Raw genomic sequence first — 142,246 nt, 5'->3', positions numbered from 1 at the left:
AACTTAAACATAAAAAAAAAAATCAATCTGTGCTAGCAAATTTCTCCCCCTTTGTGACAAAATTGATGTCAAATTCTTCACTGGTTGTTACAAGTCTTGTTACAATTGTTTCTGCAACTCCCCTATCTTCAGGACTTGTGGTCATCAGCTCCCCTTGTCCTCGTCTTAAGAGCTTCAAGACGAGATAGAATCTTCTGCTTCTATTGGGCAATGATGAATAATTATGCAGAAAGTGATCGTTGCCTTTTCTCCAAGTCTTCTAGTTGCTCCTTCTTCGAATTCTTCTTCAACCAACAAACTTACTTCTTCAACATCTTCAACTATTGGTGGTGGTGGTGACATTTTTCCTACAGGTAAATCAATTTTCTTACCTGGGCTAAACAATTTCTGAGAGATCTTCAGCTCCTTTACTGTTGTGATTGATCATCCCTTTATAAGTTGTACCCCATGTTGAAACAGATACTACGATAGCAAAGCAGGATACCCAAGCGATGTTGAGGAGCTTGTACAATAAGCTTCTTTCACAATATTCTGAAATATGATACATCCAAGTTGAACTTCTTTCCATCAGGTGCTTCAGAATCTTTTCTAGTTTTCTTCTTCTTGCCCTTGCTTGGGGTAGACCTTTTTCTCCCCTTTCTTCATGGACTTCTTTCTCTTTTTTTACTGGCTTTAGGCTAGGTGATTATTCTTCTAGGCTTTTTCATAGCCTTTTTTTTTCTTGATTTGTTTGGTGTCAGCTCTTTCCTCATCATGTGTTGCAACATCTTTTGCATCACCCTTTCTACTGGCTTTAGGTTTGATCTTGAAGGCTCCATCTTCAGATTCAGTCTTTTCTTCTTTGCTCCCTTTTGAAAAACTTCAGCAAAAACAACTTTATGTATCCAAAAACTACTTTTGTTTTCCCTCCAAAGATTTAGATCCCTTCTTTTTATATACTCCTTTTTTTTATACTCTTTTCTTTTCTTTCTTTCTCTTGTTTTTTACTCTCCTTTTTTTTTTCTTTTTTTTTTTACACTCATCACATCGATAATGATTTTTTCACCCATAAGGGTGTCTTACCTGTTGACCATTAGGGTCCCTGGTCAATGAGCCTTTGGTTGTAACATGCTGTTGCAACATCCTGGTTCTTCACTACTTTTGACTTCTTCTTATATTCAACAATTGATAGTTCTGAGTTTTCTCTTATCATGTCTTCTTTTTTAATCCACATATTCTTTATTACAATCAGCTTTCCTCTGATTCTTCTTCTAATAGTTTGTTGCTCATATCTAATGATTTTCCCATTCTTCAAATTATCTTTCAACTTGTAGCATTTGGGTCGGATATGGCCGCTTTTCTCCACAATGAAAGCAAGTAAGAACTTCTCTTCTGGACTTTGTCTTGGACTTGTCTTGCTTCTTTAATTGATGATTAGGCTTGACAAAGGCATCTTCTCTTTGGCTTCTTTCAATCTTGTTTTGCTTTACTTCTTTATTTTGTTGAGAATTTGATTTGACAAAGACTACTTATGAATCATTTTTCTTGACACATGATGTTTCTCCAGCATACCCAATACCTTGTCGGACTTTACTTGGTCTTCTAAATGATAGTATCTCATCGAGCTTAGCTTTACCTTTGTTCATAGAGTCTATGGTCTTTTTGACATGGCTCAACTTTCTTTTACATTCACCTAACTCTTCCTCTAAGCGTTTGTTTTGTAAGATTATCTCATTAAATTTGGTCAGCATAAGTTTATAACCCATAAGAAGATCCTTTTCAATTACCTCGTTATACTTATTGTTAGTTTCATCAAATATTGTAACTTATGTTGTAAAATATTCTGTAACAGGCTTGGATCTATTGAAGTCTGCTACTCCATTCATCACAACTGGGAAAGCGGTATGATGGTTGCTTAGATTTTCTTCATCATCTTCCTCCGTGCTACCATCTGAATCATCACTCCATCTAGCATTGAGTGATTTTTCTTTCTTCTTATGAGTGTTAGCACACTCAGCTTGATAATATCCAAAGCCACCACATTCTCTACACTTGATCTTCTTTTGATAATCTTTGGCTTCTTCCTTTTCTTCACTAAGGGCATCTTTTCTTTAGATTTTCTTGCCTTCTGTCTTGTATTTTCTAATCATGTTGTGCAGCTTCCTTAACAAAGAAAAAATCTCATTATCTCCTTCGTCTTCATTTTCTGTTACAACAGCTAGTTGTAACTCCTTTTGCCTTATGGCTTCTACCTTTAGAGCCAAATCTTCTATTTTTCTTTCAGGATTGAGATTCATCTCATATGCTTGTAGAGACCCCATCAACTCGTCCAGTCTCATGGTTGTGATATCTCTTGCCTCTTCTATTACATGAAGTTTTCCATCAAACCTTCTTGGAAGAAATCTAAGAGTTTTCCGAACTAGCTTTTTATTTGAGTACTAGCCGAGTTAGAAAGCTTGATTTGTAATGTCCATCAACTTTGCATTAAATATGGCTATCGTCTCATCTTCTCCCATCTTGAGATTCTCGAATATAGTGGTCACCATTTGAAGTTTAGAATTCTTACCAAGTTTGTGCCTTCATGGATAGTTTGAAAAATCTCCCAAGCTACTTTGGCACACTCGCAAGTTGCAACATATTTGAACTGGTTCTCATCAACTCCTCCAAAGATTGCATTGAGAGCCTTCCCATTGGCATTATCTTTACGCATATCTTCGACACTACAGCTACTTCTTTTCTTCATAGTCTCGTTCTTATCTTTATCAACTTGAATTGGAGGAGACCAACCTTCTTCTACAGTTATCCATGCACTGTCATCAATGGATTTGATAAAAGCTTTCATGCGTGCCTTCCAATATGGATAATTGGATTCATTGAGCAATGGTAGTCGTGTGACTGAAGCTCTTTTCCTTCCGGCCATCAATGGAACTTGCTAGGATCTCGCCGACTTTGAAACCAAAACGAACACGGCGACCTTGCTCTGATACCACTTGTTAGTTCCGCCTGTGTGGTTTGTGGTTTAGAAAATACTTAAACACTCATAGAAAACTCACACAAATTAAATAAAAAGAAGACACACGAAATTGGTAACCCAGTTCGGCATTCACTGACCTACGTCTGGGGGGCCAAGCCGGAGATAAATAATCTACTAAAAGAAGTGAAAATACATGAGTACAAACACTTTTTCACTCACACTCACAAAAATAAAGATCATTACCCTCTCTAGATTGTCTGGTGCCCACACTTTCTCACACTCTGATATCACACCCAATCTCATAGCTAGCTAGCTTATATAGACGCCTCAACATTCCAAATATAGTCTATACCTCTTTTATAATCTTCGCGGTTACTAACTTTCGAACCTTCCAAAATTAGATACTATAACTCCTGGTGTAACACAACTTGCAATATGACCCTGACTACTGACTTAACCGAGTTCTGGTTACATTGCGAACGACCTCAAGACCCATCAACATCTCGTTCATACTTAGTCTGAGTCGGTGCGTCTCGATCTTCCGATTTTGACTACCAGCAACTAGCCTACCTCCTCAGTTCCTCACCACGCAGTCCCCTCGCAAGGGGCACATGTCTTTATGCTTCTTCACGAAACATACCAAATTTGATCTTCAATTCATCCAAGTTTGGCGTTCGAATCTTCCAAAAAAAGATCTTCAATCAATCATGCCAATCATACTAATAATAAGCTTGTCTTCAATCATACCCTTAATATTATTCAATCATACTTATTATGGTTATTCAAATCATACCTTCAATAAACTTCAATTATACCATTAATAGGTATTTCTTAAATTAAGCTCCATCCATATTTAGTCTAGTTTTTATTTTTATTATATTATTTTTTTATATTCATCGGTTCATTGACACTATATCATTTGTTTTCAATCCCTTTCTTCATATTTTATATAACTTTCTTTTCTCTGTAATATGTATGATTTATCTATTTTTAAAAAATAATAAAATAATAAAAAAAAACTGATTTTTTTGGGAAAATTACTGTTTACCTCTCAAGAATTTCAAAACTTCCCAAACAGCCCTTGTGAGTTTTGAATACTTCAGATAACCCTTCTTTTATTGTTTCACTTCCTTTTTGCCCCATGTATTATGAAATTCCATCATTGCCCTTAAACCTTTTTGCATACATTTTTTTCATTCTTTTTGCATTCCTTTTTGCATGTACTCATTTCTTAAACAGATAACTCATTTCTTTAAACCGAAACCTTATTTCTTAAACAGAAAACTCATTTCTTAAACAGAAACCTAACAAAAACCTCATTTCTTAAACAGAAAGCTCATTTTCTTAAACAGAAAACTCATTTTTTAAACAGAAAAATTGATATTTAAACAGAAAAACCAATATTTACGTGACAAATTAATCTTGGGTATAAAAACCAATTAATCTTGGCCACTTTTACATATTTAAATAGAAACAATGATATTTAAGCACTTTTTTAAACGTAAACGCAATATATTAAACAAAAACATCGATAGTTAAACAAAGACAACCAAGCGTAAAGACGGTCGTTCTTTATTATATGGAGATAACGATATTTACATTAAAAATTTAATAAGTTTGTGGAAAAGAATTTAGGTTAGCATGATTACATTATAACTACAAACAAACTTATAACTACAAACAAAAGAATTTAGGTTAGCATGAAGAGTAATACATGTACTCATTTCTTAAACAGAGAGTTATTTCTTAAACAGTGAGCTCATTTTTTTTAAACAGAAAACTCATTTTTTAAATAGAAACTTAACAGAAATCTCATTTCTTAAACAGAAAACTCATTTTTTAAACAGAAACCTCATTTTTTAAACAGAAACCTCATTTTTTTTAAACAACAAACTTATTTTTTTAAATAGAAACATTGATATTTAAACAGAAAAACCAATATTTACGTGACAAATTAATCCTGGGTATAAAAACCAATTAATCTTGGCCACTGGTACATATTTAAATAGAAACAATGATATTTAAGCATTTTTTAAACATAAACGCAATATATTAAAAAGAAAAATCGATAGTTAAACAAAGACAAACAAACATAGAGATGATCATTCTTTATTATATGGAGATAACGACATTTACATGCATTAAAAATTTAATAAGTTTGTGGGAAAAAATTTAGGTTAGCATGATTACATTAAAACTACAAACAAAAAAAATTAGGTTAGCATGAAGAGTAATGCATGTACTCATTTCTTAAACAGAAAACTTATTTTTTAAACAGAACCTCATGTTTTAAATAAAAACATTATATTTTAAACAGAAGCCTCATGTTTTAAATAGAAACTCATTGCGCCCAAGGGCATTATAGTCAAATCCTGTCATACTTGCCACAACTTCCCACGCAAGGGACAATTTCGTCCAAAAAATCCAAATTAACTCTATCAATCACTATTAGATGCTTGGGGGGAGGGGGGGGTTAAAAAACCATTGTATTCAAAAGGAAGGGGTTTTTATGGATATTCAAATTTAGAAGGAGAATATGTGCATATTGCAAACTTTAGGGGTGTTTTTAACAATTTTCATTTTTTTTTATACCCAAATGATTTACACAATGAGTAAGTTGGAATTAAAAGAGCAACCGCAACTCCCTCCAACTCCTTCAAATTCATAAAAAATCCCTCAAATTAATCATATTCCTACATAATTCAAACCATATTATTTAAAATTCTTATATTTAAATTCACACAATGCTGAAATGACATTAGTGCCTTTAACCATACTGATTGGCCAATAGCTCCGTGAACATAAAGATATTTTTAGTATTTAAAATGTTTTTTTGACATTCCTAATGAATTGCATGTTGTTCGTGGGTTGTTTTTTTTTGTTATTTTATTTATTTGTACTTTTTTTATTTGAGCTTTTTTGTTGTTATTTTATCTATCTGTACTTTTTTTTATTGGTGAGAGTCGTCTCTATTATATGTCTTTTTAATTGACTTTAGTTTTTTAATTTTTATTTTTATGAAAGATGAATCATTGCATTCAAATAATTATCTAAATAATTCAGAGAGTTGACTATTTCCACTTGTGGAAAGGTGCAGCTGTTGCTCAACTTTTATCAAGTAAGAGTCTAAGAATTATTATTGGCCTCTACTATATATTATATATATTGACTTTCACATGGAAAATGATATGAGGTAAGATAATATTATTTATTATGATATAAACGGTATTTATGAGAACCATGGACGGTGGAAAAGTATACATCGGAAAAATAAAAATAAATCAGAAAAAGGTAGTTTTTTTTTTTTTAATTATATGATCTGTTTTTCCATGGCATTAGAGAACAAAAAAGAATTAAATAAAATCATTTTTATATTTGGAAATACATGAGAACACTAGAAGGACTGGAGACGTACTAAATCATGATATCAAGTGAGATCCATAGATTAGCTACCGCAACAAAAAGCAGTCACGAAGAATGGGGAAAAAAGTGATGATTCAAATACTACAAAAATAATGTGATGATTTCAGTGGGTTAGTGTGTTAAGATAAGTCACTCAAAAACTCACTTGAAGTTAGGACACACACAAACATGCAAGAGAAAAAATACAAGCAAATTGATAATCCAGTTTGGCATAACTTTGTCTATATCTGGGGGCTAGGCCTGGAGAAACAATCTACTAAAAACGGTATAAGAACAAGGAGAATAACACTCTCTCACTCTCTCAACACAAAAAATATCCTCTTTAGATTGCCCGATGACCACTCACTCAACTCTCACCAAAGTTTCTCACTTGTTGGCTCATCCTAAATCTTCAAGCAGACGCACTGACGTCTAATAAAGTTTTCTCTTTTAGAATTCTCTGCGACTTCTTAACTTAGACACTTTCCAGAGTTAGATGTTGCAACACCCAGTTGCAACATGACCCACCTTACTGAACATGACTGAGTTCTAGTCAGTTACACCCGAATCTGCGATCTTCAACCTCTTGTTTCTTTCAGTCCGCCTCGTAGCAGTTGACTCGACCCGAGCTCCTCTTGCCTACAGCTGCTTCCTTCTTCTCGTCACTTTAATAGGTCTCCCTCTCCCGAGGGACGTGCCCACCAAGGCACACGCAACAATCTCCCCAAAGATGGTCACCGAAGATCTCTCGATCTTCTTTCCAAACTTGACCCGAGTTTGTTCTTCCCAAATGATCTTCGTTTGACTTATGGAAATATTGTTACCAAACTTGATCTCGTCTTCATCCAAGTTTAACCTTCAATATCTTCAAGCATGATCTCCAACCATCCATGCTTGGATCTTCAAATCTCTAATCATATCTCATGTAATCTTTAATCAATCTTCACATATGATTAGTCTCCTTGAATAACTCCGCCCAAAATTAGCTCTTGGATCTTTCTTCAAACTGTGTTGCTAAATATGGTCTTGATAATCTCATTGGCTTGTCCTTGCTTAACTTAGTTTGTATCTTCAAATAGCTTCACACCAAACTGAGCTTGTCCTATCTTAGTTTGTGTTTTCAAATAGCTTCACACCAAATTAAGTTCAATACAATCTTCATGATCTTGAATTCGTGCCAATGATAGAATATTCTTCTCTCTCTATCTTTAAAATAGATCTTTCCAAGAAAAGAGTTCTATTAAAGATATGATTTATCATCCGGATGTTAATAAGGATAGATAAAACCATACTTTAAATAAAACTTACCCTTCTTGAGAAGATCCTTTAGACTTGATCATCACATGACTCCATTGAGAGACATATCTTCTAAATATGATCTTCGTCTTGATCTTCTAACCCTTTTAGTTTCTCACCAACATTTTGACACATTATCATCCTAGTCATTACTTCCTTTGCTGAGTCATCACAACCACGTCACATTTCTCTTGCCATGTTATTACTTGGCTTGTCATATAATGTCATTCTACATCATCAGACTTAACATAATAAAACAATAACAAAATTTCCATCTAAATTTCAAATGAATTTGATAAATTTGAATAAAAACACAGTGAATTACAATGAATATCCGGGACTAGAAGAAAATAATGTGAACTTTATCTTATATTAAAACCATCATCCTAATTAAAATTTAAATTAATCAATAGATTTTAAAATAAAATGGATGAATAACCAAAATATGTTAGAAAATTTTAAAACTCCATAGATATAAGTCAGGACATTAAAAAAAAACTCACTAGAAGATGTTTGTGAAATGGTTTAGGAGCTAGAGTGAAAAAAGAAAAAATGAGAAGGCATGTTTGAAAACGAAGAAAAATAAAGTGGAGATATACGAAAAAAAAAAAAAAATGTATCATGGATAGAAAATTAAGTGAAAAAGTAAGAAAATTAGGAGAATAAATGGAAGGAAGGAAGTAATTAAAAAAATCTATTAATAATGTTTTAATAAAGACATTCTTTATTTATTGTTTGGATTTTTTTTTTAAAATTTAATATATAACACCTGCATCAATTCTATCAAGTTGCCCGGAAGCTGCTGGTTTTCTTGACATGATCTGTTGAGCCTTCTGGTATTTGTTCAAGTGTTATCTTCTTTTCTTTTGTTTCCTAAGATGTTCATATTCACCATCATGTACATTATTTCGTTGTTTTTTTTTTTTTTTGACAAAGTGGATAAACCACATTTATTAAAAAGTTTAAACAGTTACATGCCAAGGTGACAACAAACAGCGCCTGAAACGATCACATAACCAAAACAGAAACAAGCAAACAACAAAGTCCACTAATAGTGGAGCAGCCAGATCCAAAAGAAAACATTATTGTGGCTCTAAATTTTAAGTACTCTATTTGTTTTATCTTTTATGATTTATTAACTTTATAAATAAAAAAATTTCACAAATATAAAATTAACAACTGATAAATGGGCATGATATGGTATTTAACCAGATTAAATATTAAAAAAAATCCCAATAGAATGGTTTTTAGGGTAGTTATGAATATATGTGCATATCAAAATGTTGGGTTGTTAAGATACATTATACTCAAAAGATAAGTATGACTATGTTATTAGAAAAAAAACTGATTGAAGAATAAATTTATCTAAAAAATTAGAATACCTAAAATAAAGTGGCACCTATTAGTGACAAGTTGAGAGAGAATAGTTTGAAATGGTATGGACATATCCTAAGAAACCCCGTAAATAAATTCATAAAGACGGTAGAAGTGTTTCAAATGAAGAGTTATAAAAAAAAGGTAAGGATAACTTTAAAAATGTTTGATAGGAATTTTATATATTGATATTTTTATTTCTGATTTACTTAGTTCTTTAAATTTTAATATAATAACATAAAAGAAAAAAAAAATCATATAATACATGTCTTTATTTTTTAATAGAATAACATAAATGAGAAAAATTCATATAACCAGTGTGAAATAAATAGGACTATCAGCTTTTATTCTGGTGTTCTTATAATTGAACTACTTGCACTTGAATTCTATCAAGTTGCCCGGACGGCACTGATAACCATGCGCAAGATATGGATGGTATATAACTAAACGAAATACATTTAATTAAAGAAATCCCAGTTCATTTGTATTGGAGCAAGGTAGCCCCATAATTAATTTGGTTTTAGACTTTGACTGATCAGTCAGTAGATAAGTCATCCATCTAAATCTAGTGTAACTTTTGCAAACAAATTAATAATCCACCTATATTATAAAAACCTTCAAATTAAACAACACAACACAATGGCATATATATATATATATATATAAGCCATATCTGGCAAATTTACATAACAAATCAAACTAATACCCTTGACGTTTACTATTCATTTTTCTCTTTTCTTTATGCATGCACGTACCCAAGATAGAAACACAAAACACAAAACACAACACGATTCAGAACTTTCACATGTGAAAGCAAAAAGAAAAGAAAATAATAATAATAAAAAAAAAACCTACAAAACATTAGCAACGCCATGCTGAAGCAGCGATGATAGCTCTATCCTGCCACCCTAGAAGCAAGCAACCCTTATCCTCTGTAAGTCTATAACCATCACAAGAGTACAATCCCAGGAGTATCTTAGATTGAGTCACTGCATTTGCACTTAAGGGCACTCCTTTGAATCCTTTCCCTTCCATCACCTTCCTCCATTTCTCCAGTCTCTCATGCCTTTCCAAACGTTCAGCCCCCTCGCATGCCACAATGTTCCTAATCTCCGGCGCAAACACGTACTGCTCGACCTTGGCACGCGCCACGGAGTCACTAGGGAACGTGGCGTCCAAAGAATCAAAGATGGCCGAGTAGTAATGCAGTGCTTCAAGAAACCTGCCCAAGAAGTGTGGGCCATTGTGGCTTGCTTCTTTTTCTACTAACGTGACAATACTTGGTGCCTGGTCACGAAGCATGCCGACTAAACCGCCGATGCTGGAGCCGGCCACACTGTGAAGCCGGCACACGGAGTTCACGGCCAGCGCCTCGCCAACTCGGCGGTGTAGCATGTGGGGTTGCAAGTCCTCGAGACGTTCACCAACTGCGTGGAACTCGAAGGGGACGCGGAGAGAGTGGGCGAGTTCGGCAAGATGGCGGCCGGTTTCACGTACACGGTCGAGTGAAGGGCCGACACCGGTGATGCGGAGGAATGGGGCGCCGCCAGGCCGTGCAGCTAGGGCTTGCAGGAAGGCAGGCCATTGGTAGCCTTGGTGTATGTCAAGGTCGATGACGTGCACTCGTTCTTCAGCTTCGAAGGCTTCGAAGATGGCTTGGTTGGCGGTGAAGTGGGCGAACTTGATGTAGGGACAGGCTTGGTAGAGTATTTGGTAGATCTTGAGAACGTCAAGGGAGTGTGAAGGGAAGGGTGGTGTTTTAGGTGAGGTGGAAGGGGAGCGAGTGGAGGAGGCTGAGGCGGCGGTGAGCGTGGCTGCGAGCCTCGCTGCTAGTGCGTCAGTAAAGCACGAAGCCACGCGCTGCATGGAGTCGCCGATGGGCGAGACAATGCGGTTGAGGTGGTGAAGATACCTTCTGGCTGACATGTAGTCATCTTTGGCTACTGCATCGGCGCAGGCCAAGAGTAGGTTTACCAGGTGAAGTCCACTGTCTTGTTCCTGCAATACAAATCGTATAATTATTAGTCATGTTTTGTCTTTATTTTAATCTGAATTCACGTTATTATGATATTAAAGCAGTCTCATGCACGTCCAACGCTCGAGTTACTCAACTTCAGGCCTTGTCTTTTGTGACTCATTTTTCTAGCTAGCCCTCACTACTCAGGAATCGGAATGAATAGTAATATTCTTACCTGTTCATGGTCGGAGAATATGGGGCCTAGCAAGCCATGATATGTAGGCTCCAGCTGCTCAGACTTGGCTGCGGCCACTTGCACCAGCAAGCTACTATGGTCAAGAAGATCCCTCTGTTGTTGTTGTTGTTGTTGGTGGTGGTGGTGGTGGTGGTGGTGGTGGTTCTGGTTCTGATCCTGAGTTTGTAACTGAGTTCCAAAGTGGTTCAAGTGAAAAAAATCCCCTTCAGGAGTCATCTGAAGGCCAACTGGACTTGCCTCAGATGTTGAGGTAGAGAATCTTGAGCTTGGGATTGATAAACATTCAAGCAATGACATGTCAAGAGACTCCGGCGAGCACGAGATACCGGACGACCTGTACTCGGTGTAACTATCTCTGTTAAAATCATCCAATAACACATCCATGGCTGGCAGTGCTAGGCTTTCTCCATGAACATACTGAGGAGATGAGCCACTAAAGACCCTGTGGAGAGGACTCTGTGACTTCCCTTTACTGTTTCCTGCCACATGAGATAAAGGTGTGCCTGAAGGTTGAGTGGAGTAACCTAGTGAAGTTTGTGCTTGCAGTCCATGGACGTAACCATAGTTAGTATTAACATAGTTAGAGCTCAAACCCATCCTCTTTGGCGAAGAAATCATGTAGTCTCTCTTTGGCGAGCACACCATGAGGTCCCTCCTCGGAGATGAAATCATAAAGTCTGCACCGGCATCAATCTGGTCGGCAAAGAGAGATTCCCATATGGAGTTGTCTGGAGACTGAACCTCAACATCGATGTCTAAGTCGAACTTAAGGCCTTGCAGGGCTGAGACTGGTGCATTTTGGTTGACCTGATCGTGATCAGTGATGATGACATTGGACTCAGACACTGATGCAGTTGGTGACACAACTTGCTCCTGTTTTGAGCTTCCAGTCTCACAGTTCCTCAAGTTCCCCACGATGCTTCCACGCAGTGGATTTAACATTTTCCCCGATAATGAAATTAAAAAACTAGCTTAATAACTTAAATCAAAAGAATGAGCTCTGATTTTCTCAGAGAAAAGCTTTTCTACTTCTCACGGTTCTGATTATAAGCTTAAACAGGGTTTTCTATACAATCAACAGGGCATTTCTGTCTTATTACTAATCAACTTTGTTTATGTAGAAAATATATGCATGTATATCATATTAAATAATAAATCAAAGTATATGACTTGATTCTTTTGGATCTATATACATCACCCAAGCCTCCTAAGAACTTTTCCTCAGGTTAAGAGTCTTTCTTTGTCATTTTAGTGGTTTGTTTTTGTTCTAAGATATCCAAAAACAAGTATGGAAATGGACAAACCATATAATGTTAGATTCACAAGCCTACCAAAAAGGAGAAAACAAAAGTTAAGTATATAAATATAAGAGATTTATCAAATGAGGCAAGGGGGAGAGTAGCAAGAGCTTTGGCGATGTCGTCGGTTGTGGCGTCGGTGGCGCCGACTAGGCCTTGGATTTGCCATCGGAGTGGAGTCCTTGGAGTGAACTCCTTTTTGAATTCTTCTAGGCGGCATCTCCTAAATTTCTTGTTCACTTATTTTACTTGGAAAATTATCATGAGACAAATAATTAACGTGCATACATAAACAGTTGTGGTCTGCATGGTGGTGAGTTATCAGGCGGTTAGAATAAATATTGAAATTAAAATATTAGGTGAAGAATATTGATAGTGAAGTGATGGTGATCATATATATATTATATTAAGGTGTGTTTAATTTAGGAAAAAGCAAGGAGTGTTTCGGTGAAAACAAGCTTATTCCAGGCTGTACGAAATCCATGCATGCATGCCTTTGGTGCTACGGTGCAAATCAAGTACAGACGATGTGGAATGGACTGATGTTTATTTTATTCCATTATTGTCTGGTATAGCTCACTAGTCTACGTTGGATCATTTGAAAAATATAAGTTGCATGTATTAATGGTCTCTGAATCATGCATTTTTATTATTCTATGTTTTTATCAATATATAGGCTATTAATGAATTTGTCCCTATCTTGAATGTATATGATCTGGCTCAACTTAAACGATGACTCTTTCATTTGGCCTTTGGCAATGCACACAAACTCGTTTAGTATTATTTGAATAAATTATTAGATAAATTAATATTAAACATTAATAACAGAAATCTTTTATGCAATATAGGCATTGAACCATGGTTAAAGATAAATAAATAAATAAATAAATAAAACAGAATCCCAAAGATTTGTTTTTAATTTTAATTTGTGAAAATTCAGACATGAGCAGTCTACCTAGGGATACATGAAGAAAGTGATCATGAACAAAAGGTTAATTCATATATTGGCATCACATTAATTAATTTAATCACAAGTATTTCTTTTGGTTTGTGGTTATAAGAATTGTCTCATTTCATTGCTGATTCATTTAAGTCTTTGGTGGACCAAGTCCTACGCATGAAGAATGCTTCAGCCTTCAAGGTGGGGTTGAGACTGCATGACTACTTAATTCCTGACCAATTAATCAAAATTATAATTCTCTTGGAAGAGTTTAGCCTAAGCTATTCCAGATTTCCAGTACCATGCACCTAGATGTCAGTTTTCCGACGGCATTGGATACACGCAAAACCAATAAATAAAATAAAAATAATAATAATAAAAAGCTATGTTATAACACTGATATTGTTTATTGACAAATTACTAACGCGTGGAATGCACAAGAAACTTATTTTGTTTTATGTTTTAGTTAGTCAAGTTAGCTTTCCCATCATTTTTGTATCTTTAAGGATCGTAACGGGAAGGGTTCCTCTCCGCAGTGATCATGATCGGCCATGAGCAGTGAGATAGAGAATTCTCAATTTTCTCTTTGTAGGGATTGTAGAAAATAATCTCTAGAGCTAATCAAGGGGCTGAGTCGAGCTATTATACCACATCTAGTGTTATGATACTCTTTTCTGTATTTTCCTCTACTGTTTGTGTGGAGGCTTGTCTATCGGTTCATTTTTATTTTAATGGTAGTGGTTTATTCATTTTTTTATCAAACGTCTGAATAGAGAGAGTACTCATCGCCTCTTCAATTCTTCGATCTCAATGGAATATTTTTTCTCTTTCGTTTTTTCTCTTCTTAAGGTTATGTTGTTTGGCATACGATTATTTGATTTAAAAATTAATATATTTTATATTTTATTGCTTTTAATTGCTCAATATTCAATTACTTTTTAAATATTTTATAATCAGTGAAATTTAATTTTTTTCTTATTATTACTAGTGTTATGCCCATGCATAGAGATAAATATATGCTAAACTATTAAAAATAATATTCTCACTTGGCATATTTGTCATGATTTTGATAATAATGCTTGAAACTTAATGAAGTTTATTTATTTATTTTTTTGAGAAACTTAATGAAGTTTATTGTTATTCAAATTTTAAAAGCAATACATTTAATTAAATTTAAAAGATTATTTATAGATTCTCCCATTATTACGAACAATTTTCTAACTAGTTTTTAGGCAAATGGAGTTAAAGTGATAAAAAATTACTCTTTGTAAATTAATAAAAAAATACCATAATAAAATTATATATATAAGATGAATTCATGCTACATATTATTTATAATTTGCTTTCTTCGATAAATTATAATTATTTTACTGCTAAATTACTAATACCTTTGTGGATTAGCAAGACAATCCCTCTAATATTTTGTAACTAATTTAGAATTAAATTACAAATATTTTCATGTTGTTGCAATACTACTCCTCTAATAATCTACAATTAATTAATTGAAGTTCATATTTTAACAATATTTTTATATCAAAGTTTCATTAAATTTTAGAATTATTAATATTTTCTTAATTATAAATATTTTGGAAATTATAATTTGCTTTTAAATTTTTTATACAAAATTAAAGAAAATTAGTTAATTGTTGGGATGTTTTTTTAGTTAATTATTGTAATTTTTAGATTTGAAGTGGGGCAAAACTGACTTTTGTTGTGCTATCCCATAACTTAAAATTAAACTTGTACTGTGATTCTGGAGCGATATTTTTTTTTCTGCTATACTCGAACACGTTGTACTGTACCCTAGACATATTTGAAAATCAAACAAAAAACATGAGGTTTGTGCTGTCCTGTCCCTTATTTTATTTATTTTTTTTTCATATGATACGAACTTAATTTTGATGGAACACTTTTTAATGAGAGTTTGACACGTGGCATGAAGCTTTACTACTTTAATATATATATATATATATATAGATATTGATAGATAGATATAGATTATTGTTGTTGTTGTTTTGTGTTAATGGCCTCATTTTTAATTAACTCAAAGTTGATTGGATTTTAAAATAATAAATGGTAATTATTTAAAATTTAAAATTTAAAATTTTGAGTATTTACGAATGCAAAACTTCTTTTTATTTAATTATACGTACTCTTGCACAAATATTATCCTGGAAGAGAAACCCAAAGTGACAAAAGTGGATTTTTATGATTTTTTCTTGGAAAATTTCAGCATAGTTTAACTTAAAAAAGCATTAAATAATAGTTGGCTTGTTGAGATTTTTTTTTAAAAAAAATTTGTGTTTTGAAAAAAGGAATTTTTTTTTAATGCTTAACTATCATTTATTAAATATTTTAAAAGAAGAATACATAGTCAAGGAAACATATATATATCTACATATCTAAAAGAGGGGCTGATTTTAATTTTGTTAGATATTTATTTTTATTTTTTTGCGAAAAAATAAAAATAACGTAAGAAAAATAGATTATCATATCTTCATCATGATATCATAATATCCTCAATTAAATTTCCAACAATCTTTACTAATTAGCTACCTTTCAAATCTTCTTCCCTGCTAAACCAGCCTCATCAAAGGAGATAACTTGGGCTCCAAGTGAGCCCATAAGAGCCTCGCTAGAACTCAAAGTCATCCGGGCTCGTTCAATCTCGGCCCGCTTAAAAGGGCCCGTTTATTAGCGAATGCCCTAATTCCTTCGATTTCCCCTCCAATGGCGCGACGCTCGGCTATGCATCACTGTTTGCTGTCCTTCTGAAGAAGAGCTCGGCACGCACTCTTTGTCTGGTTTGATTCTCATCTCTTGCTTCTCCTCCGCCCGTATTCGTAGTTGTTCAATACCTAATTGTTGCTGCATTCACGAAGCCCCTCTTGATTTTATATTTTTGATATTTTTTTTGGCCTTTTATGCAATTTTGGTGTTGATTTCATGTCTAAATGGAGATGGGATCTGAGGATTAGGTTTTTGAGGTTGGGAATCTTGGTATTTTGGAATCAGAGTGTTGTTTGATTGCTTCTCTGGTGTTTTCTTAGCTGCTTAGATTTGTGAAAGTGATGATTTTGACAACTCTTTTAATGTATTTCTCGTTTTTTTTTAGTGCGAATTGATTTAGGATTTCATGATATTTCTTTTAATCTTGCCTGTTCTGTTTCGGATTTGTATGATGATTTACTTTAAGAAAAAAAAAAATTAATGATTTGTGCATATCAGTGTATCTAATATCTTTTGAAATCTTGCTATCTCAGATATATCCTCATGGGGATTAGCAAAAATGAAGTAAATTTGAGGAGGTTGCTTGCATCCGCTCCTCAGCAGCAGAATCAAGCAAAACTTGTACATGTGAGTGGAACTATATACAATTACATAGCAAATAATGATGTCTCTATGCCCCTTGTATGTATTTATTTATTTTTTCACTTTCTAAATTATCATCCTTTTGGTTTTGACCCTCCGGGATACTTCCATGACATGGAATGGTATTTTGCAATAGGAAAGAGTGGACATGGATTTAGCACTTTTTGTTTAATTCCTTCATGGTGTGATGAAAAGTGTAGGCCACATTACGAAGGAAAATATATCTCTATTTAATTTAAATGAAGATTACCTTAAGTTTTATCAACCCATGGTACGAGAAGTGAAACGTGCATCATGAGAATTGCTACATTGGTTAATGACACATTAGTAACCTGATTGTTTTCTGTTTTTATGATTTTCGGCTGTTATCTAATTCTCTCAAAGATTATGATTCCACTTGCAAAGTAATAAGACAAAGGAAAGGGTGTTGTTTGATGAGCCATAAATTATTTTGAAGCAATATGAAGTAATTACTGCATTAAATGATGTGCCTTCTTCTATTTGGAGCAAAGTAATGTGTCATGGAAAAGTTGATTTTTCTTATTTGTTATATGTTTTGCAAACTACAATTACTTGGGTGCCTTGCTCATTCATTTTCTAAAGTGACTTTTAGACTTTTACAGTATATCACCACATTGCGGGAACAATTAGAGCAACTTGGTCTAGAGGTTACGCCAGAGGGACTACCTAGGTCTGTCATACAAAATTTTGTTTTGATATTATTATATCCGTTTCTTTTTTAACTAAATTACAATTTACTTGATCTCTTATGGTTGTTGAGATACCAATACTTCCTTTGGCTTACATGTGTTTGGGCTGGATAGGCAATATTTTTGTGTATTGTGAAGCTGACACTCGTCCACAGAGCATCCTCTTTTTTTTTGTTAAAGGATCTTGGAATAAAGTATGTTTAAGCATGAATTTGTTTTTATCTATGCGTAGTTGCTAATTTTGATTTAACTCCTTTGCACATTGGATAACACCCACCGAACATGTATTAGAATTTGTCCTTTTCTTTTCATCTTAAAAGTGCGCTTCATTTTCACCTATTTTCAGCATTTCAAAGGCAAAGTTGAATGAATACTCTGAGAAGATAGAGGCGCTTGCTGCCAGATTGGCAGCTCCATTGGTATGCTACTTTTCCCTTTCTGCCATCTCAGTTGTGGTTGTGGTTTTCATGGTGATACTTGACATGAATTACCTAGAATCTAAGACTAACTGAAATCTATTATTTATTGTTATTTATCATTAAAAGAAGTTTTTGGCATAATTTGTAATGCCATGCCTTATGCAAGTGCAGTTTATTAAATCTGATGCAAGTTAGTGTGTCACTAAAATTCTGAGGTAATGGAACTAATTATTGACAATGTAGGTTTAATTTATAAACTCTGATTTGAGGCAAATAAGTCTTCTAGCGCTAATGTTCAATTTAAATTTATTTATTATGATGGCTTCCATTATTTTGACTACTTCTAAGGTCTTTGGCTTTTGTAAGGCATTCAATGATGTCCCAACCAAGTGTGTAGTTATTTATTCTGCAAGGTTTACAAGGCTATACAAGTTTTATGTCTAATATGGTTGGTGGGATGCAACTGCTACTTCTTTTCTGTTAGAAATAATTCTGACTTTTGCAGTGTGTTAGTTCGTTATTTTGTTTAGGTTATTAATGAATAATGGAAATCTAATCAGGTAGAGCATACAGATGCTGTTGATGAGATCAAAGTTGAGGAAACATCTTCTAAGACAGAGGAAGTTGGCTATGGAAGCCCTCCTGGATTACGGAGGAGGTTTACGTAAGTGAATTTGTGATTATTACTACATACTATGCCATTGATCTAACTTATTATTGTCTTTGTTCTATGATATAAATTGCTTGGTGTATATGAGCTTTTAGGGCTCATGTGGAGTTGGAAGAAAATACTCGTGAGGCTACTGATAAGGATTCTTCAAACCAAGTTAAGCTGGATGCTGCAGCACAGGCGCATATTGAGAAACATCGGTAGGCATGAACCTTTAAAGAATGTTTATACTTGGTTTACGGTTTCCATGTACATCATGCTTGATTACACTATTTCTAACTATGCTTATGAGCTTAACAATTCATCTCCATCATGGTTTTTTTTCCTCCTAGTTCTTGCTTGTTATTTTTCGAAATTCAACTTTCTTTCCTCCCAATGAGGTTCGGGATTTAACTCTTGCCAGGTTTATTATGTTATCCATGTGATGCTTTAACTTACTACAGAAAGTATGATATCAATTTTCTTTTGTTCTCCTGAGATGACATTAGAATCTATGGGCATTTTGGCATAGTCATGCAAAACCACAGGGCTAAGCAGGATTATGTTTTTGAGTTTGGGATTTTTTATTAACTTCAGTTCCTGATTTTTGAGCTGCATACTGATTACCATTTTTATTGTTCCCTTGGGCTCCAGAGGAAAAGTTAAGCTGTAATGATCTGTGTAATTGATGTTCCTTTCTGAGACAGCAATTTAATTCTGAAACTTCTGACCTGTTTCAGCTGTGTATAACCTTATGAAAGATATTGTCAACAATTTAATTCTCTTCATTATGAAATTGCAAGTTGCATCAAATTCTTAACTTGTTTGCCTTCGATAGTGACTATTTCCATAGTAGAGTCCATTTTTCTTTATTAGATACCAGGAAAGAGACACATTTCATGTTGATTTTCCAATAGGCTCTCTGGTTTTTTTGGTGTTTTTATTTTCTACAGTTATTTCAGATTTTAGATTCTTTAGTGTTTGATTCAACTTCCTGTTCTAGGAATGATCTATAGTATGCATTGATATCCATTGTTTTTCTCCTTGTGACAGGAAGCTTCAAGAAGATTTAACAGATGAGATGGTTGTGCTAGCACGGCAACTAAAGGAAAGCAGTCATATGATGAACAAGTCCTTGCAAGACACTGAGAAGGTCAGTATTTTTTTTCAAATTTTTATAAGTGATAAGTGGAGTCATGAATATAATAATAAAAGACAAAGTTATCAAAAAAATTTTCTGGGTTTTAATCATAAAAAACTTTGTTGTTTTGTACTATTCTGTATTTCATCATATCTCATGAGATGAATACTTTGTGGCATGGGCAGATACTTGACTCCACCGAGAGAGCCGTCGAACATAGCTTAGCAAGCACTGGACGTGTCAATGTGCGCGCCATGGAGGTTTATTCAGAGAGTTTCAAGACGACGTGCTTTACATGGCTCGTGATCTTTGCTATGATTTGTATATTCGTCATGGTTGTTCTACTCATTCGTGTCACTTGACACTGCAACAGCCCCCTCGTCATCAGTAAAGCTTCTTTTTTAATGTTGTGGTTAGGGATGGCAATGGGTAGGGTATGGGTAGGGTATGCCAAAACCCTTACCCGTACCCGTAACCCCTACCCCATACCCGCACTCTCTGCGAGTAAAAAAATCATACTCCTTACCCTTACCCGCAGTAGACTGGGAGATACTCAGCAGTGTCATTTGCTACCCGTTATACCCATTGTTCAAATTATCGAATTAAATTTAAATAATAATAAAAAAATAAATTAATTATACATTATATTACAATCTTTAAACATACGTCCATAAATTCAAAAATTACTGAGTTGATATATATTTGTTTTATCTTAAATTATATAATCACATAAAAACGACATTTATTTAGAACTCAATAGTAACTCTACCTTTTTGTTTTGTTCATGTTTAACTATCTTGGTTTTTGTTTTTAAATTTTTTTCATATATCTACTTATTTATATTTTATATAAACTTTCAAATTTTTATAAATATCTAGTAAGATTTTTGAATATAAAAAAATATTATAAGTAATTCTCATAAGTTTATATCCAATTGATTTTTTTATTAAGTATCTTATTTTTTTCGGGATGTTTTTTTATAATTTATTGAATAAATTATTATAACATTATTTTTTTATATTTGTTTATTTTTTTAAATTTAATTATGATTTTTTTAATATATATCTAAAAATTCAATTTTGATAATATTATCAAATATAAATATAGAAATTAAATAAAAATTTAAAAATAATATATTAAGAGAAAAATTTGAAGTATTATTTTTCAAATTAATCACCATGAAAAATAGATATTGAGTAAATGTTTAGTTTAATAAAAAAATTATATATATATATATATATATATATGAAAGGGTAAGAGTACGAGTATGGGTTTTACCCGCACTCTTCAACGGGTAAGGGTAAGGGTAAGGGTGCACGGGTAGGGGTAGGGGCATACCCTTACCCGACCCTGCACCGCTCAAAAACTAACGGGATATCTACTTCGCGTTTGCAGTACCCGGTCAAAGAGGGTAATACCCTCTTTGACCGGGTACGGGCTATGTGATACCCGTCAGGGTAGGTGACAAATTGCCATCTCTAGTTGTGGTATAGACTGTATAGTGTTTTTACAAGGGTTTCACTTTTCTTTGTAGGTTTTTAACATTACATTGTTAAGGTTATGGCACGGACAATATTACAGCAGAATAGCAGGGCATGGGTATATCTCCAGCTGGATCAACCGGTGGAGCTGTACCATTTTGTTTGAGATTTTATCTTATATATTTTTTCTAAATTTAGTCTAGATTTACATCATGTGTAGTATTGCATATTAAGATTACAGTAAAATAGGAAATGAATTTCATTTGAATAAAAATAATATTTTATGCAGTACATAAAGATCAAATTGTTTTAATAGTTCATTAAAGCTCAGATTATTAATATAAAAATCATTATTTATAAATATATATATATATATATTTTTTTTTTTTTTCATTATATCTTATTTTATAAATCAAGGTGAAATACATTGCTTCCTAATGTTTTTGATTTTTGATACACGTAACTATATGCCTGTCTTGTAGAATAACTACTTACAGTTTAAGAAAAAAAGGGTGTGACCGGTAACCACTTAGTGACTAAAAAGGCAACTGAAACAGATTTATTTTATAAAGGCACAACAATAAATAATAAATTTTTAGAGATCGGATACATGATCATGTTTAATTTTAAAAATGTACAGGAAAAATCACAAATTTATAAAATTTGAGGCACATAAAAATGTAAAGTCATCACCCGTGCATCAATCTGCCAAGGTTGTCAGGTCTTGTAACACAGAGTTTGTTTAAAGTTAAACAAGATTTAATTGGATTAGTTGGGCAAGTGACATGTTGATTTGGACTATCAAAAATTCCAAACAAATAGTTCCTAAAATGAAGAGACAAACAACAGCAACAACAGAAGAGTTTAAATACTAAAGTTTGTGCAATCTGGGCCTCTTTAATCAATGCCTTGTCCTTCATAATTCTCAGCCAAAGGGGTGCAAAAAATGGTTGTCAACAACTAAGATTGAGACTTTTTCAGTTTGTTGTCCCTTGATGCATGTGGAACTGATCAGAATGATTTAACATTTGCTTTATTGATGATTTCAAAGCTAATCAATTGGCAGCCATAAACCAGTTCTTGACTTTATTTTTCATTCTAATGGTCTGAGATGTTTACTGTAGAAAAAACTGGTTTTTCTCTTTAAGATCTATCTCTCTTTCTTTGTTTCTTGAATGGCTGTAAATGATTGATGGGGATGTCAATGGAGAACATGCTTTTGCAGTTGTTGCTGTTGCAATTGCCTACAATTTGCAGCCTTTTTTAACTTGTTTGTCTTGGCTCATTCACATCCATCACTGCATTATGTGTTTCTTTTATTGTCTTCATGGAGCCTTTGGCTGGTATAATTATTTGTCCTTTTGTTTTTTTTTTTTTAGCTTGGCATAGTTTTGTGTGGAATATATAAGGACTTTAAAGTTTAGGTTTTTATTACTTTTAGTTTGTATAATTTAAAAACGATTTATACATACTGAAAAACAAATATTGTACATTTGTGTCCATAAAATTAAACTAAGAAAATCAAAATAAATAAATTCATGTAGTTATATATATATAATAAACAACAACTTTTTTTTTTTTTGGACAAAGTCGACAAGCTACAAAGTAAAGGACAAACAAATAGAGAGGAGAAAGAGAGGTATTTCACACACATAACTCTCACATTGGACCCAAAAAATGAATTGTGATATGAGAGGTTTGAACTTGAGAAATCTAATCATAAGCATGGATAGTTACGAGTGCTATAAAAAATTACATTACATGTATTATAAATAAAATCCCAAATTTTAAACATTATTATTGTAATTCAATATATTACTTTCAAATAAAATTACATATTACATGTACTATAAATAAAAACTAAAATATCTTGATATTGTAAAACAAAAGGAATATATTGAATGTATAAAGAGTTATATAAAAATTGTTGCTTACTATATGTTAAAATATAACCATGTAAAGTGAGATCTTTTATAAAAGTTTAGTCTACTATAATATAATAACTCAAGACAATCTTTTAATATACTTAATAAGATGTACAATAATAAAGGAAAGAAAAGATATATATATATATATATATATTGAGAATATTTGACTGAGTTATATGGTATATGTATATATTTCAAAAGCATATTATTTGGTGGATGAGATTGGTCTTATGAATAATGATTGAATGCAATGGTTAATGTCTTTGGTCCTCCTTGAGATGCTTTGTTTCCTAATTTTCTAGAGAGATTCTTCTTCACTACTGTCACAGCACTAACTTTCACTATTTTTTTTAAATAATTAAAAACAAATTGAACTGCCTTTCAAGCCTCTCAATTTTGATGATGGGGAACTCTTTTTGATAGAACTATAGAAGAATATTCAAAAAAAAAAATTATTCACTGGCTGAGTACAAATTTCTAATTTGAAACTATTAAAAAATTTTCCTGTTGTGATATGTTTGTTCCAATGGAATATCTTATATTGTATATATTTAAATATTAATTTGTATTTCTTATATAAGTTATGTTAATTTTTTCATTGACTCGTCTAGCGGTATGTGGCATTAATTAAGAGTCTTAAAACTTGTATGTTTTTTTAACTGATATTTTTATTATATATACATGAAGATTTTAATTTAAAATCACTTTTTTAAGCCATCCAAACTCTGATCATTCTTATCAACTTTGAGTAATTCTATGTTATTTTTAATTATTGATTTAATAATTTATTTTTAAAGATATAAATATGTCCCATTTTACATAGACAAAAGCTTCAAAAATTAAATACCAATAAATTAACTCATCTTGGTAAAAAATATATACCAAATATCAATGAGTCAAGTCTAAAAAAAATATATTCCTAGGACAAGTGTAAAGCCAATATTTGCTATCACTTTCTTGAAAAAACAATAGCTCCAAACCTGGAAAGTGAAACCCCAACAAATTCTTGTCAGATTTTGTCATTGTCTAGAAGGAGCCTTGCCCTTATTCCTAATTCTAATTTTGAGACCAAAATGCATTACTTGTATAACTTAAATTAAATTTCTTCTTTCTCTTTTTGCACTACTATACTTCTCCCACTAAATTATCCAAAGCCAAAATTCCCAACCACTCCAAACCAACTTGATTGTTTGTTTCTTGTGCCATTATGGGCTTTTTTTCCAACCCACCTCTGGAAAATAATGAAATTGTTTACCATGTTTTTAGTCAAAAATTTACATTTTTCATTAAAACATATTATATATCTCTTCCTTTTATTTTTAATAGAAAATTCATATTTTTTTATTTAAATTAGTGATTTTTTTTAGTCTTCCACTTATTTATTTCCACGAGTGAGATACCAGAAGCCTTATAATGAAACAAAGTATTTTTACAAAATAAATTTAAAACCACTTATTTAGGCTAATGAAACAATAAAAGTTTTTATAACTCAGATTAAAAGCTTTTATTAGTAATTAGTGATATATTGAACATCTAATAATATATATAAAATAAATATTATACAAATAAATAAATAATTTCTTGAATTATACAAAAAATCCAAGTATTTTTGAAATTCTAAATGATATATATACACAGATAAATATTTGATACAAGTATTTGCATGTAAATAATTTTTTAACCAGCTCAACATGGAATTATTTTATGAGTGATATTTATTAAATTTATTAGTGTATAAATAAAGTTACAAGAAGGCGAAGGCAGTGGCCAGCTCGTTGTGTCTCACTGCCAACATCCTCAGATCCAATCAAAGATCTCTCTTTTCAATCGTGTTCCACCACCATCCATCATCCATCCTTGGTTTTATACGCTCTGCAGCGATTCAAACCGAATTGAGAAGAGATTTATGAGCTAAAGGACGGAATTTGATGCAGAAAAATCTCTTTTTTTAGGTAATTTTCTTTGATTTTGGTGTTTGATTCAAAGAATGGGGTGTTTTCCATGCTTGGAATCGAAAGAAGGGGAGGTGTTGAATGGTAGGACGGTGAGAGATGAGAAGAGATCAGAGCGGCCCATGGTTCCTCCCAAGATTGACAGACTACCAGCCACTGGTCAGTTAAAAATTTTTTGGAGAAATTTTATCTTGTTCTTGAGAACTTATATGACATTTTGTTTGTTAGTTTTGATTTTGAAGAGTTCAAAATTGAGAACTGGTAGAAAAATGCTTGTTTTATGGTTTGTTATGTGCCATCTTGATTATCTGGCTGCTATTCTACTGATAGTGAGTGAGTAAATTTATATCATACTGGGTTATTGCTGTTGGCTTGCATTGTGTTTAAATTGAATATTTCTTTTTCACTCTAATTTCTAGTTTTTGTGTATTTGTTATGATATATTTATAGCTAGTATTTAATGGAAGATTGGTGTTGTGCATGTGTTTCTTTGTGGCATTGATACAAGTGGTTGTTCCTTTCATGATCAATGAATCTATGATGTGTTTAGGTCCCTGATATTTGAGTACTTTATGATGTGGAAATCTTCCCTTGAGTGATCTAGTTTCTGAACATCTTTCATGTTTGCGAGACAGCCAATAGGGCCAAGTCTAGAACAAATTCGGTTGGATCGAAGACAGAATTATTGGTTCAGAAGGATGGAGCTGGTGTTAATATATCTTCTCAGACATTCACTTTTCGGGAACTTGCTGCTGCTACTAGGAACTTTAGACCAGACTGCCTTCTAGGAGAAGGCGGATTTGGACGAGTCTATAAAGGCCGCCTAGAGAGCACTGGCAAGGTAAATTTTCCATAATTATATTGTTTGGTTTTCGTTACATTGTGAATGCTGCATAAGAGAATTCCGTTGATTTTCTTGTGTCACCTCATTTCATATGTTTCAAAACAGATAGCTTGTTTCTGAAGAAGATGCTAGCATGTGTTTAATCATGAAAAATTAGTTTTTTTTTTCTTCTAAGTGTGTAGGGACAGTTTCAAATGGATCTTTCCTGTGCATATTTGTAATGAATTTTCTTCTTAATCTTGTAGGTTGTGGCTGTAAAACAGCTCGATAGAAATGGTCTCCAGGGCAATAGAGAATTTTTGGTGGAGGTCCTCATGCTCAGCTTATTGCATCACCCCAACCTTGTTAATTTGATTGGCTATTGTGCAGATGGAGATCAACGCCTTCTGGTATATGAATTTATACCCCTCGGATCATTGGAAGATCATTTACATGGTATGACTGACATGCTCACATAGTTTATCTTGTTGCTTATTCATTTGTGAAGTTGGTGTTTTCTTAGTATTTCTTTGGTTGATTAGATGTGTACTGTCAGACAAATAAAAGCACATATATTTGGACAAATGGCATCATATCTTCACATTCTATTCCCTCTGCTTTTCTCAAGAAGTTTTTTTTCCTTCTTTCACTTTTCTTTTGCAAAAGAAGGATGTAAACAGCACACTACCAGCTCCCATCCTTTCATAATTTCAACCTTTCTACATCTCATGAGTTCAATATCAGCTTCTAAATCAAGTGATTATTTATCAGTAACAATTTGTCAATATCTTCTCAGGCGATGTTATGTTTACTTCGTGGTCACTGTGATCATAAGGATTATGTTAGCAATACCTAATTAGACACTCATAGTAGGAGCCATTATGTTGGTGGACACTTGGGAAGGTGTATCATGTCTAGAAGAACAGAGTTCCTGCCTGGTAGTTAGCATTCACCTCTTGATTTCACTATGCTTATGCCTGCACACAAATGGCCATTTTGTAATTGCAAAAGACATGCTGGTATTGTATGAACTTTACTGTTATAATTGCTGTTTGTCAGGGTTAGTATGTAATAAATATATCCGTCTTTTCTAAACTTAGGCCTCCTTGTTTTAGAAAGTCAGTTCAGATCCCTCACCAGTGCAATTAAGGGTTCAAAATTATATGATATGTATATCTCTGCAGATCTCCCACCCGACAAGGAATCACTGGATTGGAACACAAGGATGAAGATTGCAGCTGGAGCTGCTAGAGGGTTGGAATATCTCCATGACAAAGCTAATCCTCCAGTCATTTACAGGGACTTCAAGTCATCCAATATATTACTGGATGAGGGATTTCACCCTAAACTCTCTGATTTTGGTCTTGCAAAACTAGGCCCTGTTGGTGATAAGTCTCATGTCTCAACAAGAGTGATGGGAACCTATGGTTATTGTGCACCAGAGTATGCTATGACTGGTCAGCTGACTGTGAAGTCCGATGTATATAGTTTTGGAGTTGTATTCTTGGAGCTCATCACTGGGCGAAAGGCCATTGATAGTACCAAAGAACATGGCGAGCAGAATCTTGTATCTTGGGTAAGCATCTTCATCAACCTCAAATTAAATTTGCTAAATTCATTTGCTTGTTTTATTCAAAGTCTACAGTTTTGAACTGAACAGAACCATGCATTTAGTAGTGTATGCATATCTTCTTATCAGGTCAGTGTAATTGCAGTGGATGAAGTGATTATGCAATCTTCCCTTTAGGGCAATTAAATAATTATTTAACCAATAAAATGAGACCATAAATTACCTTAGTTGGGGAAAAGCTTAATTCTCTTGTATCTCTCAGCTTCTATTCTGCATGCATTCATTCTATGAATTCACAAATTGAAGATCTTAGAAGAAATCCTATAAACCTGCTGAATCTCAAAATTAGTGACATGCATGTAATTCCGACTGAGGAAATCCAAAGAAAATTTCTGCATTGTAGTAATATGTTTGCAACAAATAAAAATTTATATATGTGATGTAATTACGAGTTGATTGAGTTTAAAATCAGAAACTAAAAAAATAATTAAAAAATTTAAAAAATAGACGACTGAAGGAAGAAATTGAAAACAATTTCAACAAAAGTTTGGTAGAGCTGTGTAGATTTCATTTATGATGAATAGAAGGTTTAAATATTAAAGAGTTTAGAAGGGGAGATTAAGAGTTTGAGAGGATTCGGCAGATGCCAATGACAATTTCAAGGGTAATTTGTTTGTAAATGGTAATTTCATTATTGGGTTGAATAAATAGAAGGTGAAGTATATTCTCAAAGCTGAACTCTAGCAATTCTTACTGTGAGTTTCGGACAACATTTTTACCTGCTTGCTCTATTGTGTGTTTCACTCTGAAAATTACAGAACCCATTGACTTGACTTTCTAGTTATTTCATGTGCTAGACAAATTATTCTACTTTTGCTTGAGAAATACTGCATCTATCCATCAAAGTAATATGATTTTATTCTGTTACTATCTAGGCAAGGCCGATGTTCAATGACCGTAGAAAACTTCCTAAGTTGGCTGATCCAAAGCTACGAGGGCGATATCCAATGCGCGGTCTCTACCAAGCTCTAGCCATTGCTTCCATGTGCATTCAAGAACAAGCTGCCTCTCGTCCTCTCATTGCCGATGTTGTGACTGCTCTGTCCTACTTGGCATCCCAAAATTATGATGCTACTGAGAAAGGCAGAAGCCGGAGTAGACAGGACGAGAAGGGTGCTAGAATGTTGGCAAATACAGATGGTGCTGGTGGTTCGGGACGGAGATTAGAGTTAGGTTCAGAGAAAGAGGATTCTCCGAGGGAGATCATCGGCATTATGAACAAGGATTTCAATAGGGAGCGTGCTATTGCTGAGGCAAAGCTATGGGGTGAGAATTGGCGGGAAAAAAGACGGCAAAACAATTCGAACTTCCCCAATGTAGATGGATAGTGTACCTGTTCAGTGATCAACTTTTTTTTTTTTTTAATAAATTTGTATTAAAAATGAAGCTTTACAGAGAGGGAGATCTTTAAAATGGTAGTTGTTCTAAGTGTTTTCCCTTGACATTGAGTAGGGGTGGACATGGGCCGGGTGACCCATGGGCTGGCCCGAACCCAGCCCAAAAAATATAGGGCCTGGGTTTAGAAAGTTAGCCTGGCAGGGTTGAGCTCAAATGTTTTACTGATTGAATTTCAGTGGGTTTGGGTCGGATGATTTTGACCCTGACCCGACCCGGCCCGACCGAATAAATAAATAATATATATATCATATATTATTTATAATATATATAATTATATATATATATATATAATAGTAATAGAACTGAAAAAGAGTAAAGCATTTATAATACTTGTATTGTATTTTTTTTAAAAAAATTTTTTTAAAAAATTTTTAGGGGTTAGTAATAGTAGTTTTATTTAGTTATTTCGATTATTTCATAAAAAAATTATTTATTTTTTTAGGGTCGGGTTGAGATGCGGGGCGCAGGCCTAATGATAATCAAATGGGTCGGGGTTTGGATCAAAACACTTTTAGTGACATACGTGCCCGACATCGAATATATGGGTTGTATATTTGAGTCTAGCCCAGCCCAGACCCGACCCAGCCCGGCCCATGTCCACCCCTAACATTGAGGAGGAGAAGGGAAACAGTTGAGTGTATATGCTTAGAATAAGATGATGAAATATAATGGTGATGGTTGTTGACAACATATGTTTAATTTTTTTGTTTTATGGGTTTGAAATATTAAAATATTTAAGTGTCCTCCATGAATTAGCATGCAGTATCTCCTTCGAGAAAAGAAAAATTAATGAGGTACAATTAGAATATGTTACGACATCTAAAATAATGTATTAGAGATTATAGCACTAAAATAAAAAATAAAAATGTAAAAATTAATGTAAAGGATAAAGTTTAATTGGTACTCTGGCTCATTTATTGCACTAGTGCTCATATATAAAATTTAAAATTAAAAAACAAATTGAGTGTACTTAGAATAATGATTGTCTAAACACTTTCAGAATAGATGGAAAAGAACACAAAGATAAAATTAAATTTAATATACTGTAATATCAAGTCATTGTAAAAATAAATTTATTTTCATCATGTTGGCATTTCTTTCACTTCTCATGTGAATCTAAATAAGAAGGCAAAAATTTTATTATACCTTTTTTTTTGGAAATAATTTTAATAAACGAAAAGTAATAAAGTTAAATAACTAAACTCGAACTTGCTAAGAGACCATGGTCTAATTTTTATATATTCATATATATATTAATATATATATATATGTATATATATAAGGACATGGCATGAAGTGCCGGCCTTGTTAATGGTATTGCATGCGTGCATTTGAAATTTCAACTAACCCAAAGAGTTGACTTTTAAAATGCCAGTTTTATAAAGTGTCAACTTGACTAGGATTTGAGGTCACTTTTGTTTATTTTGTCTGGGTGCTTTTTTGATCTCACTCAATGCACGATTTGTGTAATGTCACCCACAACCAGGACGGATTTTAGTAAAAATGAGCCCAGACAAAATTGTAATAATTTTTTTAATTATTCTTATTAAATAATAAATTACATAAAAAAGCAATAAAATATAAACTATATATATATAGTGGTCCAATGGCGCGTAGGCACAAGCTTAGTGGCTTTTGTCTAGGGCCGGCCAGCACTTTACTGGTTGATGAGTCACTGTTGATTTCGTTGGAACTTCACTAAGGTTTTTTTTTTAAATATACATTAGAATCTATAATTAAAACTTCGTAGAGATATTTTGATAATAAATTAATATATTTGTCTGTTTCTTGACATCTTTTTATAGGATGGAAAAAAAAAAAAAATCTTTGACATAAATTTCGTCATCTTGTCATCTTATAATAATCTTGTTCGATGTATACAACTTAAGATATTTTAAGTGCTCAAATTACGTTACTAGAAGAAACTGAATCCCTTAGTCAAGCAGATGCTTGCCTTCATCATATTAAGAGGGACCACCGCATCCATTGTGGAAAGAATCTTGAGAACAACTTCTCCTGCTAGTGCTTCCCATTGTTTTGCCTTTGTGTTTGGGACCATATGGTTTATTTTGGCAGGCTGGTTTATGAGCTCCTGGTTTTCTTCATCCTTTTGCTAGTCCTCATGATTAATTTGTTCAACAAATGTGGATTATCTACGTACTTTTATCATATACATATACATATATATATAAATGATCCATATATAAAACTATCAAGTAATTAATTGAAGCTGGATGCCACACAATGCTGCTTAATTTTAAACATGTGCAAAGAATCCTTCTCTTGGTCATGAATGACTCAACGCCCACTTTCAGTGATTCAAAGGCATAATAAGCTCTGTAGATTCAAACATTTTATCTCAAAGTATAATGGAGTACATATAGAAGAAACTTCACGCATTCATTCCATTTAAGTTTTTATCCAATGATGTCAATAGAGAGTAATTCAAATGGACATAATTGATTTATTTAAGCACTTCCAGAAGGTGGGTAGGTGAGTGAATCTTAATGCATTAAAATATAAGCTCAGCGAACCTTCCAACTTCCCAAGTTGCCTGGCGAGCGTAATAATAACTCTCTGAAAAACAGCATAGAGTTATTGCATTGTCAATAAGGAGAAGCATTCACAAGTCAACCTCAGAAAAAGAAAATACATATATACTAACGATTAAAGATCACACAAGATATCACCGCATAAGACACATGACTAAGCAAGTCTCAAATATCTTGAGTGGATAATTAAAATAAATAAATAAATAAATAAATAAAAACAAAAGTTAAACAAAAGTCTCTTAGCTTTGAAACACTACTTCATCCTACTAGGGAAGGTTCTTAAGTGACACTTTAGTGCATCTTTTGGTCACTTCCCTTATATGTGATGATACACTTAGACTTGCCATCATGTATATATGACAGCTCCTTGTTCAATAGAATATTCTTGTGGACACTTGCTAAGTATTTCGTCCTCATCCAACTGATACTCAGACAAGTTGTTTCAAACTAAAGGAAAAAAGAACCTCCAACTGATCCAACTTGGTTGGGTTGAAAGACTGTAGATTGGACTTACCAACAGATATCTGTCTTTAGCGTTGCCCCTCCAAAATGCAAGTATGAGCTGGTTTGGTTAGTGGGACAAGGTTGGCAAGTAGTACCAGCAAAGCATCCCTTGGATCAAGAAGCCAAGATGATCACTTGCTGACATGGCTGGGTTGGGTGAATTTATAGAAATGAAAGCCAAAGTTGTTTCAGTAATTTAACAGTACTGAGAGTATGGTACAAAGTTGTTGCACCACCTGCTAAATTATACCCTTTTTTTTTTTTCTGAAGCTAGTGGAAGAACAACAAGGATCCACATCATCCGATATAAATCGGTCTCCGCATTATTGGACAACTTCATCCATATGCTTTCAGTGTGCACTGTATCTGTTAAGTTCTAGTTGTCATCAACCATCCCTGTTCCATAACCAGACTTATTCTGTGAGTTCAATAATGCTTGAATTAATGAGTACTGCTGCAATGCATGCATGTGTGCAAACACACTACACTGCATTAATTAGCAGTTCATTTACATTGAGGAATTAATTTAACCATGGATAAAAATGGATTTTAAACGTTGACAGTAAGATAATACATGCAAAAGCAAGCTTGTTGTTTTGAAATTTTGCAAGGAAAAAGACCGAAAGTTTTTATGCATGACTGCTGTAAGGCTGATCACCCATTTTGAGGTCAAACTTGATGTGACAACTGACCAAACATAGTGCGCTTTGGGGTCTAGTTTTAGTACATGTTATACTTGTGAGAGTTTTGAAAATTAAATTAAAAAAATATAAATTAAGAGAAGATAGAATGATGATAAGTCAAGCAATTTGACAATTCTTGTAAGTAGATATCTATATGAAATTTTCATTATCAAGATACAATATTGCTCAACTTGTAATATATGTAGGTGGACTTAAATTAATCCACTTGTGTTTTTCAACTTATATTCATAAAAAAGTTTCGTAAAATGAAATTATGTTTAATTAAAGGATGCTTTGCAATTCCTAAACTCTGCATTGAAATTTATCTATATATATAATTAGCTTGTTCCTGAATTAGTTGATGTAGATGAGTATTCCAAATATGAGATGGTTGGAGAGGAGACCATTTTTAAGGCAATGTATGCCACAAGAGAAGAATACATAATTAATTTAATAATATTTAGAATGATGTCTCCCTTGGTTGGAACCTTAAGGTTGTTGAGTTTTATTTATTTATATAATTTTCTTCCCTGCACTTGAGCACTTGATTTATCTCCCTTTTTTCAGTAGGGGATTTTTGTTTTATTATCCTTGCAAGAAGAATAAAGAAGTCAATAATTCAAAAGAGTTACACTTTTTTGTCCTGTATTTTATTCTATTTTTTATTTTCATTAATATATTTTAGAAATTATTTAATATTGACTTTGTATTTTTTGTTTGTTTCCTTATTAAATATCGATTTTTTTTTTCTAACTTGGAATATATGATGGAATGTTTGATTTTTTTTTTTTTCAAACACCACCGACAATTTTGATGTTACTTTATAATGACATGGCCATAGATGCTGATGTAGCATAAATCATTAGCGTGACAAAATTTTATTTTCATCTCATATTTTTAATTTATTATTAATTATTGTTGCTAATGCGCTAATCATTGGTGATGTGGCAATTTTTATTTTTATTTTTATTTTTAAAGCTTTTGTGTTGTATTATTGACTTTGATTTTAATTGTGATATATTTTTTTTATTATATTGCTGGTACGGAAAAGAAAAAGCCAACGGCAGCAATTGAACACATCATGTGAACAAGCCTAGCGCGCACACACACACACACACAAGTATTTGCTACGTCAGCAATTAAATTTGAAATTTTAAAAATTATTTAAAAAATTTATAATAATTAAGTATTAATAATATAATAAAAATAATTTATTTTTATATTTAAATAAAATAATTATTTTAAAAGATTATTTTAAATTGCCATGTCGGCATTCTTATCCAAGCCAGCAAAAATAATTAATAATCTATCTAATATATATATATTAAAGTAGAAGAGATTTTTCTCTAGAAATTATGTTTAAGTATGGGGTTGTTAGACTTTGGGTGATTCTATGCTTCCAAAATAAATCAGAAATATACAATGATTCTTATCGATGAACAGGTTTTGTTTTTCTTGATATAAAACTATTACCTATAGTATATAAGTTTTGATGTGTATTTTTTTTTTCTTCGTTTGTACGGAAAAAAAATCTTGGATAACTTTGTAGATGAGATTAATGGTTATTTAGAAGCTGAAAAATAAAGTTTGTGTAAAGCAAATTAGTTTTGGTTATTAAATAATAATTTTTCAAATTTAACATTTTTATAATTGGTTTTATTCCAACAAATAATATTTCAGACTATGTTGATGTTGTTGAGCTGAAGGTAATTTTTATGATATCACCTGTTTTTTTTATGATAATTTTGTATTAAATTTATGACTTAATAAACTTTGACTGATGTGCATAATTTATCTGACAATGAGGCAAAATTGTTATAAAGCAATCAACAAGATGAAAAAAAAGTTGAATCAAGAAAAAACTAATTTGTAATAAATGATTTTAGCAATGGAGTCCTTATAGAATGACTTTATTTATATTTTATGATATTTTAACTCTGTTAAACTTATTATTATCATTTAATTTTAATGAAGGTAATATAATTTATCTATATCATTTGTTATGAATATTAATATTACTATGTACCATTGATATGCATATCACTGATTTCATTAAGGATAAAATGTGTAAATAGATTATAAATTTATTATACTAATAATTTACTTTTCTTATTTAGTGGGGTAATTAAAGTTTGTTTATATTTAATTTTTTATTGGAAAACATAAATCAACTCTCAATAGTTCTATAAAAAAATTTAATTATAAATAAAAATATATATTGGACTTGGAATCCATAGGGAATAAAATTAAGTTAATTCATTTTGAGAAATAAAATAAAATATTAAAGTTTGAAAATATATATAATAGGGAAAATCTTAGTAAGCATATATGATAGCTGGAAAAATGTTTATTTTTTTTAAATATTTTATTATATTATTTTAAAATAAATGTAATAATTACATGTAATAAATTAATTGAAATATGATTAATTAATTATATACTATTAGAGGGGTTGTGCCGCATATGCATATATATATATATATAGATGGGTTTAAAATATCATATATTTATCTATATATATATATATTTATTTTTTTTTTTGACAAATTGGCGACAAGCACCTTTTTATTTTTTTTGCATTATGTCTGAGAGGTTTCGAACTCGAGACCTCCTAAACACAAGCAAGGTAGGAAACCACTAGGCTATGCTTTGGTTCCTTATCTATATATATATACATTTTGAGATTAGAAGGGTTTATTATTTGACCAAGGGAAAAAAAAATCTTATCTTATCATTATTATATTATTATATTAGTTAATTGGCTTTTAAAAGAATAAGTTATGTTAAGAATTATCAATATATATATCAATAAATATAAATATATAAATTTATGGATGAATGACTAAATTTCTTTTTAATATGAAAATTTCATATAATCCTTTGAAAATCTCTGAAATCATACTAAAACTTTAAAACCAAATTTATAATTTTAAAAATATTTATAATGGAAACTAATTATAGATAATTTCAGAAATTGACAAAATTTTGATTTACTTAAAATAAAGAATAATTTATTCAAAGAACTATCAATATATATAAATATGTAAATTTATGGATGAATAGTAAAAGTATAATCAATATATGAAAAATTGATATGATATTTTCATAATTTTTAAATCAAACTAAACTTTGAAACCAAATTTATAATTTCAGAAATATTTGTAATTGAAAAAATTATTGATAGTTTAAAGTAATTGATAAAAGTTTGAATTACTTAATACTAATCAAACACAAGCTATCTTTTATATTGTACCAAAACTTTAAAAGCAAATTGTAATTTCAAAAATATTTGTAATTCAAAAACATTATTGATATTTTCATATATTGACAAAACTTGATTAATGTAATACTAATTAAACACAAACAAGAACTTTGATAATAAATAAAACCAAATCAGGATAAAAAATTGGAACTCTGTGGAGTAGGTAATTGAATTATCATAATTCATTACTAATAGCAATTGCATCAGCTATTTGTAGACATTCTCCAAAAATATTAATAAGGTAATATAATCTAATTGTTTGTCTTATTTGATTCAGATATTCTATAATAATATATTAGTATATATACACTCACATATATATAACATATTTATTATTCATTACTCACTCTACTATATAAACAATAATTTCAGTCCATATTTGAACTTTGTTAATAAATTGGGAGAATTTCTTTTATTTTTAAACTCCTAATTTTAAAAGGAATTGAAGAATCATTCAATGGTCAATAATGGAAAAACCAATAAACAAATTTTTAAAATTTTGATTAAGTTTATTGTTTTCAAAAGCTTGAATAAATTAAGTTTCAAGGATAATTATGTCTTTGGTGCAAACACTGTTATTAACATCATCTATTGCATTCATTCCTCCCGTGCATAGCACGGGCAAAACACTAATGATTAAAAATCATAAACAAAATTACATTTTTTTTTCCTCTACATAACATCAACAACTATTATTTACTATGTTCTTTGAGCCTCATAACAAATATATGGCATATTAAAATATATATATATATATATATATATATAAATCATGAATTATGTTATATATCCCACATCAATATAGTAATTTTTAAATAAAATAAATAAATCATGAATATTTAAAAAAACTAGAACGAATAAATAAGAAAAAAAAAAACTAAGGCTAGCAAGTCAAATAAGGAAAATAACAACGGAAAATAACAACAATGATAGCCAAAAACATATCCAAAGGGCATGAATAGCATTGAAAATTTTCAAAATATACAAATAAAAACAAAAAATCTTAAAATATAAGATAACAAATTCGTAGTTTATCCACTTTTTTAATATATATATATATATATATATAATATGGTAAAAATGGTTTTAATTCTATGTGAAATAATGTCTTAGTTTCATTGAGCATCTTGTTTTTGTTATTTCTGTATTTTTCTCGCACCTCATTGAGCACTTGCTCGGTTCATCTTCTCTACAGAGTAGGTTGTACATGTCATTATTATTTTATATATTCTTTTGCCTTTACATGTGCTTTTTCTATTTATAAAGTGTCTTTATATATTGTCCGTATATTTTTTTAATAAAATGAAAAAACCACATTATATTAATAGAAAATAAAGATAATTACATCCGTGTACGTACATTAGAGGTGCATCACCTTAATGAAAAAAAATGAATAACACACGGTCATTAATGTGCTATTCAGTGGTTATATTATTGGTGCATCAACTTTATAAATAAATATATAAATAAAATACACCATGTTAATCTTGATATTTGCATGCAAAATAAATACAAGATCATTTTCAGAATTAAAAGCTTTATTTCATATCAAAACTTTCAATTCATGTGATTAATGACGTTGGACTGATCTAAAGCATCAAAAGATAAAATAAAAATGATAAAAAAAGTAATTGTTAAGTGCTTAACAGAGATTCCAATGGACCCAATAATGTATATAATTACTTTTACAAATTCATCGACATCTAAAACTTTAGATATATGCTTGCTTTAATTAAAAACAAAGCATTTTAAACCATTTACAAAGTTCCAATTAACTTACTTGGCATGCATGATCCAACAGTGGGAAGATAGAAGAAGATTTGTAGGGTCCTAGAGTGATTCAGGTTGGCACTGATGAATGGATGAGCCTTTTTGACTTTGTTGAATGTCCTCACTATATCACAATATATTTACCATGTTGTAAGGTGTATATATGTAGTAGTACTTCAACAGTGCTGGAGGGTTGGAACCTCACTGGCCTACCCCAGAGTGGGACTTTTATCTTCTTCAAGGAAAAGTTAAAAATAATGTAAAAAGATGGAGGAGCCAAATTGCTGACCTTTGCTCATTTTAGCAAAAGTTAGAGCCATCCAGAAGATGGCTCAATTGCATCACCTTTGTCTTTTGATGCTGATTTATCAACTTATAATTATATATATATATATATTATAACTGTTATATATAAGGTATTAATTCAAAATCAAGGGATTAAAGATTTGGAAGATGGTCATGCACTTTGTTTGGCAAATGTTAGTGGTTAATGTTATAATCATGCTATATTTGATTGGGTATTGATAGGTTAATGAAAGTGATCTAAAGCATGCCATTAATCATTGAATTTAGTGTGAATTCATTTCAATAATCATTAACTTCCGTATTTCATACAAAACTGAGTTGTTTTACAGAAAACAAAAGATTAGACAGCCATTAAAATGACTTTAAAAATATATATATTATTAATCATGCAAAAGGTAGGAAACAAGAGACATTTATTAACTATGAAGGTGGCTTAATTTATTTAAGGGAATTAATCTCTATAATTTGAGACATTTAATAAATTCATAAACTGTACATATTACACCAAGACATTAAAGAAAATTGATATTAAAGAATTAATTTGGAATGAATATTATAATATTTATTCAATAAATTATGATTTATCTACTTTCTATATATATATATATATATATATATTACAACATTTATTATCAAAAGGTCTTGTATAAGCAATAGATTCCATAAAACATGAAAAAAAAAACTCAAGGTCCCTCCAATGCTAGAATGGACTTCTAATTGTGAAACTATCACACATGAAAAAAAGTGTGAGCCGGCCACAATCAAAATTTCTTACGTAAAAAACTGCTTTAATTATTTGAGAAAGTAAAGATGATGATTTATGCATAATTTAGTTTTTCTGCACACAATCAAGGGGAAGAAAGCCGGCATGAATTAATCCCAAAAAAGTGATGCTTTAATGCTTGCATCACATGAATGTTATCTAATTACCAACCAATAATGAGTGCTGATTTTAGAATGACATGAAAACCTTGCCAATCAAACTTTGCAACCATGTCTCCAAATCAATTTCCTAGAGGTTGGTATAGAATGCATGGTGTGAAGATTGAATCAAACCCCCTAATAGAAGTGATATATATATATATATATATATATAAAGATATTTAGAAGAGATAAAATTGTGATGACCAATTAACCTTTTTAATGTTGATGATAATGAAGATCATCAAGCACTAAGAGCACTTTGTTTAGCAAAATTAATTGAGAAACGCACCATCCTTGGAAATGGCCACATTCAATTAAGGTGGTAGGGATCATCCTGATCCCTTAAAACACTCTGAAAGAACACCTCTAGCTTATCCTGTTTATCACTTTTCTTATCCTTGTACGCTTCTTATCCTACTAACATACTTTAATGACCTTCTCATATCATCATCCACTTCAAACTAAGGGTATTAGAAATGAGAATATGTTTCCTTGGAATTAGAATGGTTTTGTAGCCTTTAATTAATTAATTTTCCCTTATATATGTTGAGTCGTAAGCGTAGGACCATCAACTCGGATATGTGGCAGACATGGATTAAACATAGCCGTTAACTCTTTCTTAAAGTCCTTCCAATTATTGCCACCACAAACTCCTCTCTCTTTCTCTCTTATCACCAAAACTTAGCTATTTATCACTATGTATACATACTATACGTAATGCATGTATTCCATGTACATGTATACCATGAATACCATGGGCTTACATATACTATATTATATTATTTTGATATATATAAATATAAACAGAATGAATGAATTAGATTGTTGATAAAGGATGTGAGAGAATTAATTTTTGGAGGAGAAATGGTGGAAAGTTTAATTAGTTTAGGACAAGGGTGGTAGAGGGTGAGAGAGCTTACGTGGAATAGTAACGGTAGAAGGGATTTCCACGTGATCTAAGCATACAGCATTTGAGCAAAAGAGAGCCACAAAAAAATAAACAAATAAATAAATAAATAAATAAAAGAGTAACGTAAAGTTCTATTTGAACAGTGTGGCCGTGTATCCATTTCTCTTGTGATCGAAATCGGAAATTCAATAACACCACTCTAGCTAGATATATGAATTTATTATTATTTTATCCTTTTTGCTATGTCTAGGTGGCGCTTTGTTAATGCATCTTGCTCCACCTTGGCAAAAAAGAATGATTTCTCCTACCCCTTGGCTCTCCTATATAAATGGTTCATCACCCAAGGCCAAGAAGTGTAAGGGAAGAAGAGAGCTAGCTAGCTAGTGTTTCCTTCTAATTAGTCTTCTCTGAGTATAGGAGAGGAAAGCTGAGAGCTCCTAGCTAACTCTTCTTGTTCTTCCTTTGATTGAGCTAGTGTTTGAGTTTTTTTAATAGTTAAGAGGGAAGACATGGCTGGCCTTTCTTTCGACCACCCTTGGGCTTTTGCTTTCGGCATCCTAGGTAGCCACTTTTGAGTTATCTTTCTCTCCATTGTCATCACCCTCTCTCCACTCAATATTTTATACAAGAAAGAGTACATCTTAGTTTATTTGATTCCTCTCTCTGAATACTGGTGTTAAATTTTATATTGAGAGTTAATGATTGATGAATAATTAATGGAGTGCTCCTTGACTTCTCTTTGTCCTATGATTATCTTAGGAATGTTTTTTTTTTCTTCTTTTTTTCATCCACTTTTCTTATCAAATTTTTTTTTTTTTAAATTTCTTATGCATGAACTGAATTTTTTTACTACATCTTTTAAGGATGTGTTTTATTTTTTATTTTTTTATCTGCAAAGTAGACGACCACAACAAGATTGCTTGCTAAAATAGAGTATACTCTTGTTTATGGGAGATGGAGATAGTGCACTCTCCTTTAGATATATTCACTGGAAGAAGATGAGGAAAGAAGAGCTAGCTAGCTTTTTGTTTTTACTGCTTTGAGGAAACTGCACCATGCCTAAGCCCACCAGCCCTATTCTGCATATTCTTCTTTTGTGTTCTCCTTTCAAAGTTTCTAAGTTCTTATTTTAGTTCAGTGACAAACCAAGCATTCTTTAAATTAATGCTTAAATATACCAATATAGATTTTTTTTTTAATAACAAAAAAGATAAATCATGGCAACTTGTTTCTTCAAGTTGTTCTCTAAACATCATACCAATAATGAGCCAATGTGAACTTCATCCTCAAGGAACATCACACAATGAGTTCTATGGATAGTTTTTTATTTACAACATAAATGCTTCTTATTACTGACTTATTTTTCTCTACTGTTTATTCAGGAAATATCATCTCATTCATGGTGTATCTTGCTCCACTGTAAGAACACTTGCCAAAAGTTCTAGCTTGTTTTCTATATATATATATATATAAGTTCTATATATGTTACCAAAATTAAGTTTCTTTAGCTAGTAACTAAACTTAATTTTTGCCATAAATTGTGCAGGCCGACATTTTACCGTGTTTACAAGAAAAAATCAACAGAAGGGTTCCAATGTGTGCCTTATGTTGTTGCATTGTTCAGTGCCATGTTATGGATCTACTATGCCTTTGTCAAGACCGGTGAATACCTTCTTATCACCATAAACTCAGTAGGATGCGTCATCGAGACCATTTACATCGTCATGTTCTTTGTTTATGCGCCAAGGAATGCAAGAGTATGTTCTTTTCAAGTTCATGCTAAATACTTTCTTCAGATTAATTAATAATAATATCTAATTAAAACAAGTTTCAAAAATTTTCTTGTAGATCTACACGGCCAAAATTTTCTTTCTCTTGAACGTGGGATTGTTTGGTTTGATCCTCCTCACCACTCTCCTTCTATCCGAAGGTGAAAACCGCGTCAAGATTCTTGGATGGATTTGTGTTGCCTTCTCCGTCAGCGTCTTTGTAGCTCCACTGAGCATCATTGTGAGGATTAATTAATTATATATATATATTCACTAATTAATATCTTTACTTGGGTGAATAAATTAAACTGTTTTACTGATTACTATTTACCAAATTTACAGAGACTTGTGATAAGAACCAAGAGTGTGGAGTTCATGCCCTTCTTTCTCTCCTTCTTCCTCACATTGAGCGCTATTGCATGGTTCTCATATGGCCTCTTCACCAGGGACAAATACGTTGCGGTAATTAATGATAATTTTCTTATAAGCTAGCATATATGTAAAAACATAAATATATGATATATATATAGATGCTTTAATTAACATTTTACTCTGCTTAATTTTTTGGCATGTGTATATAGCTTCCAAATGTATTGGGATTCACCTTTGGTGTCATCCAAATGGTGATCTACGTGGTCTACAAGGATGCTAAGAAGGTGGTACAAGAGCCCCAACTACCAGAGCATGTGATTGAAATCACTAAGCCAAGTCCAGCAGTGAACCCAGAGATAGTCCAAGCAAAGGTGATGACTGAAGAGGAGATGAAAGCCAATGAGATAATGAACAACACTGTGTGACTAGCTAGTGCATGTCTTCATTGCCACGTTGAAGAAAAGGCTCTCTCTCTCTCTCTTTCTCTCTAGCTCTATCTAGCTACAACCAAAATTAAGCACTGAAATATGAAGTGCTTTTCTCCGTTTCCATTAATTTGTCTTTGCTCTTCTCTCTAGTCATGAGCTTTAATTGCTCTATGTCCTTGTATGTCTACTTGCATTCTGTTGTACTCCCTGTGATAATCATGCATGTCCTTAACTAAGTTTCTTTTTTATGTCTTGATGTTGCCATTAATGAACTCTCTTTTCTAGCTCTACAAATTATTTTGTGCTCCATTCAATAGTACTTCAGTTTATGAAGACTTTCAGGTTATAAAAATAACAAATTAACTAAATAAATAAATGATGGAAGTGTGATGGTGCACGTGTGGCCCAAAGTTCGGTGAGCGTTGCAGCGTGGCGGCCCCTGCCACGTTGCAGTGTGGCACATAACATGGTGTGGTTGAGATTGATCCAAGTATATAGATTGATAGAACCCGTGTGGTGTGATGGAGTTTTGTCTTTATATTATTAGCTTTTGGGCATGCACTAGCTAACAAAGCTTGGAATCTCGTGTTCATGTTCATGTTCATGTTCATGAGTTTTTTTTATTGGCCGTTTAGTTATAACTGAAATGCTTGGAACATTTCGCCCTCCGACATAAGTTTAACTATTTTTGGAACTACGCCCTTGATTTATTTTCCTTTTTGAAAAGTAGATACCTTCACCTGTTTTGGCACTTGGCAACTAGCTAGGTCAAAATATTACAGTAGAGTTGTATATTATTATTATTATTAAAAATAGCTCATTTTTAATTATGTAATTATCCAAAATTGCATAATTTATTTCAAGGTTTGAAACTTTGGGTAGGTTGGTTTTTTGCATCCCAAAGCAGATCTATTTTGGAAATAAAATTAAGTTCTTTTTGTAAGATTAAACAACATTCTACTAGATTATGGCACTTTCCGTAAAATTTTCTATTATTAATTTCTTATATGTTTTTTTATTTTCTAATTTTTCGAATTCATAAAAATCTTGAGAAAAAAATCCTTGTTTTTTTGTTTAAATCAAATATATTAAAAATTAAATAAAATAAGGAAATTTTAAAACAATCCATTTATAGATGTGTATACATCATGTATTAATATAAGTATCATCGTATTAACGTTGTTTTCATTTTTTTATAAAAATAAATATTTGTCGTTATTCAGATTGTTTTAAAACTATTTAGATTGTAGATGAATATATTTGCATATCTTATTATTTTTGTATAGTCTTATCATAACATAAATTCAATAACCTCTCTTTCAATCTATCTCTGGAGTGGAATATGAGAGAGAAAAAAAAGTGTATATGAACTAAAGCACTTTCACAAAGAATCGCTTTATTTAATTGTCATCATTTATGAGAGAAAGATGTGCATGAATATTAATTCATCATTATCATGACACCAACCTTTGTATGATCCTAAAAGAATGATGTATACCAATCAATGTATATTTACAAAGAGTGATTTCATCTGATTGTGACTTTAGAGAATAATTGCAACGAATGAAAGGCATGAGGTTGAAAGTGAGTTATAAAAATAAAATAAAAAAACATTTTGCTTTCACTTATTTGTTTCATCAACCATCTAAAGCTTAAAAAAAAAACTCTTTGAATTTGTTGGCTATAAATGTACTGGTTTCAATTTTAAATTATGCATGATTTGCTAGAAATCATTTGGCAAACTACTCTTTCTATTCTAAAATATAAGCCATTCAAAGATCTTGTGCAAAAATTAAAAATAACATTAAATATATTAAAATTTAAAATAAAAAAATTAAATAACTAAATTACCTCTTTCATAGAACCATATTTATTTTTGTGCCGATGAATATGACTCTTCATTCATATAACTTAGAATATCGAAGAAGGGTAAAATTAAAAAAAAAAAATCCTAAATAAATATTAATTGCTTTGGTATTATAAAACGGTAACCATTTGAAAACAACTTATATTTATGAATGGAGGGAGTATCAATAGTGAAGAGCAATTTAAATAATACAATAACTTGTCTATTAATTAGAGCCATACATCCTATTCATGATTAATAATCCATGCTACTATATATTTCCACAACCTATTTATAACCTTAAACTTGTAGATATTCTCCATCCTTCACAGAAAACAAACACAATACAAAATTGTTCAGATTTTGGCCACAAAGATAATAATAATTGGTATGCATTGATAAGTTACTTAACTAGTAATCATAACAAAACTACAATGTTTCATTCCCAAAGTCTCTTTCAAACCATGCATTGTTAATATTACATTAACTTTAAAATTAAGAACGCTTATAGCATCCACCATCTTTTTGTTTATATCGTATTGTTAGATATTGTCTCGGATAATATAATAATTATCTCAGCTTGAATTGTTAATAACAGTGTTTTTTTTATTATTTTTTATTTTTTATTTTGGAAGAAGATATGATGCTTAAAGTTGAAATAAAGGTGAAGATATATATAAAAAGTTGCCTGGTTGTTTTTGTTAAAATATTCTTGATCAGTATGCATCAGAAGAGTCTTTAGTTATTTGTCTTCAATTATGCATTGCATCTCAAGTATACATTCTGAAGACTACTCACTAATTATTTTCTTTATGATTAAAATTTTGAAGCAATTGAAAAAAGATGATAATTCTAGTTCAACTTGAGGGTTAAAATTACTAAGAGTATGTCACTATATATTCTTTACAGAAGGAACGCCCTATTTAATACCCAAATGACTTAAAAATAAATTTAACATCTATTAATTAATATGAGGATGCATCCTCTGTCAACGTTCACAGATACGTAATCTGTGAACGTTGATATGGGCCGTTGGATTTCAATCCAACAGCTGCACACTGTTCTGTGAACAGTAACACTGCACACTATTTATAAGCACAGTAAAAAGTGTGATGCACAATGTTTTAATCTGAACCATCCAATCAATCTCAGCACAATAACTGAATCAATCACAGTCATTCAACCCTATAAAAAATACTGTACATCATCTGCGGATGACTCTATGAACGTCCGCAGATGATGTTTAGCCAATTAATATTTATATTCACTATAATTACTTGTATTGACTTTCCTAGTGAGCTTTATTCCCATTAAAAATATAAAGTAGTTTACAATAAAAAAAAACAAAAGAAAAATTGTTAAGTATCTTTTGGCTCGTGTGTTAGAGATATATACCAAACCTTGTCATTAGCAATCACCATCCTCCGGACAAGTCACACGATCGAACCCTAAACTTTTAAGTTGGGAGAAAAATAGACTACTAACTCTCTTATTGTCCGGATGATTCTGATTTGAATATTTAGTAGAAGTCTTCTTATATTGTGTTATATATTGTTGTTGTTATTAGTGTTTAGGAAATAAACAATTTATTTAACTATGGAGCCTTATCTGCCAAACTGATCCTCGCTATGTTGCAAGGGGATGATCAAGATCCCCAATAAGATAATATCTGGAAAATAAAAAAGGTTTTGGATTGTCATGAAGTCCTTTCCTTGTCATATTGTTTGCACTAGCTAGTAGTAGTCTAGTAGATGAAATTATTATTATATATAATAAAGATGGTGGATGACAAGCATGTGGACGTCTTTAAAACTTTACTTGACAAATCAAAGCAGTGCAGTACAACCATTGGCATTAATTCATTATGATGATATATACACAACCTCTTACTCTTACTGCCCAAGCCAAGTAAGTAGTCCTTGTCCTACAAATGAATTAGAAGAGTTTCAATGCTCTCAAATTAATAATCACATATGCATGATGGCATAAGGTCCTTTCACACATTTAACAATTAATCAAAACCAAGCTCATTTATAAAACATATATATTCATATGCATATATAATGAAAGGCCCAATGGCTCTTGGCCCATAAATGGATGATAATGGCAACGCACGCCCAATAATGGCTCTTGGCCCATCTCCAATGAAAAATGGCTTCGGCCTTTTGGCCTTAGGTTCCATCAGCTCTTCATATATATATTTATATATATTATTTAAAATAATAATAATGAAACCCAGTTACTAAGGGATGAATAGATAACGTCGTTTAAATAATAGTAAAGCATACCAGAAAAATCAGAAGGGCGAAAATGGATCTAACGGTGGAGGAAGCGGCGGCGGAGCTAAACAAGGGTTTCCAGACGCTGGAGATCCTTCAAAAAGACCCGGCCGTACCGGTCTGGTTCATCTACTTGAACCGCCCGGCTCAGCGCAACGCCCTTTCTCTTCCCTTCTTCTCCGAGCTCCCACGCGCCCTCGCACTTCTCGATCGCATCCCCTCCGCGCGTGCCCTCGTTCTCTCCGCCCGTGGCCCCCACTTCTGCTCCGGGATCGACCTCTCCTCCCTCAAATCCATCTCCTCCTCATCCGACGACGATCGCGCTGCGGCTGCTGAGGAACTTCGCCGCCGGATCCTTGACCTTCAATCGGCTATCACGGCTCTGGAGCGGTGTCGGAAGCCGGTGGTGGCGGCTATCCAGGGAGCTTGCATAGGCGGCGGGGTGGACCTCGTGGCGGCGTGCGATATCCGGTGCTGTGAGGATAAGGCCTACTTTGCGGTCAAAGAGGTGGATGTGGGACTGGTCGCGGATCTCGGGACACTACAGCGGCTTCCCAAGATCGTCGGCTTCGGCAACGCCATGGACCTCGCGCTCACGGGACGAAAGGTGTCCGCCGGCGAGGCAAAGGCGATGGGGCTCGTTTCCAGAGTTTTCGCCGACCCGGCAAAGATGGACGAGGGGATCTTCGCTCTGGCCAAGGGTAATCTTGTCATTTACGTGCATCGTGATTTGAATTCTTAAATTTTCGATTTTTAATAGAAAAAAAAATAGAGAAAATGAAAGAGATTTGTGGGTGGTGGTGTTCACTGTTCAGAGCTAGCTGCGAAGCCGGCCCTGGCGTTGATGGGGACGAAGGCGGTGATGATGAAGAGCAGAGACATGGCGGTTGAGAAGGGGTTGGACTACGTGGCCACGTGGAATGCCGGGATGTTGAGGTCGCGGGAACTGGAGGAAGCTGTGCTCGCCAAGCTCCAAAAACGCAAACCCAACTTCTCCAAGATGTGATGTTGCTGCTACTGCTTCTTTGCGTGGGGGGCTTGTTCAACATCTATATATTTATATATATTTAAAAAAATAAATAAATAAATAAAGGGGATGGTCTTTGTATTGATATTATTACAAGAAAATACAAGATAGGTTGTACAACGAGAAATTTCAGATGATTTTATGGTATTCAGACTAATGATATTTGTTGTTCTGAGGTTCTGTATCTTTTGTCTGCCTGTGAACTTTGAGCGTTAAGACAGTGTCACAGTTTCAGATAAGCAATAGAATCAAACAAAATACCAAGTTATAAGCCTTACCATCAATCAATAGATTCAGTCAACACCTTAGCTTAAAACCATCAGTCAGTCGTTATGTACAATCTTAGTGACCAGATAATCAAAGTAAACTCTTGTTCATCTTACCATCAAACCAACATACCACTGCTTGAGAAACTTAAGGATTGAAAAGCAGAGGCAATAGAACACAGTAAGAAAACAAAGGGGGGAAACGGGTGAGTGTAAAACCATCAATGCACACTTTTACAGAAATGAAATGACTGGATCAGAATGAAAAAGGATGGTAAACAACTTAAAGCCACACTATTACAGAATTACAATTTCTGAATCTGTCCCAAGTTGCACGAGGGAAGGAGCATAAGAACTGAACTCCTTCAGCTTTCCTGCTTTCCTGCCGCTGCGCATCTCCCTAAATGAAAACACTATCTGTTCCCAGCTTCTGTGCCACTACCACTAGCCCCTGTACGATTTGATTCTGCAACACCAGCCGCCAATGCGAGAACTTCAGGGGACATCTCCCAATTCCCACTCCTTCGCCCCCAGCTAGATCGTCTTGAATGAACCGGTGCTCGTGCTTCCAGGCCCTCAGGTGGGAGGACCCTAGCTAAATCTGGTGAAGCAGCACCAAACATGCCATCCTTCTCATCCACTATGTCATTACTTAATCCAGATTCTATATCATCAAGACCAGCCCGAGCAGCTTCTTCGCTACCCCATGCCACAGCTTTCCTGCCCACCTCAATATCTCCCATTGTTCTTCCCATGTTTGGACTCATGAAACCTCCAGACACTGGTCTCCCTTGCAGACCTTGTTCTCTTGGCACCCGTGCCCTGAAGTTGTTTTTGGATGGCGGAATTCTAGTGAAGAAGACTTCTATGAAGTTCGCCACTACTCCTCGATTATATGGGTTAGCTCGTCGATCATAACGGTATCTGAAGTTCTCGTATGTTGTCTGTACAGAACATCTATTAGTCCAATGGATGACAATTTCATATTACAGTTACTGGGTAACCACCTAGGGAAAACTGGTACCTGGTTAGTGCTCATCAGGTATAGGTGGAAGACAGAAAGGCCACCAACAAACCACACTGATATGAAAGTGTAGAAAATTAAAACAACGGAAGCAATGGAGGCCGGAGTCTTTCCAATAGCACGCCATAAGTTCGTCTGCTCGTCATGCTTAGTTTTCAAGATGCACACCCAAGAAAATCCAAAGACATAGATGCAGAGTAGGGTTGTTGAGAAAACAAACATATAAAAGAATCTATAGTTGCGCTGCATCCAGAAGAAAAATACATTATAAGCAGCATAATAAACAAGACTCCGTGAAAGAACACCTAAGACATGATCCAAATATGACCAGTATCATGCTTCTAATTTGCAGCTATTAGCAGCTCTTACAAAAGCCAAAATTCTGCAATATATCCAGATGAAATTCATGAAAATATACTGTTCGCCTTTTAGTTGAATGCAAACCATGAATAAAGTCCAAGTACTTGTTTAACCAAGATGTATTAGACTTACCAGACCAATACACTGTCCAACCCAAGGGCAGTGGTGGTCGAACCGCTCAACACAGTTGTTGCAAATTGAACAATGCGAACAGCGAGGAGGCCGATAGAGCATGCAGGTATCACAATATTTGACCTTCACAGTGATCCCATTGACTGTAACATCCTTGATACGAGGTAACCGCAACTGTGGAGTTTGGTTACTCCCAAGTTCCAGATTTCCATCAGAGCTTTCAGGTTCGGGAGGATGTGCGCTGCGTGGTACTATACCTGGATCTCTCCCGGAAGTAAGTAAAAGAAGAAATAGATCCTGGACCAAAACACATAAAATAAAACCTATTACAGCGACAGAAAGTTTAATAAAATAATGCATTTTATAAAGAAAATTCAAGGCAAATGTGAAAAACAAAATTTTCTTTTAAGATTCCTTGGACGACTGAATCAGATAATTTTAGACAGCATCTGTTTTTAATAAAATGAATCTCAAAATATATTGGATGAACAATGCACTGGGTCTGGGTGCAGGCAAGAATTTTCCGTGTTAGAATGCAATTTTTAACTTTTGAAGGGGTTAACGAGTGAAAATCACTAAACTAACCAGCACAGAAGAATATCCGTAAGCAACCAACTTACCGGATCTGCCTAGTGCCTACATTTCCAGAATTACACGAGTTTTGTAGCGGAATTTCAACGAATAAGGAACTGATACTTTCCATAAAATGTCAAAATATATTTTCGTAAGAAAATACACATAAGAAATTCTGCAATGATAAAGGCTCCCTTTTGTTTACTTATTTAATGCAGAAACACTTGCCTATTAACTGCTATGAACATTAAGAATTGAGGCTTTCACACTTAATCAAAACCTCTACTGGTTTGTAGCGGTTAAAGAATGAAACGCCAAATGTCCTGAAGGACAACAACTCAAAGGCTGAAGAAGAGACCAAACCTTACCGCTTTTATGATAAATTGGTCTGAGATCAGGACAGGACATCTGAAGAATTTAGCTACAAGCATTGAAAAGGTCTCAAACAGCTGGATAACGAGAACTAATGTACAGGAACTCCTTTCCAACATATTATTTAGAAATCAGAATAGGCATGATTCCACATTTTCCACCTCAGAGATAGTTGGTGCTTTATCCCAGATGCCATAATTACATCTTTAAATACGCACACTTGTTTTTTTTATCAATGGATGTTTCACGTACGGTATTTGCTAAACATCTAGTTTTGGACATCTATGTTACCAATATAATATGCTTTCTAATGACAGGAGGCACAATTATTTTTCCTATGGCTTGAGATAATCAATTTCACTACACCAATTCCTTAATTAATTTTCATCATTATACATAACCGAACCCCTCCATTTATTTTATTTCAATAAGATACCTGATATGAGAAATATTTAATTACTTTAAAAATCCTCTAAAGTAAAGATAAGGTCAAATCATGAATTCTAGTTATCTAAATTTTTGAAAATTTCGAATATCAGATAAAGCTTCTGACTCCACCCTTTCCGCTTAGGGTAATAAATAGATACGACATTACAAGCATCACATTAACATGATCAAAAGTAAGCAAGTACATGATGATCATCTACATCACAATCCAGTGAATGTACGCACTCAGTTCATACACCAAAATCAGAGGCAATGGCATCATCATGAAGAATGAAGAAAACATAACCAAGTAAAGTTCAGTTCATTTCCACCATGAGTTATAGCAAATGAATTATATACCACTTTTATGTGCTCAAAATTGCCATCCAATTGTCTATGACTCATAATTTACACTAAATAATTAAGTATTGTGTTTCTTGACAAGCAGAAGGTAGGAGATGACAACTTAAACAAAAATCATGCATGTGGCATCAATAACTTATTCTAAGCATGAATGATTGCCGTAGGGGGATGAAGCACATAAAGTAGAAAACAACATTAAACCTCAATATTAAATTTAACTAGAACAATAAAGTTATTAAATTGGTCAGATGAGCCATGGAAAGATGAGATTAAATCCACTACTAAAATCATTAATCAAACATTGGGACTCCAAAAAGGAACTAACATTGCATTCAACTACACACACTAGTCTAGTCAGACCCACAACATGCACTGAAAACAAAATAATATTAAAAATGCTCCTTAGAACTAGAAATATAGGAATGAAAAGAAAATTCTAATACCCACATATATTGTGAATGCAACAGCAATCACATATAGAAATACTCCTTAGAGCTAGAAATATAGGTATGAAAAGAAAATCTGATACTCATATATATTGTGAATGCAACAGCAATCACATATAGGAATACTCCTTAGAGCTAAAAATATAGGTAAAAAAAGAAAAATCTAATACTCACATATATTGTGAATGCAACAGCAATCACCATTATAGATACTCCCCAGTCGGAAAATTGATCCATCAGCTTTCTGGCAACCAGCGCGCAAAAGACTGATGCAGGGGCAACAATAAGGAAGATCGTGAGAAATAGTGATCTCACATCAGGTCCAAAGATAAACCTCCCTCGCAGGAAAAATATCTGCATAAAAGAATCAACTACATTATGGCAAGCAAAAGAGTACTTGAATCTCACAAGTCTAATGCAAATAATTTACAACCAAGGTTACTAATAAAGAGCATCCCAAGAAATAAAATATAAGTATTCCCCAAAAGAGAGGCCTAAAATGGGCATCAGCATCTATTGGAGATAATCTCCATCTGGAGATGGAAAAATAATAAGGCAGATGTCCAATACACAAATGCGGCCATTCAAAAATGTAGCGGCAGGAGGTGTTTTGACATCTGAAACATCAACAGGAGTCAAGTGATTGACCTGATAGTCCCAAGCAATCCAAATCAAAGAACTTGGGTTCAAAATAAAGGAATTGATGACAACAAACCCCTCAGAAATAATTAATCAACAGTGAATTGAGCTTTATTTCAACAGGTTTAAATTAGTCAAAACATGAAAAATCAAATACAAATTCTTTGCATTGAGAAGCAATTTGACCAATAAGAGAAAGCAGCTGTAAAACAAACAACGTAACAGACCTTTCTGATGCTACATTTTCAAAACTAAACTGATAGCCAAAAAAGAAAAGTGACAAGCTCCGTTGAAATTAATGGCTTAATCCTGCCACCTCTCCTATGCATAACAAACAACTATACCACATTCGCACCTTGCATGGTGCTGAATGGAACATGCACTAAAACCAACAGGCAAGAAAGCAAACAAATAAGGTGCATTGGCTCAAATAAGCAGTTGAACAACCATTCAGCATACTGTGATAGAAATTTTGAAAAAAGAATAAGAGAATTTTTTTATATATATAATTTGTGCACAACAGCTCAATCCTCTAAATTGCATATTATCATATCATATAGCCATCAATGTCAAGCCTACTCCTTTCACCTTCTCCTGCTGCTGCCACCTACTAGCCATATACTATCCGACCACCACTCTGCCATCATCCTCTCGCATAACCTATTTTGGCAGGGAAAACCTCCTTCCGCTATTACCACCACCCATCTATAGTCATCTCCGACAAGCTCTTTCATGCAACCATAACACCTATTCTCCGCCACAATCCACCGACAGCGACTGCTTCTGCTACACTACCACCCGAACGCCCACAAGGCCATAATCCATGAACAACGGCTGCTTCTGCCCATCATTACCACCCGAACGCCCACAAGGCTCCCGTCCACCACTTCTCCATCCCTCTTACATAACGTTCACAGCAACTACGCCATTTATCAGCTCAACCACACTCCATTCGTTCCACCATATGCCACGCTGCGATGATTCTTAGGCATCACAAACTCAAAAACAAAACCCAATTCGGACAAGAAGGATATTAACCCTATGCAAACAAAATATTCAACTATTTTACACCAATCCAACAAGAAACTACAAAACTAGCGTTAAAATGCCAACCAAGAGCTAAGCTCCAGGTGTTTCGCATTCCATCGAACCAAAGTAGCAAAATTTCGCCCAATAATTCAGAGAAGAAGAACCACCATTTCCGCAAAAGATAGGACAAAACAACGCCTTTTTTCCCCTTTTTCTACTCACTCAATCTATGCCCTCAAGCAAAATCCAAATTTTCATAAAACACCAAAAAATAATAATAATAATAAAGAAAAATAAACAACTAAATTCTCCAGCAAATCGCTCCAAATTAGAAAGAAATAAAGCCCAAGAGAAAGATCAATCAATGGATACTCACGTTACTACCCTTCCAAACCTGGTAAACCCTCGGCCCCGCCGCTCCCCCGGCGCCCCCTGGAGGCGGCGCCACCTGCATTTCTCCCCGCTGCCGCTAAATCCCAGATCCTAATGCTTTGATCTTCAAATATCGGGTAAAAGATGAGTCTTTGAGCTACCTAGAACGAACCCAAGTGCATCTCCGACAACCTACAGCTCCGGGTTCCGGCGATCTCCACTGGCCGCCAGGTGATTCCGGATCGGACTCCCGGTATTCACTTTTCGCTCTCCGACAGAGGTTGGAAGGGCAAAGTATGATGCCCTATGACATGTGTCTTCTGGACTTTGAATATCTCTTTCTCTCTTTCTACTTTCCCAAAAATATATATATAAAAATAAAAAATAAAAAAGGAAATGTTGGTTTAGTTTTTCCTTCAATTTTATTAATGACTATTTTGAATGTGATTTTTTAATTTTAGAAATTTATAACAAATAACATTATTTATTCAATTTACTTTTTATGTATAAATTAAAAAAATATTTATATTCTTGCTGTAAAAGTACCAATTGATTTGTGTGAAAAAAATAGAAAATGTAATTGATTTAAAATTTTCCAGTGTATTTGACCACTTTTGCTAAAAGCATGAACTGGCACCTATGTGCCTTTGGGAGAATAAGATACTGATTAAACTTTTTTTTTATTGTATGTATATATTGACAAAATCGAGAAACTACTGAGCAAAGGACAAATGTAAAAATGTACTAATTATAATAACTTAATTAATATTATAAGAATCAATTCTCTGCTATGCAACTCTGACCGGAAGAAATAAGATGTATTCCTTATACAAAATTCCACATGGAATCCAAAAAAATAAATTGTAATATAAAAGATTGGAATTCGAGACTTCTCAGCCACAAGTACAGGTAGTTACTAGTGGGCTATACATATTATTATTTTGTACAAATATAAATATAAATAAATTGTTTGATGAATATATAATTGTATGCATATTTTGACAAATCTTGTGAATCTAAATATTTATTTGAAATTTAATTTTACATATATTGTGTGAACTCTTGACTATCTAAATTTGATTTTCAATTATTTTTATAATTTCTTTATATTTCCTTTCTTTCTATCATATTTCTAGCCATTTTTTCTCATCCACCGAGTGTGAAAGGTCATCCTTTTAGACCTTCTCTAATTTTTTATTTTATTAAATGTATACATATATTCATGTCCCTAAAGCCATCACAATCAAGTTATAAGTTATTGATAGCTAATTTGCTAAATAATTAGTCAATAATGTAAGGTTGAAATTTTCAGTGCACTCGAATATTAATTTTAAAGAAGCTCGTGAATAAGAAAGAGTTCACGTGTCATTGCATATGATAGCCACCAGTGCAATACTTAATTATTTTTAAAATTGTATAACTTTAAATTATTGAGATGACAAAATTTTTAGAATTTTTTCATTAATTTTTTTATCATAACAACAAGGAATTAAAAATAAAGAAAATATCATCTTTTCATTTTGATGCAACATTATTTTATGTACTAAAGATAAGGAACGTTATTTTTTTTTCTTTATTAGTTAGAGAAAGTGGTTGAAGACTCAACTTCCTCCCACTTCGATTGTTGATTTTTACCCTAATCAAAGAAATAATATTTCTCTTTTTTTTTTATAAAAACATTTTAATATTTTTATAATTCAAATAAAAGAAGAAAGTAAATAATATTTATAAATTTGTTTATCAAGAATACCAACATCCACAATATTTTTCATAGCTTTCATGTTTAAAAAAAATAATTTTTTCCTTTATCAAATAAAATGTTAATTTTTTTATTTTTTCATAATATTTTTTTTAAAGAGCAACAAACATTATTCTACACGTAATATGATAAAAAAATTTTAAATTGTTGTATTATTTTGTCGGTCTTTTTGATTAAAGTGATTTATCCATTTATTTTTTATAAAAATATTTTTAATACTGTTAATTATGTAAACCAAATGGTTTTGGTTTTTCACAACATTAATTATGATGAATGATTTGTCTATTTAAAGAAAAAAATCATAAAAATCAAATTCTTCATAAAATATGACTGTTTTCTGTTTAAAAAATATATATTTAATGAACAAGTGGCGCATTTGTTTTTTATTATAATTATTTGCTGGACAAAGTGGCACATTTATGACTCATCATCTACACTGCTTCCGCTCCCTTTCTTTGACTACTGACGAGATGTTTTGAGGTTTCAAGCTTCAACTATATGGCCTCAGTTATATCACTTTCACAAGTTCTTGATTTCAATGAATGCATGGGTAGGTTATTTTGAATATTTTTCTAAGTGCCGTGCCTTCTTCTTTCTCTCTTTATTAAGTTGTTGTGAAAACCAACCAAATTGTTTTCTAAAATGTTGAACTTTGAATTCAATTGTTATTATCAAAATATCTGTATATATATAAAAAAAAACTCTTTAATGCATTTATAGGTGTTTTATTTTATAATTTTAAAATATTTTTTTTAAAATTTATGTGAATATAAAAATTAATAAAGGGACTAAATAATTCATAACCCCGGTACTTAGTTTTATTGCGGAAAATAAGAATAATATATTCAAAAAATATCGAGTTCATGTTTTATTAGAAATAATAATGGTAACAAGTTGCTGATTGAGATACTGGTTCACAGTCCAATCTCTTAGCCTTCAGCTAAAGATGTACGGTTGGATGATTAATTCTTATTTTATGCGTAGGTCCCTGACATATATAGTATTTGTTGTTTTCATCAAATATATATATAGGGAAAATTACTGTTCACCCCTCATAATTTTCAAAACTTCCCAAAAACCCCCTCCTACTTTTACACACCCCGGACAGCCCTTCCGTTAGTGTTTAACTTCCCTATTACCCCATACCGTTCACTTCAAATGGGTCCATGTTGTGAAATCCCATTTTTGGCCTTGAAAATGGTGGGAAAGGAAAGCGCCAAATCATCATGTTCAACTTTTTCGAGAGCTTTACGCTTGGTTTCGATGAGACGATGTATGGGAGTTGCATTACATCTTGTTGTTCTCCTCATTTCTCCTCATTTGAGTTGTTCGACTTGATTCTGCCGGGTTGCATGTACTGGTGAGAATCTTTTCGTTCTTATCGGTTTGACCGTTCGGTAGGAGTTTATTATGGCATCGTTTGTGGTAGTCCGGGTGAAGTTTATCATACCCGAAATATATAAATCGGTTTCTCCAAATGAGAAAAATGAAGTTGATTTCCATCGGATTGGTCAAGTGCACTTCATCTTCAAATGAGTCAGTATTCGATTTTATTGTCGAGGCAGAGTATGTGCCATTGTCGACTCCGTTTGAAAACGAGTTCATTTCGTTGTAAAGTTCTTCTTGTTTATTGTTAGCTTTTTGTATATTTTAAATAATGTTTAACTATTTGCTATTATCCGTTTAAATATATTACTAATATGTTTAATAATTGTCATCTCCGTTTAACATTATCTTTACATGTATAACTTTTCATATTAACGTTTAAATTCTCAAAGTCTCTGCGTAAAACGGTGATCTTTTTCGTTTGATCTGAATTGTTGGCAGGTGGCACGTGGCAGGTGGCAAGGTTATGGTATCCCGTGCATAAGAATTAATGACGGCATTAATTCTTATGCACGGTAACATAAATATCCGAACACCCGTTCGTTGTAATCAGTCAATGTCGGTGCACTATGCGTTTGATTTTTTTCTCGGATATGAAGAGTCAGCCTGCTTGTGGACTTCACACCATAAATAACCAGGAAGAACCCTTCCCATGGACAACCACTCGTCGTCGTCCTCATCATCCTCCTCCTCCTCCTTTTCCTCCTCTTCCCATGGACAACCACTCTATCTGAAAGGATGTTTCGTGAACCTCCTTCCTTATCTTGAGAATCGATCGGTAGTAATCACGCAACAAGTTAAACTATCTTTTTCTTTTCCCAAGCCGAAAATGCTCGCGTAATTGCATCGAATGCAGAGGATTCTCCAGCGGTGGATGACGGGAAGCAATTAAGCAAGCTTTTTGACTTGGTTAAGAAAAGAAAGTTTTCACGTATTGCGTGATTGCGGAGGATTCTCTAGAGGAGGGAGGTCAGGAAACATCCTTTAAGACGGGGTTGATATTTATCACTTGAGACTTTTTGTTACCGTTTAAGAACATTACGTCAGTGTACAACTATGTCGTTCTGTGTTTAACTACCAGTATCTTCGCTTAAGTCCGACCATGACACATTGATTAATAGTTGTTTTCATGAATGTGTTTGTTTAACCTTTTTTTTAATGTTGTATGTTGTGCAGGTTCAAGTTGATGCGCATGTTATGCAACCGCTGTGAGCATTCGAATGTACAGACACTTGTTTCGTTATACGAGGGTCGAGTCGTGAGTGTCCAAAGTCCTTGTAAATGTTGTAAATGTTGTAAATGTTTTGTAAATGTTTTTGTAAATGTTGTAAACGAATGTTTTATTTGAATGTGAACTTCTGAAATTTAAACAGAGACCTAGTAAAAACAATGTGGGAAACAAAAGAGCGTCATTGTAAACAATAGAAAAAGTTAAACAATACTCGAGTTACTCTTTAAACAATGACAACGGTGTTTAAGAAAATACGTAAAGATGTTTAAACAGATGGCCAGGAGGTACCCATCTTCAACGCGATGTCGTTGAAAAGCATTCAATTTAAACAATAACATATATTTTAAAGCAGTTAAGTCACTATGTTTAAACGTTTTTACGTATTATTTACATGATATAGACTTTTATTTAAACCCGTGAATCGTTATGTTAAACACTATGTGTATCTGTTTAAAAATAAAAAACTTGACGGTTAAACAGATACTCATGTCGAGTGATGACAATACGTCTTCATCGCGACAGTGGCATATATTTTTCCTTTTTTGCCCTTCTGATGGAGGGAAAAATACCGCCCAATCACATCACGTCTAGTCTAACCTCTATGCACTTTTTGGTCTTCATCGCGACAGTGATATATATATATGCACTTTTTTTGTTTGCCTATCTGACTGTTGTTTGTTGTTTACATCTTCTTCTTCTTCTTCTTCTTCTTCTTCTTCTTCTTCTTCTTCTTCTTCTTCGGCTTATTTTTGTTCTTCATTTCATTTGGTTTGTATGATTTGGTTTTCGGCCGATATATTATGGAGAGTTTTTGTGGTATTGCTAGATTCAACGGGGAGGGAAGAGTGCTAATGTTCACGGCTCAGACTTCTTGGGAGTTGGTGTTAGCTGAGATATGTGAGCGATGGGGTCTCGAAAGTTTTCTCTTGTCGGGGTTAAGTTCATCACACCGGATGGATATAAAAGCGGTTTGCTCAATAGAAAAGCGATGTTGACTTCCAGGACGGATGTGTCACGTGCACTCCATCTTCAAATGTGTCTGTAGTTGATCTTGTCGTCGAGACGAGAAAAATATGCCATTGCCGAATACTAATGAAAAGCGAGTTTTTACTCGTTAGTAAGTTCCTTCTCTTTTAATTGTTCGGTTATGCAGGGGCCATTAGTGTTTAAATATGTCCAGTCATCTGGTTAACATATTGTACTAGTCGTTTACGTTATTAGTTAACTCGCTTAAGTATTTAATTTAATGTTTAAATATTGTCATTATCACTTAAACATTATATTCTCCGCTTAACATATTGATCTTTTCATTTGGTCGAAGTGTTGGCGAGGAATTCGGATTACGCGAGTGCTCCGATTCATCCCCATGGTGACCACGGCGGCGTGGGATGTCTTCCTTACTCGTCGGATCATTACGAAGTCTTGTCGTTGGATATTGGACAACGTTTTTGACGGTGTCGAACATTTCGAGGGATGTACTTAATCGAGCAATCAAAAAGGAATTTTGACTTCAAATTCATAAAGAACGAAAAACATCGGGTGATCGTGGAATGCGGCTCGTCGATGGTTATCGTTGGCGCCTTCATGCATCAAAAGAGTATAACAAAAAATACTTTCAGAATCAAGACAATCAACCCGTCGCACAGTTGCGGTGGTGGCATAGGTTCGCGTCGCGATCCGAAAAGCGTCAAAAATGGGTTAAGCGCACTAGTGATTCGAAGCTCGAGGACCGTCCCCTCATACGAGGCCATCGACATTCAGAAGGACATGTTGCGGGAACATGGTGTCCAAATACCATACAAGCAAGCTTGGTTGGGAAAAGAGCATGCCCGGGTGGGCCTCGACTGCAGATGACATCTCCGACCACGATTGTTTGCTTTGGTATGTGGATAAGATGGCTGAGACAAATCCCGGCAACATTGCGATCGTGGAAAGAGACGGTGATAGTTTTAAACGTGCATTCTTTTCTTTCAGCGCGTGTATTGTGGGATTCAAGAGGGCTTGCGGGTCAGCTCATTTGCTTTCTCGATGGTACACACCTCCCGGGAAAATATCGGGAGTACACTCATCGCGCCAGCGGGGAAAGATGGAAACAATGGTTTTTTTCCACGTCGCCTTCGGTATAGTTGACAACGAGACCGATGCCAATTGGACTTGGTTCATATCTAAGTTAGGCGATGCCTTATACGAGGATAGAGATTATCATGAGATAATTACCTTCGTTTTGGACAGGTCCAAGGGCCTAGTGAGCGCAACTGCGAGAGTCTTCCCTTCGATCGCCACATCGATACCTGCTTCGACATTTGGAGGCCAATTTTATGAAAGCCAATGTCGGACTTGGGAAGTCATTGAGGGAGGAGTCTCTGGTCCATATGCTTCCGCATTCGCGTGGGCATCCACGGCTAAAGATTTCGATGATACCGTGAATAAGCTGCAGCCGCATCACCCGAAGCTCATCATCGGTTGATTAATAAATCGGATATGGCTCATTGGTCGAATTATCTCGTTCGGGAGGTGATCGTTGGGGTGAGATGTATTCAAACGTCGCGAGTCGTTCAATGCTTGGATCAAGGAAGCACGTCATTTACCGGGTGGCGAAAATGGTCGACTCCATAAGAGTCTGCGAATGTTGGTTTACACTTAACATTTAGTGTCACCCTTTAAACATTCTCAATCTTTGTTTAATTACATTTAACTGACTTTAAATATTAATCCTCACGCTTTAAATATTTACGATAATGTTCAAACATGTTTACTGAATTATTTAACCATCACTCGTCTTTGTTTAACCTTATTTGTCGGGTTCAAGATGATGCGACATGTTATGTAACCGCGTGAGCAAGCTAACAAATGGAGACCTACTTATGCCTAGACATACATTCGAGGTAGAGATCATTGTTGAGGACGTACGAAAATCTTCGTGTTGAGTCGTTGTGTCGATGATCGCTACGAGTGATCGACCGATCAGGCAAAGAACTCCGTAGATCTCGCCATCGAACTTGTTCATGCTCGAAGATGGCAAGTTTATGGTATCCCTTGCAGAACACGCTGCGGCGAGAATAATGCGACATGCACACCAACGTACATCAATTTATTAGCGGGTACTTCACCGTCGACAATTACAAAGCTGGCGTACAAGGAAGCTATATTCCCATACCCGACGATGACGAGGCCTTCGAGCGGAAATCGTGAGCTTCGTTCTGGACCTACCGCGACGAGAAGGCGACTGAGCGGCCTAGACGAAAGAGGATCTAGTCGCAGCGTTTGATGTCCGCGAGTTACATTGCGTACCGCCATGGATCCGGTCACGATCGACGATCTTCGCGATGAAAGCTGTCAGCCGACTAGGCATTGTAGAATAAGCCGAGCGATGAGCGGAAACATTGTGTATTAATGGGCAACTTTCCATCAGTACACTCTTTAACCCGAATTGAATGTATTTAAACAGAGACATTGTTATTTTAAAGCGGATACTGATCAGTAAGTTGAAATATTTCAATCGATGTTTAAACGATATATAGTATATTTTAAACAATGAAAGTGAAATGTACACAATTAGAACGTAAATTAAACAATGAAATGAAACCGAATGGAATTTAACCCGCTTTTCAATTCAAAAACAAACAAAAATTTACATTTACATATACAAGTCATGTTCTTCGAAAAACAAAAAAACAATGAATTGAATTTGTCCAGGTTTACACTCGAAAACAAAATTGATATTGAGATATACAGGACATGTTCTTCAAAAACAAAATTTAACCCGCTTGTGACGACCCCCTTTGTCGTGGACACCGTACGCCTCCCTCCTTAAGTATCGGGTAACATACCTTAATCTGAGGTAAGGAACGCCCGTCATGCGGTAGCCAGTAACTTCTTACCCCAAAGTAATTGCTCGATAAACCGCACGAGCGTGAGGCCGGCATGATCGACGCTTCCTTATTTTTAGCGTGGGGTTTCCAAGTTGTCGCAGACGGGTGCATTTGCGTCAGCCGACTCACTCAAACTCCATATCGACACTAATTGTCGAATAGATTCCTACCGTCGAGATATGCAAGTCGAGATTAAAAATACCGATTAAATACCAAACGGATATTAATCGGACATAATTAAAGAACTTACCATGTCCAACGCGTCCCTTATCGCATTCCCGGACATGAAGAATAATGCATGTATTCTTGTTTATCATTGTCTAGGACGACGACATGGAAGTGGCCATTCATGATTATCGGGAGGATGATAATTTGAACTTCATGCAGGGTTCTGCGACGACATCCCCGACCATAGCCATAATTGTTTCATGTGCGTCGTCTACGCTTTGACATAAAGCAGTAGCAAGCGGTCTCGGTGATGGAGCGCTTCTTGTAAGGATATGGCTCTTTCGCTCACGACTTTTGTATTATGCATCTGAAAAGCGTCCCATCACATCATTAGTGACCATCTCCTTCCCCTCAAGCGGCAGTATAATTTGTCGCGTGTGGTGCTCACAGTGTCATTCCTCCACCGACAGATCTTTGAGGTTAAACGATAACATATATAATAAGACCATATTGTAAATATTTAAATGATATTATCAATTGTTACATGATATTATATATAATTAAACGTTAAGCGGACAAAAGTAAATGATAACATAAAGGCATTAAACACTATTAGAAAAATCGTTAAACACTATAACAAAAAACCTTTTAAACAATATCATAAAAACTTTAAACTTATCCCGTCCATAGGCGAGTTGAGGAAGATCCTCATCAACTCTCGCTCGTATTTGATTAAGACGCTGACAGGCCAACCCATTTCTTCTTCTTCGAATAAAAAGCTTTCGAGCAGTCACGGTCCCATTTTTGATTGGCCTTGATCATCTCTCCTCGTTGCTCGGTCGGGGTCTTCGAGATCATCTTCCTTCGATCGCGGGGGACGATGGCGACAACTTCAATCCCTGCGACACATCCTTACATGGTTGTTCTTGTTGTGGGATTGTCTGCGGGTTCGATCGCGAGGGACGCAGCGGCGGCGATCAACCGCAGACACATCCTTACATGGTTCTTGTTGTGGCCTTGACAACATCATCATTGGGAGACACGGCAACAGATTCAACGATCTTCTCAACCGTGGCCTTGACAACATCATCATTGGGAGACACACCCTTAACTTGTTCTTGATCTTCAGGGATTGTGTCCATCTTTGATGCCGCAATCTCGGCAGCGGCTACCACCGGGTCCATCGATTCATCAGAAGAGGTTAACGACCTTCTCAACCTGCGCAGACGGCCACATCATCTACGATGTCCTCCACCGTCGTGGCCAGTGTCATCAGCGGCGACAAACTTAATGTGACATCGTAGCCGATGGGTGTTGCTATTGTTTCATCGTCGGTACGCGGTGAGACGAGGCAGATTATTCTCCTCTTTTTCGCAAGTCTCTTCGAATGTGGCCACCTGGAATGACCTTCCCGATGATGTCGTCGTCGTCAAATTCGACGCCTCGTTAGTCCGGGTGCTTGATTCTTTGGAGGGATGGCGAGCCGGGTTGCTGAAACGTCCTTCCAGTGGCTCAACACGAGCTGACAAGTCGAGAAACTCGGTCATCAATATCCGGCATACTGCGCATAAAGTTCTGGTGACATCTTCGCTGATGTCGCGCGGTGCAGTACCAGCGTCGAAGGGCCGCCATGGTCGGGGGCTGCCATAATCGGGGGACCGTCGTTATCGTGGTAGGGGGTTGTCTGCAATCTGCAGGGGGTAGGGAAGGCTTCTCCGGGCTCGAGGAATGCGTGCGCGTGGTAGGGGTCGGAAGTAGGAGAAGCGGCGTCCGGTAGCGCGATAGAGGCTGCCTCTCATCCCACGCCTTCGAGCAAGTGGTTCGGAGCGATAGCGATCCGTCCGGTCGGTTGGCCCCAACAAATATTTCTTCTTCAGCATTCGCTGGAACCAGCTTAGGAAACTAACATATGTAAACCAAACAATTTCAGTGAAATCATTCATTTTAAACTATAAAAACTATATTTAAACAGAGTGTTTATATATTTAAAGCGTTATAGAATATAATTAAGCGGAGAACAAAAATATTTAAACCCGAGTATGAATAACGAGTTAAGCGGTAAATACTAAAGTTAAACGCGAAATAAAAATGTTTTAAACATTAAAGACTTATGTTAAACATTGTCCATGATTTATTACCTCTTTTTCGATCGAGCGATGACAAGTTGGTTTCTACCGTCACTGCTTCCGGTAAGTACTTTCACCGTAGCACGACGATCCTTGGGATCTTGCGAAACGGACTTTCTTCCCCGTTCGGTCACTTTCATAAAACCGGGACGTTAAGCGACCGAAAGCAACCCTTAATGTACTCATGTTGGTGCTTCTTCCCGGCAGCATCTATCTTGCACTCGGCGGTCTGCCGTGGAATATCCTCCATAAGCCACTTGTAGTCGCCCTGCGCCCGTGCGTATCGCCCCATGGCCGGTAGATCATCGACATAATCAGCGATCCGATTCGAAAACCGAGCGTAGCGTATTTGGGAAGAGGACTGTACCCATGAGGTACACCATCAGGAGTTTGACAAAAATTATCTTCTTCTCCCTCCGTCGAACAAGTTGCACTGCGAGTGCTCTTGATGGAGTCTCGTGTGTTTCGTGGGTTTTGATAGATACCTCCCTCGACGCGGCCGGGTTTTCTTCTTCGAAAGACCACTGCGTCGCCATCGCGATCGCATACCAAGAGCGAGGCCACATCTTGAGGTCGCAGAGCTTCGCGAGCTTTCCCCGATCCACGAATTTATTGGTGCGACCATCGTCACTGCTGCAAAAGAGAATCAAGAAGGGCCCTCTCTTGGTATATAGCTTCGGCTCGATGAGCAGCTGCAAAGCGAGTGTCCGTCGAATAATCTCCCGATGTCGAGGGGTCGTGTTATTTTTTTAATTCGACTAAAGTCTCCACTCTCAGGTGTCAAATAGCATCGCCCATTAACTAGATTGATGCACTCATAATCACCGACTGCTGACAATAATAATACATTCGACATGCAGTATTCACAAAAAGTTTAAGCGCAAATTTAAGGTTTTAAGCGGTAAACTCTCGGTTATTAAAGCGGAGATATCAAATGTTAAGCAGAGACCTATCTTATTAAAGCAGAGGCGAGAATACTTAAAGCAATGACAACAAAAACTTAAAAGCATAACATCTCATTTCTTAAAGCGTCAACCCTCATTTGTAAAACGCAGACCATATCAAATGAAAGGGAAATGTACATTATAAATATTACATAAATCATAACAATCGAAAAAAACTTTTTCGATAGTGTATCTGAGCGAAAAATGCAAAACAAAACAAAAAAACCTAGCCAGAAATCTCCGTGAGACTAACAAAAACCCCAGTAGAAATCCCCAGCATACTTGATATCTTCCAACAAAAAGCAGGGAACACAAAACAAAACCGAAAAAATCTTTCTTTAGTATGAGCAGTTAACATAAAACCATACTCAATACCTTAGATTGAAGCCCGATGAAATGCCAACTAGTTGCGCGGGGACTTCTCCTTTGAGATATCGGGTGGAAAGGAAAAAGTCGAAATCACGGGAGGCTCGACGGTAGAGACAACTTCGGAGGCGAACGGAAATGGAAGAGCTTAAGACGCGAGTTGAGAAAAAGCAAGTAAACGGCTCCAATAAATTCGTCTCTCGGGTTACCCTACGGAAAATCACCCCATTTCCTCTCAAATCGCCGAGATGGGACTGCAGCCCACGACTCACGTACTGAGGGTATTTTCGTCCATAAAATTTAAAAACTCACTCAGTTCACATCCAGATTCTGACGGGGTTTGGGGGTTTGAAAAACATAGAGTTTAAAAGGAGGGAGTTTTTAGGGATTGCAAAACTAACGGGGTGTTTTTGGCAATTTTACAAACTTAAAAGGTTTTTTTTGCAATTTTCACACACACACATATATATATATATATATATATATATATATATATATATATATAAAGAGATAAATAATATGGATGAGTTGTGATAAATTCTCTCCAATGATGAGGTGTGCACGCTACTTTAATATTTTCAATACTGGAATTCATAGACATAGGATGAAGTCACATCACATATAGATTTTTTCTTGCAAAATTTGGTCAGAATTGTCTTGTTTTGGTAGAAGACAACGATTGAAAATAAGTAAAGCTTTAATTTTATAAATAAAAAATAACTATTTTCAAAATTTATACCACCACTAATGAAAGATTTCAATTGATGGTAACAAAAATGTCATGTTAATCATGATAATTATCAATTTTGATTTTTTTTTTTTATTGATGAGAATTTTGTTATGAAACGGATCCATAATAGCTTGTATTAAGTTATATTTTTAATAATAATAAAAAATTATGGCAGGCATGGCAGTGGGCCTAATTTATTGTGACATGCCAGAGTGTCCCCATGTTCAACCATTCCAGTTAGTTTAGTTTAGGTAATTAGTTTGATATATACGCGGCCCATCAGGTCCTTTTATTTATTTATTTATTTATTTTTATGTTTTAATAATTCAAAATAATCGTTATTTATTGATGGATTTATTTATTTAGTTAAAAAAAGGTCCATGATAACTAAGAAAAAAAATAGCCTAGCTCAACTGTTAAGGCACTTTGTTATTATGTAGGTGTCATGCAATCAATTCTCACTTTACCGCATGATGAACAAAGTCTCATGTGCATAATGTTTAAGGTTTCCCTGTATACTATTACACAAAATCAAAACATTAGTATATTCAAAATAGATTCACGCATGTCGTTGATAGTAGCTTTGTTGATTATTGTAAAAATAAATAATAAAAAAAAATAAAAAAATAACTAATGAAAATGACAAACAGAAAATGTTGGTGAATATTTTTTTGTCAATACATCTAATATTAATTATAAAAGTTGTAATTTTTTTATTAGATATATAGTTTTTTTATAAAAGAAACAAGCGTTATATGCATTAGGGGCATATACACGGACTGAGAATTAATTATCAAATCCGAATACTCTTAATTGGAAAAGAGAGGATTAAACATGTAATTCAATCTTTCTAACGCACACACATAAATATATAAACATAGTGCTATTATATATATATATAATTAAACATGTCATCCACCAATTATTTTTCACCAATTATTTTTTTGAAAAGAACACCATTCTCCTATCTATTCATCCAGAAGAGTTATTTTTGTGATAAGTATATCCTTTAAAAAAACATCACATCAAACCATATTATCAATTAAATGATGGGTATATTCTTTAAAAAATCTAAAGATATTAAAATTTTTTATGAACACCCTTATATTTTTAAAAACCAAAAAAAAAAAGTTTTTATCTGTTTAAACGTTTTTAAGCTATTATTAATTTTTTAAAAGTTAAAATTTTTCAACCGCATTTATTTTGAAAACATGTGTTATAATAATAATAATAATAATAATAATTATTATTATTATTATTATTATTATTATTATTATTATTATTATTATTATCCATACATCTTCTTGGTTTTTTAAGTAAGTTTTAAAGATTGTTCTTATTATTAGCAAATTTATTTTTTAAATAGTTACAAAAGTGAATTTTTAAAAATCTTTTTCAAGTTATTATTTTTTAAAAAAACTTTTTTGAATGGTAATTAATTTGAAAAAAACATTATTATTGTTTTTATTAGTTTTTTATTTTTTTGGTTGAATATCTTGTTGTGTTAGACATTTAGTTTTATGATATCCAAGTTGTTTACATAAAGAATATAGATTATGCAACATAGGATCAAAGTTTTTATTTATATGCATATATGTCTACGACTGATCTTTGGTTAGCATGTGGTATGTCGTGTTATAGACTTATAGGTGAAATCATATTTGGTCTAGCCACATACTGCCAAAACTATGAACTTGGTACGGAAGAAAAAATATATAAATGTTGAAAATTATTATTATTTTTAAAATAATGTCTTAAAAATGAAGATGCAATAATAATAATAACAACATATTTTTCAAAATAAATGTGTTGAAAAAAATAATAACTTAAAAAATATTTAAACAGACAAAAAGAATTTCATTTATGTAATTTCTTAAAAGAGAAGGGTGGGCACGAAAAAAAAAAATATCTTAGTATTTTTTTTTAAAAAAAATTCATTCATTAGGTGATGATATGGATTTAATGTGATATTTTAAAAAATCCTTATTGGGAGATTATTTTGATAATTAGAAATAAAAAAAATTAGGGTTATATTGGAAAAGTTTATTCCCTTGTTTCTTTGTAGAAAAATAATCCACAGAGAGAGAGAGAGAGAGAGAGGAATAATACACGATCTAATCCCTTATTTTTATGACACGTGTCCTTTTAAATGCTCTTGATTGCTCTTCTTGGGTGAACCAGAACGCGCATTCCAAGTATACCGGTTGAATGAACCAGAGATCTGAAAAGTAGAAGGAAGACGAGAGGCGCAAAAATTAGGGTTCTTACTTCTAACTATTGAATCGAGAGATCTAGGAGATGGCCTCCACGCTTGCTCGCCTGGTCCGTCGGCCAGTCGCTGTGAGTTTCTCCTCTCCCTCTTTCTCTTTCTCTCTCTATCTCTACATGCATATTCATGTATGTCTTTCCAAATTTCTTTTTGGATGTTTTTGTGTGATCTATTTTGCTATTTTGGTATTTTGCGATTGATTTGGTTCATGGATGCTTTTTCGTGTGTTTGGATACCATGTGGTGTGTAAAGTTGATGACTTGGGAGAGTTGGACGATGAAACCTGGTTGATTGCGCTGTATATACCATGATGCCGAATTTAGTGATTTTCAGTTGGTTTTTCAATCGAGGGTTGTGAGCTTGTAAGGACGAATTAGTTATATGGAATGTAGATGCGGAATGAATAACTCTAGTTTGGAAGGTTGATTCTTTCTGTTCTGTGATTTTGCTGATCTTGAATTTATACTTTAGTTTCTTTTTTATAATCTGGAGATAAGTATGGAGATGATGTGGGTTTTCCATGACTTGAGGTTTTGCTAAGATACTGCTTTAGATTTATGCTGTATAATCCTGATGGTTGGTGTGTCTGTTTGGAAGTTATTTGCTAAAATTTATATAATGCTGATGTTTGTTTGATTCTTCATACTGGGGCTTTTTTATTCCATTAAATATGTATTTTATTGATATGTGTTGAACCCCTCGGTAAAATATCTTAGTCACATTTTTATCCGTTTAATTATTGTTTTGTTGCCATTTCTTTTGATGACCACTTGGTATAATGTGCTTATTGTTTCTAGAAGTTTGTGATGTTGTGTGTCTCATTTATCTGGTGAATTGAATTTTATTACAAGTTATTTCTGTGCTTCTTCCTCCTATCTTGATCCTCATCTTTGTATGAAGAAATCATGAATTTTCCAATTGGGAGATTAATTTTGCTTTTAATATATTGTTCTGTTTGTCCCTTTGAAGTATATTGGTGTTTATCGATAACAATCTCTTCTTGAAGTTTCTGTGTTTACCTAATGTTACTGATTTTATAGCCATTTTTACCTATTTGTATGATTTAATCCTCTGTTTATCCCTGAGGCAACTCTCTGATTATCTTGTAAACTCAAATTTGTTGCAGAAATTACTTTTTCTCAGAAGTTGTAGGCATGCCCGGAGTTACAGCCACTACGCCTTGCCAGGTGGATGATGATGATTTTTACCAACTCAAATTCTAGAATAACCTGTTGTTTCATATATTATTTGCAGAAGTTAAAAATTTTAAATTCACTTTTTTCTTTTCAGGTGGCAGTGGTCCGATTTTCTCAAACAATATGAGGTTAGCAGTGTGAACAGGAATTTAATGTTGTGCTTATTTAAGTAATTTTAATAAGGCTATTATCAATAACTTGATCTTTTCCGAAATTAATGGGATCTTAGTGTTTCCTAAAGAGGTTTTTATATAAAAAAAATTTAGGGATGTGAAGGAGTTTCTACCAAGGGATTCTCCTTATCGAGTCTGGGCTAGGTCATTTGCTTCTGGAAATGGTATGTTATTGCCTTCATTTTGACCTGTTTAGTGGCCCTTCCAGATTTTGGCACTTTGTGTAATCTCTCTGAAATCTAAAAACTGAATTGAGTGTGTTTGTTCTTGTCTTTTTATTGAAGGTGATCTGTTTGATGCGGTTGTTCCACATATGGGTGAATCTATAACTGACGGGACATTGGCAACCTTCTTGAAAAGTATGGAAATTCTGTTACTCTCTCCCTCATACCCCTGCACAGATTTGAGAATAGGGCTTTGTTGTTCTAACAGCTGATTGAATAATCTTTTTATGCAATCTGAACTAGAGTCGATGAGCAACCCTGATCTGTATGTCAAGATTATGAAATCATCTATCACATTCCCTTGCTTTAAATCCAAAACCCATGTTGGATGTAGTATGAAACTTGTTAGTAGCGTCTATGAAATACATTTCTTTGGCCTGCCAGAGTGGTGATCATGGCCCTTGAGCTTGAGTTAGTTTTTATTGCTTTAATGTTCAGTATACTTAGCTGTGCTATGCTTGGCCTGAACTCATGACTTCTGTGCTGCAGAGATTTTTTTCTTCCACATGGAGTAACTGAATTGAAAATTTTAACTATATTGTGCGTATATAGAGAAATATTGGTCCATTTACTCACCACTTGTTTATTGGAAACAATACTTGAGTATAATGTTTGCGATCTTTGTGCTGTTCTTTTCGTTTGCTAATGTCACAACTTGGTCCTTCTGGCCATCATGTTTTATGAACAGAACCTGGTGACAGGGTTGAAGCTGATGAACCTATTGCCCAGGTTGAAACTGATAAGGTATTTTCCTTATACGAGATCATGCATCTGATTATTAATTTATCATCATGGTAAAATGTTTCTTGCTTTAATGGAATTATTGTCATACTCTTCCATCTTATTTCTATTTTCAGGTGACTATTGATGTTAATAGTCCTGAAGCTGGGGTTATCGAAAAGGTTGTAGAGCAATTCTTTGAATGGTTGTTTTTCTTGGATGTACTTCATAAAATCTTGTATGCACATTATATAAATGTGTGCGGTAGACATGGTTTCTTTCATAGATTGCTTCCAACTCCTGCTTTTTGTTCTTTCTAGTTTGTTGCAAGTGAAGGTGATACTGTGACACCAGGAACTAAGATTGCAGTCATTTCAAAGTCTGCTTCGAGTGCAACACATGTTGCTCCTTCTGAGGAGAAAGTAGATACAGTTGCCACTAAGCCATCTCCTCCTGCAGAAAGCAAAACTGCTGGCAAACAAAAGCCTAAAGTGGAAACTGCTGCCGAAGAAAAGCCTAAAGTTCCTTCTCCTGTGCCTCCTAAAACTTCTCCTTCAGAACCTCAGCTTCCTCCCAAGGAAAGAGAACGACGGGTGAGTTTTTTCTATCAACAAAGATCTAGCAATTTTTATGCTTCAGATTTATCATGTCTTTCATAATTTTGCAGAGTATTTTAGTATTTATTGAACTTGAAATGCTATTTGGCTTTCAGGTTCCTATGCCGCGTCTTAGGAAACGAGTTGCCACACGATTGAAGGACTCTCAGAATACTTTTGCAATGCTAACTACATTTAATGAGGTCGACATGTAGGTGATTCTGTCATTTAATAAGTCATTTTTTCTGAATTAATTTTGTACCATAACCACACAGCAAAGGTTTACCTTTTTAAATATTCAGTTATTTCTTTTATAGTTATTTTCCCCACTTCTGATTGCTTCACCTATTCATTTAATTATAAATGTAGGACCAATTTGATGAGACTTCGATCTGATTATAAAGATGCATTTGTGGAGAAACATGGTGTGAAATTGGGGCTTATGTCAGGTTTTGTGAAAGTAAGTTTGCAATTAGGAGTTTCAAAATGTGCATTTCATTATCTGCTCTCTTTTGACTTGTCTTCGGACATGCAGGCAGCTGTTAGTGGACTACAAAACCAGCCTATCATTAATGCGGTCATTGATGGTGAGGATATCATATATAGAGAGTATGTTGATATCAGCATTGCTGTTGGGACAAAAAAGGTCTGTGATATCTAGCCCATCTGAAAAATAGCATAGTTTCTTATGAATCATTTATTTTTATCTATATATTTTTTTAATTTTTTAGGAAAAGATTTTGTTAAGGCTAAACATCATAAATACAAAATTTCAAATTTAATCATTCCTTCCAATCTTTGTTTGCAAATAGCACGGTTTTGTGTTCAGATGGAAAATAAAAATATGTGAAAAATTTGACTTAAAGATATGAAATCATCTTACCATAGCTTCATCTTGCATGTTGTAGGAAATGACTTAAAAAATTTCCGAATAGCATAGCTTTACAAATAAGACATTTCCTGCATGTAGACTTTTCTTGACATTTTATTACTTTTACAGAAAGAATGCTTCTTGGCAAAACCAAATAATCATAGTTAGAACTTCTTATCTTTTGATTGCTCATATATTCTGCTTTTTATTTTTTAGGGACTTGTGGTTCCAGTGATCCGAAATGCTGACACAATGAACTTTGCTGAGATAGAGAAGGAGATAAACACTCTTGCTAAGAAAGCCAATGATGGTACAATATCCATTGATGAAATGGCCGGAGGGTCATTTACCATATCAAATGGTGGGGTCTACGGAAGTCTTCTAAGCACACCCATTATAAATCCACCGCAAGTATGTGCCTAAACCAAAATTTCTTACTCTCCTATTATGTTGCCGCAAACTCTGATGGGCAAGTTCCTTTTCTTTTTTCAGTCAGCCATTTTGGGGATGCATTCAATAGTGTCCCGGCCAATGGTTGTTGATGGTGTGGTTGTACCGAGGCCAATGATGTACATTGCTCTGACTTACGATCATAGACTGATTGACGGAAGAGAGGCTGTTTATTTTCTGCGCCGTATCAAGGATGTGGTTGAAGACCCCCGGAGACTTCTTCTGGACTTGTAGGCGACAGCACGATGTTAGCTTTGCTTGCCACTCTCTTTTTTAGCATATAATAAGTTGCAAGAGAAAATTTTGTTTACTGAGTTATTTTGAGGGTGAGACCTCAGGCTTATATATATTCAACCCCAGATACTTGTGTTGGGATACAGTCATATTATGTTATGATTTTTTCTGTGTTTTTTTTTTTTTGGGTTCAAGTGAGAGGAAACACTTCTGGTTAGCAACTGTTTTTAATTGTTGACAAGGGCGAAGAATTGCCAAACATTGATGCTTTTGTATGAACAGATCTTGGTAATTATATTGTTTATTTTGATACATTATAAGTGAATCAAGTAAAGGTGGTCATCCTGTGCTGCTTTGGATAAGCCTCTGTTATTATGTATGATCATTAGCATGATGTATCATGTAACTAATTCTTGTGACCCTAATTTGCCTTATTCTTAATTCATCATGATACTAATAATACAAAATACCATAATTTCATATTATCTTACAGTTCCTCAACTAAATTTAGGAAAGAAAATCTACACATATTTTAAAAGAGAAGGGTAGCTTAATGCATTTGAATTTTTCTGACTACATACCGCCACCAAAAACCTCCAACTCTTTGCCCCTCATCCTTTTGGGTACTCTAGCATTCCTTTTGAGCTCCATCAAGAGCCCAATTGATGATGGACGCAATGCTCTCAACAAAGCTGTTTGAGGTTGAGCTTCAGCTCTGGCTGTTTTCTTCTTTCCTGCTACTTCACTCCCTTCAAACACAGATGAAGCAAATGATGCACTTGAAGCAATAAAAGAAACTGTGCTATTGTGTATTGGATCACCCGGGACACCAACTGCTGCATCTCTATGAGGCGGAGGAAACTTTTCGCTTTTGCTCGTGACATTACCATGAGCCATTATTCTCCTTCGCTGAAAATATTAAATTTCGACAAGTGAATGACTGTAAAATAATTTTTTTTTCAAACTAGATGTTGAATTAGTAATTTAGGAGGCATATAATGCATAAGAATCTTCAATAATTTACTTGAAGAACTTACATCAAGATTTACTTGAAGCTCTGCATTTGCTTCTGGAGCTGGAACTGCTTTACCGCCTCGATTCTTTGTTCGTGGTTTCTTTGTGGCTTCAATGTTTACTTTGTCATCAATTAAACTTTGCCTAAGGTATGGAGGAACATACAACTAAATAAACAAAATGCAAAAAACTTGAGTTTAATGCCAAATGAGGAAAATACACCCACCTTCTAGCCTTCTCATCCCTCATTTTCGCATCAATTTCCTTGCTCGGAGGATACTGAGGCAGGCTGGATGGCTCACATGCATAAGGTTTTGTAGTGAAGAACTACAACAGATACAAGTTTTGGTTATTAAGATATTTAAGTAAAGTTCAAGAGTTTCTTTATACCATGCATCAATTTCGTCCACTAAGAATAAATCTTAACGTGCAGCCATGAAATGAGTTTACCTCACTATTCAGAGCAGCAATAGCTGTGCCTCTTTCAGCTGGATCCATTGCCAGAAGCTTTTTGACTAAAGCTAGTGAAGATGGTGGAAAATCCTTGAAAGTTTCTGCAATACAGCACTTGTATGGCTGCTGAGGCTTAAACATTGTGGCATGTGGCAATTTTGATTTCTTCCAGTATTGTTCTGATGGGGAACCACACAACTTAAAGATCCTGTGCAATTGCTCCACCTAAATGACACACATCTAGAAAGTATTAGACATTCAATGACTATGCCATTGATATGTGAATCTGAATAACATGATCATGAAAACAACATGCCTCAGTGCGGCCAGGAAGAATCGGCTTTCCTGCAAGCAACTCTGCCAAAATGCAACCAGCACTCCATAAATCAATGCCCACATCGTAATGAGTGGCTCCTAGAAGCAGTTCGGGTGCTCGATACCATAAGGTGACAACCCTGCTAGTCCTTGCTTCCTTCTTATTAGGATCAAAGGTTGAAGCCAGACCAAAATCAGCTATTTTCAGAGTACCTTCATTATCCAGAAGCAGGTTTGAACCCTTGATGTCACGGTGCAGCACACCTCGGCTATGGCAATGCTCAAGCCCAGATAGCAATTGTTTCATATAGCATTTGACCTGCCATCCAGTACGCACAACATGATCAACAAAACTATAAACAGAGAGATTGATTTTATCCAGAGATATTCAACACCTATCCAAACTGTTTCACATCACTTTCAGTTGAAGAAGACCACATTGTCAACTTACAAGACAGCAAAGGCTGCATTTTTTTTTTTTATAAAAATATTAAATGATACTTTGTTCTTTGTTGGAAATCAAGACCATACTTGTAACTGTAACCATCATGACGATTAAGCTCAAAACAAACAAAAGATTCAACATGGAGCTAAAATATCAAGTCAACAAGCCAGAAAAACACTAACATTCCACTTGAATACAGTAAAACATAACATCAAACTGTAAACAGAGAGATTGAATTATATTCAGAATTACTCTACACCTATTAAAAACTTTACATCACTTTCAGTTGAAGTGGAAGACACTTCCAATCAACAACAAAACAAAGTCTGCATTTTTAATTCAGATTAAACTCAAAACAAGTCAAGATTCAAGAATGTCATACAATTTAAAAACCCCAAGAACCAGTCTAAAATTTCATTGCAGTCAATGGAAATGAAGAGATGATGATACCTGGGGTTCAGAGAACTTGACCCCGGAGCAAGCGGCAAGGCCTGCGAGGTCATGGTCCATGTACTGGAAAACAAGGTAGAGAGCTGGGGAAACACGAGAGATTACAAGGCCCTCAAGGCGGACCACGTTAGGGTGATCAAGCCTATGGAGCACGGTAATCTCCCTGGCCATGAACCGCACGCTCTCCGGCTCCAAGATGTCGAACCTCACCTTCTTCAACGCCACCACTCGCCCTGTCACCAAGTCCCGAGCTTTATACACGTTGCTGTACGTTCCCGAACCGATCTAAACACCATCTTCATCACCATTAATACCATTCGAGTTCATGCTTTTTTCTATTGGAGAAATAGTGATGGAGTTTGAGGATCATCTAACCTTCTCGAGCTTTTGGAAAGAATCAGCACGGCGGGGGACGAGGCCGGTGATGGAGTCGCCTGCGACGGCCGAGAGCCATGCAGGCCAGCCGATGATTTCCTTCGGAGACCTAGGGATTGGCACCGTTGTGCTGATGGCCTCATCACCGCTGTTGGATTTCTTCGGAGCTCCAGCTCCGGCTCCTGCCTCGCCGGCGGCTTGCTTACCGAGGACGCAGCCCATTCCTCATGGGAAACGCTTTCAACGCTGAGAAACGATTCGAGTGTGAGAACAAAAAACCAGAGAATGAAAACGGTGAACGTTTTGCAACCACTTGTGACTTTCCCTCATTCCCTTACAATCAATACAGCCCTTGCACTTTAAATTTATTACGAGAATGCCACTGCAGTATACCAGCAAGTCAGCAACCAAAAAAATTCAGTTTAACTCTTTAGTTTTATAATTAAACCATTTTTTTTAGTGGGTAGTTTAATATTTAAAATTGTAACTAAAAAATTACTTTTAAAAAACCATGGATTTATAAATAATTAATATATATATATATAGAGAGAGAGTGTAAGAGAGTGGGGGTGGTTTAATTGTAATTTAGAGGAAGTGGAGGGGGTGAGTTGAGAGATGGAATGGTGGAGGTCTTCTCACAACGACATGCACGACTCGCACGGTGGTGTAACAACATACGTTGGGGGTGGGTGTGAAGGGGATGGTCCTCGTCACGTGACCACGATATGACACGTGTCAGAAGATGAGTCGTATGTGCCATAAATGCCCCTGGCCTTGCTATTAATTGCAGCCACCGGCCACTCACCAGCCCCCCAATTCCTTCACTGCTACATGTCTCAAAACCTCATTAATGATCTCAGCCGTTAATTTTACCGTGTTTTCTTTCACTGTATACACTGCGGTTTGTTAGAATAATTGATACTTTTTTTTTTTTTGATAAAAATAAATAATTTATATTTATATTACACTAAAATAATAATTTTCTTAAAAAATCAATTTATATTATTTTGTTGAGAACCGGGCCATAGCCCAATAGTTGTTACCCTTTAGATCGCATGCGGAAGATCCCTGCTTTAAATTAATGTATTTAAATGATGTTTTGATTTGGGTTTGACAGCTTAACAATGTGTTTCAGACCACATAAATTTTTAGTACTTAAGGCTGTATTTATATTTTTTATATAATTGTTTTACCCATATATACACTCTTCAACCGCAACACTAAAAAGAAAAATATGAATTTATAGCAGTGGTTTAATATAATAAATTAAATCCCCTACTAATTTTAATTACTATAACCTTTTTCTTAGTGCAAATTGTTATACTTTATTTGATCATAAATATTATAGATTATTTGCTTAATTATTCAATCAACTAATAAAAATAAAACCGCGCTTGTCTCTTTGGTTAAAAAAAATTTATAAATTTCTAACCTTATAAATAGTAAGTTCAAGTATTATTTATTTATTATTTAAAAAACAAAAACACATGTGATCAGAAGCCACAAATCCAAATATATAACTTAAATTTACAGAGGACTAAGGAAATATCTATAGATAAGCAGAAGTACATCTATGATAATAGTTAAAGAAAATGGAAGTTCAGAGTATAACAAATCATATGAAATCATCATACAATTAATTGAACTTTAGAAAGAAATAAATCCTTGATCATACCAAGTTAATCCTTTCCTTAGTTAGAAAACAAGCATGGGATGTGTGAAGTTGCCAATGAAGCTTAATTATAGCTGATGAGTGATGAGACTGAACTCCTTGATCTTCTCGATCAATATTGAGCTGCGAGTAATTAACTCTTTTCATGAGATATATAGCTAAGTGATGTGGAGGTGAATTAATATTGGGATAATGGAAATTAAAGAGAATTGGATCTCTGAGGAATATATATATATATATTTATATACGATGGTGGTGGTGTTGATGATAAGTTAAAGTCTTAATTAATCTGTCGGAGGAGTTTATAACAGGCATGCATCTGATCAGCCATATATATAGCTAAGCTAGTGATCACAATGACTCCAATAATATTATAATGGTGATGGTGTCTTACTAGCTATGAGCCTATGACTACATAAAATTAATGATATGGGTTGTTACGTTGCATGGCGAGTGATGTATAGTACTCTTATATTTTTTAACGATGACTTGCAAAGCATGCATATCATGATGCCGTTCAAGCACAAATGCTGCCAATCACCAACGCATATGCAATGCTGCACTGAACATTAAAAGAGGGAAATTCCATTTAATTCTCACACACATATATATTTCTCCGAGTTAATCTTGTCTAGTTCCTGCTATCTCTTTTTTTTTTTTCTTGTTGTTTTGTTTCTGTTGTTTCACCTTATGTTCTGTTGTTCTTCATCTCGGGTGAGCGACTTTTATTAGTTTCTGTGCATTAATTTACTTGTGTTCAGTTGTTTTTCCGTTTATCCACTTTTATATATATAAAAAAAATCTTATCTAATTCTAAATTTTGACTTATCATAACTTGACATGTGTCCTTATATGATATTGTTATTAATTTTTATGAAGACACGTGTCAAACTTTGCTAAGTTATTCCAAGAGTGAGCTTTGGGTTTAATTGGGAGGCAACCCATTAAACTATATAAAAAATGGGTCCGGCTAGCTTAATAAAGAGGGCAAGTTTGTCATTGGCCCAAAGCAAAATTCCTCAAGCTAATTAATAATTAATTGACTTTTCAAACAAATGAAGAATGCAAAGAAAAACTACGTGCAAATGAAGGGTTTTTTTTTTTAATTTTTATTTTTAAATGAGCACACTTATTCAACTGCGGGGAAAATAAAACAAACAATTCCATTGCAATGACTGGATAATTGTTAAAAAAATATAATAAGGAAATTAATGAATTTTCCATTGACTAGAATATCATCAATTCAATTACTACAAATTGATGTGGAGAATTGAACTTGTAAATTTAGTCAAAATATAGAAATACTCGTACTTTTCATTAATTAAAATATAATTAATTTAATTTATATTTTATGTGGTATCTAAGTTAATAAATTTTTAAAGAGTCATTAAACCATGGTAACTAGCGCACTATTATATCTATTTATTTCTTAATTAACACCTTTTACTGGGTGACAGTTATCATTTTTGTCAAAATAATAATAATACTAATACTAATAATAATAATAATTAATATTTTAAATTTTTTTAGATTTATCATTTATATATTTAATTATTTATAATATAAAAATAAAATTTTTATTTAGTAAAATCTCTTCAAATTTTGCTATCTAATTTTGCTATCTATTGACCCTCTTTAATTAAATCAATGGTTCTTTAATAGATTTAAATTTAATCCCACGTTGATTAATATCCAATTTTAAAAACATTATTAAAAATATTAAATAATAAGTATTTAACAGAATAGATTAATAACTATATAAAAGTTTTAAATTAGTTTGATTTATTTGAAATTATCTTAAATATTTTAAAATTTTTAAAAATTCAATTTAATTTATGGCTACAAAAATTAAAAATAGTAGTCAATAATATTTGAACTCATGACTACAGAAAGTAACAACACACTTATAACATCATTCTAACCAATCGATTAGTAATTTTTTTTTAAAATAATAATATTTCTTTACTAAAAAAATATAAACAGATTTACAATACTTACATTAAGTAAGAAAAAAAAAGACATATTAGCTGCCTATAAAAAGATGGTGATCAATCCAAAGTTATTTTGTGATTTTTTTCATATATTTATTTTATTTTAAATGATATTTTATGATTTAATTAAATAAATATATAAAACCCTCAGCCGGCTTGGCACATTGATCGGGCCGGTTACATGTCAGCCTTTGGTTGACCTGATTCAGTTGGATCAAACCCGCTGGGTCCGATAGATAAACAGGCTTGTGTCCCCTTCTAGGCTCAATTAGGAAGTTTTCTATGCGTCAATTTCCACATCAAGATTTTAATTTGGGGCAAAATACAAAACTTTCATAAGTAGAGCCAACCAGACCAAGGTCTAGTAAGCTACAATTAAATGATCATAAACCTTGACAACAATGGAAGGTTTGAGAGAGATCAGGTGACCAAATCCAGAGATTTTTATTGGCATAATCAGTTGAGACTTTATTGATCTAATCCCAATCTAGATTGTTGCCAAAGAGAATTTGAAGAAACTCAACATTAAAACTAATGCGAGACACAAAATCAACTCTAATTCAAAATTTCAAAATCCAAGGACAAGTTTAAAGAAGTGGGATTTTTCATAATGGGAAGATCCATAATACACAGATCCTTCCAGAAATCCAAGGTTTGAGGATTACAAAATAAGATTTTGAAATTTATATTCAGAGAACCAACAGAACAGTGTTGCAAATAGATTTATATATAGAAACATGAGAAATATTGAGGGAGCTTATCCAATAATTTCTCACCCAATTGGACGTGTCCTCAATATCTCTCATTGGCTCTTTGACCAAAAAAATATTTATTACCATTTAATATAGCAATAATTCATTACCCCTTACTAATTAATCCAATACTGTCATAAAAATAAATAAATAAATAAATAAATAAATACCCTGAGCTTCTCTTTCATTTGCTAATGAAACAGGATTAATCCTACTGTCATTACTCTGCAACTTATCATTTCATGGCTAAATCTTCAAAAACCATGAGAAGTGCTGTTGGTGGTGTTGATCACTATTATTGGTATGTTTTCTGGATTTCTTGTACCTTCGTTGCAACCTTAATTTACTCACTTTATTACCACTCTTCCAACCCCACCAACCCTGAGCACTTCCTCCACATCACAAACTCACATCAACCAACATCTTGCACTGGCCGCTATATATTCATCCATCAACTCCCACCAAGCTTCAACTCAGACATACTCTCCAACTGCTGCAAAAATCTTAGCAATGCCACAACCCACACTTGTCTTTTCTTTTCAAACTCTGGCCTTGGATTACCTCTTGATGATGATGGTGATGCTTCTAGTGGCTGGTTTAACACTGATCAGTTCTCTCTTGATATCATCTTCCATCATCGAATGACAAACTATGAATGTTTAACATCAAATTCATCTCTTGCTTCTGCTATCTTCATCCCATTCTACGCTGGTATTGACTTTGCTTGTCATCAGTGGGGGTTTAACACATCAGTTAGAGATTTCCTTTCAATGGAGGTTGTTAAGTGGTTAGCTTCAAGGCCTGAGTGGGAGGTCATTGGAGGGAAGGACCATTTCATAGTGGCAGGGAGGACTACGTGGGACTTTAGAAGGATCAAAGATGATGAAGAAGCTCACTGGGGCAACAAGCTGTTTTTATTGCCTGAGATTTCCAACATGACTGTTTTGACAGTTGAGTCTCCTCCATGGGATTCCATTGACTTTGCAGTACCTTATCCTACTTATTTCCATCCTTGCAATAACAACCAGGTGATGTCCTGGCAAGATAAGGTGATTGGTTTAGCAAGACCATGGCTTTTTGCATTTGCTGGTGCCCCTAGGCCTGATCAGAAGGACTCGATTCGGCAAATCCTTATCGAACAGTGCCGTTCATCGGTGAATTGTTACTTGTTGGATTGTGTATCAAGTCCTGGTAATTGCCATTCTCCTACTCGTGTTATGAAGGTGTTCGAAAGCTCGTCGTTTTGTTTGCAGCCGAGAGGAGATTCTGCGACGAGGAGATCGATGTTTGATGCAATGGTGGCTGGGTGTGTGCCTGTGTTTTTCTCTTCAAGGACTGCTTATGAGCAGTATATATGGCACTTGCCAAGTAATCATTCACTTTACTCAGTGTTTATTGCTGAAGATGATGTGAGGAATGGGAATGTTAGTATAGAGGAGGTGTTAAGTGGGTATAGTGAAGAGCATGTGAGGAATATGAGAGAAGAGGTTGTGAGGATGATACCAAGATTGGTTTATGGTGATCCTAGGGTTAGGGTTGAAGGATTCAAGGATGCTTTTGATTTGGCTGTTGATGGTGTTCTTAGAAGAGTGGAAAGGTTAAGAAAAGAGGTGAAGGTGATGCATGGTTAATTCTAGTTAGTTAATTTTGGTGTCATATATATATATATATATATATTTTTTTTTTCTTTTTATTGGTGATATGGACAATGTTTTATTTTTTATTTGTTTTATTTTGTTAAGCAATATATGAAGTATTTGAGCATCACAAAGTGATGGGAAAAATTAATGAAGAACTGATCAAGATTCTACACCAAATAATTGTAATTATAGTATAAATCATTGTTTCTGTATACAATGTTGAAGAGAAGATAATTATGAAAATTGACTACAAACCAAAGACTTTGATATGATCAAAGATACACAATGCTAACAAGATGTGATATAATAGTATTGTTTCTTTCAGTATCTCTTATGAATATAAGTCTAATTTGTGGATGAGTCTCTTTCTCTCTGTCTCTCTGTGCATTATCTGAAAGTTTTCTGATCCATGATAACTGTAGTAATTGAAAATCCTTCATGAAGAGCAAAATGGAGAAAAGAAGAATCACTCTCTGTTTTTGTGATAAATCATTAAAATAAAAGCATAAAAAAGTAGGAGAAATGGTCATTTCTGACTACCTGTCTGTTCAGATCTTCTGATTGTCCCGTCCAAATAGTTGTCAGAAATGTTCCTGAAATACAAAAAGATTATCTTGGTCATTGCTGAACTAAACCAATTATTCATTGATTTGATATATATATATATATATATATCCTCCATTTTATAAAGTCATATTCATTATCCACAGTGTTTTTTTTTTTTTCACTCACATGACACTTATATTGCCAGACCGAATGAGATTGAGAATTTCAATTGGAATCTCCCCTGTCAGCATGTTTGCATTCAATCTCCTGAAAAGGAAAAAAAAAACACAAATTAATTAATTAATAATGATCAATCTTCACAAATAATTTCTGATGCAATTGAACAGAACGCTAGAACAGGAAAACAAGATAAACATACAGAAATTTCAAGGACTTGAGGTTCCCAATTGAAGAAGGAATAGGTCCAGTCAATAAATTCTGCTGGAGTTCCATGCTGATTAACTTTGACAATTGACCCAACTCCTCAGGCACTGTTCCATTTATATTATTTCCATAAAGTTCCCTGCAAAACCATCTCTCTTTCTAATCAAAACCATTCTAATCATGCAATTTCAAAACGAAAAATTAAAAGGGAAAAAAAAATAACAAGAACTCACAAGTATTCAAGGTTTGTTAAATTCCCAAGCTGTGGAAGGATTGGTCCAGACAAGCCAGCTTCACCCAAATCCCTTTTAGAAATTAAAAGAAACAAACAAGACTTAATATTGAGCCAACAAATGATTTATTTTAGATCTTTGGTAAGAGTTTGAGGAGAGAAACACATACAGTCTGATGACAGAGTTGTCATTGTTGCAGGTAACATGGTACCAAGTGCATGGATTGACAAGTGTGGGATCCCAGCTCTTGAGAATATTGTTTGGGTCTTCCCAAACTAACTTCTGAGCATGAAGGATGTCACCTATTTTCATTTTTAAAAATATTATATAGGATTTATCAATGTTAATAACAAAGAAATACAAGAGTTTTATTCTAGCTTTCATATATATATATATATATATAACAATATTTGAAACAAATAAAGAGGTCTGCTTTTTCATACCTTCTGAGTTGCAATCTACGAGCACTGCTGTAAGAGCAAGAGCAAGAGCAAGAGCAAGAACAAGAAAGGAGTTGCTATGCTTCCTCATCTCTCTGTTTCTCTGTTTCTCTGTTTCTCTGTTAATCTGATGAAGGTGTTCCAAGAAATGTTGATTATTATATATTTATATGTCTCTTTGGCCGGCCTTTGTTGACTGGTCCAAGTTCACAGGTCATGAATTTTATATTAAAGAGTATGGTTTTATATGGGTCTAGTTTGGTTTAGGTTCCGGACCCGCTGTTTAGGTTTTATATATAACCCTTGGAAGTTGGAACCAATCTCGGTTTTGATTTGACTCCGAGTAATAAATTTTTTTTTATTGCATTATTTTTGTTTCAAAAATAAAAAAAAAAATACAAAATCGATAGTTTATTTGTTGTTTTGATTTCCAACTTATTAGACCTTTAAAAATTTTATAGTTTCGGTTTGAGGCCAAAACACTAAAAACTGTTTCGATTCAATTTAAATAGTAATGGTTTCAATTCAGTTTAATAGTTTGAACCGAACCAAATTTTGGTCTAGTTTTATTTCATATTTTTTATACAAAATATTAAAGTAGCAATTTTAAGAAAAATAAACATGTCTTTTTTTTTTCTTTAAAAGTGTTTGGACGAGGTCTACATTTGTATAAATTTAAGGCCAATTAAATTCGTTATTAAGGAGTAGAAATTGGTGAAAAATTACTTATGTTAAGATAACAAAACGAATTAATATAGTAATAAAGTAGAACTCTTTTCCGTAATCGTAATCCAATTAACTCAAGATAAGTTTTTGAAGCAGAGGGGGTCAGGGCAATTGCAGTCTTTTTAGGATAATTACTACTATAATATGTTTTATATCAAATAAAAGTCAAACAAATGATATTACATGAATGATGTTCCATCATTGAATTAGTAAGCTGGTCAAAAATTAATCAGAAACCACCGTTAAAAAAAAAATTGGTTAAAAATTTCAAGCCATCATTATCAGGAATTGAATAAATATTTGTGAAGGTCAATGCTTCTACCCAAACAATGGAAAAAAAAGGATGGAACCAAAGAGAGTTTATATACTTGTTTTATTTTTGTTGAAAAATATGAGCAACCAAAATTTATTGTGTTTATTTTTTTAAGGGTATATATATTTAGTAATTATTATTATTTTTAAATATTTTCAGTTTAGTAAGCAGATATAATTATATAATAAGCAAGTAATTGGGAGAAATTGATTAGGTTTTCTCTTAATTATTAATTTCACTAATGTCATTTGTTATTTATTATTTATTTCTTTATTTTGAAAAAAATGGGCTTTAATGGTTTATTTTTCTTTTCAAGTTGTAAAAATCTTGGTTTTTGGCTTTGATTAAAATAAATCGAAGTAAAAGTTTATATTAGTGACAACTTTTCTCAAATAAATCCAATTTATTATGAGTTTTAATATTGATTAATGATAATTAAAATAGATATTTTAAAATTTAAATTATGTTAAATACTTATTAATAATATAATTTTTTTTAAAAAATTATATTATTAATATAATTAAGGGACAAAAGTCATACATTTTGAAATTATTCTCGGTTGTCAAGTTTCAATTTTTACTTTTTTGGGCTATAAATTTATCCCAAAAATTCAAACTAAATAATTTGACAAAAAAAAAAAAAATCCATAATCAAACTATATTTATTTTTACATATTAATAAAAATTTTTAGCATCCAAACCTCCATAAGCTCCCAATGAAAAAAAATCTAAAAAATTCAATATAATGATGAAGAAATATCCAAACCTACAACACAATAAAAATGAAGAAGAAAAACCTGAAAGTGTAATAGAAAACAAAAGAACAAAGATCCCAAACATAAAATAAATATAGAAATAGAATGTCTCAGCAAATAAAACCTCAAACTTATCTCATCTTTTATAAATTATTTCATCTTTTTAGTGATAAAGAGCGAGAGAGATAAGTTTTATTACACTCAAAAGAGAGAGAAAGAGAAAGAGAAAGAGAAAGAGAAGGATTGCAAATTGCAATGCAAGAGTACGCAAGAACCCGAAAGAAGCAAAGCAGAGGAAAGGGAAGCAGGGGCATTCCCGTACTAAAACTCATTCCCAAAATAGCCAACTCGGGGATCGTGGGGGCAGTCGCGTCCAACGACCTGACCTCCTCTCAGCCGTCTGATCACGGCGATGGGATCATGATGGGAATCTCCGCCACCCGACACCGCCCGATCATTGGTCCGTCTCCCCTTAGTGGACCTCTGCACCATTCCCCGCACGCCACGTGTCAATCTCAAGGTATCAATCACCATGGGCATTCCAGTCTTTTTAACCACCCTTCTGACATGTGAGCCCCTTGCATGCCAACCCCATGTAACTTTTCCAAAAATTCCTAATTTACCCTCGTAATTTCAGTACCAAGCTGCCAAATACGAAGGGCAATTCTGTCCATAAAATGTCGAAACCAATCATAAAAGGCCAAACAACGTAAACCAGGACGAGTTCTTGAAAACCCTCATCAAAACCCTTTCTCAATCTCTCCCCATCTCTTTCTCTAGATCCAAATGGGAAGCTCGAGCAATGGAGGCGGGGGAGCAGCAGGAGGAGGGTTCTTCAACTTCTTGATGGCTTCGGCATCGTCCGATGAAGCCCAAGCCAAGCATCAGCAAACCATTCCAGTACCGGTACCTGTGAGGATGTTCCAATGCAACTACTGCACGCGGAGCTTCCACACTTCTCAAGCTCTCGGAGGACATCAGAACGCCCACAAGAAGGAGCGTGCATCCGGGAACCGTCGGCCGGCAACGGTCATTTCCGGTTCCAATATTCCCGAGCAAACCACTGCCCCTTGGCTCCCCTTGCCGCCACCTGGATACATCTACTTCTACGGTAATGTGACTCCGACGATGACGAGCTCTGGCGGTGCTACTCCATCTCCTGGAGCTGGATCTGAACCGGATGTTGATACATCCTTGCATCTGTAGAGGAGAAGCTTCATGGATATGAGGTTAATTTGGTTCTTCTTTTCTAGGGTTTTAAGTTAGGGTTTCATGGATAAGTAGTTCTTCTTCTTGCTATTGTCATTAGAGAGAAAAAAAAAGTAAATAGTTTTAGATTTGAATGAGTTTTATATATATATTATGATCGATGTTGAATGAATGAGGGTTTGGTTACTTAAATATATACATTAATACAATTTTCTTTATTTTTATTTTTATTTTTTTTGGTGTTAATATGTTTTTTTTTTTTCTTTAAGACTGGGATTTTCTTTTTCGTATTTGGGTTTTGTTTTGGTTCTGATTCTCTTGAAAGAGAAGTGACTACCAATGCCTGTGTTTAATTCCTATTTTTGGGCATTTCCATGGTAATTCCAGTTTCCTTTTATTTTTCTTCTTAAATATGGTCCCTTTTTAAAAATTAAAAATAAAATAAAAATCTTATAAAGTATCTCATGTAATTTTTAGATGATTTAGTATATCTGTCTATAAATGGTTTATGAAATGAAGGAATAAATTTTTAGGATGAGATGGTATCTTTCAATGTGGTTTTGCTGGAGTGTAGTAAGGGGGAGAGCTACATAGAAAACAGATTAATTAGTATTTAATATTATAAAATAAGTGTACATAAGAATATCAAAAGGGCTGTGTAATATTATAAATTGCCCCAATTCATTAATTGTTATGTGATAATATTAAAAAATAATAATTACACATTATAAATATAAAATTGCCTGATAAATTGAATAATAATTTGATTAAAGTAATTAATTTTAACTATATAAAAAATAGTAAGTTATTGCAAATGTATTTGGCAAAAATAAAATTGTTAATGTAAGAGTTTTGGTTTTATAGGGGTATATATATGCATAATACCCACCTAAACACAGTTTTTGTTTTTGTTTTTTTTTTTAAAATACATACATATAGTATATAAAACATTAATTACACCACTCATTCTGCATAAATAAATACATTCATTATAAATGCACAAAGCCCTGTTAAAGCCCAAGGAAAGAACGGTTCATTCTGTTGTAATAATATTGTACTTCCTCTGAAATATAGAGGAAAACTCATATTTTTCTCTTTTTACTTAATATACATATAAAATACATTAATCATCAAATTCTAGTTCTTGTTTTATATACCACATCTAGTGGTCTTTTTTTCGGTTTTGTTGATATCCATCTTCTGTATTCGCCTCTTTTTTATTAATTGAAGTGATTTATCTACTTTTTCAAAAAAAAATAAAATAAATAATCATCAAATTATTTTCAGTATATCTGAAATAATAATAAAAAGTTTTTTTTTTACAACTGTTGGAATTGAATGAGAAAATAGCATGACACAAAAGTCTATGCTACACACCTGAGAGCAATTTAATTGATCTTCAAAGTTCAAAGGTAGGAACTACTGATGTAAAACCATGAGTTGCCTTGTAAAGAAGCCTGGGCAATAGATTCCTGTATGGATCCTTCTCTCTTTTCTCCAACAAGTAGGAAATACAGTTTTTGACTTCAGATTTGGCATGCATATAGAGTTGATAAGCCTTTTTCCTATCCCTGAGCTCCGCTTCGCGCCCTTTATCCATAACATAAATGGATTAAGAAGTCGAAGAAAAAACAATTTAGATTTCAAGATGAAATATCACTGCAGAATGGTTTGCTTAGTGCGAAAAACATAAGAAGCTAAAAAGGAAAGAGAAATACAAAACCATTATAGTTATCTGTGATCATTGCAATAATATTTTACCTCTTGTTTCGATTGGTTTGCCAAACAAAAAATAAACTCGTCCAGGAAACTTGGGCAGTAATCCTGGGAGGTAGAGTTCTTGGTGTGCAACCTGACCAGTATAATCAGCCCTGTGAGCAAAACATTGGAAGAACTGAGTTAATTATCAGAAAATAATATTTGAGAGTGCAAGGGCAAACCAAGTCATTGACTAACATCTTGTATGTACAATTAATCTAAAATGAAGAATGACGAGAAAAAAAATAGTAGAATTGTTTCTTTCCCTTCGACTGTAAAATTATAAAATCCCGAAGTATGTTTTGAAAAAAAAAAATTAGCTTATTCCATGGTCATCAATGCCAGAAGACCAATAAATATCCTTTATCAGCTCTGTATCAACAAAAGAATCTTGCAGACAAGAAAGGAAATGAAAGCTGCAACCAAGCTTGCAACGAAAAATCATAAACGAGTTCTCCATGTACAGGGGAATTCTCAAAAACAAAAATAATAGATACACATAAAAGGAGAAATAACTAACAAGAACTGTAGCATATCAAGAGTTTCTCCTGCAACACATGAAAGTATTCAAGTACAGATACCCATCAAGAAAAAGATGCGCACCTCATTCTCACATCATCCATATTTATTCTTTTGTGGAGTACATCCATATAGGGGATGTTTATAAGATCATTGTAATCAAGGATCACCTGAACATACAAGATAAGAATCAGCAGAACATTCATATTCTAAACTCAAGATAGAGATTTTAAAATTTCTCCTCTAACTGCTGAACCATTTATTTGGGAACTTCAACTCAAACAAGAGCTGGTGTCTTAGGATAAGACTCAAACAGAATATATTGTATTGTATTTAAAAAGAACTTAAAGATTTTCATATCCTTTGTATATCTGACACAAGGCATGCTTGCAATAGTTTTTCTTGTATTAAACTAGGCACAAATTATTTTTTATCAAGCATATAGTTTTTGCTAGATTTTGGTCATATTAGAAGATTGTCTCTATCTTCCTGTTCTACATCATTTATCATGTTTTTGCTGTAAGAAAAAATGGAACATAAGCATTTATGCTGGAATTTGATACCAAAATATCATAATCAATACACTTGAAATGATTGTGAATAAGTAGTTCTACAGAGTGTGTTATATGCCAATATTATTATTTGATTTAGCAGAAGTTCTGCGCTAATTCTAGAACTTCCCTTTGAATTCCATATTTGAAGTTGCCATAGATAATCATTCTGCTAGATCACAGAATTGAGTTTAACCCAGAGTTAAGCAATGGAAGAACTTTGTGATGATCTTCTGGTTGAGATCATCAAGACAAGGCTTCAATATGATGTCATTGTGTGTTTAGGCATTGAGTCTTCAATTGTTGAGACAGAATATGAAGTGGCAGGAGACTTCAGTTGTTGGAATAGAACATAAAACACCTAAAACTTAATTCCAGGATTAAGTTGAAAGAAGAAACTCGAAATAAGGTTTTAGAAATCCTGAAATCCTGAAAGCTAGGAATTAATATCTTCAAGAAATATACATGTTGGCCATTTTGTTTGCGGTTGTTTGTTACTTCACTATCTTTAGATAGATTCTTGATTTCATAATCTGTTGACATCTTATTTGATCCTCATAATTTAATCAAAGGCAACTTCAAGCCCCTCTATATTAATATTATTATTATTTTTTTTGAAATTGTGATGAACAAGAAATACCAGTCCCCATGGAGATAAAAATATAAAAACCTTTCTGAGACACATATCCTCATAGCTATACTTAGCTTAAATAACTTAGTAACACCAGAAGTCATTACACCACACTTACCATCATTCAAGGTAAAAACCACTGACGGTTCATTCTTATTTATTTATTTATTGTTTTCTTTTAGTTAAGATCACTAATCATCATCATCTGAAGTTACCATGTCACCTAGATGATCCTTTCGCAATTACTACCATAAGCATGAAAGAAAAATTGAACAAAGGTTATGAACACATAAAATTGTAGAAAAGGGATAATTCTTATGAAAAAATTTTAACAGGAAGTTAACAAGGTATAGACCACAGTAATATAAACACCCAAAATTAACAATGGTTGTGTTATCAGACAACTTAAATATTTATGAGTTCTTAACCTTACTTTATACCAAATCAATCTCCTGCATTATGCCACTTAAGTCATGCATAGCAGCTAAAGGAAAATATCAACAACTTAAGAAAAATTAATATTTAAATTCAGATTGACCAAGATCAATAGAGAATTTTTTTTTAAAAAAGGGATTGTTATCCCATCTTACTTCAAGTATATCGTCTTCTCCAACAGCGCCAAATGGTATGATGGTAGCACCAAATTTGGCTGCCATTCTGACGAACTCAGATTGTTCTGGCCAAAACAGCTTGTAGTGTTCACCCTAGAAAGTCAAAAATTTATCAAAACAAACAATGAAAGAAAATAAATTAAAAAAAATAAACATGTTGACAGTGTTCTCATTTTCATTCAAAGAATTTAGAAAAGCTAACTTTACAATTACATACAAGCCAAATATATTATATTGATCTGATTTAACCCAAAAACTTAATAAAATGAGAGACCTATGCTTATATATTTAGATTTATATTTACTAAATTAATCGATGTAGAACTATTAGTCACACAAAGATATAGTTTACAATGTTAAATAAAGAACCTTAGAAGACATTATGCTCCAACATGGTAAATTCAAAGTATGGGCTCTAGAGCATATCTCATTTTTACTCTTTAAAAAAACAATCACAATTGAGAAAAGAAAATCCAATAATCCAAAGGTTACCTTTCTATGAAGAGCTTCTCGTGCTCCCCCAGGAAACAGTAAAACAAATTCTTTTCTCGATAAAAGCTTGTAGAAATTAATTGACGAGGCTGGAACAGCACCCATAAGTCTCATTCCATCAAAAGAAGATGAATCTGGCATTAGCAATTCTGATGCTCTATTGAACATAAATGGATGTGCAATGCCTCGAAGAAGAATATTTTTCTCAGTCAAGAACCGTGAGACCAGAGAACCCAAATCAAAACCCATTAACATGTGATATCCAACAAGCACAGCTGGTCCCTCACAAGGTATTCCTTCAAGCCCTCTCACCATTTTCCCGTTCTCTAGAGTTGAGAACATTACCGGGTCAGCAAGATCATCAACCCATCTAAGGAACATAAACACACACCCATACATGGATACACCATGCAAGACAATAGGAAACATTAGGAGTCTAAAGTTTTAAACTTATTAAAAAATGAATCTTGTATACTAGGATAAAGCACAAACAATAAAATACCTGTAATTTTGTAATGCTTTTTGGAATTCAGGAGGAGTAGGCCTTCTATAATCTTTTACATAGTCGATATTTCCTGAACAACGATAATATCCAGCACCTTTTATGATTGTCACCAAATCAATTCCCCTTTCCTATCACAAGAAGAAAATTTTGTAATAGGCATGAAGTAATATTCAAGAAACCTTAGTACAAATCATGACTGTCTTGATTTAACTTTCATAGTAAAGAAATACCTTCAAAAAAACATTATTAAAAAAATTAAAGATAACAAAGCTAACAGGCATGGGAAGCTCTTATTCCAAATAAAGCTTGTCAAACTTTTCAGGGAAAAGGCTTGTGGACATTCAATATACCTATGGTTATATTTAAGTGCTTCGTAAGGGGTATATCTTGCAAATTAAGACGTGCAGCACAGATAGGCATACTCATCCACTGAAGACAAAATAATTTAAATCACAAGATCAATCATTGAAAGACATGATCCACAATCTAGGCTCAATTTAACCTAAAAACTTAAACTAATAGCATGAGAGACGTAGGCTTATATTCTCAAATCTATATCTTTCCAAATTAACCAATTATCAGTTATTCTAATATGCCTCCATGATATGTGCTAGCTTGTTTTAACTAGTCACATCATAAACAAATTAAACTATGATACCAAGTTATATGAAAACCAAACATATTTTCCCCTCCCTATTCAACTTGAAAACTTCAACTGATAGGACGAAACTTAGGTTTATACATTCAAATTCATATTTACCAAATTAATCAATGTGGGACTATTAGTTACTCTAATAGATCCAAAGCTATTTAAACTTCAAAGATTGGACAAAACAAAAAAATAAAGTAAGAGGAAAAATGAGAATCAAATACCAGCAAAATTGTATGACTATTGTCTGTGAAATGACGAACTCTGACATTTGGTAAGGCCTTACAAAGCCTCTCAGCTTCAACTCTGCTTGGCAACAACTGATCCCTTCCACTATAAAAGGATTTAATTAAACATATCATTCTGCAAAGGCATCACTATTTTTAACCTGATAAAATATCTAAATTATTCATAATATAAAAAGACAAAATGACAACGCTATATAATAGCATAACATTAGATTGGAGACTTAATTCTAATGTTTTCAAAAACTATGAATAGCCTGTTGTGCTTTCCGAACAACGGAGCAATTCTTCTGTGCCTCCAATCGCAAACCAGGAAACAAGTACAAGTGGTGGTGTTGATTAATAAATGGTGACAATATCAGAAAAGTAGGAACCTGGCAAGTATCAAAATCTGAGTTTCGATTGCATGAAGGCGAGAATTTACAAAGAAAGATGCCGATTTGAGCATCTTCAATCTCCAAAGCAGAGATTCCTTTGGTAATGTATTGACCAAGAACTGCAACACAAACCAGACACTTGCATAAGTTTCAGAGGCTTAACTTTGTTCCAACAAGAGCTCAAACTGTTATGCCATGATGCAAATGAAATATGCACACAAGTGCCTCCTAAGACACCCCCAAATTAAGTTTTTCATAATACTTATTATAGCAAAATTGTGATCAGGTATATTAGCATACTTAAAATTGAAACTTACTGAGAAGTAATTCAATGCATCAGCCAAGCTCTCAGATAATTCCTTAACAACTTCAGGAATAAAAGGTTGATTTTCTATATAACCCGAGGTCATCATGTAGGGACTACCTAAAAGCCAAAAAAACTTGTACACAATGAAAAGAAAATGCTTTGTAAATAAGCAATAAATTATCAATTCATTTGCGCAACTAATTAATCTTTTTCAAAATCTGTTAGGCAAGATAATTTCCAACAAAGAACCAGATATAAATAATATCATTTACCCTAAGCTAAACATTCCACATGATAAGCTAAGAATGATTTGTTCATTTGGACTCTCAAAAGTTGTTCATTATTGCCCTTTAAGCAAGGAAAATCTGTAAGTAATAGAAAGTAAATTGTTATGCACGTCCAAAGTGAATAATCGAATGCAGTCACAACTAATTGCTCATTTGCTAAAAAAGGAGAAGAAAAGAAAAGAAAATTGTCAGGTAAGATAACTTTTAACAAAGAACCAGACATATATTTTATGAAATATAAGCACATCAATTTTAAGAAAAACAGTGCCAATATATCTACCCAAATCATTTGTGTGCTTATACAGTTTTGTCATATAATAAAACGAGAATAGAACACTGGCAAGTTTGCCCAAGTGATAGAAGCTTGGGCTGCTTAAACAAATGTTTCATGTTCAAATCCTTGTGTATGCAAACAACATCTATTGCAAAAGGTCTATACCTTTATAGGGCTCCCATGCCTCACCCCAAAAGGGTCAAAGACCCAAATATATATATATATATATATATAAAAAAAAATAATAAATAATAAAAAGCAACAACAAGAACAGAACTGTGTGGGCACTCTGCAATAGCATTAGCAACTTAACGTGAAAATTGCAAATAGTAGTTCATTAAAAGACCAAGCCATTTTTAGGTTCAAAATCTGAATTGTTTCTCCTAATCACTATAATTTTGTATTCATTGTATATTCTTTCCTATTAATCATCAAATAATAAAAGCAAAACTGCAATAACTTCATGAACTAAGCCACTGAAGAAATCTATTTATAAGTGAGATATAGTTCAGAAGGATCTATGATTGGTCTTGTTGCTTTTATTTGAACCATGTAGCAGAAAAAACAATGAACTTGACAAAAGCAGAAAAGCAATCAATGAAATCTATCTACCGGTGAAGTCCATAATCCCAATTATTCCAAAATCACCTTCTATAATTCTATCATCCCAAGTAGCTCATCAAGCATTGCTGCAAATTCTTCTCTTTTCTTTTCCTTTGTCAAAGAAAAAACTCAGGTAACCACATGACCAACTTAGAGAGACCCTACCTCCATGATAAACAAATTCATCACTTTATCTGGACAACTATTTCATGTTTAAGTACCGTCCATTGCCCATAGGGGAAGAAAAGCACAGAAGAAGTGAGCACGCCCATTAATCTTCATGTGGAATAAACATATTATAATGAAGACAAATATGTTTAATCAAATGACAATATGAACAACATATATAATAGAAAGGAAAACTTTTAAATGATTATTCAATTGATCTATGCAAACGTCAGCATCTCAAAACCATGGAATTTTGCACCTTCAGAAGCCTGCATAACTTATTCATAAAACTCCACTAGTTGAATTATATAGAATCATGTGGTAAAATATTCTCGTATTGAAACCAACTACAGAGTTTCAGTAGAATTATGGTCATTACAAACCTGTCAGAAACTTCAGGAGATTTGGGATGGCAGCATGAAATGGTTCCGGAACAACATCCAATATGGACAACAGAGATTCCATTTGGGAATTATTAAAGGATGTTCCTGTAAGATGATTTCATGCAAAAATAAATGAACAACTCACAAGAAGGTAGTAATAGTGCAATTATTTAATGCAATGAAAAAACACTTGAACGAGTGGAAAATCTAAAGAAAACCTGGATTGGCTAGTATTAATATAAAATCAATATTTGGGTTCCGTGTTGCTACAGCAAGAGCAATGCAAGCACCAAGCGATTCACCAACAAGATAAATAGGCTTGTTTGGGAAGTGAGAATTTTCTGTCTTTGCTGTCTTCTCTACATACTCCACCAAACCTGCATGCAGCAGAAGAACTTCAACACACACACCCCACAAAGGAGTGCCACATTGCAAATCACTGTGGCTATTAGTCTATTATAACTTAAAACAACAGTACTTTAAAAAAAATGCATTATGAAGCAACTCATCATACAAAAATGTCCCATCAGAAACATGAGGCTCCTAGCTTGAGGCCCATAAGTAGAAGCACCTAATTAATTTCAGAATTGAATTGAAAGTAGCTGCTTAGGGGTATGGAACTATTTGAATTATGTACATGAAGGTGACAACAACATAATTAAGCATGAAAACATGTACATAACCTGACTGCTACTCTGTATTATACACGCATCCAAAGTGAGCACCATCAACAACACTACTGCACTACAAGCAAATTAAACATCATGGCATCATGTAAAATCTTTTGCAATGCATACATCACTAGTGCAGATATGATGTCGACATGCAGGATTTTAAAAAAAAAAATTCAAAACCTTCAAATGGCATGCGATCAGCAACTGGGATATGCAAGCACCAAATGTCAAACATCCTGCAGCCATAAGCAAAGACACAGATTAAATAAACTAAACAGCGATAAAGACCTGACTGCAAAATCCATCACATCCTCAGGCTTACTTCCCCAGCCTCTGATGATGCTGAATCAATCCAAGTCCTGTACCATCAATCCCTGCATTTAAAACAAAATAATAATAATGACAAAATTTTACAAATAATTCAGAATAGTATTGTATCATTTGTACAAATTGTTTGAAACCATTTTTTAGGATATTTTTATTTTATTTTTATTATTAATAAGGTGAACAAGCCACCCAACTCAACCAGTTTTTACGTAAATGTTAATGTTTAAAATACATTAGCATCTACATTCAAATCAAAATGAAATATTTAACACAAGTAAGTAGAAATTAATCACCAGATTAACGCAAAACCTCTACTTATTAAACGGAATACACATAATCCAAACTTAAAATGCTTCTTAACTCCTTAAATAGTGTAAAAAAAATATATAAAAACCGTAACTTTAATAAAATTAATCGTTCCAGATGACGAGAAATCCCCAGAATCCAAAGAAGCAGGCAGAAGGACAATACCGTACTTTGGAGCAGAAGCAGGGGCAAAAGACTAAAAAAAATACGAACCGGGCAAATAGAGGAGAAGGGGGGAACCAGCGGTCCGAGACCCAGCCTCCAGCGGAGAGAACCAGCGCGCCGGACCGCCGTCGGGCCGGACAATCTCTTTAGATCTCTCGATGAAGTCCGCCACACGCACCGGCTCGATCACAGAGTCATCGAGGACCTTCCGGATCGGTTTCATCTCGAGCTTGGATCGTCCTTCGAATGGCGCCGTAACCGGTTCGATCCCCCGGACGACGCGTGGTAGCCGAACGCGGCTACGATTCAGAGCCGCGCAGGGCATCGCCGGTGGCACAGGGAGGCATTCCATCGGCGTCCGATGAGGGTGCGGTGGCTGCGGCAACGACGCGGGATGGTTGAGCTTCGTCCCAATCTTTGGTAAGCTTGCAGAGGAGGGAGACTGAGACTTGAAGTTGAAGAGAGTACTGGTATGCTCACCCGCGGTGGAGGTTAGGCTGCTGCATAACAGTTCAATGATTGATCATTGCTGCTTTGACTTACCACTTATACATAATAGATACTGGTTGGCGACATAATTATAAAATTTTATGGCCATTTAAATCCAAAAAAAAGCTCAAATATAATGCCCATGTACTATCTATACAGAGGAATTAATATTTTATTTTTCTCCGTATTTTAAAATTGAAGATATTTGCACAAGCGACATCAAACACACACTTTTACCTCTCTTATGTATGAGTCAAGTGAAATAGCAAAACCCAAATTTTACCTAATCCGCTTTGACAGTGATGTTTCAATGAAGCACATACACTTCAAAGAGCTTGATGTACCCGTATTGTACTCGTGTCTAGCACAAATACACCGTAGGCACCACCATACATGGTGTCGGATAATTTGAACACTTGTATATGACATATATTATATGAAAAATATATAGATTTATATTTATAATAAATATTTTATATAAATATATATAATATTTTTTATAGTCATGTTTTGTCGTATCCGTATTCTTCACTTTCAAAAATTACTATGTCATATCGTGTCACTGTGTCTATATCAGTGTTTCTTATGGGTGTTTTCTCTTAAAAAATAGGACATGGGTGGGTTTTTTTTTTAAGAAGAATACGAATGGGTGATTCTGGTAAATCTTTACCTCTTTCATAAAAAAAAAATTACTTAAATGTTCCTGCATATATGTAGGTTTTCTTTCATTTTCAAATCAAAATAAATAAGATTATATTCACTCAATTTTATTGTGCATTTTGATTATATCTTTGTATTTTGATGATATATTAATTAAAAAATATAATGCTAAAAAAATATTTGTTAATTTTTTAATTTGATATTATAAATTTTTTAATTATTAATATAAATAAAATATAAATAGTTAAAATATCTATTTTTATTTTAAAAAAATGACAAGCGGGATGAGATGAAGCTAAAGCAAAATCTGTTGAAACAATTGTGACATTGACAAAATAAAAAAATAAAGCAGCGCATGTGCAAGCCATGATATATGGTATGCAAGTTACGGTAGGGTTGCCACGTCCTCCCCCTAGCCCTCACGCTCACCCAATTCAATTATCATCCATGACTATTAATCTTTAGAAGCTATTGTCGCACTGAGTAAAATTAGAAGATTCAATTGTGTTACTTGTACACATATATTAATAAAAAAATTCAATTTTATTATCAATTAAATTTATAATTATAAACTCAATAAAAAAAAATTTAATGTTCAATTTATCAAAGTTATTATTTATGTATGACCCTACTCATAATTGTTGTCTAAAAGTTACATATTTGTCTATTTGGGCTTTTAAATAATTCATTATAGTTTTGAGCGGTTTTCTAGTTTTCTTTATAATTATTTAATATTTTTGTAACCTTTTCTGTTAGTATATATCTTTATTTTATTCATTTTATCAGGAAAAAAAAAACCAATGATATTTAAGTGATGAATCACAGTGCACTTGACTGATTTGTTTTATTGAATGAAAAACCAAGGCGCGTTACTTGTTGCAATAAGGCTAATGTCATGCTCAAAGCCCATGAAACAGACAACTTTTATAATATATATAGAGAGAGAGTTTACGAGAGTGCTATTACTATTATGTGGTGTTTGGTTGAATGTAATTCTAAATGCAGTGAATTTTTAATTATAAAATAGAAATACTTGGTTTTTAAAATACAGTGCAGTCAAATTTTGTGTTTAGTTGAGTGTAACTAAAATTACTGTATTATTATAAGTTTTTTTGTTTATTTAGAAGGATTTGTAAATTTGGAATTGAAAACACATGTGTATAAGTGTATGTATATATGTGTATACATGCACATCTATGTACATGTATATCAATATATACATATATATATATATATATATAAATATATATATATCTATATAAGTATATGTATATGTGTGTATATATATGAATATATGCACATATATACATATATGTATATGAGTATATGTATATGTAAACATACTATGTATTGGTATATATATACATGTGTGTGTATATGCATATGTATATATGTAGAAGTGTATATATGTATGTGTGTATATATAAACTTACCTATGTATATATATGTGTGTGTGTGTGCGCGCGCGTATAAGTATATGTATGTGTGTATATATGCATATGCATATGTACATGTGTATATATTTTTGTATATGTATGTGTATATGTATATGTGTATATGTGTATATGTATATATATGTATATGTATATATATATATATACATCACCTAAGGATTTTCAATTTCTGGAATTTCGACTTACGCCCAATTTGGGCGTAAACCAAATCCTTTATTGGATGTAATCTGAGTTATATGAGTTTGTAGAATCCTGTGAAACAAACACTGGATTTATAAAAACCAAGTAACTCAAGTATATACATCACCTAAGGATTTTCAACTACCGGGTTTTCGCCTTTACGCCCAATTTGGGCGTAAAACCAAATCTTTTATTGGATGTAATCTAAGTTACATGAGTTTTAGAATCCTGTGAAACAAACATTGGATTTCTAAAAATTAAATAACTCAAGTTACATGTAACCCCAAATTCCTCCAAACAAACACTACCTTAGTAAAGAGACGGCTAATTAAATACTTTTTTGAGATAAACTTTTTATCATACAATTTTAAAAAGAAGAAAAAACTCTTCATAATAGTTTTCACACAAATCCAATTTTGTGCATTGTGAGTTGAGAAGCTTTAATTTGAGAGTCCTTAATTGTATTAATAAATTATATATATAATTATTTAAAAAATAGATGGAATATATAGCATGTTTAATTTTTTTTAAAAAAATAAAATAGATAAACCACTATCATATCACTTGATCCCTTCTCCCTTTTTAAGAAAAAAAATTTACTATTTTCTGCTATCAAAATGGTCATGTTTAAAAATTTTCTAATTGTTGCATTTAAATAAAATTACAAAAAATAAAATGAAATCAAACTTTCAAAAATATTTTTTTATACAATATATATATATATGAGAGACTTTGTGAAGATAAATACTATCTCCTCCACAAATAGATGGCAAAATGATTGGAGTTTTGAGCTTTTTTTATATTGAAATATTTATATTAAATTTTAAGGAAATAAAATCGAACATGAAATTAGACATATGCTCTTTGAAAAACTGAATTTAGTCTCCATCTCCTAGAAAGCTTAAAATTAATCTGATGACTAATCAGAAATATCAACCAAAATAAAAAGTCAAATTCAATACCTACATATCAATAATTGCAACTAATTAACTTATTGATCTATATAAACAAACTATAGAGAAATAAAAATAAAAATCTTTGTCCTTCAACCCCACCTACACAAGAAAAAAAGGGCACAACATTGACACATTACAACCTCTAATTAACACAAGCTAGATTCATTTTTTTTTAAGAAATGATACATGACATTTATATCTTAGACAAAAGCCAAATGGTTCTCTTATGCACAATGGTATCTTGAACCACCTGACATGCAACTTGCGTTAGTACCAACTAATTCTTCGTTCTTCTCATTGACAATGAAATGTTTATAATGTCTTGATTTCTTTTTTATGGGATTTGTTAATTATAGTCATCTGAAATATGAAAAACCATGAGAATATAGTTTCATTAATCAAAAAAATTTCTTTATTCTTTACTTACATCTATTGGATATTGAACCTTCTTGACTAACTTTTTCGTAATAGAAAAAACAATACATGAATTTTATAAAATATTTCCAAAAATAAATATCACACACACATATATATTCCCTTCCCAAACATCGAAATTAGTTAATTTCGTTAAAAAAAAAAAATCATTAGCAAAACAATGAGGTCCAAAATAAAATTTATTCACAAATCATCGTAACAAACACTATCAAATATATATGCAAAATCGCAAAAAAAATTTAATGAGCACATATACTTTCATTTTATATGAGTTTTTATGTTTGATCGCAGATCTTTTCTGATGGACACATTATACAAAAGACTCGATACTAATAAATGAAAAAAAGTCCTGGTGATTGAAAAATGTTTTCTCAATAAGAGTTTTATATATACGCTATTCCGTGTAGAAATCCAACACCTAAAAAGCCCCGGATGATCTCAGCAACTAAGTTGGAGGGACATACGTGCGGTTTTTGGATCTCAACGTAACTCCCATAAAAAGAGGAGATCAATTCAATTCAACTCAAACAAAACTAATTAATTAAAACACTAATCTCACCTCCCGGTGTACATAAATTCGTACATACGCTACTGCTTTTGCAATTTGCACCCATTTGTTGTCTCAATGACTTGTATAAGGTGAGACAAGTAAAACAACAACCAGCGGTGATTGGATCTCACAAGAAACTATTCTTCCACTCTCCCAACTTCTCCTGCGCATTTTCAGCAACAACTCTCTCAATCCAACCTCCAACTTTTATAAATCAAACCATTTGAGTTTTCTTATCATTCACCTGATTTCAATGGAGGGGGTGAAGGCAGAGAGAAGGCCAAATTATGAAGTCAATAAGAATTATCTGAGAACGACTACTGTTCTTAGGATCTTGGCCTTTATATCCACTTTGAGTGCAACTTTAGTCATGGTTTTCAACAAGCAAACAGTTCAAGTCCTTGGCCTTGAGATGAGTGCTAGCTTCAAGTCTTCTCCAGCTTTTGTGTGAGCTAGCTCATGACTTCATTATTACTGATTAATGCTGCAAGCTGCATGCTTTTCTTTCATCTTGATACATGTTATGTTCTTTTTGCATGGAATTCAGGTTCTTTGTGATTGGGAATGTGATTATCTGTGTTTATTCACTGGTATCACTGGGTTTTCTTTCAACTCTTTTGAACGGTTATCTTCTTCACTTGTTGGATCTGGTGTGTAACCAGTAACCTTCTCCTTAATTGTTTTTAAGACATTTATCCTTTTGCATGGTTTTGAGTTAAGTGTACGTGTTTTGATGAACTTGGCAGGTGGTGATGGTGCTAGCAATATCGGCGGTCTCATCGGCGACGGCGATCGGGTATTTAGGGAAGAAAGGAAATGTGCATACAGGCTGGTCTCAGGTGTGCTCCATGTTTGGCAAGTTCTGCAAAAGGGTTCAGATATCTCTGGCTTGTTCTTTCGTTGCTGTCATCGCTTTACTTGTTATTTGTATGCTTTCCTCTGTTCACAAGACCAAACAGATTAATACCTACTGAATTGCTTCCATTTCCTACTGTTTTTTCTGTGTTTAAGGTTGAATGTGAATCCATGGTCTGATTCACAACTCTATGTAGACATGAAGTTTGCTGTGTCATTTTTGTAATATATTTTTTCATCATTGGCTGAATGACAGTTAACACCACCAAAGTGGTTCTCTTTAACTGCTTGTATTTGTGTTGCTTAACAGCTAATTTTCTATATAATTAAGTAACCAAATATAGGTGATCATTTTTTACTCTTAAATATTCAAGGTTCCCATTTTCTCGTATGAGAAATATATAGCGTCTATTATTGTGCCTAATTTTCTTCTCTTGTTTTTAGTCCCTTGCCACATAAAACACACACACAGATATATATATATATATATATATATTCTGTTTTGACTTTTGAGTTTTAACTCCACAACTCATTTCTGTATTCTATTCACTATTGTTACTTCCATCTCTTCTTTTTGGATCACCCCATTTACTTCTAATCTAATGAACCAATTTTAGAAATTAGAAAGAAAAAAAAAAAAATCACATTGCCATACAAGTAAGAAGTAAGAACCAAGAAGCATGTAAACTTTATTTCAATATTGTCAAGTTCCATGCACATACAGGAGGATATTCACTAATACGAATGGCTTAAGCAAGCCAAGCCATTTAAAAACACACAAAACCTCTCTAACAATAGAGAACTACAGGAATACCCACAAGTCAGAAGGTTTAAATGAACAATACTGATGAGTTTGAACAATAACCAGATAATACCGTCACCAAAGACCAACCCATGGGCATACATAAGTTGTGGCGCTCGGAGCAGCAAGGAACAGCACATTTGCTCCTTTCTGAAATCTGACAGCGATGCATCACACCGACAAAATCTTCGAGCAGCAAATTAAACAGTGATTCGGTCATTTGCAAACTCTGTTGGAGATAACACAACAACAATCAATAAGATAACATGATATATTTACATCCAGGGTTGGCTCCTTTTCAGAAACTTCATCCACCATTTTCCACATCCAGTGCTTCTGTAGCTTTAACGAAACGTCCCTTCACTCGCTTTCTGGTGTCGGCTCTGACCTTCCTCGATTCATAGCGAATGTGTTTATCATATCTGTTGAGCATTCAGGTGCATATGATTTTCAAAAGTGTCAGACAATAACAGAGAATAAATAACTTTGCAGAAGATAATAAACATGCCTGCGGTTCTTTCTTTTCTCCTTGTACCGTTGCATGGCATTCCCCCTGTTCTGGGCCATCCGCTCGCTATCAATTTTCTGTGTCTCTTTGAATGATTCAGTTCTGATGAAAGTGTGCTCCTGAAAAGAAATTTCTTTGATAGTGCCACCTAATCCTGTATCATGAGAATTACCTATTGAACTAACTATAGTAAACTTGCTGTTTCCTGAAGTAGCTGTCCCTTGGAGAGCTGAGTTATGAGCATTGTTCTGCCATTTGCTGGTTGTTTGCATGTTCAGCTGCAGCAAGGAAAGAGAAAGCAAATGATAAACGCAAACTAGGCGTATTAGTAACGAATGACATTTTATATTGTCCATGTACTGAAACCAATATAAGCATCCTTTATAAACAACTTTCACGCCATTGATGGATAAGAAGGATTAGACGATAACCTGTGATTACAACTTTACAAGCAGCTACTGGATTTTAAGTCTTCAGAAAACAGTCCCAATGAAACCCCAATAATCCAACACTCTGTAGCCACCCACAAACTTGTCTCCTTGTGAAATTCTGTGCTAACAAATACCATGACACTTAAAACAAGCACCTAGGCCAACCCAGCTATGGCAACTTCCCAACTCCGGATCAATAACTAAACTTTATTTTCCTAAAATTGCTATGAAGGATTTTTTTCAAAAATTGTAGGAAAAGAAAACCACCTTTAAGACAAATGCTTGAGACCAAGTTCTCACTTGGCCAAAGTGGCATTTATCCTTTTGTGCAACCAAACTCATTTCAAGTAGTAATGAGGACCAACACTTTCAGCACTTTGAATTAGGCAACTTGGGCTACAAGAACCCTCATTGAGATCTGAATCCAGAAGCAGGAACTAAATAATAAAGTCAAGACAAAAGTTTCCTTTTGAACATTTCAACAAAATTGATACTTTGACATGCTAGTTCCTATCATCCAATTATATGAAATCAGTCAGGTAAAGGATTTGGATTTGGCATTTAAACAAATCAAAAACCTATATATCAAAGTTCCCTAGGTTCCATCTTCGAATTTGCTAATCCTGCATTCACACAACTTGCTTGTAATTTCATAGCAAAGTACCATACCTGAAAGTTTGTTTTACTCCTATCCAAAAGACGCACTTTTTAGCACCTTTACTGGACACTCTAAGCTTAAATGTAGTGAAAAGCACTATACCTAACCTCTCCAACTTGTTTTTCTCTCTATCCTAAAGAAATGCTGCATATGTGCCACATGAAATTCTATCAAATTTGGTTTCTAGTGGTCATTTATGCTCTGTCTGGCCCAGACTTCTGCAACAACTTTATCAGCTCCACCTTAGCGCAAAAGTGTTATGCGCTTGTACCGATCCTATTATTAATCGTCTTAATTTTTTTTTTTTTTTTGATAAAAATGATTAATCCACTACTTTATTAAAGTGAACTGAAAACAATCCAAGCTGGAACAAAACAGAACAACAAGAACGCACCAAACAGGAACAAGGAACATAGGATTTTTAGAAACTTCTATTAGCTCCTTTAGTTCACTATATTTTCCTTCCATTTCTCATTATGATTGCAACATCATAAAACTTTTCTCAAAATATTTATCAGTATGATGAAATTGACGATAGAAAGGTAATGTACTCAAGAATAAAAAAAACTAAAAAAAATAAAAATTTGTTCAGCTACTAAAAAAACTAAAAGCATATGGTTCCCAAGAAAAGACAGATGATCACGATGACACTGTTTCAACCAGTAATTTATGAAAGAATACCTGCATACAGACAATCATATATGCCAAAAACAATGCAATGTATGTGCTCCACTAGAAATTGAAGGTCTAACCAAAAATTTCTTCAGCGGCTACTTTACTTTAAAGAGTGTAGTTCTATCAGTAAAACTTTAGTAATCATACATGTAAAGTAATTTCATCAAACTAGCAAGAAAGAATTTCTATCATCACATAACCACTTAATAAATAATCTAAACACAACTATCTTATGCTGCAATTTAGGCTAAATCAATGACATCAGCATACCTTTAGAGATGACACATGATGGATATTTGTAGAGGAGATGTCATCATTTGCAGAAAGGTGATTTGTGTCACACATATCTTCTACAAAATTTTCTGTGGCAAATGAATTTTCTTTGAGGAGGTCTGTGTAATTCTTCATCATAAAATTAGCATTGTTGCAAAATTCAATTTCCAGTGGAGAGGATTCTTTTTGTTCCATTGTCCTTCCTAGATCAAAATCCCAGATCTACAAGGTAATAGGGATAGAATTGAGCGCAGTGGCATACATCTCAAAAAACACAAAAAACATTGATGTGATCTATAAGTACAAACAGGAACCAATCAGCCAAGAGCAAAAAATAGCAGGAATAGTCTAACTATCAATTGAAAATAAGGCAAGACGTATCAATCACAGGAAGAAAGGAAGCAACTTAAGCACTCCAATGGCAATTAGTTAGGTGGGCTAGAGAATTAGTCAAATACCCAGATGAGTAAACAAAGAAAGCCATCCTCAGATTCATGTCTCAGGGCCATGAAGATGTTTGAAAGTGAGCAACAAACACTGTGGTGTAAGAAGCCAAGAAAGTTTTCAGTGGGAGCACATCAGCAGCCTTTTGCAGTTTAACTGCACTTCAATGAGGCTAAAAGATAATTTAAAAAATCAAGTTGTTAGTAGGGACCACTCCACCATTATAATCCATAATTCTGGCTACTCCAGATTTCAAATTTTGGTTCCATTTAGGGAAATGACAACATAAAGTACTGAATACGTCTTCCCTACAGTACTGCGTACCAACATCCTTATAAAAAAAAACGAAAATTATTAATTCTCCCAGCTGAAAAGCAAAATACATCACAGTAAAGAATAATCCATGATTGTTTGTTGCTCACTCTCCTTCATTTCTTCCAAAAAAATTTGATCCTAAGTTCCCAACTTAAAAGGGAACACCTTTTGTTTGCTCCTTTGAATAATATGACTACATAACGAGATCTGACATGTCTTCAAGGAAAAATGTGATTGTAAAGAATCTGTTCAAGGTCGTATCTTCTGCGCAAACAATCCCACATTTCCATCTCAAAACCAATCCAAAATTCAAAAACAATAGCTTCCAAATCTAAACAATTGGATAACACGAAAAATCAAACAAAAAGGAGAAAATTTAAAAAAAAAATAAAAAAAAAAAAAGAATTTTTCACGAGAATATCATACCTGAGCAGCAGCACTCCCATTGTCCCACAACAAATCCTCATCCTCAACAAGTCGATCGCACCCTTTGAGATCCACGCACCCGGCCGGCGGCAGCATCAACAACTCGGTATACTGCATCAAGCCATCATTATTGCTCCGGCCCGGTGTCATCGGGCCAAAACCACACTGCACCGGTTGTTCCTGCTGTCCATCGTTCTCACTCTTAGCGAGCTCCAGCACCTGCTCCAAAAGCTGCTGCTTTTGCTCCCATTTCGGCACGGACAGCTCCTCAAAAGCGTTAATCGACCCCCAATTCGAGAAAGCCCGATTCAATGGCTCCGGCTGGGGGATCTCAGGAGGGAACTCAAGATCAAGAGAGGCAGCTATGGAAGCCGCCGAGGGAAGGCCGGAGAGCGGCTCGAGAGCGGCGGGGACGTGAGGGGGAGAGGGGTCGGTTTCGCAAGCGGAGCAGAAGAAGAGGGAGCCAAGGCGGGAGACAGCGGGGGCAGAGTAGCAAGAAGAGCAGAGGGCGGAGCGCGGATGTTTGCGGGAAAGGGCGTTGGCCGAGTGGACATGGCGATCGCAAGGGAGGCAAAGCCGCGCAGCGTCAGCTCGGCAATAGAGTGCTGCGAGGGCCGATCCACAGTAGTCGCACGCCGGCGGCGCCGAGCACGTCTCCGGTGACATGGCTTCCAACCCTAACAAGGTTCAGTCAATGAGACCAGCTCTCTCTCTCTCTCTCTCTATAAGAAGAAGAAGAAGAAGAAGAAGGAGAGAGCTCTATTAGGATCTGAGAACAGACCCAGTTAACGGGTTATCGGGTTCGGATTCGGGTGACAACCCGATATCCAAGACTGGATTTTAACGGGTATAGACTGGGCTATTTGGAAAACCGACCCGTTAAGAGATGGAAATGAGGAGCACGTGGGTTGGTGTTCGGTGAGATATTTGGAAGGTGGGACCCAAGGATGTCAAAATATCGAACGCTTTTGGGTGAGCTGGCAATTGTCCTGAAAGACGAGTCGTTGTCGTTATCTCGCGTCCTAACTCGATTCCGATAAACTTGTTAGTGGGTTTGATTGTAAATATAAACATAAGTGTGGTTGGTTTTTATTATTGTTTTTCATGAAGAACCCCCTGAAAAATTTTAAAATTCCATAATGAATGTGATCTTTGACTACTTTTCAAGCCGAGATATTTTTGTGATTAGAGATGAAATGGACTGTGATTGATGTAATGGGACTGTAATAGATGGGGTTGTCCAATTCTTATTTGGATATACATTATTATTATTATTATTATTTTTATTTTTATTTTTTATTTTTTTATGATTTTTTGAAGGTCGTCATTTTTTCCTGTTAATACTATGATGGTGTTATTCATAAATACTGGATTGAGTTATACAATGAATTTTGGTGTGTTTAGCATGTTTTCCAGCTTGAGGAGTTTTTTTTTTTTTAGCATAAATATCTCACCGAAGTATAATAGATTATTTCAAATGACAGCTATTTTAAATATTTCTAATCTATATCTACTGAGAAATTAAGGATTTTTGATTTATTCATATCTATTAAAAAAGTATTTTAATTACATTAATTTTGTAACAATTAAATATTTATTTATTTATTTTAAATATCGACAAACTACATCAGACGTACATAAGCAATGAGTAAATATTTTAATGGACTTACATTTTATGTGAGCTGAAATTTGGATCTATTTTTTCAACCAATATATGAACACTTTATATAAAAAACTTAGTGCCAATAGAGTAAGAGACAAATGTCTTAATTATAAGAATTATCATTCAAAAATATAAGTTTTTTTTAATGTTTTTGTGTTTATATTTATATATAACTCTTTTTTTTTTTTTGAATAATAGACGACAAGCGCCCTTTTTATATGAATATAAACAGTACCAAACAGTACTATAACCCGGATGTACAATATATGTACAGTATGATAATAGTATAAGAATCCTGGATAAACAATATATAAACAGTACGGTGACCAGTACTGTCGGGGGAGAGATTTGAACCCATGACCTCCCCTTTATAACTCTTCTTTGCACAAATGAAATATTTTTTTTTTTTCTAAAAACATATCTATGCGGATTTAATCATGCGCACGTGCATGAGCTTTGGAGATCATGTGGACAACTCTTATCACAATTTACGAACAATTTCAATTTTCAATATATTATGTAAATTCAAAAATTATGTATAAAAAAATTAACCTCGTGATTTATAACCCACCAAACTCCAACTGAAATATTTCAGTAAGCCAACACACTTGAAATTTCATTCTCATAATTTATTGGAGAATATACCTCAAAACCATGGAAAGGGTACAATAAAGTGGAATTAAAAGCTCATCATTTAAGGATGGAGAGATTTTAGATAAAAAGTTGAATATTTATTTATTTATTTTATGGCATTTATTACAATGTGTGATGGTGTGGATAAGGTAACCCATTTGCAAGACTGGTCCACCACAACCAAGTCTGGTAAAGATCCAAAGTACTTTTTTCATCACTTCACTTCATGCCCTTTTACTTTGCTTGTGAGACTTGAATCTTAGCTAGTGTCACACCCATCATCATCTCTGTCTATCCATGATTTCTTTCACCATTTCTTCAACCAACTGTTTGTTTTCACTTTTCAGTCTCTCGTCTTTTTCACTTTTCTTATTTTTATTTTATTTTATTTTATTATTTTATACTAGACGACAAACATCACGGCTCTAATTTAAGATTTAAATCAGAAACAAACACAAATATAAAACATACTTTAATAACATTTTGTTCACATTTTGCGACTCAATATCAACAAGTCAAGTAATCATTGGTAATTTTATTTTTAATAACATCTCTGTCTGTTAATAATACCATAAATTTTTTTTTTAATTTAAAAATTATGGATAAATTATAAGTAAAATTTAAAATCTCAACTTTTAAATTAAAAGAAAAAGGTATGGTATGTTAACTTTCCATGGTACATAAAAAAGATTAATTAAAAATGTCATTGATGAAATTTATCTAATTTCTTTAAAAAAAAATTATCTAATTCAAAAATGTATGGTGCATGCTCAGAAGTGGAGCACAAAAGACAACCTTTCTTTTTATTTTTATTTATTTTATTTTATTTTATTTTAGACACCTTGGAATAATTCTTTTAGAATTAAAATAATTTTTTATTTATATTTTTATTTAAATCTATTTTGTGTATATACTAATTCTAAATGAATGGCATTATTGTTTTTTTTCTAGTCGAGGATGACTTTTGTTTTGGATTGAAAAAGTATTATTTTTCTAAATTCTTAACTTGATTCAAAATCTATGGGTTTTTTCTTTGTTTTTAAGCGGAATTCTTATTTATGAAATGCTTCACTTTATTATATTAAAAGTTAACCAAATGTGTTAAAAATAAAGGAGACGTGACACATATATTAAAAACGAGAACACAAACTTGCAAGCTTTAGAAGACACATTAAGTTATGTGCAAAATAAATTTATTATTAATGATAATAAAAATACATAAACTACTATTTTATATAAATTTTTTATTAAAAATTATAAAAATAAGATAGCCTTCCCAGCTTCTATTCTCCTTGTATTTTATTTTCCTGTCGTTCTTAGTACTTCTCCTCACTTCTGGTGAGAGCTTTTATCTTATGTTCCCTATTCAATAAAGTTGTGGTTTATCCACATTTATTTCAAAAAAATAAAATAAAAATAAAAATAAGATAACCAACAACAAATTAACAAGTTTATTATTTAAAAATATTACAATTAATAAATTATTAAGAACACAAACAAAATTCCCCCACTCATCAAAATGGAAGAACAACTCAAAGATTAAAAATAAATAAATAATGAGATTAAATTAAAATATAAAAATCATAATAACCAACAATAGAGATTACAAGCCATATATACACACACTTGATATAAGAGAAGGTAGATAGTGTACATATAAGAGCTGTGAAAACAGTCATGAGGCAATTAAATGTGGTTGGTGAGCCAATTATATCACCAGGATCACTGACAAGGAAAAGCCACCCAATTAAAATCTCATCTTTGAATCAAACTCTTTCCAAACTTAAATTCGATTATTTATTTATTCATTTGTTTATTTTTTTAATTTATGCCGACATGTAGATGTCCTCCTAATAAGATTGGTAGACTATGAATTGTCAACAGTTTTTGTTCATACTCAGATAGTTTTCATGTCCACATCGCCCACAATTTTTTTTTTTAATCAAAGCCCCAATTTTCTTACTCAATTAAGAGTCATACCATATATTCATAGATTTTATATATAACACCACTCAATTAAAATGATAAATATAATTTAAATAAAAACATTATAAAAAAGTTTACGTAGTTTTGAAATTTTTGTACGAGTCAAAGCACTTATAACTTGGTGGTATTCGGTCCCCTACACTCAGAAATTATTCCAAATTCAAGTCTTTACTGGTATAATGTGAATGTATGTGATAGCTCAATGTCCGAATAATTTTTCTACCTATTTGAAAAAAAAAAGTTGTATGGGATTAAAGCCAAACTTGGACTTTGGCCATTGTTTGGTTTCATGGAGCCATCAACTTTATATATTTCCTTGCAATTATTAATCAATCAATGAAACAAAGAAGGAAAATAGAAATAATATGTTCACATATAAAGTCTCTTTTTTTATAAATATGGAAAACATGTCAAGCAAGTTGAATTTGTACATGTGATGCGCTTGTTTTAGGAAGTGTGAATTGCTTATTATCTGACACGCGTCATATGATTAATAGGACGCCCAAAAAAGGCCATGCATTGCATTGCTTTGTCTTTGTCTTGACACATGTGGGAAATGGCTTTATTAAAAAAAAAATTGATTATGATTAATGCTTAGTTATTATTCAAATAACTGTTTAAAGTATTTAATAAATATTTGCTTTGCAAGTTTAAGTTTATGCATTTAAAAGTGATTATGATTGTTTAGGATACTATTTTAAATTTAAAATAGATTTAAAGATTTTGGTTAATTATATAATAATTTGTCCACTTTATTACAACAGTAAATATGTATATGTTAATACTTCAAATAGAAAATAATGTTCATGTTAAAACCCGATTATATAGTAAAATTTTAAAATTAAATTTGTAAACAGAAATTTATAGTTTTTCACTATTTTACAGCTTATGAGTAATAGAAGATATATATATATATATATATATATATATATAGATATATATATATATTATAAACGTAGAAGTTTATCTCAGTGTGAAATAAACTTACATGTTTTTTAAATAAATCATGAATATCATTCAAAAAAACAAGAAGAAGAAAACTATAACAAAGAGACAAAGACTGAAACAAACAACAATAAATCATCAAAGATGATGAGATACAAAACATAAAATGATAAACAGAGAGCAATTGAACAAAAAAAAAAAGAGACAAAGACGAACAAAAACAGCCACCACAGAATAAGAGGGATCAAATTATAGAAGCGCTATTAAGAGAAGGAGGTCTAGCTCACTTGGCGGAGCTAGCGCTCTGAGTGAGGGATCTAAATATTATCCCAACACATGCTACCATTAAAAACAGTAGAGGGATGTCTAAATATTTACATCAGTTTCGTAAATATCAGAAAAAATTAAAATAAAATTAAAGGAAAAGTAGAAAAAAGTAAAAAAATATTATGTGTGTATATATATAAACGGAGGTTGCATTTTCTAAAAATTTCATGAAAAAATATCGTCTAGGGAAATCCTGGGACAGTTAAATCACGGTTCCCCCTCTCATCCTTTTTGAAAATTAAACCCAACCCTCCAGGGCCTCCACCAGTCTATCTTTTATCTTTTTATCTATATAAATTAATGTTCTACGAATGTTCTTAGTAGATAACATATTATAATATATATATATATATATATTCACAAATAAAAGCCAAGCTTAGTTGGTTGACTTGTAGCACCAATCAAAGCAAGCGTGTAACAAGAAGCTCTGTGATATATAAAGCCATACCAAATGCCCATTCTACAGAAAACTCTACCGGACCAAATAATAATAATTAATAACAACAACAACAATATATATATATATATATATATACATATATATACACGTATATCTACAAAAATCACAGTAAATGAATGCATGCGTCATGCATGACGCTTTTTCAGAAGGAAAAAGCGTTGATAAAATGAATTGAAATTAAATTAAATATAATAATACGTATAATGCAAGCACGTATCCCACCGTTCATCGTTGATACCAATCATTTATTTAATTAATTTAATTCCACTCAATAAATTCTGTGAGGCTTCTAAACTGGATGCTCACGAGTCACAAGGCTTGAAATTCATTGCATAGTTAGTTTTTAATAAATTTAACGCAACCCATGTGTGAATAAAGCCTGGTTTCATAAATTACAAAACTCAATTATGTTTGTTTTAATAAAAATAGATAAACCACTGATTTATTAAAATATTCTGTCTTGAATGAATGATATTTAAAGGATGATAAAAACTAAAATAATTTTTGGTAATTGGTTAAACATGAATACTATTTTTGAATGGGTTATACCAAAGTTCATTTCACTTTTACTATTGGAAATAAACCTCATAATTTTATGACGAAATATCTTTTGCTTTTCTAAATAAGATCTTATACACCAAATATTGCTGTAAAAAGAAAATTTTCTCATAATTCTATGATGAAACACATTGCCTTTAGAAGTTCAAAAACCCATCAGTAAACTACCAAGGTTTTTCTTTTCACCTAGAGTGCACAAGCTTTACATCAAGCTTGAATTAATTATTATTTGAAATGGTCACCATTCTTCCTATAAAAACATTATACATGTATATATATACACATATGCACGGATCAATCAACATTACCAAATATAGCCATAGGTGTGAGGCGTCCAATTGCAATTCATAACTAATCTAGCAAATAATATGGTGCGTGTTTATGAACCTTTACGGCTTTACCCATGAGGTTCATTAATATTCAACAGTATCAGTAAGTGTACCCATTTCCATGGCGGACACCACACGTCAAAATCATTAAAAACCACGGAAGCTACTCATGGCTTTTAAGGTGATTATTCTCAAGACTTTAAAAGAGGACTTTAAAAAAAAAAAAGAAAAAAAAGAAAAGAAAAAGAAAACTCTTGTGCTGAGAAAAGCAAAATAAACATGTACGGGTTTGGATTTTGATCAAATTATTTATATAAATAAAAATGAGGCTCAAATACCACATATATATATATGTCTGTATTGATTGAATATGGAATGGCCCACGTTTTGATCCACAAGACTCCAAAGTTCATTCTTAAACCAAACTCTTATCTTTTTAGAGAGACCCACTCCAAGAAATTTAAACTGATCCTTACAAACTGAATGCAATTGCATGACAAGAAGTTTGCATGAACACAAAATATAACCAAAAGGTTTCCAATTCGACAGCTTGGAAAGCCATTATTAATCTAAATCAATCCATGATGTGTGATTTTCAAACAAACCTGGTAATACAACTTCATAAAGCTCAGAACAACAACAGTAATATTACACTCTAAGAAGTATAAACTTTGAACTTCAAAACCAAACATCACTGAAAGAAACAGGTCAACTTGGTATCATGAACTGCCTAAAAAAAAGTCAATTTATTTTGAAGCCAACAAGGCCAGAAAAGTATGTGAACTACTGGCCAAAGGGCTACCAAACTACATCATGTTCCAAAGATCTGAGAAGAGAATAAACAGTAGGTGCGTCTTCCTCTCACATAAAAAACAAGAAACAAGAGAATAATGTAAACTATTCTAGCACTATCAAACAACAAATGATTGCTAATAATGCTTACATTATTGTATGACAATGTATTGTGACAAGCTTATCAATGAAGGTCCAGATTCAGAAATTTCTAATCTTTTGAAGGAAGAACTATAGGTGAGGTGCCACAAAAAGTTTCACTAATTAAGCATTCATAAGGAGTCTAGTATCTATTCTAGTAAGCATCACGCTAGTGATAACCAGAAATTTAAACTATATGTGCATGGCAAAGCAATGAGCTACAGTGAACCAATCAAGTAAGGAATGCATTACAATCCCAAATTTCTGCAATGAGCTACAGTAAACCAATCAAGTAAGGAATGGATACATAAATTTCACATAAGGAACAATAAACCATAGTAGCAACATAAATGACAGGAAAATGTAATGCACACAAGTGGAGGGGAGAGCGGACCCTAAAAGACCGGTCTATAGGGTGGGGTAGCCCCAACCCTATGGTCATGGACGGGTCAGGTATGCTTCACTCAATGACACTTCAACTCAAACCCCAGCGCGCAGCTAGCCAGCCTGGTCAGAACCCTCCGTTGGTCAGCCCTTCACCCAGCCCTCACACAACACACACGGTGAGATCCACAACTCCACAGACTGGCCTAGTAGAGAAAATTACCCCCCACTTATATGCACACAACGGGTCTATCTCATAGCCGATGTGGGACTAAAAGGTTAGCTCATTTGCAATCATTACAGAAAACATATAATCATACCATAACAAACACTGACAAAAATCAAAAGAGAAGATGCTATGCAAACAGAGATGTAGCTCAATCAATAAGGCAGTATCAAACAAGCACTTTAATATTTATGAAGCATTAACCATAAAACAACATACACAATCAACTTACTATCTTTTCATCTCTCTACAGGGGAAAAAGACAAGCTTGCTTAAGTAACAACACATTATACAGTAGAAATCAGAGCAACAATATAGCTCGGAGGAACTAAGAAAACATGGATCAATTGAGGATGTTAATAGTGATTATAAACTCTAAAATTGGCAGTGAATATAAAATTCTTTTCATTCTCGTTATTTAGTAAACACCCCCCAGAGCTTACCCTTCTCCAAGCTATCGAGAAGTGCCTTTGCTCCCTCCACCTCTGCATCCACGAGTCTCTGCAAATATCCACAAGCACCAGCCACCACCATTTGTTTCCTACACTTTCTTGACTGTGAAACCGAAATCAGCACTGAAATAGCATACTTCTTATTAACGTTCTTAAGCAAAGGATCGAGAAGCAGCACCACATTCACGATCCCCTTGTCCTCCTTCCTGAACAGCCTCCGATTCGCAGAACATTCCATCAAAACCGCCAATGCCATCACGGCCACCTCTTTCTCTTCGTGTCCCTTTGCCTCCAACATTGAAACAAGCCGAGAAATACAGCCCAAGTGCCCCATCTCCTTCCTCACCTTCACCCAATACGCCAACTCAAACACCACCTTGGCCGCCTCTGTTCTTATGTTTGATGTTCGACTGTCCAATGCCCCAAGTACAAGTGGTACAAACTCAGGCATTGTGGCAATGATTTCTCCAATGTACCTGAATGACACCAGGTTCCGGAGCAACCCAAGAGCTGGATTGATACTCCTATCTTTACCTCCATCAGCAGCACTTTCCAAATAATCCTTCAAGTATCCCAATCCATCTTCTTTTAGAATTGACAGCTTCAAACCGTGTGCATCTTCACCAGTGGTTAAATTACAGAGGCAGGCAGCAGCATTCTCTTTTGCCAGAACTGTTCCTGATGAGAAAAGCCGAATTAGTATCGGAACGGCATTGTCTTCAAGAAAGATCTCCCGGAGTTCCATCACTCCGGCAAGGTTTCTCAGTACTCCAACAGCAGCCGCCTGAGAGGACGGTGTCCCAGAGTTACAGATTGTGAGGAGGGATCCAATGCCACCTCGCGATCCGACCGCCATTGCCGCGTCCCTTGTCAGAGTCAACGCCTGGAGACCAACACAAGCGCTCTCTCGCGCTGGCCCTGAGGCATCGGACTCCAGCGCACGGGCGAGGTGATTGAGCAGTAGCACTCCCTCCCCCGCCAGGACGGCCCGGCAGCTTTCCACTGCTGAGAACCTCGCTATCGCCTCCACAGCCCGATCTCTAGTCGCCCGGCACGGGGAGTCGAGGAGTCGCACCACCGCCGGCACGGCCCCCTCTGTCGCAGCGATCACCACCTCCTTATCACCCTTCTCCATCACCCCAACCAGCTCCTCCAGTGAAGCCGCCCGCGACGCCACGCCCCCGATCTGAACCCTCGTCACCAGCGCCCGCACGGCATCGCGCCGCGAGACTCCTGCAGTGTCTGATAAAGAATCAAGAACGGGATTGGAGCGGAGGAGGAGATCAGCATCGGAGGCTAGGCGAGAAAGCTCAGCCGCGGCAGAAGAGAGATCACTTAGGGTTTGGAGATGACCGGAGGGAGGTTCAGGGGAGGCACAATGGAGCGAAAGAGTGAGTGTCAAAGCTAGGGTTTCGGGGAGGGTTTCAAGTAGGTCAGAGAAGACTGGGTGGGAGAGGGAATCAGTCGGTAGAGCGGAGAGGCCGGAGACCGCGGCGCGGAGGCGGTTGAGGGTGGCGGAGACCGCAAACCATCGACCACGAAGACAACGAACGGCGGGAATCGTGCCGGCGAGGGAGGCCATGAGGTCTCCGGCGAGGCGGAGGGGGTCGTGGGCCTCGGGTGATTTCATTGAGAAAATGAGGGTAAAATGGGAAAAAGGAAAATGTCGGCAAAGGAGAACTGGAAGGAGGGCGGCAACGAAAGGAGGGAAGCATTTCACGGGGTTTTAAGAAAAAAAGCGGGATTGGACGACTCTAAACTAAAAATGTAATTATTATGTTTTGATTGGGTCCAATTGCATTTCTCTCTTTTTTACTAATAAAATTTGCATATACTAATATTTTTTATTAATAAAAATCTTAAAGCTCAAATAATGTTAAAAAAAATTATAAACCAGACAAAACACATAATAGAGGTGTACACATAATCAGAAAGTGAACATCCAGTCTTAAATAGTAAATCTAAACAGAATTTATTATTAAAAAAATTTAAATTCAAAATAATAAAAATTTGTGCGGCTTAGCTACTAGTATTTTAAGAAGTAATGTAAAATTCTATAATTTTTATTAAGTGTGATTTAAAAATTAGTACTATTTATTTTATGAGAAGCATCCTTGTAATTTTACTCGCTTTTATTTAATTGAAGTGATTTTAATCATGAGTTGACTTCAAGAAAGAAGAAGATAGGAAAAAGGTGGTGCATGAAGACGTGTAGTAAAAGGTAGTGCTAGATCTGGCTAGGTGTAGTGAATATGTGCGAATAATATATATTAATAATTAGGTTGGAAAGCTGTGGGGCATTCATTGTTGATCATCTTAGAACGGAAACCAAAAACATACAGCATGTTAAATTAATGGGTCCTCATGCAAAGTGTACAACCAAAAGATAAAAAGGGTCCCTCACAAGTTAATCATAACAGACTTATTATGCTATAAATATTAAATTAGAGCTGTCAAGCTAGTTGAGCTGTTTGCTACAAACACTTCCATTCCAACTTGATGTTTGTGTCATTCAATCTTATTTAAATTACATGTTAATTAATTTTCTAATAGAGACCAATTTCTAGTTAATTTTAAGATGAGTGAGCTTAGAACAGAGTGAGTTTTTATAATGAAAGCTATGTTGTTGATTTTTAAGTACATAAAGAGTTGGCTTTTTTTTATTTAAACAATTTAGTTTTTTGGGACAAAAAATAATAAAATAGACAAGTTATAAGGTGGAATTTCAACACCCAACTTCCTTTTTTTTCTCATTTTTTTCTTTGTCATGTCTTAATTGAAGTAGAATTTGTTTGTTATATATATATATATATATATATAGCTTAAACGCCTATTATATCTTGGTGAAATATATTTATTTTTGTTATTTCATGTTTAGTACTTCAATATTTTGTTTTTTGGTTTTTTGCCCTTATCACCCCACTGATCAAAAGCAACAAGAGAGTTTCATTTCTTATAGTGGATATTATTGGGATTACACTCCGTACAATTATAATAAATAGATAATTTAAAAAAAAAATATTATGGGGATGGGCCGGCATCACATGTTACAAAGTTCATTTCTAAATTAATGAACTGCAATATGAGTATGAAAAATAGATTATTTAAATAAGTTTAAAAATTATATATAATTTTAATATACTAGTCTCAACTCTCAAAATCATTAAATTAATTCTTTATCTATTCGAAGGCTGCTCTTGTCTTTCAATCAATTTCTCAAAAAATGCCTATATTCCACCAATTTTGGCTTCCAACCGCTCTCCTCTTCTGCGAGAATTCTTAATTGCAACAGAGATTGTCTCCCCATTATTTATCTAGGTGTTCCCCTTTCTGGTAGACGACCCAGAAGAATTGATTGGTCTAAGTTGATTGATTCTGTTTGTGCCAGACTCAGACCCTGGAAAACAATCTATCTTTCATTAGGCAGGAGGCTAACTCTAATTAACTCTGTATTATCTTCTATACCAGTTTACTGGATGTCAGTTTTCAAACTTCCAAGCTGGGTCATTCATGAAATTGACAAAATCAAGAGAGATTTCTTATGGAAAGGGCCTGATCTTGGCCCGAAAGAAATTAGATTAATTGCTTGGAAAAGGATCTGTCGTCCCCACAGTATGGGTGGCTAGGGTATTCTTGATTTACAAGAATTCAACAAAGCCTTACTTGGAAAATGGTGGTAAAAATTCATCACCACACCGAATTCTTGCTGGTCCAATATTATCAGAGCCAACTATTTCAATTATGATTCTCCCAGTATCCTGTATTCACAACCACCAAGAAATAAATCATTCTTCTGGGCAGGAATCAACACCATTTTACCCATATCCCGCGCCTGCTTAATCAAGGCAGTTGGTAATGGTGAAAACACCTTATTCTGGTTTGATAGATGGCTGGAGGGCCAATCCCCCAACAACCGTTGGGCATCTCTTTTCCTGGACTGCTCCAATCCTTGGATTACTTCAAAACAATTTATTTTCACGCTTAATTCCCATGATAATCCTTTTCGAACAGCCACAACTGAAGATTATGACTTTTTATTAAATTCTTTACCGGATTGTGCTAATGAAACTAAAGACTCATACTCCTGGTCTTTAGATAAAAACGGAAATTTCTCTGTCAAATCATTCTACAACTTCTTAATAGACGGAGGTCTCCGCTCCCAACTCTATTCCAATTTCTGAAAATCTAAATCTCCTAGCAAAATTACTTTATTCTGTTGGCTAGCCTGGGATAACAAGATTCTTACGCTTGAGAACTTATCCAAGAAAGGTTGCAATCCGTACGCCACTGACACATGCATACTTTGTCACAATAACTCTGAATCAGTGGACCACCTTATGTTAAATTGTATCTTCTCTTCTCGTATTTGGTCCTTTTTCAAGTGCCTATTTGATTCTGAAACCCTACTTTCCTCAGTCTCAAATATCTGGACCAACTGGATACCCTCTTTGAACCCTTCAATCAGAAATATCTGGGATCTTTGTACCAGAGCCATTTTCTGGATTATTTGGCTGGAACGCAACAATCATATTTTTAATCATAGTTGTTCTTCCATTTCCTCTACCCTATACAAAACAGCTAATTTGTATCTGGCTGGGTTGGAGGATGATCTTGTATCCTCGGGTGGTTTGTTTTGTTGCTCTTGTTTCACTTCTTGTGGCTTGAGTGGTTTTGTATCTGGCTCTTTGCCTGTTTGTGGTTTCTCCTGTATGCTTTTTATCGTTTAATAGATGTGGTTTATCCACTTTTTCAGAAAAAAAAAACAGCTAATTTGGTTCTTACTTGGATATCTGCAGACTCGGAGTCTCACCAACAGGAAGCTACAGAGGACATTCAGAAGATCAAGCGCTCCTTAAGCTTCCTGAGTTCCAGAACCATCGACTTCACCAGCGATCTGGCACCCAGCTCAAACTAGGAGTAATCTGTTACCTCTGTAACTGGACAAGGTTGTGTCTCCAGATGGTTGACTTCGTCGGCTCCAGATTCTCTCTTTTTTTATGTGTGTTTTTTTATGTTTTCTCTACTCACTGTTCTCATCATTTCTGGTGAGGTTTACAGTTTTCTATCTTTCTAGTTTTTTCTCGCTTCTGCTTTTGTACCTTGTACTACTCGTATAATAAATCGCTGGTTTATCCACCTTATTCAAAAACTCTCAAAGAACAAGTTTAATTATGATATTATCGAGATTGCCATCATATGTTACTATCTGTCTAACACATGTTTATGATGTATATTCCCTATAGCAAAAGTTCAAGTTGGGTTCAAAGGCCATGCATATTAGGGTTAACAGAAAATTTTACTTGAATTTCTATATTTCTCTCCTGGCTGTTTAATTTCATCATCATACTAGAAGTATGTGAAGACTATTACTTGCTTTAGGAGCAAATTTTCTTTGAATTTTCTTTCTTATTAATCTTTAAGTTTTCAGTTTGGATTTGTTTGTTGTATCGAACGCATTGCTGGCTAGATTAATTGCTCAATCAATGCACATGCTCTTCAACAACCTCAATTTCGGAAAATTGGTTCTTACTTTTTTTTTTCTCGCACTGAAAATAAACAAACAAACAATAAAAAGTACCCGGGGATCTTTATGTAATTTAAGGAAATGCGTATGTTTATAATTTGAGAAATTTTTCGGGTGATTTTTTAAAAACAGGAGAAACAAAAAAATTGATTAAGACACATGCTCTCATACAAAAGGTTCAAAGTTTAAACTTATTCTTAATTAATGGTTGAGGTTTGAAAAAGTATCTTTGTAATATGTGACAATTTCTTGGTGTTGGTTTAAAAAATAATAGCCATTTGGTCAGGGATATTCTGTGATTCAAAACATATTAGGGGGTCATGTGCAATATTATATCTTTGTAATTTACAAACGTTTCAGGGTGTTACGGCAAAATAAAAAAGGATCCTTTACGTAATTAAAACTAACATGGCGTTTTGTGAAAGTACAAAATTTCCAAAAATGTTTTGTAATTTATGACAAAAATATAACATATATTGTTTATTTTACTAATAATTCATCTTTAATATAAATATAAATATATGTATTGAAATATATATATATATATATATAATACCGAATATTTTTTATTATATTTCACTCCTTATTCATCTTTATTATCTATCTTTTCTTTATATCATTTATGACAAATGAGAAGGTACTTATAGACATTCAAGAGATGAATAGATAGACGGTTAAAATTAATTCGATCAAACTGTTCAAAATATATTGATAGGTGGAATATATATAGTACAAGTGTTGGCGGTTGCTATAATAAAACATGGTCAGCTTCTACAATAATATCGATTGCTACAATACATGCTTACTACAGCATGCATCAACTATTTTTATAATATCCATAACAATATAGAGTTTTTTAATTCAACAAAAATTATCAGAACAGTTCTTCAAAATCCCACATTTATTATGTCTCAGATTTTTACTGCGTTTTGTTTATAAAATGAAAAAAATAGTATAAAAACCATTCTTGTAACAAAAAAAAATCATTGTATTTGAATATGATATTTTCAAAGAGTTCTTCATAAATAATTTATGAAAAATAGTCTAAACAAATAATGTGTGTGTTTTTTTACAACATGAATAAGTCACCACACATTCATCTCAGTCATGCCTCAACTATATATTAGAAGGAAGTGAAACTTTTAACCGCCCACATGAAGTAAATGCTTTAACAGCTCAATTAATGTGATGGTGGCACAAGAGATATTTTGTAATTAAAAAAAAATTAAGGGGTTTTGTCTAAAATCGTATCTTTGTAATTTATGATATTTTTGGGATGATTGAGGGGGAACAATTGTAATATAAAGAAATATCAGGGTTTTCTATAAAATGTTCAAAGTAGACTATAGGCCATATATGATCACGTGATTTGCGATGAGAAGACGAGAAAATATCCAACTTTGGTATCTTTTCATGGGGGCCTTTTTCTAAAAAGTTTCAACATTTTCACACGGATAAAAGGGAACATGAGCACTTTGAAAAAGCGAATTGGTACATCCATGGTCGCTTTAGTAAAAACTACCTTCAAAATTGTAGCAGAATCTGTCTTTTTTTTTTAATGAATGTGATTTATCCACTTTTTCAAAAATGTAGCAGTAATAAAAATACAATATTCTACCTTTAATAACAGACTATGTTATAGCTATAATGTAGAGATTCAAGATCCCAAAAGAGAAGAAACAAGTTTTTGTTTTCATTTAGAATTATAAATATGATAGATTAATTTTATTTAAGGTTATCATATATTAATAAGATAATATAAATTTTTTATTTAAAAAAAAAATAAATTAAATTAAATTCTCATGAGCAATTTGGCTGATTAAGTTGTAACCCCAATTTAAATATAGATCTTGTGCTGTCATCCATTATTAAGATGATTTATTACTAGATTATTTAGTGGTTGCCAACTTTAATTTTGATCACAATTATTACCGTCTCTGTGATAAATGATATATTTTCTAATAAAAGCACAAGATCATGAGCACAATATTCATTTGGGTCCAAACTGGTGGAAATTGAAATTACTATTGTGGTAGTGTTGGATAATAAATAATAATATTGATCTTATGCACAATATCCATTTGGATCCAAACAGGTTGAAGCTGAAATTACCAATGTTGTAGTCATGGATAATAAATAATAATATTCAATTTAATATTGATATTTTAGAATAAGAAGGGGAGTTTGTTCGGTGCCGGAGAATGAGAAGGCCTGAAGGGGAGTATTAATTAATGATCAGGTCCAAACCATCTCGTTATATTGATGATGGTATGGAGTTGTATCTTGCCACTGTGATCAAACCCTATGGATAAACTCAACATTTTAACCACAAAAATATTCTATATAATTTGTTTGACATAAAATTTTTATATATTTGAAGATACTTTTTTGCACTTTTAAACAGTAAAAACAAAAACTTTCACTTCTCATATTCTTTCAATTAGAGCCTCTGCAGGTTGTTCAGTCTCCTATAAGCTCATATTTGTTTCTTATTTATATTCTCTCATTATCTATTTAATTCGAGCCATCAATTATTCAAAGTCATCATTTTCAGACATTTTAGTTTTCTTTTCATCCTCCTCAATTAGCATACAACTCAAGCAAGAAAAATGAGCATTGTTAATGATGGGAAAAATATGAATAAGAAAATAAAAGAATATTCACATACAAGATTAATATAGAAAGAGAAAAAACATATATGAGAAAAAAAATGGATGGGAGAAATGCAAAAGAAATGAATGTTTGGTATTACATAAATTAAAAAGTTGATTCAATATTTTCAAAGACTACGAAAGGTATTTATTGGTCATTACAAGTGTTAAAGGGACCTCCAAGCCGGTTTATAAATGTTTAGGGATTTCAAGGTTATTGTTCTTATAAATATATTAAAAAAAAATTAATAATTGATGGTTTGTAAACTCTAAGATGGATTCAAGTTTATTCTTGTTTTTCATAAAGTGACAAAGTTTAAATAATTTATTTTCTTCTTTTCTCATAAAATCACTCGCCGTGATTATGTATTTAGCTCAATTTCTCGAGTGAATTTCCGCCAACGCAATATCATTCTTTTATCAATTTAATTTGTAGTTTTTCTAACATGAACCAACGGGATGGAACTCTAACAATTAATCTTTGAGTTGAAAGAGAGACCTACTCTTTTGTTGTAGAAGTGGTTTTATAAAAACTATTTCATAGCATACTATTGTCATTATTTATTTTATTATTATTTTATTTTACAAAGACAATTAATAAACATCAACAAAAGAACACGCAAGTACAAAAATATACCGACTGGTATTTATTTTTTTATTTTGATAGAAGTGGACAACAAATATATATATACCTAGTGTCATAAATTAAATTAAAATTAAATTAAAATTTAGCGAGCATGATCCGGCCGGAAACACTAAGAGTTAGAGAGGAATATAAAATCAAAACCTTCCCATACAAGCTTAGAAGAATTTAAACTTTTCCCATGATGAATCAGAATGGATGGCTTTCAAGAGATGATTACACTTGATTTCACATTGTTGTCGACAAAAGAAGATTATTCTTTATAGTTGTTAAAAGGTGTCCAGGTTGACATGATACGTGAATGGTGGCTGAATGGGTGAACACTAATAATGTTGCTTAATTAATCATAATAGTTATTTTTCTTAATTATATATAATGCTATCTGATCCTTTTCTCCACTAATTTTGAAGAAAACTACTTAGAAAAAAGAAGCATATTACCATGCTCTTTTTCCTTTTCTGGGTATCTTATTCATCTTGGTACTATAAAGACATCCTATTGAATATTGATCAAGTAGCTAGCCTTTTCAAAATAACAGACCTGAAATGTCAATGGGCAACTTCTTCAGGAAAAAAAAAACCCTAATGAATTAATTCCATGCAATTCCTACTTGACACGAGTATCACGTACAATATATATATATATATATATATGTCTTAAACCTTTTTAAATGAAGAAGCTTGGTATCAAGAGGCGCATGGGGTTAACATTGCTATCATTTGAACGGCATAACCTAAATTGATCCTTATAGGTAGCTAAAGTCAAACCACAATTTGGAAGGCACAAAAGCTTTGGTTTAGTGGTGAAAGTCATTGACTTTACTTTGTGGGAATGGGGTATATGTTGATGTTGGAATGTGGAATAATTTTGTTGTGTTTTTTTGTCTATTAATTATGGCGCTTTGTAACCAATGGTAAGTCATCTTCATGCGAAACAGGGAAAGATGTTCAACTCTATATAGGTATATAAATATTTGCCTTTTTTAAACATGCATGGTCAAAACCTTTTCTTGTGTCAAAAAGAAAACTTAAAAGAACAGCAGAGAAAGAAGCAAAACATGGCCTTTGAGAGTGCTTGAAGGACATCCTGATATGGTATTGCACACACAGACTTATGCTTTGTAAACCTAACATGGAAATTATGATGCATATTCTTTGCTTTCAGTCAGCCAATCCATGCATATTCTTTCTCCACTGCCACACCCTAGTTGGAAAGGTGGGGAAGGATCATGGACATGCCGGCCTATACAAATTGATCTTCATGAAGATGGTGAGAATATATTCTACATGCCAGCATGAGCATTTTTTAGGCCTTATCAAATAGCTAGCCAAGGATAGATGATGAGCCAAATTGGCATGCGCCTAAACTATAAATAGCATACAAACCGATCATCTGCTGTGCACTCAATGCAAGAGATCTAAATTACAAAGAGGAAGAGAGGTCTAACATGAAGATGAGAGCCATCTTTGGTAGCCAAGGATGACTTGCCTATTTCCTCTCCTAAGGTTTTTCTAATGTCATTTATAAGTTTGAAGCTAGAAACTTTGTGTGTGGTTCATAGGCAGTCTCCTTGGCTATTCTGAGTGGCTCTTATCCCCTCATGCCAGACCTTTATGGGCTTCCTTTCAGTACATACAAACAAGTTCAACATCGTGAAGAGGAGAAAAAGGTGAGTTGGATATATTGATAAATAAGATGTTATGCATATAGAGGAATCCAGTGACTGTGATGTAATTAGGCTGAGTGTCTAAATAGTATCAGATGCTCTCTTGATAAGGTCACTGACTTGATTACTTTATTGTTTGACTTGCCTACGTGCATGGGTGTTTGTTTATGAATGATTGCTGAAGAGCATGCACAAGCTAGGGAACTTAACTGTTGATAATGCAAGGCCATTGTCAATCAATTATTTTTCTTAACTAAAAGACAAAAGTTAAAAATCATATATAGATGTAGGAAGATCACAAATTGTGCATAATAATAAAAAACAAAGATTTGTATGATCATAAGTGACTAAGATCGAGTAACAGCATTATTACTAGCTAGGTTTTCTTGGGTTTATCATAGTTAATTTCTTTTATTGGAAAAGATGTATTGATACTCAAATTATATGTCTAAATTAGCATTCATTATCAAGCTTTGGTTGCCCTTATCAGGTGGGTTAATAATTTAATTTGCATGAGTGATATATAATCTCGTTAAAGTGCTATCTAGTAAATTTCCTTTGATTGGAAAAGACGTATTGATATATCTAGCTAATAATCACTCTCTTATTCTTGTTCAAGACAATAACATTTATTTATTTATTTATTTTGCTTTCTCTCTCCCGGCCTTTTCTTCTCTGTCATATTTTTTTCCATTATACTAATCAATCTCTCTCACAAGCACTCAATTTTTATTCCACTGTTTTCAATTAATTATTTTTAGGTCTCTTTCATTTCTTTCTCTATTTGAGATTGAATTACTAAAACATAAGAAAAATAGTTTCTCTTGCCAAGAGTTTTCCATGCACATGCACTCATTTAAGCCTTTTCTAACTTCTTTCTTCCCATTCAGGGTCATTTACCTTTACATTTTCATTTCTTGTACAAACACACACATATATATTATATATATATATATATGTGTGTGTGTGTGTGTGTGTTTTTACCTAGCAACCTCTCTCACTAAGCAACTCAACTTTAATTAGCTAGTTAACTGTTTGCATAGTAAATTACTTTAATTACTTTAGGTGAATATATGTAATTAAGCATCCTTCTTTCATATGGCACTATATATATATATATATATATATGTTCTAGCTATACTCATCAACCAACCTCTTTATTCTCATTCAAGATCATAACCTCTCTCTCTCTCTCTCTCCGACCCTTTTTCCATGGCTCAGAAAAATCATTGAATCTAAAGAATGGACTCCAATTTTCATTGTTGCAATGTACAATTACAAAGATCCACCGCACCGACCTCATCATAGTTTCTCTTTCATTCATTATCATTTTGTCTTAGCCTCTCTCCAACTTTACTTAGGGAAGATGATGATAATTATGATTTAAGTTTTCTTATAATGCTCAATTACCAGTATTGTATTATTTGCTTTTCCTAGATATATATATAGTGACCAATCTTATGTGATTTTATTTTTATTTATTTGAAATTTTGATAAAAAGTGGATAAGCACAACTTTATAATTATTAAAAATATTAGAAACACTAACACAACATAGCACACCATTAATAATATAAGTATATGCCACATAATCTATTAGTTAGAAGTCAAACAGAAATAACTGAAGTGATATTCAGAAATAATTATAAGGTGTGGATCATTCATCCTAAATAACACTGGAGCATAAAGATAACGTTAAATATTTTAACCAGATTTGATAATGAGGTCACTTCACCAAATTTAATGGTGAGTGAGTAAAAAAAATCTAGTTTTCATTTGATTGTCGGTATAATCCTCTAAGTTGATTTTTTTTTTTACCTGTAAATTTTCTATTAAAAAAATAATAATAAGATTCTTATGGTTTTATATAAAACTCTCCATCTATCTTTTTTCTAATCTAGGTTTGAAAAGATTTGTTGGAATATATGTTTTACTATGTTTATTGTATTTATATTTAATTAATAGCATTAATATTTACAAATATTTTGTATAAAATAATATATTTTAAGAAAACATCCTGAATCTACAAAATTGCAAAATCTATATAAATGATAGTTTCATTACTTTGTGAATATCATATTTAATTTCAAATTTTGATTTATGATAATATCTTTATCTTCCTTTATTACTGTTGTTGCCATCTATATTGAATCAAAGATGATATATCATTAAGGTTATTAATCTTGGATTTAAATATATAAGATATTTTCTTACAAGATAAAACCAAATATCATAATATAAGATTTAGTTCATACTTTTACAATCAAAAAAACAAATTTAATGTTTAATAATACAAATTATACAAGAGATTTTATTTCACTTTTTTTCCAAGGGGGTAGCAGTAGTAAGTAAAAACTTCCAAAACAAACAATTAAATGGTTTATTATTATTATTTTTATAGTTGAGATATAAAGGCAAATTTCAACAAGAAAATTAGGTAGCACAGTGTAGCACCAAACAGCCAAATGGTTGCAACCATTTATTTATTTATTTATTTAATTAATTATTTACTTTTGTAATAATGAAAAACCAAATAAAGGTGTTAAGCAGGTCCACTGAACTCAAAATGAATGGTTGGATCATGGCCCATCCTCACTGTCTCAATGCTAAAAGTGGAAGGGGATCATGATATTTCCATGTTAACAGGCTAAATACTTTGATGAGATGAGACTGGTTCAGCAAAAGAGTTGGAAGAAACAAAAATGACTTATCAACGTGTTCCTCAAGAACCCTATCCTCCACCAGGCAAGATCTTGTCCCTGCCATCTTTGATCATGTTTTTAGACTTGTAGTAGTAATCTTTCAATTCCATGTGTGTATGTTGCAATCAAATTGATAAGATTGTTTTGATTTTAGATTGATCATTTATTGGATTTGTATGTACTATTTGTTGTGTTTGCAGGATACTCACATCCCTATCCACCACCACCATCACCACCACCTGAGTATGGATCTCCTTATCCTCCACCTCCTAGGCCAGGTGTTTACCCACCTGGGGCACCTCCTCCTCCTCCTGGCTACCAGGGATACTTCAATGATGGATATCCTCCTCCTCTTCCACCACCACCACCACCACCACCTCCTCCTCCTCATACTCAAGTCTACTACCACCACCACCATGATCACCACAGACAAGATGATAGCTCCTGCTTATCCTTTCTGCAAGGATGGTATGCATCTTGTGTGATTGGATTTTCATGAATTATGCCTTTTCCATGTTTTGACTTTTTGCTATTTTTAATCTTGAGTTTATTGCATATAGCTAAAGCATTTTTTATTTCATTCCATTTAGCATAAGTATGGTGTATATCAGACTTATAATCTGAACTGTTGTGTGTTGCTCCTTCCTGTCCACTCTTCTTTTCTGATTGGCTGACAAATTTTCATTGAGCTTGATCTGGCTAAGATTATAATTGTTTGTTAGTACTTTTTGCAAATTAGTATTCTGTCCTCGTGAATTTGGCCATTTAGATGTTCTGGTTCTTTCTTGGCTTGTGAATTTTGTCAACTCCTTTTAGATTATATTATTATAAAAAGGATCCGGAATCCATTTGTTATTCCTTTCAATAATTAAGATCTGCTGTCTTTGACTTACTTCTAAAGATATCAATACCCTTTTCATTCTGAATATCATATTAGCCGGACCGTTCACTATTGGTATAATATCAAACCACATTATTCTCTCTCATAACATGGTTCATTGATATATGTTCTTTCTGATGTGGTATATCCTTGGCTCATTTTTGTCTGTGCCAATTTCCTGATTTTTTTTTTTTCAAAAAAGTAAATAAACTACGTTCAATTTCCTGATTCTCTTATCAGTAACTAATTTTTAATTGCAAGATTGTGTGAGGATATATCATATTTTTGCCTGATGTTACTTATTATTGTCTTGACTTACTTACGGATAAATATGTTTAACTCCTATGTCTTCAGATTTGAAATCCTTCTTATTATCTTTGCTTGATGTTATTTCTGTCTTCAACCTATGTTTTCTGTTAAGTTATTTTTGTTGAGATCACATCTTCTTGTTCTCTGGTAGCTAAGTTATGTGTTTACTTTGTTTCCATTTGTCCCACAAGTTTTCTATTCCAATATCTTCAATTTCCTTAATTCTGGAAGTCAGTAGGCTTGGAAGAGCAACTAATTTTATATTATATTTTGCCAGCAAAGCTCAGTTGTATACTCAAATTCGCATGAACAACATATGGCACATATTAATGAAAAAATTTAGACTGAAAAACAAGATTGCAATTGTGAAGAAATCATGTCTTTATGAGTTCTGGAAAGCAAACAATATGTTGACTACCTCCACATTTTTGCTACAATCTAATTGGTTTCGGTTAGTATTGAGCCCAATTAAGAAAATTGAAAATATTTTGCATTTAATTGAGGACAGTAACATAGTTTTCCTGCTATAGTTTAGTTTAAAAAAGATATTATTGGTTTAAATAGCAGGGTGTCAGTACTGAGTAGTGATTTTTCCAATGTCCTTATCGTCATTTATGCACTGGCTGATCCTTATTTCCTTCTTCATTGTATCAAACCCCAATCCATTAATAAAGATGCCACATCAGGTTGTTTTATGGGTAGTTTCTTTGGATTTGTATGGAGTTTCACATTTGAAGTCCCGGAATCATTTCTAATGTAAGTTTTCATTTAAAGTTTAGGATTTCTTTTTTGTTGCAACTTCAGACTCATAGAGTGTATCCATACTTAGGCAAAATGGAGAAGGATAACACAGAAAGAAGGTGAAATTGGTCTCCTCTAGTGCCTGATTGGTGGAAGTAAGTTAGTTTTATAAGCAAATGAAGGATCAACTCGTGAGATTTTCGTGTAATTATTTTCATTCGCTTTCTTTTCCTTCCCTATTACTCTCTTTAGTCCAAACACTGCTTACTTGCTTATGAGGGTGCACAAAACTTCAGAGTCGGGTGGTCATTTTCTCTCTTAAACCATTTGAGGTATCTGGTCTAAAATCATAATTATAAGTGGAATTCAATGTGTCCTAATGAAAACCTGGTTCCTAACTCAAATAGTAGACCATGAACTAAGTCAGGATAAGATATATGAATAGTGTTTGATTTATCTGAGATATTTTTTCCCACTTCACACCAAGTTGAGACATGGCCAGATCAAACTGTATCAAAATAAAAGCTTATTAGACCAGACTGGATGCAAGGTTAAATGGTCTCAATATAAAACTGGACTGTCCACCAATATATTATGCCCTCATCACAATACTCATCTGGTTGATAGAAATCAAGAAAAAAGAGCATCTCATTAATTAGACATTGGATAAGAGACTGGTTTGAGAAGTTTTAGAATTCAGTATACACTATCACTGTCATTAATTATAAAACTCAAGGCTGGCCCTGTGAGATCCTTTAGAAACTAGCTTACCTAACTAATAATAATTCAAGAGATTGTTCTGAGAATTTTAGGAGATCATGGAGTTGTGTTAATTTTGAATACACAGAGCTATTGGCTCTTGCCTCATCTCGAATTGTGTTCTCTCTATCTAATGTGTTGTCATACAGAAGAACTGGAATTTGGATTTTAGTCGATCCACTATTTCTTTCGTCGATGTAAATTCCATTCACTTTATAGTGTTAGTATGCATTTTAAAAGTGGAACATAAATCTTGGGTTGGATATGTCATCTTTGACAGACATTGGTTTTCAGACATGACTGATTCTCTTATTTTATTGCTAGATTGTGTAGAGAAACATGACTAGCATCATCTTCCCCTTTTAGCTCATTTGTATTTAGATCTAGTTCTCAGGTTTGATATTATTTTTATTGGTCTTGCAAGTTTTTCTCAGACAATAAAGAGCATTTACATTATCCATGAATGTTTTCTCTCAATTTGTTCATTTTAATATTCTCTTTTTCTCAACTAAATTAATCAGTTATTATATATCCTTGTTCCTTGTGTCATGATACAGCATGGCTGCTCTCTGCTGCTGTTGTGTGCTGGAGGAGTGTTGCTTCTAGAAGATTTGCATTGCACCAGCTTATCTCCTAATAAAGAGACTATATTCTCTATGATCAAATATTGCTGTGATTTTTATATGTCTTGTTTATATATATATATATATATATATATATATATACAGCTTGTGGTGTGGATCTATGTATGAGAAAACATCATTGAAGTAATATAGAATGCTGGTATTTAGAATAAGTTAAAATGTTGTATATCTGAACTCTGAGTTTATTTTACCTTCTTTGGATTTAATTGTCTGTTGGGAGGGTATTCAGGCATGCTAAAGAGACAGCTTACGGAGACCAAATTTTATATATATATATATATATATATATATATATTTATTTATTTATTTATTTAAATTTAGAGTCATATACTAATTTTAATCAAAGGGTTCATAACCCAGTAGTATTAGTTTCATTGTAAAAAATAAGTGTGAGACATTTAAAAAGTTTCAAGTTTGAATTTTATTAAGCATAGTGATGATAATGAATTTTTTGTTACTGGTATGAGTTTATTGTCTAACCTTGAGTTATTGGGTGAGGATGGATGATCAATTTTTGGTATGTATGTATGTTACTAATGTATATGACATATGTCATTTTTATCAAAAAAAAAAAAAAATCAGAAATATAGATGTTTTATGAATTTGTAAAATTAAAGGGATTAATAAAAAGAAATTTTATAATAAAATATTTTTTAACAATACAATGTGAAATATTATTTTGAAAATATAAACATGTTAAAATTTGAATGAATTAGACTACAAAACAAAATAGGAGCACTCCTTTTGACAATTCCCCTGTGGTGATGGCGCTCGTCTTTGTCAAAAAAATAAAAACATTACGAATACCCAAAATTTTTATTGCCATATTTAATTAGCACAAAATTTTCATGTGTATTTAATGTTTTTATTTTTTTTAGCTGAATGAATCCTCTTGTTTGTTTGTGGTCATTAATGGAAAGGATCCAAAGTTTTGAATTTTGATTCTCACTTTCCAAACTTATTCTCAAATAGATTTTATATTAGTAATGTTAGAAATTCATAATTTCATCATCTATGTTGCATTGCTTTAAGAAAAGGCAGATCGAGGGTGTATTTTTCCTAATGCTAAACACGTTCCTATGGAATAATTTTAAATAAAATATAAATTGAATATTGACTTTAATTAACAAGATAATGATTGAGATTATTGCCACCTAATTTTTCAAGGACTTGTGAATCATGGCACCCTAACCTTTTCACATGTTTCTCGATTTCACAATCAAATTCCGTGTTTGGTGCTAATTTTTTTTTTTAATAAAATTCATAAATTATAAACTTATGACATAATAATTTTTTTTAATTTAAAAAAAAAATATTTATCATTGTATTCTCTATATTTATTAATTTTCCTCTGATTCCTCACCTTTCGTGGACAATTTGTTTTTCTGTTTTAATCTGTCCCTTTTGTCACTTTTGTCTCTTTTGTTCTAGTTTTTTCTTTTCATCATGAAGAATGGTTTTTCCATATTTATATATATATATAATATTAATTTTTATTAATTTAAAATTATAAGAAGATTCATTCTAAAAGGTGCCAAAGGGGCTCAAGTCTGATTAACTGATTGATGAGGTAGTAGCTTGATCTCAGTAGCGATCAAACTCTTATAATAAAACAAAGTAAAAAAAAAAAAAGAAAGAAAATTAACATCCAGTTCTCTCTTGTCTGTATTCATTGTATTTCACTATTTTGAGATGAGCTCGTCAGAGAGTATGATGAGAAACAAAAAAAAAAAAATTGTACAATCTCAGTGCTCTTATTCCTCAAAACTTTGTCTGGCATTTGTATGCATGGCAACAACTAATTAAAGACCACAAAAGAAAAAAAAAGGAATTGAAAGGCTTGCATGCATTGCAACAACATCAGCTGTTTGTCACTGACCTTCAGAGAGAGATCAATGAAATGTCAAGACTTGGCCAAGTTTGGTCTTTCCATGTGATTCACAAGTCTTTGCAAACATTTTTTCAACCTGCTATTTTTTATGAGCTGCAGAGGACAAGGGCATATGCTTGTAAGTTGTAACTGCTGGGAAAGACTAATAATTTGTACCATATTAATTCATTGTACATTTTTCAAAAGGAAGTGATACTTGAAAGTAAAGAATGACAGAGAGAGGAGAATTTTCTCTCATTTGATCAATCAATTCAGGGTGTCATTTCATGAGCATTGTGTGATACTGTAAAGAGAAATTAAGAAGATCATAACGTCTTTGCATATGACAGAAATATATCATATAACATATATCCATTATACAATTGTTCAAAGACATATTGAAGACATTTGATTATTATTCCTCATGTGCCACATATGGACAAATCCCTTTAGTTGTTCACTTGTTTGTTTTCTATGTCTTACTTTACCTTATCCTTCTGCTTTCTCTGGTGGGCCATCTAATCACTCCCAGTGGTTAAACACAATCTTCTTTCCTTTTGCTCTTTTTTATTTTTTATTTTTTATTTACTTCTTTCTTTATATATGTATATATATATATATATATTGAAAAAAGATTGAATAAACCAAGTTTATTGATATATGAAAAAAATAATAATAATTTCAGGAGAAAAGACACTACAGCTAACAACACAAGCAAAGAATACTAATAAGAGAATTTTTACTAAAAGTGAAGGGTAACAATTACAGATGACAGCATAAGAAACAATTTTTTTCATTTTATATTTTTTTTGTTGTTTTGGATATGTTTTTTTTTTTAACATGTAATTTATGTTTATATGGAAATTTTTTAAATAATACTAAGAGAGATGGTTAAAAATGAAAACATTTTAAATATGATTTACAAATAGGATTAATATTTCAGGAATTTGTAAAACTTATTAATGGTGAACTATAGTTACTTGAGCAAATGAGTGGACAAGTAATTTTTTTTTCCATTTTAATAACAGGTGGTAAAAATAGTGTTTTAATTTCAAATAATGTACTAACATGAAAAACAGCGGAAAAAAACATGATTCAATGCGCAGAAGGACCGACTATTAATTGGTGTTATTGTGCTTGATACATGTACTAGCTAGTGTTCACCCAGCTACTTAATTTTTAGTGGAGGCTGCGTCTTGTTCCTTCCAACTGAAAAACAAGAAAGAACAATATATATTTAGATTTAACATGATCCTGCTACTTAATTTCTAGTGTAGTTACGTCTTGTTCCTTCCAACTGAAAAACAAGATATGTGAAACAGCATGATGAAAAAAATCTCGTTATATTATTTTAAGATTTTTAATTTAAATCTTCAAAGTAGGTTTTATTTAATATTATATAATTATTTTAGATTTATTAGTTATTTTAATTTTATTTATTCCTCTAGTAATTCATTAATTTGTTATTATTTATTTTTTTATTTAGGTCTCTATAAATATTTGTTTTAGGGTTTATGAAAGAGAATGAATCTTTTGAAATTTTTATGTTCTTGTTTACTCTATTATAAGTGAGTTCATGGATTAGAACTATGTATCCGCTATATCAATATGGTAACTAATTATGTCGGTAGACAAACAATTCCAAAGCAAAATAAATTAAGCTAGATTACTTAATCCTTTTTTTTTTTCCTCATTGACAACTCTTACTATACCCCTGTTTTTTTTCAGAAGAGAATTCTCCTCTTTCATCCCATCATCATGTACCTAAATGAATTTTTTAATCAAATTTTTTAATTATTTTTTTAAAGCCATCTTCTTTTAATTATATTGAAATTCCTCTCCTTGTGCTTTTCTTCATTTGGATCTTTATAGCTGTAGTAGTACCCCTTCATTCTTTTCCTTTGCTTGTCTTGGATTCTTTAATAAATACAATATAAAAACATTCAATGGGCATGAAACGAACAATCTTACATCTTTTTTGTTTTTTTACAAAGAATCTTACATCTCAAAATAAAAGAGCTATCTGAAAAACTAAATAACTAGCATAAAAAAATAGATAAATAGTTGAAAGAAAAAAATAAACACCTGCAGATATATGGTTAAGTGAATATCAGCACTTGATAAAATAAAATAAAATAAAAATAGCAACTGTAAAAATAAATACAAATGTTGATGGAATAAACAGCAAGACCAAAAAAGCACATTTTTAATTTCAATTCATTAGACATATCATTTCGGAAACATGACCATTAAAACGGAAAATTATAAAAATTGCGCATCTTTCATCTTTTTAGAACATAACAAAAGTCAAGTCACTCTTTTTATTTTTGTCAAATGGAGAAGGAGAAAGCTTTAAGAGATTAAGATAAAAATTTTATGGCAAATGGCAAACCTCCATATCCCATCAATCATATCTTCTTTTTTTTTTCCAATGCAAATGCAGTACTGGAATTGATCTTTTTCAGCATCAAGTTGTACGTTATATATATACCATCAAGATTTTGGACTTCATGGAGTCATGCCAAACTTGGGGGGCTTTTCACACACACACATCATCACATACATTTATAATATATCTCTCAATCATATAGTTTGTAATTCATGCATAACATAAAGATAGATACTAAAAATTTTTGGTAAAAAATTAAGTTTCCACCAGATTTGATTAACTAAAATTAATAACAACATAAACATGAAATTAATTAGCACTAGTTATGATCTTCTCCAACCCCAAAAAAAAGAAGCATAGTCAATCTTGACAGAACAAAAGAAACACGTGACTGCAACAGAACTTAAATGTTATCAGCTTTTCCATAAAAGAAACATATATGTCATGAGTTGTTTAACAATTTATTTAATTTGTCTGATATATCATGCAAAGGTGGTCCTGGCTCACTTAGAGTGCTAGCTGCTCCATTGTGGTTGTGTCACTGACTCATGAATTATTATGATTCCCTGAACCAAAACAAAAGATCAGAAAAGTTAGGTCACATATAGGGATGCGGTTTATGGCATGGAGGTCATGAGGCATGATCCGTTAGGGTTTAGTTCATAACTGATAGACTTGACTAGTTAATTGGCTTAGACGAAATCTAGCTAGTTCGTTATGTAGAGAGAGTACGTACGTTTGCTTTAGTTGTGCATGGGTGCTTGTGCCATGCATGCACACATGCAGCTACGCTGCTACGTACGTACGTTGATGGATCCATTGAATCGGACAGGGTTATTACTTTAGATCTAGCTAGGGTTAGCCATGGTCTAGTCATCATCTAATGAAAACTTTCTTCTATTCTGATATTACCAACTGTCATCTTCCTCACTTATGTTTTCAGTTTGTTCAGTTTAAAATAAATATACGCGGATCATAAATGATGGTTTTTTTTAAATGGAAAAACAAAAAATAAATTTATGAAATATTTGTTTTGTAAATTTATATAGCAAAGTAATGATATAATAATGAAACATTAGTTTTAAAATAGATCGACATTTCAAAGACAGGCTTTATGTTAGAGATTTTTTTTTTTTTTAATAAATGTGAATAAATCACAAGTTTATTGAAATAAAAAGACAATAGAACAAGATAGAAGCGGAAAAAAAAAGATAACAAGAAAACGAAACAACAGAAAAAGAGACAAATGTCTCACTAGGGGTGAGGGTACAATAAAGTAAATATGGAAAAAACAACTAGAGAGGAAGCTAGGTGGGCTAAGTCATCCTCTTGGAGACATAGTTCTGCCCAAGCTACTGAAGAGATGAAACTACTCCTAGGGTAAGTTGCTCTCAGAGTCGCCGGTGTGATCTGTGGGTGTACTGTTTAAGAATTTGATGGATCTCTTGATTCTTAGAGAATTTTTGTAAAATTATTTAAGAATTTTTTACTAAATGATTAAAAGAGTATGTAATTTGTACCAGAGTAAATTTTTATTATTACATTATAGGTACATTCATTTTAGTCTTCAAACCATTGAGATAATTAAGGACTTATTTGATTATATTTTTGTTTTTATGTTTTTGGAACAATTTTATAAAACTAATTTTTAGAATAAGTTTTGGAATTGAAAAAAATAAATAAACCTGTTGAATGAAGGTATTTTTTGAAAACATATCCACAAACAAATAAAGAGAAAAACTCTCATTTGAAAAAAGTTTTTAAAAACAAGTTTATAAAAAAATACAAAAAAAATTTTGATTCAATTGTTTTTATATAATTAATATTTTAATATGTTTTTACAATAATTTAATAGTTATATGATTTTAATGACCTAATATAATAATATATTTTATAAATAATGGAGTTAAAATAAATATAAATAGAACTCAAAATGAAATTATAATGTGTATGTTTAATGTTCAATAATATTTATATAAACAGTTCAAGCATATGTTTAATATCCATAATTATTATAATGTAGTCACGTTCAATTTGTAATACAATCAGTATATCTTGTCATTTTAACTGTACAAATAGTCAACATTATAACATGAGTTCCCAGACCTCTCTACTTCTACATGCCTAGTTTAATCATCTTTATAATTAAAATCATACAATTCATAAATGAGAGAAAACTCACGAAAACAAATAATTATTAATGTTCACGTAAGCTTGAGACGAGCCTCAATTTCTAAAACGGGCATTAGTAAAAATCATGGAAAGTTTGCAAGCTAGCGACGGTGCATTTGTACCTTAAGGCTTGCACTTTGACTTGCAAGCAAAATGTGACAACTTCTTCCTAACAGTTAGTGCTAAATTTGCAGATTTTGTCAATATAACAATGGATGAATCTATTTTAAGACTAAATTTATCAAAGAGATTTGTTGTTTAATTTATTTATAAAGCTACTATATATATATACCACAAAATGAAACATATAGCTACATTAATATATATATATATATATATATATATATATATATATGAATTAAACATTAATATATATTGTCTCTGACTTGTTTTACATTTTTATTAATTTTTTCAAATAAAATAAATAAATCATAATTTATTAAAAAATGGATAATTAGAAGAGAATCATGGAAAAAAATAAAATAACTAGGACCAAACACAAAGATTCACGTAATATAAACTAAATCGAAGAACTAAGAACTAAAAATTAAGAAGAAGACAAAATATCCACCGCTAGTGAAAAAGACATGTGATGAAAAATATAACAAAGTAAAAAAAGACACAAGGAAGAACCCTCAGACTTGTATATCATGGATGGTCAGGATTAGGGTCAATATTGAAGGAATTTTTTGATTCAGATACGAGAAGGTCAGACTTTGTCTAATCCTCAAGGTGATTAATTATTTTTTTAATTTTTTTTGTCATTAAGTTTTATAATTTTAAATTTATGTAATTAGCATGTAATTAATTTTTCAGATAATCACAAAAAAAAAAAGATATATAATGTTGTGCACCTAAAAATGAATATACTAAAAGCTTAATCAACTTTTTCTATTGAAGAAAAATGGTGGCTTTCTAAAGTTGTTATAAGCCACCGCCACTCCATACCAGAGTAATACATATAGATAAAAGACCGGTCAAATGGCAAAAATGAGCATTAGTTAGCATGTCTTGATCCCAAAACTCTTATATATATGTATAAGGCAGGGCAGGCATGTCCTAAGGCACTCTTTGACTGGTATTCATTTTATCATTTCTCTCCTTCCTTCTTAGTTCCTTTCTCAGCTTCAGATCTTATACACAAATGGCAGCCTCATCCTACCAACTCCACCACCCTTTCCTTTTGGACACTGCTTACCTTTCAAACACTTCCATGGAGATACCCCTACGCAATCAAGACATGGCTACCAACTACTCCTCCTCTTCATTCCAATACTTCTTTGCACATGATCCCATGCCAGAGATCATTGATAATGATGCCAGACCCCATGAGAGTTGTACCTCCCATAATAGTAGCACCACCTCCAAAACCTCTGATGTTGAGAAGAAAAGAAAGAGCAGTGATCTTACTTGCTTGAGTTCTATACAATCCAAGGTGTATATATATATATATATTATTGTTTTACTATATAACTTTCAGAAATTATTATAAGTTTTTCATTGGGGTTTTTCTTTTCAAAGGAGAGTAAGAGCAGGAGCAAGAAAAAAGCAAATGGTGGATTAAAGGAAGTTGAGGAGGATAAGATCAGCAAGAAAGAGAAGAAGAAGAAAACTTGTGATCAGGAGCCTCCTGAAGGTTATATTCATGTTAGAGCAAGGAGGGGCCAAGCAACAGATAGCCACAGCCTTGCAGAAAGAGTACTATAATCTATATATTTATATATTTTTCACCATACGCGTAGTATAGCTGTTTGAGATCAGTATCTCTAACTACAGTACTATTCAAATGGTTTTGTAGGTTAGAAGGGAAAAAATAAGTGCTAGGATGAAGCTGCTACAAGGTTTAGTTCCTGGCTGTGACAAGGTGAGGCTCCTGATCATTTGTTTATAATCTACATTTAGAATGAGATCTTCTTCTTCTTCTTCTTCGTAATCTAATTGTAGTTTTGTTGATGTCTTGGTGAAAAACATAGGTGACTGGGAAAGCTCTTATGTTAGATGAGATCATAAACTATGTACAGTCCTTGCAGAATCAAGTTGAGGTAAGCTGGCTTCCTGTGTTTTTGCTTGCTTTTGTATCTACATTAATGATTTACTTTAACCTCTTTGCCCATCAACATTTCTGTTCTCATGAAAGCTTTGTTGAAATATAAACAGTTTCTGTCCATGAAGCTGGCCTCACTAAATCCCATATTGTACAACTTGGGAATAGACTTTGATGGCAACATTAATCAACTGGAGGTTTGTCCAACCTACTGTTTTTTTTTTTAAATATTATTTTTGGTCCTTTGGACGAGTAGCAACTATCAATTGATACTGATGAATTAGTGACATTGAATGCTAGAAATTGGAGGGACAGTCACAGCCACTGCCAACTGTGCACCCAACCAATCACATTCAGCTCACAGCTTTTGAAGAGGCAACAAACAACTATAGAATGATGGAGGCTTCAGCACCTTTTTTACTGCATGGTGAAGGTCCCACTGCATTTTCTCAGGTCCACATTAATTTTTCTTCCGTTATATTACCTCTAAATTATCATGCTTGAATTAATATACACATATTAACATTAGCATTAACAATGGTTAATTATCAGGATAATAGCAACTCTCTCATGCAAATGAGTGGCCAGAGTACTCAAGGAGGAGGCTTTCTCACTCAGCTTTTGTCCAACAGCATGCTATCTTTCCACTAACTATTGTTCAACAGATCATCCTCATGAACACCTTGCCTGATGTCTTTAGCTTGAGATTCTGTGAATGAGATTGACATTGGATTTGATTTCCAAGAGAAAAGAAGAGAGAGAGAGAGAGAGAGAGAGAGAGAGAGAGAGAGAGAAGCAAGTTGGAGGACATGATAGAGAGAAGTTAAAATAAATAACATAAACTGTGGAGGATCCTTTGATGCTGGGGCCTTGTGGACTCTTTGGACATATGCACTAATTTGAAGGCATTGTTCATCATTTTGATATGACATAATAATAGTTAGAAGGGGGAGAGATGAGTGGTCTAGTGTTGTACTACTGTAAGGGAGCTGATATGACTAGTCATGGCAGATGTGTTCTCTTTGATTTTTGTTTTATATGTTTTCAGTGGATCTTCAATATACTGCTCTCCACCCACCCATTCTTGCAATGAAATTCACTTTTATAACTGTTGTGGTTGGGAATTACATTACTGCTCTTCTCCTTTCTTCTTTTTCTTTTCTTTTTTTTCTTTATTTGTCTAATATGATTAGTTATTTTATTGTTTTCATGTGATCATCGATCCGACTTTAAAATATTAAACATCATCTCTGAATTTTTTTTTTTGCTTATATTTATTTTTTATGTGTTTGTTTTTAATTTTAATAAATTCAGTCTAAATCAGTCTGTATTTAGTAAAATAAGTCTTTAAAAACTTTATAAAAATTAAATCTCTAAATATATGGTTTTTTGTTTATATAAAAATGTGAATATAAAATTATTTATTTAAGTGATTCAAGTTTTTATCATGTAAATTAATTAAAATTAGTTTTATAAATAATTCATTTATTTATTTTAACAAAATATAAAATAATTCCGGTTTATGAAATTCGAAAAAAGAATACGAGAGGGTTGGTCATGATGACAAAGTGACCAAGTACTATTGTGATATGTTTTTCCTTTTCTTTGTTTTTTTATTCTTCCTTTTTCTCCTTTAACAGTACATAACTCCTAATAAAACAATGATACTTTAAATATTTGTCAGACTCATAATCACACCTTTTTTTTTCATATTTATTTTATTATTCAACAATTATTAAGAACAAATAATATGCACTCTTGTGTAGTGGCCTAAA

At 33.3% G+C, this 142,246-nt stretch overlaps 16 protein-coding genes and 1 pseudogene across 19 annotated transcripts; 10 read left to right on the top strand and 7 right to left on the bottom strand.

Moving 5' to 3' along the window:
- Positions 1-9,873: 9,873 nt before the first annotated feature.
- LOC120258584 (GRAS family protein RAM1-like) lies at positions 9,874-12,180 on the bottom strand. The gene is made up of 3 exons (XM_039266044.1): positions 11,408-12,180; positions 11,218-11,311; positions 9,874-11,023 (listed from the first exon to the last, which is right to left on the bottom strand). Exons 1-3 carry the CDS (start codon positions 12,178-12,180, stop codon positions 9,887-9,889), a joined length of 2,004 nt encoding a protein of 667 aa, XP_039121978.1. The 3' UTR covers positions 9,874-9,886.
- Positions 12,181-16,080: 3,900 nt separating this feature from the next.
- LOC120257923 lies at positions 16,081-21,461 on the top strand. 2 transcript variants are annotated; one of them, XM_039265223.1, is made up of 9 exons: positions 16,081-16,280; positions 16,740-16,833; positions 17,472-17,539; positions 17,905-17,977; positions 18,538-18,641; positions 18,743-18,847; positions 19,680-19,779; positions 19,953-20,154; positions 21,302-21,461. In XM_039265223.1, exons 2-8 carry the CDS (start codon positions 16,750-16,752, stop codon positions 20,127-20,129), a joined length of 711 nt encoding a protein of 236 aa, XP_039121157.1. In that variant the 5' UTR covers positions 16,081-16,280; positions 16,740-16,749; the 3' UTR covers positions 20,130-20,154; positions 21,302-21,461. The 2 variants fall into 2 exon arrangements, with proteins under 2 accessions (XP_039121157.1, XP_039121156.1); XM_039265222.1 differs by lacking the exon at positions 16,081-16,280 and adding an exon at positions 16,418-16,463.
- A 3,476-nt stretch (positions 21,462-24,937) lies between these two features.
- LOC120258963 (serine/threonine-protein kinase PBS1-like) lies at positions 24,938-29,667 on the top strand. The gene is made up of 6 exons (XM_039266454.1): positions 24,938-25,287; positions 25,764-25,969; positions 26,218-26,407; positions 27,136-27,527; positions 28,457-29,024; positions 29,588-29,667. Exons 1-5 carry the CDS (start codon positions 25,164-25,166, stop codon positions 28,907-28,909), a joined length of 1,365 nt encoding a protein of 454 aa, XP_039122388.1. The 5' UTR covers positions 24,938-25,163; the 3' UTR covers positions 28,910-29,024; positions 29,588-29,667.
- Positions 29,668-40,261: 10,594 nt separating this feature from the next.
- Positions 40,262-42,708, top strand: LOC120259597 (bidirectional sugar transporter SWEET14-like). The gene is made up of 6 exons (XM_039267234.1): positions 40,262-40,451; positions 41,273-41,309; positions 41,437-41,647; positions 41,739-41,900; positions 42,002-42,121; positions 42,241-42,708. The coding sequence occupies exons 1-6, from the start codon at positions 40,400-40,402 to the stop codon at positions 42,454-42,456; spliced, it is 798 nt and encodes a 265-aa protein (XP_039123168.1). The 5' UTR covers positions 40,262-40,399; the 3' UTR covers positions 42,457-42,708.
- Positions 42,709-46,548: 3,840 nt separating this feature from the next.
- Positions 46,549-47,773, top strand: LOC120259596 (delta(3,5)-Delta(2,4)-dienoyl-CoA isomerase, peroxisomal). Its single transcript, XM_039267233.1, has 2 exons — positions 46,549-47,285; positions 47,400-47,773. Exons 1-2 carry the CDS (start codon positions 46,616-46,618, stop codon positions 47,588-47,590), a joined length of 861 nt encoding a protein of 286 aa, XP_039123167.1. The 5' UTR covers positions 46,549-46,615; the 3' UTR covers positions 47,591-47,773.
- A 118-nt stretch (positions 47,774-47,891) lies between these two features.
- On the bottom strand, positions 47,892-53,945 carry LOC120259595 (probable protein S-acyltransferase 7). Its single transcript, XM_039267232.1, has 5 exons — positions 53,618-53,945; positions 51,748-51,927; positions 49,394-49,690; positions 48,902-49,144; positions 47,892-48,821 (listed from the first exon to the last, which is right to left on the bottom strand). The coding sequence occupies exons 1-5, from the start codon at positions 53,693-53,695 to the stop codon at positions 48,291-48,293; spliced, it is 1,329 nt and encodes a 442-aa protein (XP_039123166.1). The 5' UTR covers positions 53,696-53,945; the 3' UTR covers positions 47,892-48,290.
- Positions 53,946-68,378: 14,433 nt separating this feature from the next.
- LOC120258344 (dihydrolipoyllysine-residue succinyltransferase component of 2-oxoglutarate dehydrogenase complex 2, mitochondrial-like) lies at positions 68,379-73,240 on the top strand. Its single transcript, XM_039265718.1, has 13 exons — positions 68,379-68,535; positions 69,591-69,651; positions 69,755-69,788; positions 69,927-69,997; positions 70,118-70,192; positions 70,746-70,801; positions 70,915-70,959; positions 71,098-71,370; positions 71,490-71,584; positions 71,743-71,833; positions 71,909-72,019; positions 72,461-72,655; positions 72,737-73,240. Exons 1-13 carry the CDS (start codon positions 68,494-68,496, stop codon positions 72,926-72,928), a joined length of 1,341 nt encoding a protein of 446 aa, XP_039121652.1. The 5' UTR covers positions 68,379-68,493; the 3' UTR covers positions 72,929-73,240.
- Positions 73,102-76,269, bottom strand: LOC120258343 (probable serine/threonine-protein kinase At1g54610). The gene is made up of 7 exons (XM_039265717.1): positions 75,981-76,269; positions 75,606-75,890; positions 74,712-75,029; positions 74,393-74,620; positions 74,169-74,269; positions 73,966-74,086; positions 73,102-73,837 (listed from the first exon to the last, which is right to left on the bottom strand). Exons 1-7 carry the CDS (start codon positions 76,200-76,202, stop codon positions 73,502-73,504), a joined length of 1,611 nt encoding a protein of 536 aa, XP_039121651.1. The 5' UTR covers positions 76,203-76,269; the 3' UTR covers positions 73,102-73,501.
- Positions 76,270-80,658: 4,389 nt separating this feature from the next.
- LOC120258583 (xyloglucan galactosyltransferase KATAMARI1 homolog) lies at positions 80,659-82,026 on the top strand. Its single transcript, XM_039266043.1, has one exon. It carries the CDS (start codon positions 80,659-80,661, stop codon positions 82,024-82,026), a length of 1,368 nt encoding a protein of 455 aa, XP_039121977.1.
- Positions 82,027-82,219: 193 nt separating this feature from the next.
- On the bottom strand, positions 82,220-83,760 carry LOC120259317 (leucine-rich repeat protein 1-like). The gene is made up of 7 exons (XM_039266903.1): positions 83,642-83,760; positions 83,368-83,500; positions 83,199-83,270; positions 82,961-83,104; positions 82,768-82,848; positions 82,576-82,628; positions 82,220-82,469 (listed from the first exon to the last, which is right to left on the bottom strand). Exons 1-7 carry the CDS (start codon positions 83,727-83,729, stop codon positions 82,423-82,425), a joined length of 618 nt encoding a protein of 205 aa, XP_039122837.1. The 5' UTR covers positions 83,730-83,760; the 3' UTR covers positions 82,220-82,422.
- A 2,463-nt stretch (positions 83,761-86,223) lies between these two features.
- On the top strand, positions 86,224-86,681 carry LOC120258878 (zinc finger protein KNUCKLES-like). The gene has a single exon (XM_039266336.1). It carries the CDS (start codon positions 86,278-86,280, stop codon positions 86,635-86,637), a length of 360 nt encoding a protein of 119 aa, XP_039122270.1. The 5' UTR covers positions 86,224-86,277; the 3' UTR covers positions 86,638-86,681.
- A 1,140-nt stretch (positions 86,682-87,821) lies between these two features.
- LOC120258876 (acyltransferase-like protein At1g54570, chloroplastic) lies at positions 87,822-96,974 on the bottom strand. 2 transcript variants are annotated; one of them, XM_039266335.1, is made up of 15 exons: positions 96,520-96,974; positions 95,996-96,047; positions 95,854-95,909; positions 95,218-95,376; positions 95,000-95,104; positions 93,295-93,401; positions 92,975-93,096; positions 92,580-92,688; positions 91,704-91,834; positions 91,202-91,571; positions 90,690-90,803; positions 89,002-89,087; positions 88,402-88,511; positions 88,014-88,230; positions 87,822-87,878 (listed from the first exon to the last, which is right to left on the bottom strand). In XM_039266335.1, exons 1-14 carry the CDS (start codon positions 96,821-96,823, stop codon positions 88,040-88,042), a joined length of 2,016 nt encoding a protein of 671 aa, XP_039122269.1. In that variant the 5' UTR covers positions 96,824-96,974; the 3' UTR covers positions 87,822-87,878; positions 88,014-88,039. The 2 variants fall into 2 exon arrangements, with proteins under 2 accessions (XP_039122269.1, XP_039122268.1); XM_039266334.1 differs by lacking the exon at positions 87,822-87,878 and having other exon boundaries at positions 87,898-88,230.
- Positions 96,975-101,375: 4,401 nt separating this feature from the next.
- LOC120259403 (CASP-like protein 1F1) lies at positions 101,376-102,343 on the top strand. Its single transcript, XM_039266995.1, has 3 exons — positions 101,376-101,642; positions 101,743-101,845; positions 101,942-102,343. The coding sequence occupies exons 1-3, from the start codon at positions 101,449-101,451 to the stop codon at positions 102,167-102,169; spliced, it is 525 nt and encodes a 174-aa protein (XP_039122929.1). The 5' UTR covers positions 101,376-101,448; the 3' UTR covers positions 102,170-102,343.
- A 372-nt stretch (positions 102,344-102,715) lies between these two features.
- Positions 102,716-107,304, bottom strand: LOC120258477 (zinc finger protein CONSTANS-LIKE 14-like). 2 transcript variants are annotated; one of them, XM_039265900.1, is made up of 5 exons: positions 106,583-107,304; positions 105,395-105,619; positions 103,361-103,638; positions 103,132-103,274; positions 102,716-103,038 (listed from the first exon to the last, which is right to left on the bottom strand). In XM_039265900.1, the coding sequence occupies exons 1-4, from the start codon at positions 107,246-107,248 to the stop codon at positions 103,160-103,162; spliced, it is 1,284 nt and encodes a 427-aa protein (XP_039121834.1). In that variant the 5' UTR covers positions 107,249-107,304; the 3' UTR covers positions 102,716-103,038; positions 103,132-103,159. The 2 variants fall into 2 exon arrangements, with proteins under 2 accessions (XP_039121834.1, XP_039121833.1); XM_039265899.1 differs by having other exon boundaries at positions 102,716-103,274.
- A 7,928-nt stretch (positions 107,305-115,232) lies between these two features.
- Positions 115,233-117,190, bottom strand: LOC120258476. The gene has a single exon (XM_039265898.1). The coding sequence runs from the start codon at positions 117,106-117,108 to the stop codon at positions 115,441-115,443; it is 1,668 nt and encodes a 555-aa protein (XP_039121832.1). The 5' UTR covers positions 117,109-117,190; the 3' UTR covers positions 115,233-115,440.
- An 11,355-nt stretch (positions 117,191-128,545) lies between these two features.
- LOC120257984 lies at positions 128,546-132,202 on the top strand (annotated as a pseudogene).
- Positions 132,203-139,409: 7,207 nt separating this feature from the next.
- On the top strand, positions 139,410-141,589 carry LOC120258147 (transcription factor bHLH137-like). Its single transcript, XM_039265498.1, has 7 exons — positions 139,410-139,862; positions 139,949-140,125; positions 140,226-140,291; positions 140,401-140,469; positions 140,585-140,668; positions 140,772-140,924; positions 141,024-141,589. Exons 1-7 carry the CDS (start codon positions 139,572-139,574, stop codon positions 141,120-141,122), a joined length of 939 nt encoding a protein of 312 aa, XP_039121432.1. The 5' UTR covers positions 139,410-139,571; the 3' UTR covers positions 141,123-141,589.
- The last annotated feature ends 657 nt before the right edge of the window (positions 141,590-142,246 follow it).

This window comes from Dioscorea cayenensis, chromosome 4 (genome assembly GCF_009730915.1).
Source record: "Dioscorea cayenensis subsp. rotundata cultivar TDr96_F1 chromosome 4, TDr96_F1_v2_PseudoChromosome.rev07_lg8_w22 25.fasta, whole genome shotgun sequence".
NCBI lineage: Eukaryota > Viridiplantae > Streptophyta > Magnoliopsida > Dioscoreales > Dioscoreaceae > Dioscorea > Dioscorea cayenensis.
This window is presented reverse-complemented; position numbering and strand designations above follow the sequence as displayed.

Bases quoted from the DNA above. Each gene is read 5' to 3' on its own strand.
- LOC120258147 (XM_039265498.1), top strand. From the start codon at position 139,572: ATGGCAGCCTCATCCTACCAACTCCACCACCCTTTCCTTTTGGACACT. The intron at 139,863-139,948 runs GTGTATATATAT...TTCTTTTCAAAG, and splicing joins TGAGTTCTATACAATCCAAG to GAGAGTAAGAGCAGGAGCAA. The intron at 140,292-140,400 runs GTGAGGCTCCTG...TGAAAAACATAG, and splicing joins TAGTTCCTGGCTGTGACAAG to GTGACTGGGAAAGCTCTTAT.
- LOC120259596 (XM_039267233.1), top strand. From the start codon at position 46,616: ATGGATCTAACGGTGGAGGAAGCGGCGGCGGAGCTAAACAAGGGTTTC. The intron at 47,286-47,399 runs GTAATCTTGTCA...TTCACTGTTCAG, and splicing joins GATCTTCGCTCTGGCCAAGG to AGCTAGCTGCGAAGCCGGCC.
- LOC120258477 (XM_039265899.1), bottom strand. From the start codon at position 107,248: ATGTCACCGGAGACGTGCTCGGCGCCGCCGGCGTGCGACTACTGTGGA. The intron at 103,639-105,394 runs GTATGCTGATGT...TCCTTGCTGCAG, and splicing joins ATCATGTGTCATCTCTAAAG to CTGAACATGCAAACAACCAG. The intron at 103,275-103,360 runs GCATGTTTATTA...AATGCTCAACAG, and splicing joins GAGAAAAGAAAGAACCGCAG to ATATGATAAACACATTCGCT.
- LOC120258583 (XM_039266043.1), top strand. From the start codon at position 80,659: ATGAGAAGTGCTGTTGGTGGTGTTGATCACTATTATTGGTATGTTTTC.
- LOC120259403 (XM_039266995.1), top strand. From the start codon at position 101,449: ATGGAGGGGGTGAAGGCAGAGAGAAGGCCAAATTATGAAGTCAATAAG. The intron at 101,643-101,742 runs GTGAGCTAGCTC...CATGGAATTCAG, and splicing joins AAGTCTTCTCCAGCTTTTGT to GTTCTTTGTGATTGGGAATG. The intron at 101,846-101,941 runs GTGTGTAACCAG...TGAACTTGGCAG, and splicing joins TTCTTCACTTGTTGGATCTG to GTGGTGATGGTGCTAGCAAT.
- LOC120258344 (XM_039265718.1), top strand. From the start codon at position 68,494: ATGGCCTCCACGCTTGCTCGCCTGGTCCGTCGGCCAGTCGCT. The intron at 69,652-69,754 runs GTGGATGATGAT...TTTTCTTTTCAG, and splicing joins CAGCCACTACGCCTTGCCAG to GTGGCAGTGGTCCGATTTTC. The intron at 72,020-72,460 runs GTCTGTGATATC...TTTATTTTTTAG, and splicing joins TTGCTGTTGGGACAAAAAAG to GGACTTGTGGTTCCAGTGAT.
- LOC120258876 (XM_039266335.1), bottom strand. From the start codon at position 96,823: ATGGAATGCCTCCCTGTGCCACCGGCGATGCCCTGCGCGGCTCTGAAT. The intron at 95,910-95,995 runs GTAAGCCTGAGG...TTATGGCTGCAG, and splicing joins CATCATCAGAGGCTGGGGAA to GATGTTTGACATTTGGTGCT. The intron at 91,835-92,579 runs GTATTTGATTCT...TTCTTGTGATAG, and splicing joins ATAGTCATACAATTTTGCTG to GAAAGGGGAATTGATTTGGT.
- LOC120258878 (XM_039266336.1), top strand. From the start codon at position 86,278: ATGGCTTCGGCATCGTCCGATGAAGCCCAAGCCAAGCATCAGCAAACC.
- LOC120258584 (XM_039266044.1), bottom strand. From the start codon at position 12,180: ATGTTAAATCCACTGCGTGGAAGCATCGTGGGGAACTTGAGGAACTGT. The intron at 11,312-11,407 runs GTTACAAACTCA...TCTTGACCATAG, and splicing joins TTGAACCACTTTGGAACTCA to TAGCTTGCTGGTGCAAGTGG. The intron at 11,024-11,217 runs GTAAGAATATTA...TTTGTATTGCAG, and splicing joins TATTCTCCGACCATGAACAG to GAACAAGACAGTGGACTTCA.
- LOC120259597 (XM_039267234.1), top strand. From the start codon at position 40,400: ATGGCTGGCCTTTCTTTCGACCACCCTTGGGCTTTTGCTTTCGGCATC. The intron at 41,310-41,436 runs GTAAGAACACTT...TAAATTGTGCAG, and splicing joins ATGGTGTATCTTGCTCCACT to GCCGACATTTTACCGTGTTT. The intron at 41,901-42,001 runs GTGAGGATTAAT...CCAAATTTACAG, and splicing joins TAGCTCCACTGAGCATCATT to AGACTTGTGATAAGAACCAA.
- LOC120259317 (XM_039266903.1), bottom strand. From the start codon at position 83,729: ATGAGGAAGCATAGCAACTCCTTTCTTGTTCTTGCTCTTGCTCTTGCT. The intron at 83,271-83,367 runs GTATGTGTTTCT...AATTTCTAAAAG, and splicing joins GACAACTCTGTCATCAGACT to GGATTTGGGTGAAGCTGGCT. The intron at 83,105-83,198 runs GTGAGTTCTTGT...ATGGTTTTGCAG, and splicing joins TTAACAAACCTTGAATACTT to GGAACTTTATGGAAATAATA.
- LOC120258476 (XM_039265898.1), bottom strand. From the start codon at position 117,108: ATGAAATCACCCGAGGCCCACGACCCCCTCCGCCTCGCCGGAGACCTC.
- LOC120257923 (XM_039265222.1), top strand. From the start codon at position 16,423: ATGTCTAAATGGAGATGGGATCTGAGGATTAGGTTTTTGAG. The intron at 16,464-16,739 runs GTTGGGAATCTT...TTGCTATCTCAG, and splicing joins CTGAGGATTAGGTTTTTGAG to ATATATCCTCATGGGGATTA. The intron at 16,834-17,471 runs GTGAGTGGAACT...AGACTTTTACAG, and splicing joins ATCAAGCAAAACTTGTACAT to TATATCACCACATTGCGGGA.
- LOC120259595 (XM_039267232.1), bottom strand. From the start codon at position 53,695: ATGCAGGTGGCGCCGCCTCCAGGGGGCGCCGGGGGAGCGGCGGGGCCG. The intron at 49,691-51,747 runs GTGAGTATTAGA...GTTTTGGTCCAG, and splicing joins CTGTTGCATTCACAATATAT to GATCTATTTCTTCTTTTACT. The intron at 49,145-49,393 runs GTAAGTCTAATA...TTCTGGATGCAG, and splicing joins TTGGACAGTGTATTGGTCTG to CGCAACTATAGATTCTTTTA.
- LOC120258963 (XM_039266454.1), top strand. From the start codon at position 25,164: ATGGGGTGTTTTCCATGCTTGGAATCGAAAGAAGGGGAGGTGTTGAAT. The intron at 25,288-25,763 runs GTCAGTTAAAAA...TTTGCGAGACAG, and splicing joins TGACAGACTACCAGCCACTG to CCAATAGGGCCAAGTCTAGA. The intron at 26,408-27,135 runs GTATGACTGACA...ATATCTCTGCAG, and splicing joins ATTGGAAGATCATTTACATG to ATCTCCCACCCGACAAGGAA.
- LOC120258343 (XM_039265717.1), bottom strand. From the start codon at position 76,202: ATGGGCTGCGTCCTCGGTAAGCAAGCCGCCGGCGAGGCAGGAGCCGGA. The intron at 75,891-75,980 runs GTTAGATGATCC...GATGGTGTTTAG, and splicing joins CTTTCCAAAAGCTCGAGAAG to ATCGGTTCGGGAACGTACAG. The intron at 74,270-74,392 runs GTAAACTCATTT...TATCTGTTGTAG, and splicing joins TTGCTGCTCTGAATAGTGAG to TTCTTCACTACAAAACCTTA.